This window comes from Equus asinus, chromosome 7 (assembly GCF_041296235.1).
Source record: "Equus asinus isolate D_3611 breed Donkey chromosome 7, EquAss-T2T_v2, whole genome shotgun sequence".
NCBI classification, from domain to species: Eukaryota; Metazoa; Chordata; class Mammalia; order Perissodactyla; family Equidae; genus Equus; species Equus asinus.
This window is the reverse complement of record NC_091796.1, coordinates 62,358,380-62,502,558: the sequence shown is the minus strand read 5'-3', so window position 1 is coordinate 62,502,558 and position 144,179 is coordinate 62,358,380.

Genomic DNA, 144,179 nt, shown 5'->3' with positions numbered 1-144,179 from the left:
GGCAAAATGTGCCTGGATTTTTAAGATAAAACAAGAGACTTTAAAAATAATTTTGCTCTTCTGGAAAAAATATTCATACCTTCTCTATCCCAGAGAGCTAATTTTATTTTTCTAATATTACCTTTTTGTTAGAATTTTACCTTCTGCATAATTTCCTTCATGCATTCATTCATAACAAAAGATTTTCAGCAGGGGAGGTAAGCTAGATATTTTATGCATTATTTGTTCCTTTGATTTGTATGCATTCGGATCCGGGTGGAAGATTATCCTCTGCTATGGCACACAATGACCTATGGAATTGTAATGAGACACAGGTTTGGAGCTCATGGTGCCATGAGTGGTATAAACTATTCTAGTTGGTGTTCTAGGAATGGATTTAACATTTGATTGTGCAGCAACTATATTCTTTACAAAACAAAAAACTAATCCACAACTGTTCCCATTGTAAAATTTTAACATGGTTCAGACTGGGCATATCTCTTAGGGAAAAGTGTTGTTCCCCAGTACAGCATGGCGTCACCTGCCTAGAGGACGAACGGTGTCAGAAGACAAAAGGCAGTTGCTTCTGATTACACCACGTGAGCAGAGACGTGTTGGTTCATTGAGTAAAACATTACCCTACTGATAACATCCCTGTAGTTGTTTTATTAAGAAATAAAGGTCAACTTAGGCAACTTTAAAGGAAAGAATAAGAAGCCAATAAACCCAACTCTATTTATTTATTTTCCTCCAAATTCTCTTCTTATCTTTACCAAATATTGTTGTTTTTTCTTAGTGGAAATCATGAAATCAGGAAATGGCGTGTTCCGCTCTTTCAAATTAATTTAACTTTCTATTTCCATATGGCTTTCATAGTTGGCATTTTTATAACTCTGCTTTATAGAATTAAATGTTATTCCTATTTCCACGCAGCAGCACGAGCACACAGCTGACGCTTTCACAGCTCTGCAGTGATCGTCTGTTGTAACACGACTTTTTTTGCTTAGCCATCTCCTATTCTTAGACAATTGGGTTTTCCTTGTTGCGTTTTTGTGTTTGCAATCATAAATAGCATGACTATAAATATTTCTAAGGAAGTAACTTTTTAATCTGTTTATTTCCTTGAGAATGTTCCATAGACTAGGATTACTGTGAAAATCACATCCAATAGTTTCGTAGCTCATCATGTTTTTTATTCAGAAAAACCAAAACAATTGACAGTGTAACCAAAACTTTTAAAATGTATGTCGTTCTGAGATCCAACACCAGTGGCATTTTCTAATTTCTATTTATTTAGCAAATAGGTATCTAATGGCATCTTAATGTTGCTAAAATTTATATTTATTAAATAATCATAAAGATATGGATTAATCAGTGTGATGACTTCTTGTTTGAGTTCCCTATTATTGAATACTCGGTTCATTTCCTTTAACCACTGATCAAACGGAATTGGAGTGTTAGCAGTTATAAATTTGTCTGTTATTTGCATATTTTAGAAAGCAAGCTTTTAAAAAGGAGTATCAAATATAACAAGCACACAGAAATGTATAGAAAAAAATATAAAACATACCCTGAAAACACCACACAGGTCTATATAAACTTAGCATTTTGCCATATTTGCTAGCTTTCTGTTTGTTTTGATTTTTACGAAGGGATGCAGTTGAAGCCCCTTGGTGACCCTTCTCAGTTCAGGCGCTCCCTCCGCCTCTAGAGCTAAAGCACCGCTGCAGACGTGGTGTTCGCTACAACCGTGGTGTTCGCTACAACCGTGCACAGCTGTACCCTATTCCTATAGGTGTGTGAGCATGAAACGTATATGATACGGTCTACACGTTCTAAAACTTCAGTTAAATGGAAGTTTCTGTACATATCATGCTTTAATTTCGCTTTTTTATGCTAATATATGCTATTTACATTTCACTCACTTTGAAATGTAGATCTAGTGTTATTTACTTTAGTGTTTGTATATTACTCCTAGTTATCTTTTCCTGATGTAAAACCAGGTCAGTTTCTAATATTTTTGAGATTACAAACCATAATGCAATGAACATTCTCCTGCATTTCTTTTTCTACTCATTTCTCTTGCATCTTTTTTCTGCTCATATATGCACACATGTAAATATGCATATATGCATGTGTGTGCATGAATGCATGTACACACATGTATACATTCATACCATGTATAGACCTAGAAGTGACATGGTTGAGTTCTATTACTCAGTTGCTCTGCAAAATCGTTACATTTTTTCTCTAATCTGTGAATTTCCCTCATTACAAGTAAGGTTGAAGATCTTTCTTGTTTCTTCCTCTGTCATTTGTGCACTTAGTTTGATCATTCTTCTGTTGAAAGGTTTTGCCTTTTTTCGTAATGTCTGTGGATCGTTACATTTTGGAGGCAAATCCTTCGCAGCTTGTGAGCATCACAAGTATTTTATTCTAATCTATAGCTTTCATTTTCAGTGTATAGAGTTTTTTGATGCAAGGAAGTTTTTCATCTTAAAGTAGTTACATTTGTCCATCTTTTTTTAAGTATATTTTGTGTTTTTGATATCTTCTCTAGGAATCTCGAAGTCACATAGATATTTTCCTACGTTTTAATTTTCACACTTAGGTGTTGAATTCACCTGAGGATTGATTTGTGTTCTTGCTGTATGTGGTAGAAAGCTACTTTTTTTCTGTAATGGATGATCAGTTGTCCTCAAAACCGTTTACTGAGCCCTTCATTTCCCACTAGTTTGTTGTTTCTGTCATCTGCCTGACTGCAACATATATGATTGTGCTTCAGGGCTCTTTCTTCTGGTTCGTTGGTGTATTAGTCTTATACCAAATTTTACCTTTATTGTATTTGATAGGAACATCCCCCCACTTTGTTCTTCTTCAAAAATATTTTTTTTTTTAGTGAGGAAGATTCACTCTGAGCTAACATGTGTTGCCAGTCTTCCTCTTTTTGTGCTTGAGGAAGATTAGCCCTGAGCTAACATCTGTGGCAATCTTTCTCAGTTTTGTATGTGGGTCACCGCTACAGCATGGCCACTGATGAGTGGTGTAGGTCCATGCCCAGGATCCAAACCCATGAACCTGAGCCACTGAAGCAGAGTGTGCCAAACTTAACCACTATACCACAGGGCCGGCCCCAGTTCTTCAAAATTTTAATGCCAATTCTTAGCTCTTTGCTCCTCCATGTATATCTCTTATATTAAGTTCCAGGGGGAAAAAATGAATTTATTTTATGCATCAATTTTAGGAGCATGGCCAGCCGTAGAATTCTGAGTTCTTACAATGTCTCAGGAATATCGAGAATAGCATCCATCCACTCCTGAAGCTGGCGGTTGGCATGCTTCAGTTCCTGGATGCCTCCTGTTTCTCCAGTTTCTGTCCTCCCGCCTGTCGAGGCCCACAGTTTGCTAAAGTTCACAGATGAAGGCGGTGGGCAGCCACCCACTTCTTCAGCCTCCTGTCAGAGTGAGGGAGCCCTCCCCAGCCTGCTCTGCTCCCTGCCTGTGAAAGTTCTTCCGCCACTCTGCACCTCTCAGAAACTGGGCTCCTTGGCCACCACCTCCTTCTTCCAAAACCGGAATAAATTTAGTGATTGTCTTCATCACTATTCACTGCTCTGACTTGCTCTTACAGTTTTCCACTGAAATGTTTCACTTATTTATGAACATGGATTTTCTTTTGGTTTTATATTTTTATTCTTTATCCATTTCTTGCTAAGTGTTTGAAGCTAAGGGAATATTTCAAAGCATGAACTCAGTGTGCCATGGTGGTGAAGGATAAAATTTTTGTTGTAATTGTGATATAAACATATCAATTTCCTTCTTATTTTGTTACATTTTACTTTATAATTGAATTTATCCAACAGGATTATTCATCTTTAATGTTAAACTCCATTTTTCAATAGTCACATATTTATATCCATCTCAGAACCAGAATAAACAAATAAGAATAAACAAATATCTGGTTTATTGGAGATTTAGTTGTATTTTTTAGTGTGTGTGTGTGCATTTTAGTAGAGAAAGTTCTAGTGTCTATGTGACCTTGGGGAAGTTACTTTATTTCTCTATACTTCAGTTTCCTTTTCCATAAAAGACACATTAACGCCTACTTCCTAGGATTATTGAGCTCATGTATATAAACAAGTTAATGTGTAACAAGCGCTGAGACCAGTGCTAGACCCCTTGTAAGCTCTCTACATGTTTATTGTTGTCGTTATAACTCACTGCTAGTTCTCTTAATTTAGTCTTTTTAGTCAGGAGTATAGTATTTGTCTTTTTTTGTTGTTCTTTTGCTCTTTTCTTTCCCCAAGGGGATTTTAATTTTTTTTTAATAAAATCTTATGTTTAAGTTGAAATAATTTCCAAGAGGCAAATGTTTTGCTGTTGCTGTGAGTGGAATCTCTCTTGTTTTCTAGCTTTGTGTTGCTTGTATAGACGTGTGCACTAAATTTGTTTGTATTTGTATCTCTGCAACTTTGCTAAATATGTTTATTCTAAAGATTTTTTTACTAAATGTTTTAGAGCTTATAAGTCTATATTCATATCATAATAATGATAGCTACAATTTATTGAACTCTATGTACAGATACTGTACCAGGATTATATAGCAAACACTTTATTATTCAGAATATAAAACTTCTTTGTCAGTCGGGATTAGATTCAACTGTGAATGCCCAAAATCCAAGAGAATAGTGCCCTCAACAAGACAGAAATAGATTTTTTCACATGTAACTGAAGGCCAGCATTGGGCTGTAAAAGGCTATGCGACAGCTCCAGAGTTATCCGGGACCAGGCTTCCTCTGTCACGTTACTCTGCCATCCTCAATACACCGTTTTCACCTCAAGGTTCAGGAGGGTTGCTTGGGTGCCAGTCATCACTTCCAAGCCAAATATATCCCTGTTGGGAAGTTGTCTTATAACTGATGTCTTTGCGACCGATGGCCTAAACAATTAATAGTATCCCCTGCCTGAGCACCAAGTTCATGATTAAACACCAACAGACTGCGTCCAAATTTGGCTGTGTGTGCTCACACAAAGAAAACATGCCTTGAGTTCCTGCTAGCCTGCCTCATGTACTACGCCTCGTCTCATCTCCACAGCGGCCCTTCGAGGCAGAAACGATTATCCCCGTTTCACAGACAAAGAAGCAGAATCTAAGAACCGCAGAGATGACAGGCCGTCAGGGGTCGACCAGGACTCAAGCAGGCCTTCTGAGTCAGGCAGAGAGCGCTCAGCTTTTAAGGTTTGTTATACACAGGAGTCGCCTCACAACAACAGAGCAGCGGTCTTTAATAAGGACTTGGAAACAACGGAACTCATTTAAAATAATTTTTTAAAAACACCACAGGAGATTATTTATATACACTTACTAAACCGTTGACATGGGCGAGTGTGTTTACTCATCACAGGCTGAACTGTGTCCCACAGTGCTCATGTGCTGAAGCCCTGACCCCAGCGCCTCAGGACGCGACTGGACTTGAAGACAGAACCTTTAAAGAGCTGACTGCGGTAAAAGGGTGTCGATGAAAATAATCCATAACCAATCTATAAATGAAAATTTGGGAGAGTTTATTCTGAGCTAAAATCAGAGGACCATGGCCCGGAGCCTTTCTTCCCGAAGGAAGAAAGGGCACCAAAGAAGTGGGATGCACAGAGTGGCTATATACCCGCAAACAGGATGTTTCACATAGGATTAAAATGTCCCTTTTGTTGGCACAGTGATTGATGGAAACAGCAGGTAGTTCTGCTGTCTCGGTGGACACAGCAGGGTGGCAGTCTGCTGTCTCGAGCTGGGTGGTCACAGATGAGCTGGGTGGTCAAAGGTGAGCGCAGCAATCAGTTCCTAGCCTAAGGAAAGATGCTTATCCCTAAGGAAATGCCCATGTGGGGGGAAGTTGCACCTTTATCTTAAGGCCATTTGTTCTTGCCATAGGAAATGTTTAAAGCAGATATACAATGCGTGCTCAATGGCCATGGTCAGGCCCTTTTTGGAAAAAACAAAGTCAGGCCGAATTAGGTTTACACCAAATGTCTTCCTCATATACTCCAATATATCCTATTGCTTGCCATTTTTATTTGTCAAGGGGTTAATCCAGGTGGGCCTTAATCCAATACCACTGGTGCCCTTAAAGGAAGAGGAGATGAGGACACGGCGACACGCACACCGAGGGCCAACCCCGTGCGGCACAGCGAGCCGGTGGTCTGGGAGGAGACACCCGCGGACGCCTGGCTGGCGAGCACCAGCCTCCATGCTGGGAGGACGCCACTCCTGCTGTTGGAATGCGCACTCAGCGCCGTTTCGTCGCAGCAGCCCCGGCAAACTGCTCGTCACTCTCCGTTAGCCTCGGTCCCTCCGCCCGAGATGCCTGGGTTCGCTTCTCCTGGACCCCAGCTCCCGCCTTCTTGGGCCTCCAGGCCTTCTCCTGGGTGGCATCCAGAAAAGTCCCCTGGAGAAGGTTGAGAGTGAGTAAACATTCATAAAATGTTCCGTGCTACCTACTAGTGAGTGAACATTTATTGAGGGCTTACTGCATTCCATACACCCAGCTGAGCGCTCTACATAGATTATTTCATTAACTCTTCCTCATAAACCAGCAAGTAAAGCAATTTGCCAAAATCCCTGCAGCTAGAAAGTGACGGAGCCAGACCCTGGAGCCAGCCAGTCTGACTGCACAGCCCCTGTGCTGTGCGGCCCTCTCTACCTCCACGCTTTCTCGGAGGGCCGGTGAGCCTGACGGTGAGCGCAGGGCTTTGCCACCTTTGCCCCCTCCCCTGCGCAGAGTCGCCCTGCCTGCACCCTGCGTCCTTTCACTGCAGCTGCCCGCCAGGCTCCGCCCCTCTTCCTTCCTTCGCGAAAGTTCTCCTTCTCCTGCTGGGCAAGGGGAGAGGACTTTGCTGTTTAGAAAAGATGCATTTGCCGTTCAAACTATTGTTTCCTTGGTAGGACACATCCTTTATAGCATTCGAAATCCTCGAACCCTTTCTTTTCCGGGTATATATGGGTTACTGTTACTCAAAATTAACAATCTTTTGTAACTACCAGTTCAGAAAACTTACTATCCAACACCATCCTTGGCTCCTTATAACAGCTCCTCTTTCCACACGTTTAAATGTAACACCCCTCCCCCACTTTTATTTTGCAAGGCGATTCATGCTCCCTGGGTTATGTTATCTGATATGCTAACAATTCTTCTGGAAATAATGATACCATAATACATGGTCCACTCCTCAGTCTTCAGAGCTGCATCACTATTTTTGAAAGTGGATGAAAACACCAAATAGCTCAATCTAGTTTACTTTATGTGTGGGGAAAATGACTCAATTTCATTTTACTATCAGCTGTGTTTTAAAAAATATCATTGAATGCTGATCATATATTTTATAAATTACATGGACCTGCAATACGTCTCAGAATGGCTGTGAACTACATTTCTGGGGTTTTAGGTCCGTGGAACAATATGTGGCTGGCAAAGCCTGCTGACAAATTGGATTCTGGCCCTGTCTTCAGTTTTCTCCCCTCACAACTATTTTGGCAGATATATTCAGGCATACCTTAAACAAAATTTCCTCATAAACAGCGTTCTAAATCTGGTATAAGAGGCAGCACAGTATAGTCAAAAGAAGTTTAACCCAGGGAAACAGAAGATCTTGAATTCTGAATGACCTTGGGCAAGTCATTTAAATTCTCTGAAACTGAATTTATCCTATATAATTAGAAAATTAGAATTAAAAAATTTAAAGGCCCTTCTAACTCTAAAGTTGATTCAGTGTGAACAAAACCAAATTTCTAAAAGAAACACTAATAAATTACATGAATTTTTGAAGAACAAAATAAACCTTAGTACAGGAAGAACTTGAAGATTACTTGGTAATCATTTTTACTGGTTGCTCCAGTACATTCTGACTCATACACTATAAGAGAGTTGAAATGGTACCTTTTCTGTTGTGAGAATGTTCAACTTAATATGCACATTTAATAACTAATCATTAATTGTATGCCTTCTTTCCTAAATGTATCCTTCAAAAATATGAAAGCAGGAATATTCTAACGACTGATTTTTCTAAAGATGCAAATGAACATGCTTTCTCCAGCACCCAGCTAACTAAGAGGGTATGATGTGGACACAGGGACAACAAAGCCTCTTATCAACAATAGAAATATTATGAAAGAAGTAAATGCCTTAGAAAAGAGCACCGGGAATAGACCATATCCAAAGGAAAACATATGTGCAGGATAATATTTGACATATTACCTCCCGTTGGAGCGTCACTGTATTTCTGTTCTTGCATTCCTAGGACCTCCCCTTTTTGACTGCTGGATGTAGGTCTTTTGTGCTCCAGAGAATAGAGACTTCAAAGTTCTTAGTGTTTGTTTTAGGAGGTAGAAGACAAACAAAATCCTTGGTCCAGGCATAAGCTGACAGCTCACTTGTCTGCGCATGGCAGAGAGAAGCATGCCCTGGGAGGGCCCCCATGGTGACTCTGAGAAGGAGCCCTGTGCTTCGCTGGCCCCAGCCAAGGCCAGGTTAGCTGCAGAAGGTGTGTGCACTGTGTGGGTTCAGTGAGAAAGCCCCCAGAACATTTGGCGAGCCCAAGATAGAGGTGGCCTGGGAGGCTCAGGAGACTAGCTAGAGCAAGCCCGATGTGAGGTTCTCCCTCCATTACGTGGCACATGTAGAGAAGTGGTGGCAGCTCCAGGCTCAGACAGGCCTAGGACAGTCCCTCTGAAGGGTGTGAGAGAGATCCTAAGGCTTCCCACTACCCCCAAAAAGGGGCATGAATGACGTGAGCAAAGGCTGATGCACCCAAGGAATATTGGGGTCAGGTGGGAGGAGACTGCATCCATGGAACACTGGCTCCCACAGTGGGGCTGCCGGTCACTAAGCAGCTCTCAACACTGGTAGGTGCCAATGGGAGGAGTGGCCCCAGCCAGGCCCAGGTGGAATGGGTGGCTCAGTAGATGCCAGCAGATGAAAGGCTAGGCTGAGCACAGCAGAGGCCTTGTGACACTCCCTCCCTGTCATCCTTCTGCCGTCGTCCCCCGACCCCAGCCAGGCAATTACTCCATAGCTGACCTCAGAATGGAATGCCCCTCCGGAAGAAGGCAAATCGTGAGCTAACTGAAGTTTAAACCTGCAATATCAGGAAATACCAGAGAAATGACCACAGTTTCTGGCACTAGGCAGAATAATACCTGCAAATGTAGGTTAAGCCTTGTTACTAGAAAAATAATGAAACTTATACGTGTGTACATACCTGCAAACGTGGAAGGCAAACATTGTTCACAACACACAGGGACACTGTGTGTTGTCTACTCAGCTCTGGAGCCAAAATTCTAGAACTTGCGTGACTATCTTAGGAACAAATTTTGTCCAATGCTGACAACATCCATGACATAAGGGCCATCCTTTTTTGAAATTTTTGGAGCTTTTAAACGCTAAATGTTAATTTCTCTTTAATTATAAATCAGTAGGTTATAGTTTTCAGAATATGATTGTATTCGTTTCTAGTGCTGCTATAACTGAGCACCACAAACTAGGTAGTTTAAATAACAGAAATGTATTGTCTCACAGTTCTGGAAGCTAGAAGTCCAAGATCAAGGTGTTGGCAGGGATGGTTCCTTCCGAGGGCCGTGAGGGAGAAATCTCTTCCAGAATTCTCTCCTTGCCTTGTGGATGGCCATCTTCTCCCCATGTCTCTTCACATTGTCTTTCCTCTGTGCATATCTGTCTCTTTGTCCAAATTTCTGCTTTTTCTAAAGACACCGGTCAGATTGAATTATGGCCCACCTAATGACCTCATCCTAACTTAAGTACGTCTGCAATGACCCGATTTCCAAATAAGGTCACATTCTGAGATACTAGAGTTCAGGACTTCAACATAAGAATTTTGAGAGAACACAATTCAATTCATAACAAGGATGATCTAGTTGGTGATAATTAGGTGATCAGACAAAAGGCTTAAGGGGTTTCCATGATTTCTGTTACTGTATATTTTCCACAAGGATGCACCAAAATCAGAGAAGAAAATAGAAGTGGTATTGATTTCTGGCTTAATTCAATTTAAGTGAGAAGCATATTATTTTTAATTTAATTTGCCTTGAAAATAAAAATAGTCATCGGTATAAAAGTATCTGTGTGTATTTTGGTGACTCTAAGACACTATCATTTTTGGTGACACCATTATATTGTGTACTGGCAAGAAAGAAAGAGCTGTGACTTGCTGGGCAGTCTCACTTCCTGGGAGAGTCTTCCCTGGCACCTGCTGGACATAATCCACTCCAGTCGCCTCCTGTGGAAGGCAGCACCTTTCCCCCTATTCCCACGGGACGTGCTGAGCGTCAGTTTGCTCATTGGTTCATTCGCCGTCTTTCTCTCCTCACTAGAATGTAGGATCCGCAAGAGCAAGGAGCTGGCCTATTTTGTTCACTGCTCACTCACCAGCCCTAGAAAAAGGCCTGACACATAACGGGCTGTTAATGATTATTTTCTGAATTTTTGAATAAATTTTATATCTCAAAGAGAAGTGTATATATGTGCATGTGTGTACATATGTTTATGTATATGTAAGTTTTTATTACATACAATATTATATACATAAATAAGTAGTTTTTTGTATGGTTTTCCACTTAGATATAATTAATACTTCTCTTTGGGAAATTCAAATTGAGTAAAATCATCAAAATGATCCTACTTCCATGCTCACTTGCTCTCAGTGCTGTCCATAGAGGAGAGTGAGTTTCGGTGACTAAACCTGGTCAGAGGGCTCCTTCTCCCCACTCCTTTGCCCTTGAGATGCGCCACCGTCCCAGGGGAGAGTTGGAGACCAGATATCGAGTGCACATCAAGCCACAGGCCTGCCCCCAATCACCAGCGACCAGCCTTTGGTTGATCCTCAGAACATGTTTTTGAGAGCTGGTTTCTCCCTCAAGGTCTGAACCAGTCTTAACCAGACTCCATCTCTGCAGAAATGGATGGGAGGAGGGCACAAGTCATGCGATTTGCCCCATCTTCCTCTCTCTTGGGGATGTTACAGTTGGCATCACTGCTAGAGAAACCGGTAAATAGTCATTGATGATTAAGTAGCTAGGAACTAAAGTGTTTTCCTTTTTGCAATTACTGATTACAGCTTTCAGCTGTTTAACCCACCCATCGTTAACTGTGCTGCTTAGGCAATATGCTATCTGACTCCCACTTGGTTCCTATAGATAACTTCTCCCTGGAGCCTGGGTCACCACGGTAATGGGTGTGTGAGCTGTCTTTCAGGAATTAGAACTCCTTGTCCACTTCAGGCTGTTTGAGACCAACTCACCAACTGGGCCCACACAGATGTCAGATAGGCGACCTTTTGACATCAAGAGGGTAACGACTCCACCCTCAGATCATGCTAATGTGCCATTTTGTGAACATGGGTCCTGTGAAGAGGCATGGAGTCTGACCACGCTTGCGCAGATCATCACTTACCTCACCTCTCCTCACCTCCAATCACCTCTCTCCACATTTCAGACCACCTTTCCCCCACCCCATAAATACCCCTGAGTCCCTATTTTCAGGGAAGCGAATTTGAGGCTCATGCTCTCGCTTCCTCACGTGGCTGCCTTGTGATTAAATCCTCTCTCTGCTGCAATCTCATCATCTCGCTGCTTGGCTTTCTGGGTGGCGGGAAAAAATGAACCTGGTTCGGTGACACTAGTTTTGAGAAAAATTTGAAAGAAATGTAAAGAGCGCCATTAGTGATTTCAAGGGGAGTTTGACGTGACAGTTACTAAATACACAATAATAATAACACGCACACTCATGATGTGTTTACCACGGCACGGGCACTGTGCTAGGTGTTGACTTAGACCCGTCTCATGACTCCTCAGAACGGTCCTCCGCTAGCAGCCTGGATAACCGTCACCTAAAGATAGCAGGTCTTAATGCCTGGAACCTGTAAATGTTACCTTATTTGGAAAAGTTACCTCTGCAGGTGTGATTACGTTAAAGAACTTGAGACAGGGAGATTATCCTGGATTATCACGGTGGGCCCTAAACGCCTCACTTGTGTCCCAAGGAGAAGGCAGCAGAGGGAGATTTGACGCAGCAGAAAAGGGGAGGCAATCTGACCAAGGGAGCAGAGATTGGAATGCCAGCAGCCACCACAGCTGGATGAAGCAAGGAGTGGGTTCTTCCCTACAACCTCTGGAGGGAGCGTGGTCCACCAATACCTTGATTTCAAACTAGTGATGCCAATTTTGAATTTCTGGCATCCAGAACTGTGAGAAAATTAATTTCTGTTATTTAAGCCATCAAGGTTGTGGTAATTTGTCACAACAGCCATGGAAACTAACGTACCCATAAAGTGAGGACAAACAGAATCTTCATTTAAAAAAGGATACGTGGCCCATGGTATAGGAGAAAATGTTTGCAAATCATGTATCTAATAAATGATTAATATCCAGAATATATAAGCAACTCCTACAACTCAACAACCACAAAACAAACAACCCAATTAAAAAATGGACAAAGGACTTGGGTAAACATTTCTCCAAAGAAAACATACAAATGGTCAAAAAGCACAAGAAAAGACGTCCAATATCACTAACCATATGGGGAAATGCAAATCAAAACCACAATGAAAGATCACTTCATACCTATCAGGAGGCTATCCTCACAAAAACCCAGAAAATACCAAATGTTGGTGAGGATGCGGAGAAATTGGAACACTTGTGTGTTGCTGTGGGAGTGTAAAATGGTACAGCCACTCTGGAAAACAGTATGACAGTTCCTCAAAAAACTAAAAATAGAATTACTATATGATCCAGCAATTTCACTCCTGGGTCTATACACACAAGAATTCAAAGCAGAGTCTTGAACAGACATTTGCACACCCGTGTTCATACAAGCATTATTCACAAAGGCTAAAAATTGGAAGCAGCCCATTTGTCCATTGATGGATGAATGGATAAACAAAATGTGGTATATCCACAATGAAAAATGAAATATTATTCAGCCTTGAAAAGGAAGGAAATTCTGACACATGCTACAACATGGATGAACCTTGAAGACATCATGCTAAGTGAAATAAGCCAGTCATGAAAGGACAAATACTATATGATTTACTATATGAAGTACATAGTATACAAATACTATATGAAGGGACCCAGAGTAGTCAAATGTGTAACAGACAGAAAGTAGAATGGAGGTTGCCAGGGGCTAGGGGCGAGTGGGGAATGGGGAGCTCTTATTTAATGGGTGCAGAGTTTCAGTTTGGGAAGATGAAAAAAGTTCTGGAGATGGATGGAGGTGATGGTTACACAACAGTGTGAATGCACTTCATGTCACTGAGCTGTACACTTAAGGATGGTGCACTTTATGTTAGGGATATTTACCACAGGAGGAAAAGGGATACCTGGGCATACAGAGATTTAGTAAATCTTTACACAGTTAATAAATTCTAGTGCCAAATTAGAATCCAAGTTTTCTGGCTTTAGAATCTGTGCTCTTAATTTTAGGTTGTGGTTTTGAGTGAGATTGCTAGGAAAATTTTTATTCTTTAAATCTCACTTTTGAGCAAAACTGAGTAGGAGAATTTCAGAATTGAGGGCGAGATTCTCCTCCTTTAAAAATTGGTGAGAATCAAAACGCGATTCCCCAGCCAACTAACGAGGCAGGAAACAGAGCGATGAGGCTGAGGCCACGTGGTTTTATACGTTTATTAAGAGGTTATTATATTCAAGACATAACCACATCATACTTACCCCTTAATTACGAAGCACATCACTAAATTAGAAAAGCAATGACTGAATTGGGAATACCTAACTCCACGGTCTTATCCTTTGGGGGCAGAGGTCCACAGATTTAAGAACGTTTTGAAAACCACTAGCTATTTCCTCAAATAAATGCTTGCCTGCACACGCACAGTACAATTTGCATCTGATGTTAAGAGGGCTGCAGAGCCCTAAGGCTGTCCCTGCGTGGATCCCTGCAGTTCCATGACCCCGCAGTAGGAGACTTTGTTCTTACAATGCAGCAGATGAAGGGGCATTTTTAATAAAAAGTGAATCTACAAAACAAAATCTTTTTTTGAAAGCTGTGGCTCAACACTGAGTGGCTACACTATATTGGAAAGAACACTGGATTTAGAGGACCGAAACGAGTTTAAAATGAGGCTCAGCTCTACGGCTCTTGTGCTAACTAACGACTAAGCCTGGCTGTATGCATTAGCGAAATTGCGCATGTCAAAGGTTGTGTGATTTGTAAGGTACAATACAATCTTGGCACCATATTTAACTGTGTTCTACCTTCATTACTAAGAAGAGACATAAGTTGTACTTCTAAAAGCAATGGAAGGTGACGTGAAAATGCACGTATCATATGCATGTATCATATATTTCCAGAAAAATTTTATTTTTTCTGAATTAGGCACATATTTGGTATGAAATGGATTTGAATTAAATAGGCAATTGAATAAGTTTTCCACTTTATTTTGTATCTGTTGCTTCAGTGGTAGTCTCACACGTTAGAAATGTATTAAAAACTATGGGTGACTCTGATGGACCCTGATTCTTCTTTTGATATACATAGAGTTTTGTTTTCCTGTATACACACTTTCATACATATATATCAACCCACAAACATTTACCAGCTTATAAAATATTACTAACGCTAAGATACACCGAATGTCAAAAGTAGGCCCCAGTTTCAATGATTCTCAAAGGGAAGTGAAAGGAAGAAAAGAATGGAAACAAGCCAATAACACCAAAAATATAATCATATTTACATATTCTGTTTATTAATGGTTGTAAATTATTACACTAAATAATTAGCCTATAGAACCTGGGGCTAAAAAAGTATAAAGTATATATTTTGTATATTTTTAGCCTATTGTATATAGATTATCGTATTATATATAATATAAACTTACATATCTGGACAATTTAAATTCTCCAAGGTCACTTTTCATTCTTAGGAAAGAAGTGTAATGGGCATCTATTACCTTATTTGTATTTTTTAGAAATTGCAAGGATTTACTAGCAAATCCAATTTATAGAAAGATAACAATGGGTGTCGGCCCAAGGCCCAGTGGTTAAGTTCTTGAGCTCTGCTTTGGCTGCCCGGGATTTGCTGGTTTGGCTCCTGGGCGCGGACATGGCGCCACTCATCAAGCAATGCTGTAGCCGCATCCCACACAGAAGAACGAGAGTGACTTGCAACTGGGACACACAACTATGGACTGGGGCTTTGGGAAGCGAAAACAAAAGAGGAAGACTGATAACAGATGTCAACACAGGACCAATCTTCCTCACCACGTCCCCCTCCCCCCAAAAAGATAACAATGATTATGACGAGGATCAAGGCTGCCCCAGGTAGAAAAACCCAAGGCGTCCTGCCCTACATACCAATCTATATCATCCTCTGGACGCATAGCATGTCCTGATCTGATCGGATCTGATTCGTATCCAAAGTTCTAGGACCAGCCTATAACCAGACCCTCCCCCCACTGACACCATTTTCACAACTTTTTTTACATGATCTTTCCTTTGACCTGTAAAGAGAGAACTCACATACCTGTGCCTTATAAATTTAGCCGTACCCTCAACCCGTGTTTGCAGCTCTTCACTGCCCACGGGTCCTGTCCCCATGCTATTCTCTGAATAAAGGAGCACTACTACCAGACCTTGAAAGTCCAAGAAATCTTTCTCTCAACTCCGCGGCTCGCCGAGCCCGCATCCATTATACCATGTTGGTATGACCATGTGCACAACAGTGCTGTACGGCAGTAAAGAAGTCAATAAGTACAGTTAAATAAGTGAATGAGCTCTATTTGCTTGGAGGCAGGATAACAAATGGTTGAGAATTTGGATTGTGGAGTCAAAATGCTGGGGTTAAAATTCCCCCTCTGCCAATGTTATTAGCTGTGAGATCTGGAGCCAATGCTCTAACATCTCTGCACCTTAATTTTCCTCTCTGTGGAGGGTCTAATAACAGTGCCTGCCCCTGTGGAAAGCGGAGCTGTTCTGCCTGAAGCTGTTTGCCCACACTGGTCTTACCCCCCGCAGCAGGCCGCCAAGTGGGGTGGTGATCATAGACCCTGTCTGCTCTTGGCCGCACACACTTCGGCGACCTCGCCGCCTCTAGCAGGGTTCTCTCCAGGAACCACAGATCTCACTCTCTCTCTTTCCTCCCCTCAAGCCTAGGGAAATCACTTTGTAGTTTCAGGACTGTCTGCTCCAACTATGTCCTCTCCCCTAGGGAATCTTCATCCCTTGAGACTTTGCGTTTTGTTTTACAAAAGCAGCCAGCCTTGGAGCCATCTAGATTTTTCTGCCCCGCCCTGCCTCCCCTGAGGCCACGAGCCAGGCTGGTGGAGCTAGAATGGGAGGGGGACCTGGGGACGGGGAAGGAGGACATCTAGTCGAGCAGTTTTCTATTTATTAGGAGGCGATTTGACTCTTTCATCCGTGTGCCCCATGGGACTGTAAATTCCATGAAGGCTGAGCCGGCATCATCCCCCTTGCCATTGTAACCAAGCAGCTCGCACAGTAACTGGCAAATGGTAGATAATAAAGACTGAGGGAATAAATTAACTGCTAGAGCTCCACAGAGAACACTGCACACCACTCATTTGTCCAAATCTTTGACAGAATGACACTTTAACCATCTGGACTTCGTGCCCTCTTCTCTAAATCTCACAAACTCCCGTGTCCCTTTGCAGATTTTCCAGAGGTTCTCTCTCAACCAGCAGGGAGTGTTACCTTACATCTTAAGAAGTCTCTTTCTTTTAAACGCCTTCTGTAGAAACAGCTGATCTCTAGTCAAAAGCCTTTCCTATAGCTCTTTCTATTCTTGAAAACACACAGACTTCATCTCTCTGACAGCTTTTCCATGGATCAAGTAATTCAAACTCCTAAAAATATTTTTTGTCACAAATCTAATTTTTCATTACATTATAATTTTGGCTGTTATCTCTTTTTTCTGATTTCAGCCAAATTTGTTAATGTTACTTCCTAAATATAGAGGCCAGAAGTGAAAACAGCTCCTTTGTTGTCCGGCTGCATTAGCCTTTGCTCAGCTTTCCTTCCCTAAAGCGTCCTGGCAGGTGCTCACAGCACACAGATCGCGGGTGCCTGGCTCGGGGACCATTTGCCAGAAAAACTGAGGTCAGTTTCGAAGCCTGGCTCCCATCCTGCCATCCGAGTGAACGTGAGCAACTAACAATGTTGTGAAGTAATCACAGCACTGGCCTCACTGGGTTGTTGAGGTAAACGAGTTAACGCATTTAGAACAGTGGCTGGCACAAAACACGGGTTCAGTAAACATTAGGGATTATTTCTGTTGTTGTTGTCATTATTACCACTATTACCTTTCAATCACAGTGTACTCAAAAGAACTTTAAAACATAGAGTCAGAAGGAGGCTGCAGTGGGGGAGAGAGGAAAGCGATTGGTAGGAAAAGGACACAAAGGCAGGGGAGACCTTAAGGATTCCTGCCCACTTCATCAACTGAGTTTAGACTTTCATCACCGAAATGTTGACGAAAATAATCCATAACTAATCTATAAATGAAAATTTGGGTGAGTTTATTCTGAGCTAAAATGTGAGGACCATGGCCCGGGGCCATTCTTCCCGAAGGAAGAAAGGGCACTGAAGAAGTGGGGTGCACAGAGTGGTTATGTACCCCCAGAGAGGATGTTGCACATAGGATTGAAATGTCCCTTTTACAATAGTCGCGAGACTGCTCTGTCGGCACAGCGATTGATGGAAACAGCAGGTAGGTCTGCTGTCTCGGTGAACACAGCAGGGTGGCAGTTCTGTTGTCTGGAGCTGGGTGGTCACAGGTGGGCATGGCAATCAGTTCCTAGCCTAAGGAAAGATGGTTATCCTCAAGGAAATGCCAATGTAGGGGGGGAAGTTGCACCTTTATCTTAAGGCCATTAGTTCTTGCCATAGCAGATATTTAAAGCAGATGTGCAATGCATGCTTGATGGCCATGTCAGGCCTTTTTGGAAAAACAAAGTCAGGCCAAACTAGTTTTACACCAAATGGCTTCCTCATATACGCCAATATCTCCTATTGTTTGCCATTTCTATTTGTCAAAGTCTAGTTTGTTAGATGTTCAATGTACATTCGTTGGACTGGATTAATCCAATTTACCCTCTTCCCATCTATATAGCCTCTCTCTCAGCAGGCAAGTTTTTTATGCAAGTGTTCCCACCGCCTGACCACCCCCCACCCCCGCCTAAGGGAAATGCAGCTGGCAGCTGAGTTTCTGAGTGGTCCTTTGTCAGTTGGTCTTGATGATAGGAGTCACAGGTTGAAATGAAAATTAAACAAGATAATGTTCTTAGAACTTCGTATGTGTTCAGTAACATTCTGTGACATTATCATTGTTACACAAAGCGTGACATGCTGGTGTCCCCAGGAAGTGGGTGACTGGCCTGGGAAGGTAGGAAGAGTTATGAGGCCCCTAGGTGCTTCAGTGTTTGAGGACGACTGCAGGAGGCGCTGTGGAAGCCCGATTGGGGGAAATTGTTTTTTTTTAAGTGAGCAACTTCTTTTAACCTACTGTATTAAATGACCACAGGACAAACTGTCCCCCTGGAGGGACTTCTTTGGAAAAAGCTTTCCGTCCCCTCTCCCCAGGGCAGCATTTTACAAGCAATTTGGAGGAATTCTAGAACAGTGCTGGAAGGGTCGTAACTCGCAGCCCAGCGTCCATCTGCGGGGCTCAGGGGACAGGTCCTGCCGAGACAACAGATGTCCGCGCCCGCCGGCCGGCGGGTTCCTCGCCCAGCACCCAGGGCCGGCGCACGGACTCGGGCCGACCCACAGCCGCTCCTGGCGCTGCGCCCCCGTGCTCCGGGCTGCGTGGCGGGCAGGGCACCCGCCTGAGACCCGCCGGCCCCAAACCCAGCTCCGGAGAGCGCCACCCGGCCCCGGGGCCGCTCTGAATCGGAGGGCTCCTGCTGCGGCACAATGATGTGTCCTTCACTTGTGCTGTTTCTGTCTGACGTTGACTAGTTTGGGGTTCTATAAATAGCCTTCTTGCTTAATACGCTGCTCAGTTTCCTGCTTCCCAAAGGAAACTAGGGCATCGAGACAAACGTGAACGGCTTACGTGTGGTAATACCAGTGACCGTAATCCAACACATCAAACCATAAGCCCCCTCATGACCACAGTCATCCCAAGAATGTAAAGGTAGTTCAGTTTTAGACGATGCTTAAATGTTGGTATATCACATCAATGGATTGAACTTTTAAAAATAATGATCTAAATGATACTAAAAAAGGAATTCGATCAACATCAGCACCTAGTCTTAATAAAATCACCAATGGGAATGGGACTGTAGGGACGCTTTCTCGCAGTGATGGGGAATACGTAGTTTAAATCCGAGGTGAGCATCGTGCTTACAGGGTAACTACTGGAAACATCTCAGGAAAATGCAGAATAAAATAAGAGAGCCCAATATTCTGATGATTATTGAATATTTTTGACAATTACAAGAGGGCATGAAACAAAAATTAGATGCGTAAGTATAGAAAAGGAAAAGATAAAATTATTACACCTTGTAGGTAGCATAATTTTCAGCCTAGAAGTGGAGAAAGAATCAACTGAAAAATTGTAAGCATTTAAAAATTCAATGAAGTGAGCATACAGTAGATATACTAAAAGTAATAGTGTTCATATATATCAGCAATGACCATTTTTTAAAAAACGGTAATTAACAGGCCAGTCGGTGGCTTAGCGGTGAAGTTTGTGCACTCAATTCCGGGGCCCAGGGCTTGCAGGCCTGGAAGAGGACGAGGTGGGGGGGGCATGAACCTATACACCGCTCAAGCCGTGATGTGGTGAGGACTGTCACACAAAATACAGGAAGATTGGCACAGATGTCAGCCTAGCAACAATCTCCTTCACCAAAATTAAAAAGTATGCTTTAGGAAAAAAATTGTGATTATGAACAAGTTTCCATTCATTATAGTAACTAGCTAGACAGTATGCCTGGATTCACGGTCTTAACAAAATTTTGGGAGCCTAGATGAAAAAAAGTCAAAACATGGGGTCTTGGAGAGATGAAAATAAATGAAGCAATCTCAGTGAAGATGGGCCTTGGAGTCTCTGTGGCCGCCTGTCCCACTGACGCCCACCCGGAGGACCCCAGAAGACCTAAGCCAGCCCAGGTGGTGCTTTGGCTCCTCTGACTTTCCTGGCCAGCTTCCCTGCAGGAATTTGGCAGTCTCTGCTTCCTCTGCCGTCTCTGTTTCCCCTGCCTGGTCCCTGATCCCCAGATATCCTCCTGGCTCACTCCCCACTTGCTTCCTGCTTTGGCTCAAAAGTCACCTTCTTGCTAAGCCTCACTCCGAGCATTGCATTTCTCGGTGGCCCAGGGTTTGCCGGTTCGGATGCCGGGTACAGACATGGCACCGCTTGACAAAAGCCATGCTGTGGTAGGCGTCCCACATATAAATTAGAGGAAGATGGACATGGATGTTAGCTCAGGGCTGGTATTCCTCAGCAAAAAGAGGAGGATTGGCAGTAGTTAGCTCAGGGCTAATCTTGCTCAAAATAAATAAATAAATAAATAAAAATAAAAAAAATTCTGCAGTGCCTGCTGGCCTCATCCCGTTTACTGCGTGGCACTTTCCCCACTGCGCTCATCACTTTCAGACATACGGTATAATGTACTCTCGAGCTTGTGGTCTCTCCCAACGAAGGTGCGCTCCCTGAGGGAGGGGATTTTTCCAGTCCATATTGTTCACTGCTGTGTGAATTAATGATTGAATGAAACGAAATATGCAAAAATCTTAAAGACGGAAAGAAAACACCAGCAATAAAACAGTAAATATGCTATGGTAGTGATATTATAAGTGATTATTTTTCTTTTCCAAACTTTTCGTAGCTTGGGTTATTACCTTTATTTATTAAAATAGTTTCTATTTTAAAAGGATTATTTTCTGCTAGCTAGCTTATTTCCCAAGTTGTTTGCTAGGAAAAAGGACTATGCAGGGAACAGACAGACTCATTATACAGGTTAACAACAAAAGCAAGCACACAATCTATTTTCATCAGGCCTCCTTTTGATTTCCTTGTTTTAAACCTTTAGCTGTTCTTAACTATGGTGTTACCTGTGTCTTGAGACCACTTTTTTATGTTCACCCTTTAATTATCATCTTTCTTCTTTAAAATGGATCAATCTTTTCCTATCCCAAATTGAATACCTCCAGCTAATCCCAAACTCAAATTAGTTAGCAAGAGTAATTGCATTTCATCAAAATGTTTTTAAATGGATACGCCTTTCTTTCACGTTGATTCCTTCTTGCGTTATTAATGCTCAGCAAATTTTCTGTTTTAGTGTCATCCCAGCTGGTGGATCTATTGTTTTTAGAAAGCAGACTCACTCTTACCACTTACGCACATTTTTTGACTAGTATATTTTAAATTGAATTACTAAAAATTAAAGTTATTTATTAGGTGGTTGCCTTAAGAAGACCAGGTGGAGAGTCCATGATGGTTACCGGCAACTCCTGAAGAGAAAGACTCTCAGTCTTTGTGCGCGAGGGTTGGTTTGCAATCCAGCCAGCTAGTTGCCTGGAGGAATTCTTAGCATGCATGGCATATTCTGGAGCCCCTTTTTTATGTAAGAACCCTTAGGCTTATGGATAGTGCTATGAAAAAGGCTTTCAGGCCTATTTCCAAACATCCTCCTTCCTCAAAATTCATCTAGGCATCCCTAAGAAGGAAAATATTGGCCACACTGAGGTTCCCAAGAAAGACCCTAGAGAGTCTAAGTTTTTATTTTAACCTGACAATTATGGCCTGGGAATAAAAGTTTATACGATAGTGATGTTTAATTTTATTAAAAGGTCCATGGCTTATCATTCCTACATTTTCTGGAGCTGTTCAGGATTTAACCCTAGGCAAAGCCCACGCACTTTTGGAATTCAGTGATCTCATAGCCTTCGTGAAAGGACTTCCTAACCTTTCAGAAACACCAATGTTCCTACTCAACCAAAAATTAACCTCGCAGCTGTTCTCCTGCTCCAAGCACAGTCCAGATGGCACAAAGACCCTGAAGCAGTCAACTCCTGGACAACGGTTTATACATTTTCTTTTAGTGACCCAGACAAGCCCCATCTAGACCACTTTGTGTGGTCCTTTCTCTTTTTTCTGTTCTCTTGGCCCCAAAGAGCTCATGATATAATTCTCTGGCAAAGCAAGCTTGCCAAAAGATATTTGCTTGGCTGCATTCCCGTTGGCAAAGCTATCACACATTTATCCTAAAGCAACGTCTAAATGTCCAAGATGGAAATGTCAGAGCATGTGTTAAAATTTGCTGCCTGATAGACCATGCCCTCCCATCAGTGATCCCCCACTGAATTCTGTGTCCAGACTGTACCTGTTGGCCCTGGTCACACCTGTTACAGGCTATAGGTGGGGGCGGCACACGGGCAGAGGAAACCCCCACAGCTGGGCCCCACAGTGAGCTTAAGCTGAACTATCCATCCATAGAGAAACCACTCCTAAGGGGTAGTTATTAGTGAAACCAGGAAATGGAACCTGTAACTGAGACTGCTGGCATCTCCTGTTGTCCATTCTCTGCTTCCTTTAGCTCCAATTTAAGCTGCTGGACCTGTGGCTACCCACGCAAAGACTACATTTCCTAGCTCCCTTGCGGCCGTATGTGGCCATGCAACTAAATTCTAGCCAATGAAACGTGAGTTGAGGGGATGCATGCGACCCATGCGTTGTGCACCTGGGGGAAAGGAAGATGTTTTCCACTTTCTGTTGCCCTCCCCCCTGGCTGGACAGCAAACAGAAGTAGAAGCAAGGAGCACTGTCATAGACCACAAGCTGCCAGCCGTGTGTTGAGGAGAGCAGAACAGAAAGAAGGAATCCAGCTCTCAAACACCATGGGCGCCATATCAGCCCTGAGCTGTTTGCACTCACACCGTTAAGATGGGGTAGACACACAATCCTACCTTGTTGAAGCCACTGCTGTTTTGGCTTTTGTTCCGACGTGAGACTTGTATTCCAACTGAAACAAAGAAAAGGTCGAGGCCTGGAAAAGTAGACAATTAGTTTATCAAGCTGTTTTAGTTATATGGACATGAGAATAGAAGATAAACTAAGGTCAAAAACGAGAATTAAAAAAAAGTGAGGGAAGATCTGTTCATTCAGGCTGCTATAGTAAAATACAACAGACTAGGTGGCTTATTTATTTCTCACAGTTCTGGAGGCTGGAAGTCTGAGAGCAAGGGGCCAGTTGGTTTGGTGTCTGGTGAGAGCCCGCTTCCTGCCTTTTTGCTGTGTCTTCATGTGATGGTGAAAGAGAGTTAGCTCTCTGGCCCCTTCTTATAAGGGCACTAATCCAATTCATGGGGGCTCCGCCCTCATCACCTAATTACCTCTCAAAGGCCCCATCCTACTACCTCCACACTGGGGGTTAGAGGTCAACATATGAATTTAGGGGAGCGGGCCATTCAGTTCATAGCAGATAATCAATTTAAAAGGAAATGTTTCAGAGCCAATTTTGTGAACACTGAAGATTCATCAGGATGATCCTTTTATGCCCATCGAGGGACGTCCACTTAATTGGATTGAAATCAGCTCAGTGACACCTGGTGTACCTTAGCGCTTGCCTCATGAAGTAGGCCTTTGGCTTTCTTCGTTTGGAATAAATTTAGATTCTTTTGTGTGTCATATGAGAACACAGGAGAACAAAGCGGGGCTATTCAGTCTATGGCTAAACAGAACATACAACCCTTTAATCTTAATATTTAATATTAAATGTGGATGATCCCAGATCACTAAGCTGTTGACTCACAGTTGTACATGTCCTAGAAACAATATCCTCTTAGAATATTGTGCTAGCACTCAATTTCTGCATTTATTTTTGGTTTACCAATCAAATCAGAAAAACTGAACAGAATCAGAATCAGAAAACAAATCAGTGGATAGGGTACCCTAGGCTTTAGTCACAGTAGAAAGTGAGAGTTATTTTCAGGTGTCTTTTATGTGGGTCTGATAACTGTTAATTAGTTTTCTGGTTAGTTTTATGATTAAATCTTATATGGGATCTCCAGTGTGAAATAAGAACTGATCTCTGTACTCATGGAGTTTTCTTGTGAGCCACGTAAAGACTAGGAAAAATTTTTTTGTATCCCAAGTAAAATGTTAATGATAAAATTAAGTAGAATAAAATGATTACCAGATTCTTATTAGAATCAAGTCACTAAACTTAACTTTGTTAAAATTAGGAACATAAGGTATTTTTCTTGAAATGGATTTCATACAATAAAAAAGATTGAATTCTGAGCTAACACTGTATTATTAAAGTAGATACTCTGGTTTTAGCTCTTTCTCTATATAAAGATTTTCTTCTCCCACCATTAAAATATATTTGGTGTGTTAGTCCTATTGCTGTGTAGTCAACCTATATGATGGAGACGAAAACGGATAGTACTTTTGGTTTCAAATGGGTATCATGACAATAAGTAGTTTAAAATCATTAGACTCTGTTCGAATTCCAAAGCCTCTAACATATAAGGGTAGTAGCTAAGCACGCTTTGGGATGCTCAGGAGACAGTGTGCCCAGAACTGTCCCTAGGAAATGACCAAGTGTAGTATCTGCTCAGGACAAGCTCTTCAGGAATCCATGGGTAAAACCTACCGTGCAAAGGCTTAAACCCAGCAAATCCTCATGAAACTGTAAACAGAGAATTCTAAAAATGAATTTCTAACAAGAGGTCTGTGTTAGACAGATACAAGAAACAGACATAGGGAAAGAACATCTGAGAAATTGAAGGCAGGGGGAATCTTTAAGATGGCACAGAAACTAGAGGGTGTCACCCTCTTTACTCGAGAGAGAGCTGACCCCCGACTCCCCGATCTGGCTGAAAAAGGCATTTTTGTAGAAATAATTCAGTGACAGCAGGCGTTTCACAGAAGGCATCTGCAGAGGGCGTTCATATTTAGATAAAGTCATATCTCTTGAGCTGTATGTATTGCATGACGTGTAAAATGCCACGCGAACTGAAAAACTATAGTAATAGAAATTCTGTGATAAAATCTGTATGGCTGGGAACAAAAGTCTCTGAACCTTGTGGGCTTAAATTGAAATAATTCAAGTCAGAGAGCGAACACAGTTCATACTAAGAGGTGGGAGCTATTCAGCGTGGACTAGGTTGAGATGGATGTCAACCAGGACGAGACACGGAAGGAGGCCAGTAAACTCTGCAGACCCAGGAAAGGGGAAAAGAGATCCCACACGTGTTCGCCAGCCCGTGGTGTCAGGATGAGGGTTTGGCAGTGCTCTAGTTAGGAGGAACGACACTGCCACGATCACACATTTTATATACTTCATGGTATTTTTCTTTCTTTCTTTTGTTTTTTTGAGGAGGATTAGCCCTGAGCTAACTGCTGCCAATCTTCCTCTTTTTGCTGAGGAAGAGTGGCCCTGAGCTAACATCCATGCCCATCTTCCTCTACTTTATATGTGGGATGCCTACTACAGCATGGCTTGCCAAGCGGTGCCATGTCCGCACCTGGGATCCAAACCGGTGAACCTCGCACCGCCAAAGCGGAACGTGAGCACTTAACCGCTGCGCCACCGGGCTGGCCCCTATGGTATTTTTCTCTTCGTGTTTACTGTACCGTGCAGGTTAAGTTCAGTTAATCCTTTTGTTTGTCCAAGGCTGCCTCACTTTAGGGGATGTCCTTGCAGATATCCCTAAGGGTAAGTCTCTGTAGGAGGTAAAACCATCGCTTTCATTTACTCAAGGATAGCTTTCCAGCAATTCTTATCTCTGTTCTGTGTCATCAGCTCTCTGATCGATAGTTCTCATCAGCAAAGAAACACACTTTTAAAAACTTTTTCTCCCATCTTAAAACAAAAGAAAACAAAGCCTAGTGACTCCCCTTCTCCCACCAGCCAGAGTTCCACTTCTCCACTCCCATCTACAGCAAAACTCACTGAAAGTTGTCTAAATTCACTGCCTCCAATTTCTTTCCATCCTTCTCTCTCTCTGTTTTTATGGAAGTGAAATTCACATAACATAAAATTAACCATTTTAAAGTGAACAATTCAGCAGCATTTAACACATTCGCCACACTGTGCAAACACCACCAAAACAGTTTCATCACCGAAAAAGAAAACCCTATTCCGTTTAAGGATTTCCTCCCCATTCTCTCCACCCCTAGCCCCTGGCAATCACTAATTGGCTTTCTGTCTCAATGGATTTACCTATTCCGGATATTAATATAAATGAATCATACAATATATGGCCTGTTGTGTCTGGCTTCTTTCATTTAGCATAGTGTTTTGAAGATTTACCCACATTGTAGCATGTATTAATATTTTATTCTTTTTTATGGTCGAATTATATTCCATTATATGGATATACTGTGTGTAATTTGTACATTCATCCACTCATGGACACTTGTGTCATTTCTCTCTTTTGGCTATTGTGAATAGTGCTGCTGTGAGCATTCATGTACAAGTTTTTGTTTAAACACTCGATTTCTATTCGGCTATATATCTCGGAGTAGAATTGCTGAATCATATGGTGATTCTATGTGCAACTTTTTAAGGATCTGGCAAACTGTTTTCCACAGCTGCTGAACCATTTTACCCTCCCACCAGCAATGTTTGAGGGTTGCAATTTCTCCACATCCTGGTCAATACCTGCTATTTTCTACTTTTCGTTGTTGTTGTAACCATCCTGGTGGGTGTGCAGTGGTATCTCGGTGTGGTTTGGATTTGCATTTCCCTGGTGACTGATGATGCTGAGAATCTCTTTGTGTGATGGTTGACCATTTATCATTTATAGATCTTCTTTGGAGAAATGTCTATTAAGTCCTTTGCCCATTTTTTAATTGGGTTTTTTGGGTCTTTGTTGTTAATGGGTTGTAAGGGTTCTTTATATGTTCTAGATGATAATAATCTGGTAATCCTTTTCAGATCTATGAGTTGCAGATATTTTCTCCCATTCTGTAGATTGTCTTTTCACTTTCTTGGTAACATCCTTTGATGTGCAAAGGTTTTTTAAATTTTGATGGTTAATTCAACATTATCTACTTTTTTTTGGTTACCCACGCTTTTGTTTTTCATACTCAGAAATTGTTCCCATATCCAATGTAATAAATATTTTCCCCTATGTTTTCTTCTATGAGTTTTATGACTTTAGCTCTTACATTTAGGTCAGTAACTCATTTCGAGTTAGTGTTTGCATATTGTGTGAGATAGGGGTCCAGCTTCATTCTCCTGCATGCGGATATCCAGTCCTCCCGGCACCATCTGTCAAGGAATCCATTCTGTCCCCATGGAATGGTCTCGTCACTCTTGTTGAAAATCAGTTGACCATATATGTGAAGGTTTATTTCTGGACTCTCAGTTCTATTCCATTGTTCTATATGTCTGTAATTACGCCCGTACCACACTGTTTTAATTACTGTGGATTTGTAGTAAGTTTTGAAATGAGGAAGTGTGAGTCCTCCAAATTTGTTTTTCTTTTTCAAGATTGCTTTGGCCATTCAGGACTCCTTTTAACTTGATATGAATTTGAAAATTGGATTTGTCTTTCTGTAAAAAACAATGTCATTAGAGTTTTTATAGAGATTGCATTGAATTTTTAGGTTGCTGTGGGTACTATTATCTTGTTTATAATATTAAGTCATTATCCATGAACAGACATATTTTTCCATTTAAATATTTAGGTGTTTAATTTCTTTCAGCAATTTTTTTCAGTTTTTAGCATACAGATTTTTCACCTCCTAGGTTAAATTTATTCCTAAGCATTTTATTCTTTTAGATGCTATTGCAAATAGAAATGTTTTCTTAATTTGCTTTTTTAGATTGTTCATTGCTGCTGAATAGAAGCAATTGATTTTTGTGTGTTGATTTCATTCCCTCCAACTTTGCTGAATACATTTAATAGCTCCAGTAGCGTTTCTGTGTGTCTGTGTGTATTCTTTCAAATTTTCTATATATAGGATCATGTCATCTGCAAATAGGGAGAGTTTTACTTTTTCCTTTCTAATTTAGACGAATTTTATTTTTTTTATATTGCCTAGTTGCCTGGCCAGAACATCCAGCACAATGTTGAATACAGTGGTGAACGTCGACATCTTTTTCTTGTTCCTGATCTTAGGGGAAAGGTTTTCAACCTTTCACCTTTGAGTATTATGTTAGCTGTGGGTTTTCCATAAATACCCTTTATCATTTTGAGGAAGCTCATTTCTATTCCTAGTCTTCTGAGTGTTTCTATCATGAAAGGATGATGGGTTTTTTCAAAGGCCTTTTCTGCATCCATTGAGATGATCATGTGTTTCTTTTTTTCCTTCTTTCCATTAATGTGGTATGTTACACTGATTGATTTTCTTATGTTGAATCACACTTGAATTCTGGGTATAAATCCCACTTGATAACAGGATTTTAATATACTATTAAATTCAGTTCCCTAGTATTTTGTTGATGGTTTTTTGCATCTATATTGATAATGAGTATTTGTCTGTAGTTTTCTTTTCTTATAATGCCTTTGGTATCAAGGTAACATTGGCTTCCTAGAATGAGTTAGGAAGTATTCCCTTCTATTCCATATTCTGGAAGAGTTTGAAAAGGGTTGGCGCTAATTCTTTTTTAAATATTTGGTAAAATTCACTAGTGAAGCCATCTGGTCCTGAGCTCTTTTTTTGGGAGGGTTTTGATTACTGATTCAATCTCCTTACCAGGTATGGACCTTTTCAGATTTTCTACTTCTTCCTGACTTAGTTTTAGTAGTTTTTGTGTTTCCAGGAATTTATTTATATTATGTAGGTTATCAGATTTGTTGAGGTACAGTTGTTCACAGTAATCTTTTATGATCATTTGTGTTTCTGTAAGAGTGGTATAAGGTTTCCACCTTCAATTCTAATTTTAGTTTAGATCTTTTTTCCCCTTAGTCTAGCTAAAGGTTTGTCAATTTTGTTGATATACTTTTGTTTTTCTTGATTTTCTCCATCTACTTTCTATTCTCTATTTCTTTTAGCCAATCTAATCCTTATTATTCTTTCTTCTACTAGCTTTGGGTTTAATTTGTTTTTTTTTTCCTTAGCTCCTCATGGTATAAGCTAAGTTACTGATTTGAATTGAGATCATTCTTCTTTTTTAATATATGCATTTACACCTACAAACTTCCCTCTTAGCACTGCTCTCACTTTATCCCATAAGTGTTGGTATGTTGTGTTTCATTTTCATTTGTCTCAGGACATTTTGTAATTTCTCTTGTGACTTCTCTGACCCGTTGGTTAAGAGTGTGCTATGTAATTGTATTTAGTTATGCATTTTCCAGTTTGCTTTATGTTATTTATTTCTGGCTCATTCCATTGTATTCCTAGAAGATATTTGTATGATTTCAATCTTTTGAAATTTATTGAGACTCATTTTGTGACCTCACATATTGTCTGTCCGGAGGAATGTTCCATGACACTTGAGAAGAATGTGGATTGCGCTGTTTTTGGTAGACTGTTCAGTACATGTTTCTTTAGGTCTAACTGGTTTAGAGTGTTGTTCAAATCCTCTGCTTCCTCATTAAACTTCTGTCTAGTTGTCCCATCCATTATTAAAAGTCGGGTATGGGGCCAGCCGGGTGGTGCAGCGGTTAAGTTTCACTTCAGTGGCCCGGGGTTCACAGGTTTGGATCCCGGGTGCAGACATGGCACTGCTTTGCGAGCCATGCTGTGGCAGGGGTCCCACATATAAAGTAGAGGAAGATGGGCACAGATGTTAGCGCAGGGTCAGTCTTCCTCAGCAAAAAGAGGAGGATTGGCAGCAGTTAGCTCAGGGCTAATCTTCCTCAAAAAAAAAAAAAAAAGTGGGGTAAGAAGTCTCCAAATATTATTTTAGAACTATCTATTTCTTTCTTTAATCCTTCGATTTTGGCCTCATATATTTGGGGGCTCTATGGTTAAATGTGTATATGTATATAATTTTTATATCTACTCACTGGATTGAAATTTTTATCAAAATGTAATGTCCTTATTTGTCTTCTGTAAGCTTTTTTGACTTTGAGTCTACTTTGTATGATATTGATCTATTCCTTCAGCTTTCTTTTGTTTTCCATTTGCAGGGAATACCTTTCCCCATTCTGCTTTCAACCTTTTGTGTTTTTGTATCTGAAGTGAGTCTCTTGTAAACATCGTATAAATGGGTCGTGTTTTCTTCATCCAATCTGCCCATCTCTGACCTTTGACTGGAGAGTTTAATCTATTTACATGTAAGTTGTTACTGATAAAGAATAATTTATTTCTCCCATTTAGCTCTTTCTTTTCTGTATGTCTATATTTTCTTTGTTCCCCAGTTCCCACACTACTGACTTTTTAAAATTTAGTTTAATTTTGCTAGCATATCCTTTTGACTCCCTTCTTCTTTCCCTTTCTGTATACTTTTTATTTATTTATTTTTTAATGCTGACTGTAGGACTAAAATTAACGTCTTACACTTATGACAACCGAGTTGGAATAACACCGACTTAGTTTCAATAGTCTACAAAGCACCCCCACTCTACATCTCCCCCTCCCCCTTACATGCTTATTGCCAGAGAGTGCATCTTTATATCTTTATATTTTATATTTTATTTATATTTATATAAATAAATTATATTTATATTGTTGTGTGCCCATTAACATAAATTTATGTTTTGTTTTTTGCCTTTTAAATCATATAATTAAAAGAAAGATGAGTTACAAACCAAAAGTACGTTAATACTGGCTTTTCTGTTTACATATGCGATTATCTTTGCCAGCGAGCTAGAGGAAACAAAGGCAAGGGCCGTGCATCAGTCCTTCGGGTAGCCCGCAGACAAGTTAGGACAGGCAAGCACAGTTCTTTGAGGATAAGTTCTGGTCTGTTCCCTCCAGAACCAGAGACGAGGGTCCCACACTTGGAATGTGGGCCGTGGTCTTCAAGAGAGCTGCCATGTTGGGGAAGGAGGGTAGGCAAAGGCAATCAGAAACACACAAAATTTTCCTACCATTTTTAAATTGCCTTTTTCTTGATTCAGCATTCTCTTGGTTGCTGTAAACCTTTGTCTATTTCCCAAAGTTCCGGCAAAGTTGATTCTGACAGTTTTTGCTTGATTTTTTGATGTTTCTGTGGCAAGACGGGGTTTGGAGCTACCTACTCTGCCATTTTTGCTCTCTCCTCTTCTCTTTCAAAGTATGTACAAAGCCCATTCCAATCGGGTTTCACCTACACCACTCCACCACGACTGCTCCTTTCTAGGTCACCTGTGACCTCCTATAAGGTTTCTGATCACCGTTTCCAAAGTGTCTGGGTGTTTTTCCCCACACATCCAACAGTTCTCCAACACCAGCTGGGTGTCCTACAATTCACTCAATTCTGACACTATCTATCAGAGATCACATCAGATTCCACAGCTTAAGGGCTCAGTCCCACAAGACTTGACAGATGCCAACTGTAAACCCAGGTTGTCACCCGTGGTTCTGACCCACTGGCTACAGATTGGAGGTTCCCACAATCCCCTTCCTAGGTCCGATAAATTTGCTAGGGTGGACTTCAGATACCAGTTGCAAGTCCAGGTCATGACCTGTACTTCTGACTGACTAGGTATAAATCAGTCGTTCCCACAACCCCCTCCTTACATTTATCAATTTGCTAGAGCGGCTCACAGAACTCAGGAAACGGGCTTACTCACTAGATTACTGGTTTATTACAAAGGATATTAAAGGAGGCAAATCAACAACCAGATGAAGAGATACATGGGGCAAGGTCATGAACAAAGGAGCTTCCGTCCTCGTTGAATTTCGGCCCTGGCACAGTGGCACAGGGAAGCATTCTGGTTTCTCAAACTGGAAACTTTCTTAACCCCCTCCTTGTAGGTTTTATGGAGGCTTCATTACATAGGCATGATTGATCCCATCATTGGCCACTGGTGATTGATTCATCTCCAGCCCCAGTAGACATTCATGGTTGGATTCCCTGGCGACCAGCCCCATCCTTACTGTATGGCTCTGAAGCATTTTCAGGAACTGAAGACAAAAGGCCAAATATTATAACAAAAGATGTTCCCATTGCCCTTATGGTTCAGGAAATTCCAAGAGTTTTGGGAGCTGTGTGCCAGGATCCATGGAGAAGATGGCCAAATACATATTTCTTATAAATCACAATATTGCACCTCCTTACTTGTAAATCCAATGTTAAATTCTCACCCTGTTTGACCTATCAGCATGATTTGATATTTTTCTTATTTTAGATTCCAGAACCCACACTGTCTTGTTTCTCCTATCTTTCTTGTTGTTCGTTTTTAGTCTCTTTGCTCACTTCTCTCCCCTTTAATCAGTTGGTGTGCTCTAGAACTAGGAGAATGACTTGTCCTTATTTGCCCAGGACTTTCCAGTTTTAAAACTAAAAGTCTCATTTTCTGGAAATCTTTCCATCTCACGCAAAGTGGAATGGTTGGCCACCCTATCCAGAGCTCATTACTTGAGCCCTTCTCTTCTCTATCTGCATTCATCCTTTGGGAATCTCGTTTATTCATATGGCTTTAAGTACCATCCGTATGCTATTAACTCCCAAATATATATCTCCAGCTTAGAACTCTCTCTTGACTTCTTCTGACATTTGAAAGGTCTTCTTGACTTCTCACACTTAACTGTCCTACACTGAACTCCTGATCTCCCTCCAAACCTGCTGATCTAGCAGGCTTCCCCATCTCTGTTGACGGCTGCCCACCCTTCCAGTTGCTCAGGTGAAATATCCCAAAGTCACAATCTGTTGTGAAATCCAGTTATCTGTATCTACAAAATATCTCCAAATCCTAACACTTATTACCGCTTTCACTGCTACTAGCCTGGTCAAAGCCAATCGTCTTTTTAAAAATCTTGTAATGGACTCCTAAATGGTCTCTCTGCTCCTCCATCTCCTTTGTTCTCAATACAGCACTAGAAGGATCCTCTTCAAAAATTTTAAAAATTTCATTGTGGTAAGAACATGTAACATAGGATCTACTCTCAATAAGGTTTTAAGTGTACATTACAGTATTGTTAATTATAAGGAAAAGATCTCTTTATGGGAATGCGGAGGCATTGGAACTCTTGTACACTGTTGGTGGGAATGAAAATGGTGCAGCTGCTGTGCAAAATGGTATGGAGACTCCTCAAAATATTACAAATAGAACTACCATATGATCCAGCAATCTCACTTCTGGGTACTTACTGAAAAGAATGGAAATCAGAATCTCAAAGAGGTCTTCCCACTCCCCTGTTCATTGCAGCACTGTTCACAACAGCTAAGAGGTAGAAATGACCTAAATTTTCATCAACAGATGAACAGATAAAGACAATTTGGTATATACACACAATGGAATATTATTCAGCCTTAAAAAGAAGGAAGTCCTACAAAATGCGACAACATGGATGAACTGTAAAGAGGTTATGCTAAGTGAAATAAGCCAGTCACAGAAGGACAAATACGATATGATTCCACTTATATGAGGTACCTAAAGTAGTCAAACTCAAAAATTCAGAGAGTGGCGTGGTGGTTGCCAGGGGCTGAGGGGAGGGGAAAACAGGGATTTGCCAATCAATGGGCGTAGAATGATCCTTTTAAAATAGATCCTTTCACATCACTCACTGAGTAAGAACCAAAGAACTTGTAGTGGCCTAAAATGGCCTGTGTCATCTGGACCTCCCAGTACCTCTTGATCTTTTGTGGTCATCTGTATATCACCAGGTTCTGCCTGGCTTCCAGGTCCTTATCCACCATTCTATGCCTGCTGGAGCATGCTGACTACATGCCACCCGACTCCTACCCCCATCCATAGAGCAAAGCAACATGAGGTCACGGAGAAGGCTACTCCAAATACAAGGTGGAGTGTTGACCCAGCAGAGACCGAATGGACTTGCATGGGTCACACCCCTCCATACACCTCCATGAGAAGCAGCAGCTTCACGCTTGTTTGCTCATTGCTATCCAGAGCAGCCACAGGCTTACTCTAGGTGACAGCATTGTACACAGGATCCTCTCTCCTAATCTTGGGCCTCATTTCTGGGCTCTCCTCCAAGTACCTGCCAAAATCAAATACCCCCCTCAAAAAAAATACCCTCCCAGTCAGATTATTTTAGTTACTTCCCAAAGCACAAGCCTTGTAGGTTATCTACTCTCCCCAACATTCTCATTCGTATACTACTCTGCATATCCTTTCTGCTGAGCCAATGCTTCACTGCAGCCCATCTCCTCCAAGCATGTTCCTTGCGCTTTCTGGAACTCCCACCCAAGGATCAGCAAATTCCTCCAGCTCTTCTCTAAATGTCCCCTCTACCACTTTGCCTTAATTGAAACGTGTCTGTCCTCCAGAGGCAGTTATCCCCTTCAGCCCCTAAAGCAGAGGCTGCTTATACTCTCAAACTGTTTAAAGTTTGTCAGTCAGAATAAATGCCCCTCCACATTCCCCCACTGCCACTCTCTGATCACAGTTGTCCATCCTTCTTTTTCTTCAGGTTTATAAAATTTAACTTTTTTTTTGAAAGATTTTATTTTTTTTCTTTTTCTCCGCAAAGCCCCTCAGTACATTGTTGTATATTCTTCGTTGTGGGTCCTTCTAGTTGTGGCATGTGGGACGCTGCCTCAGTGTGGTTTGATGAGCAGTGCCATGTCCACACCCGGGATTCGAACCAACGAAACTCTGGGCCGCCTGCAGCGGAGCGCGCGAACTTAACCACTCGGCCACGGGGCCAGCCCCATATGAAATTTAGCATTTAAATGGAAAAGGAGTAGTAGTGCTTGGCCAAAAATTCAAATCAGATATACATTTGAAAGTAAATATTTTTTCACCCCAGAACCCAGCCCCCAGCCATCCACCTGCATATGTGTATGTGTACCCGGCACAAGCACATGCACACCTGGGCACATGTGTGCACACACACGGTGGACTCAAGCCTGCATCTTTACACAAGCACGTACACATGTAGGCCACGCAAGAACGCACATCACGTGAGCATGTAATTATAATCACATGTGTATGCGCGCCCACATACATGTCTGTTTTTATAGAATGAGATAATGCTAGTCATACTTTCAGTTTATCAATATACTTTTTCAGAAGTAAAATATAGTACAGAAAAAGCGTACCAGTCAGCTTGACGAATTATCTCAAAGTGAATTAGCACATTAACACTCTTCCACTACTTACTGTTTTCACTTGACACTGCATTGTGGAGACCTTCCCAGTCAACACATAAATTTCAGATTCACTCTATTTAATGGGTCCATTCTAGGGCGAATGTATAATCATTAACTAGTCCTGGATGTTTAGGCCTTCTGCATTATTATAGCGTCAGAAAAATGCTGCAGTGACTGTCCTTGTGATGTCACTTTGACCTTATCTATGAGCCAATCTGAAAGCGCAAATTTGGTGTTCTCTCCATCGTATGTCGACATCTCCACAAGTCCCCTCGGCAGTCTCTCCTTGGTTGACAGGGGGCCCGTGCAGCCTGCAGAGGAGCTGCCACAGAACTTCCTGGTGCTGCTGCCCTCTCATCAGGTGCTCCAGCTGGCCTGAATGGCTGGGGTGTCCTCAGGGTCCTCCTGTGGAACATAACCCTCTGCGGGGCCTTCTGGCCTCATCATGCATGCCCACTTCCCGCAGCCTCTTTATTTCCTCTGCCTCTGCCAGACTCCTCAGGCATTTCCACTTCACTTGGTGCTGGCCATCACTTTCTCCAGGTTTCCAAGAACACCCCCAGCAGCAAGCTTGCCCATCTCTTGGGGTTAGGGTTGTCAGATTTAGTGAATAAAAATACAGGGTGTCCAGTTAAATTTGGCTTTCAGATAAAGAACAAATACTTTTTGGCATAAGTATGTCCCAAATATTGTATGAGACATGCTTTTATTTTATCTGGCAACCCTCCTTGCGGTCCTTGCCAGGGGTTGAATCCTGTGCCCCAAAAAGTGTCCCCAAATCAATACATTCTTGCTTATCCAGCCTTGTATTCTGTTCCCCTAGATCAAGCATCCTCAAAATCCAACACCAGGGGTGCTCCCTGGCTCCGGTAGGGCATTCTCGGTAATTCCTGCAGCTCCTTCCATGTATATTCTCTTTCTTCCTTTATCAGGTCCAGTACATTTACGGCCAGATTATTCTGGGATTTAGCCCTAATTATTGGCCTGGAGGCTGGGAGAGGAGGCGGAAGCAACGCCTCTTGCTTTGCAGAGGAGAGGCCCCGGCAGCATCTTGGAGCGTGGGGGAGCACCGGCTCTTCCCAGGGAGAGTGGGCCCGCTGCAGGGTCTGAGGGACAGGCCATTCGCAGAGCCAGCAGCTTCTGGAATTTATGTCTGGATCTCTTCATCCCAAATTTCAGAATCCCAGGCTTTGCCAGCCAAGGGCCTGACTAGAGTTGTGCTGGTAAGTGTTAACAACCAGCTCTCCAAAAAGGAGGAAAAGAATTCCTCTGAATCTTAATATTGGCTGATTTCCATGGTGTAAACATTCTACCATAGCTGATTGCAAGCTATGAACATGACGTCATTGAATGTGGAGCTCTGAGCTCCAGCATACCACTGGCCCTGCCCTTAGCAGATCAGACTCCGGCTGAGCGTTTAAACATCCCTGGAGCTCCCTGACTCTATCAGAGCCCTCGTCTGTTGCACAGCTGTGTCCACTATTCTGCTGCAGGAGATCAGGGCCTCTTTGTAAGATATGAGAGAGGCCCTCTGCCTTTCACACTTGGCTTGCTCGTGGCCCTCAGTCTTCCCTTATCCCTTTGCAGGGCAGCAGTACAACTGAGCGGTAATCAGCCAACTCTGCCATTCCAGTAGGCATTGCTCTCCCCATACTTTTCAAATACCTGAATAATTTCACCTACACGGGTGCTTTCCTTCCCTGGCACTTTCCCCAGGTCACCACCAGTAAAACCTTTAGCAATCGCGCCCCTCTTTGGGCCAGGGACTAACTTCATCTCCCATAACACTCAGAATGCCATTCTCTTTGCCTACTGGGAGATAAATGAGCCAGTCTCCAAGTCCGATCTTACTGTCTATTTTCTTGGACTACTCAGGGCACCATTAGTGTTAGTTCTGGGCCCCCGAGAAGCAGATACCAAAGTGGGATTAGATGTGCAAAATATTTATTGAGGGGTACACCTTTGAGTTATAAATGGGAGGGAACAGGGGAAGGTGGTGAGCTGTCAGACTGTGATGCAGGTCTGAGCCTTGTGAAGCAGAAGGGGAAGGAAGCAATCGGGAAGTACAATCACATCATCACAGACTCCAGTGCATTTCTAAGGAAGTTCCAGCCAGGCTGGTGGAGAGCCCTCAGCCAAAAGTGGCACACCAGGGAAGACCTGCGGCTCACAGGAATGGCCTGCATTAGGACCCTGGGCATGCTTAGTTGTTGCCCACCCCGTGGGAATGGTGATAGGGAAGGTAGCCACACAGGTGTGGATCCAGAGGTCCTCAGCCAACCACACCCCCACAGTGGGAGGTCTGTGCACACTCCGCATGGTTGCCCCACCTGAGTTTCGTGGAAATTGTTTCTAAATTATATCTAAATGGAAATTATATCTTAAGACTTAGTGGATCAAATTTAAGAATTTCTAGCTGGAATGGATCATTGGCAGATTGCAGACCTCATGTTGTATCAATTTAGAAGACTCATGACATCCGGTATACCGGCAGCTAGTGACGCTCATACTGACCCTTGCATTCAAGCAGCAACAGTGTCATCAACGAAGTGCTGTCATTCTGGATCACAGTCTTCCTCACCAGTGACCTTCCCACCCCTCGCCATCTCAGCCACTCATCTCCACCATCTTAATGTGGAATTCGTCATCTTTGAAACTGTACTCTCTCCAAAACTCTCACTCAGAGGAGTCCTCCCAGCCTCATGTATCCATCCATTCATCAAGCACATTGCACAAGTGTTCTGCCTGGTTTGCTCCAGTGTCAATAATGTAACTGTTTTCAATCTCCTCAAGCAATCAGTTGGGTGGGTAATGGTGCATGTTTCTCTACTTAGCATCTTTCAGGTTCTTTTCTTGACATGGCTGATCTTATTTAGTTTTCGCAAAATCCTCTGTGGTGGGTGTGATTATCCCTGTTTCTCAGAGAGTAAGTGCCAGAGCTGGGTATGAAACTGTGCCTGCTGAGTCTGAGCCCAGACCCGGCCACAGGGACAGCCTGGCGAGGTGGGCAGAGGGGTCGCTACTGAAGGCTGCCAGGACACGTGGAACCAGTGGGGATTTTTAAGGAGCGAAGTAATACAATTAATGTAGTATATTTTTAAAATGAGTCTCATGGGTAGTATGCAGCTGGGATTAAAGGAGGGGAAAATTGAAGTCAGAGAGATCACTTAGAAGGCAAGCACAATGATCGAGAGGCTTCTATGGGAGTGGGAGAGGGGCCTAGATGTAGCAAAGGATAAAGAGAAAGGTGCAGGGATTGAAAACGTTTTGAAGGGGAAATTCATGTGAAATTTTTTGCCTCACATCCCAAGCCTATTGAAAGACTTCACAGAGTCAAAAATTATTCCAGATTTTGAGGCTAAGTGACTGGGAGAATTTGGTCGACCTTGAAAGGATGGTGAGGGGGGTGGCTGGCATGGGACGTCCATTTGGGAGTTTTGTGCATGGGTTGTCAGGGGAGCCGTGAACGTGGAGGAGTGCTTCTGAAGAGGCAGTGGTGGAGGGGCCAGGGGGCCAGAGGCCACGCTCTGGGGGGCGTTCTCATTCAGAGGGCAGAGGGAGGAAAAGCCAGATGCCAAAGCAAAACAAAGGGCCAAAGGAGAGGTTGGACGCGAGCCAGTCAGGGAAGGACCAGAGAAGCTAAGTGTATGGTGTTGAAATCATGTTATTTCAATGATTTTTATATTCCCTGGAGTATTCAAAACTAAGGGCAGTATGCACTATAGACAATATTCAATTTAGCATGTTTGGCTGAATAGCATCATTAATAACAGGGCTTTTTTAAAATGGAAATTTTTGCAATTAAGCCAGGGATGTGACACGTCCCACAATAAGAAAGACTAGACATGGTTCCACAATTAAGATAAAAAGGCCGGTAATTATAGAGCAGCCAAATAGGTCTTCAGACACAAAGAAGTCCTACTCAGAAAAAAGGTGTTTGGAGCGGGGCCATCCGCGTCCTCGTCAGTCCTGAAGTGTGGCTGCGTTTGGAACACGCTGTCCTCAGCCAGCCTCCTGACTCCCAGCCCCTCCTCTGCAACCGCCACTCTGGAGACAGCTGCCCCTGGAACCCTGGCTTTTCTCCATGACTGTGGCAAGTAAATATCACTTGGATTCTTTTCTTTGAAAATTATGAGGTTTTGTTCCTTTCAAGGTCTTACAAGTCACACTCACAGCCCTTGCTGGTGGTGAAGTGTCCCCACCTGCAGTGTGCTGCGCTCACCGACATTCAGGCAGGAACTCTCCTAAGTTAAAGACCAGCTGAACCGACACGCCAGGCACATTAAACATCACACATAAGAAAAATGAAAACCTCCCAGAACCGGAAGCTGTGCATGAGCGAGCTCACTGTGCGCCGCCTACTCAGCCCAAGAGCCTCTGTGTGGCAGACGCAGGCGCTCCGTGATGCTGTGACACCCGAGAGAGATAATGTTGGGTCTTCACTCCCATTTCTGGCAGAGTTCCTAAACCATTGGTATTTCGTAAGCAATGAGAGCAATAAAGATATCTTTTTTTTTTTCCGTTTTCTCCCCAAAGCCCCCCGGCACACAGTTGTATATTCTTAGTTGTGGGTCCTTCTAGTTGTGGCATGTGGGATGCTGCCTGAGCGTGGCTTGATGAGCAGCGCCTTGTCCATGCCCAGGATTCGAACTGACGAAAAACACTGGGCCACCTGCAGCAGAGCGCGTGAACTTAACCACTCGGCCATGGGGCCAGCCCCCAATAAAGATATCTTAATGTGCGTAAGAAGCTCCTTTCAACCACCTGAATTTGTGCTAATGCAGTGACTTTTGGAAAGCCCCTAACGATAGAGGCTGTTTGCCAGGAGAACCAGCCATGCGACTTGAGGGTTGGAGCTTTCAGTCCTAGCCTCTAGCCTCAGGGGAGGCGAGGAGGACTGGAGCTTGAGTCAATCACCAATGATTTCATCGATCATGCCTATGTAATGAAGCCTCCATGAAAACCCTAAAGGATAGATTCTGAAGGTCTTGCGGGTTGGTGAACACATGGAGATGCGCAGAGAGCGCTGGGCCTGGAAAGGCACCCTTCCTCCAGGCCTGGCCCTGTGCATCCCTTCCACCCGGGTGTTCCTGAGTTGTATCCTTTTATACCGAACCAGTAACGTGGTAACTAAACTGTTTCTCTGGGTTCTGTGAGCTGCTCTAGCAAATTAATGGAACTCCAGAGGGGGGATGTTGGACCCTCCAATCTCTAGCCAATTGGTCAGAAGCACAGGTGATAACCCGGACTTGCTACTGGCGTCTGAAGGAGGGAGGAGGAGGCAGTCTGGGAAGACGGAGCCCGTACCCTGTGGGGTCTGACACTATCTCCAGGTAGATGATGTCGGCATTGAATTGAATTGTAGGACACTGAGCTGGTGTCGAGCATTGCTTGGTGGTATGGGAAAACCCCTCCCCGCCCCCACATTGGAACTGGGTGCAGAACTCATACCCAAACTCCAAGGCTCGAAGGCCATGCATGTCAGCAGCCCATCAGTATTTCCTGCACTGTGTTCTCATGCAAGGCACACGTTTTGGGGTTTTACTTTTATTCTAGTTTTATGGACAATTATTTCCCAGCCCACAATAGACTGGAAGTAGTTTGTGTGTAGAAGGCCTTTAGTGACAGGCAGGAGCAGGCAGAACCAGGGCACAGCGTGATGGGGCAGAGAAGACGGGAACCCAAACAAGCAGAAACAAGAGCCCAACTGAGAAATGCAGCCCAGTGTCCCTCACTGCCACAGCAGACAGGGCTGGCTGTCACACACACACACACACACACACACACACACGAGCCCTGTGGCCCTGAGGCCGTCGCTGCAAAGGGAAAGCTGAAGCTCGGTGGTAAAGAGCCACTCAGGTTATGTGTCATGTTTTTCCTGAGAGGAAATATATGCTATGTTTAAGAAGGTTAGCCATACAAAATGGTTAGCATTTTCCAAAAGCATTTGGAGGCCCATAAAAGTAGAATTTGGTGACCACATTTTGAATTTGCTTATTGTACCCCCACTAATGTTGGATAGATGGACCTTTACTACTGTACAATTCCCCTGCTGTGTATAACGATGCCACAGTGAATAATTTGAAATAGATGGAAATTGAAGTTTTTGAACCTTGACATGAAGATTTCTTTTTAAATTAAATATGGCATATATGTATTAATAAACAGATATGCCTGGAAGGTGAATTTCTCTGTACATGGACTAAAAATTTCTCAATGATTTATATATAAATTCATTTGCTAAAAAACTAAAAAATATTTTATAAACCATAATAAAGAGAGTAACCCAGCTTTTCTCAGAATTGGCAGCCAGGTGGTGCAGAAGAACAGAAAGGACTTGGGGGCCCTGGGTCAAGTCTGGGGCTGGTCAAAGGCTGTTGGTATGCCTTGAACAAGCCGCTTTGCCCCTCAGAATCTTGGTTTACTCATCCATGAATGATGCGTCTATGTGGACGGTTTGTCTATTTCAGGAGCATCTCTAGAGCTCCCACTAAGTTGGTAGGTCTTGACTACACAGCAGTAAGACAAGGCCTCTGGCTTAATAAGTTGTTAAGAAACTATTTTGAACTTTTGGGATAAATAAAGCCAGACATGAGCATAAGACAAATGACCTAGAGATTTTAGTTGCCAAACGCTAAGGATGACAAAATCTACTCCTTGCTTAACAACTAAGGAAGAAGCTCGAATTTAGCCCGGGGTCCTGTGCTGCCTTAGCACGACCTACTGGCTCCCGGGGAAACGGTCTGCCCAGCCCGCCGGCTGCCTCATCACCAGCAGCCCAGCTGGCGGGAGCCGGGCCTGCATGTGGGGAAAGCTGGGAGGGACACGAGGCCTGAAGCGTTGGCATAGCTTCCTGGCCTGGCAGGACCTCACACAGGCAAAGCGATAGGATTGCTTTAACTATTATAAGATAAGAATCATTATTTTGTTTGAGTATAGCATCTAATTTAGGTAACAATAATAAGATCACATAACCTGGAGGTGAAACTCCAGCCCAGGCCTCTGACTCCCCGCCCTGTGCAGGTTTCCTCTCCAGAGACACTTGGTGGAGGTGGCTGAGGCAGGCACCACCACACCCTCAGCGTCTGGCCATGGCAGAGAGCTGATGTTGGCAGACGCCCAGTGCATGTTTACCAGACAAGTGAGGACTCAGGGCTGCCCCTGAGCCCCTCTTTTCTGATTCTTAAGGCCATTCTTAGCACTTTACCAGGCTATATATTGGCTTAGTGATCTTATATCAAGATTGTCTGTTTTGGCTTTGAAGAAAAATGAAATATTTGTTTTTGTAGAAGACATAGACTAAATAGCGTTGTGCTGTGTAGGTCCCTCCACAAAGCAGAGCCTGAGACAAAGGCTCGTGTGGGAGAGGTTTATTTCTCGGGAGCCGACTGTGGGACAAGGGGCGTTAAGCAGAGACGGAGGAGAAGCTAATACAAGAACGTGTTCTCCAAAGGCTTCCATTTTGGCTCCTGATGCTCTGCTCAACCCAGCTCTTCTGAAGAGCCTGTGCAACGCGTCAGAGCTGTCTTCTGCAGGGAACAGAGGCTGGAAGCCGCCCCAGGTCTCCCGCTCTTTGGATTGCCCAGGTGCAGGTACAGGGCGGGCGGTGCTGGCGTCCTCCACTGTAGGTTCCGGCAGCCCCAGGGGAGGGAGCATGAGGTGTGCAACGGGGGCACAGGGGTGAGACCGCACCTGCCAGAAGCAGCCAGAGCCCTCCGAGGCAGCCTCGGAGGATCATGAAACGTGTGCAAGAGATGCCAGACTTAAGCATGATCCTCTCTTGGCTCAGCAATAAAATATTTTGGACATGTCAAAGGTGGTTTATAACCACCTCCTAAGTTATTAAAACATTGTTCATTGATTAGGAAGGTGGAAAAATGTGGAAGTTTTGCTGCGTCTGAGAAGAAAGGTGGGCCACCTTCCAGCCTGTATAGTCTACAAGAGAGCATTTCCGGTCACTTTTGATAATCAGTGCAGTACCACCAGCCTCTGACTTCAGCAGTCTTGCTCTGAATAATAATATTATATTTAGAAATCTGTTCTCGAAACCAACACTATGCATGAATGATCCCTAAAAACAGAGAGTTATCATTTATTTGGCTAATTACGTCTAACTAGGTAGCTGAAATACATAATAAGGATCCAAAGAGCATTTTAGCACAGAGAGAGAGATTAATCGAGTAATTAATAGCCTTCTCCTTTTAGCATGAATAATTAAGAAGTCCACAAGAAGTACAGGCTGAATTTCACTGCAGTGAAAGACTTCTAGGCTGATACCAGTGGCACGTTAAAAGCAATATTCAATACAACCAAAGGGGGGACATGCAAACTATGTGAACATTCTCCTAGAGTTTGTTATGACAATTTTTGACCCTGAGCGATGTCAGCAGAGTTTTCAACATTGCCATGTAAGCATATATTTTGTAGTTTGTTAGTTTCTCGTCCAGGCAGACCAGGAGCAAAGCAATTATTTCCTTGATAGCCTTTGACAGGGAGGAGAGTTAAACTTATCGGCTTTTTTATCACACACACACTTCTCCAGATTATCACACTGGTTTTAAATGCAAATAGGACATTTTAAATGCAAAATACACTGGGATTTTTCTGTAATGAGTAGCACTCCCTGTACAGATTCCTCTTTGTAATTTAGTATCTAAAGCCCGCTTCTACGAGGACACTTCACTCCATAGTGTAATCGTGGGGTTCTTGCACAGTGCTGTTAGGCTGGTTGACAGCACCTTGGGACTTCAGCGTTTGCAATTAGCCCCGCTGAGCTTTCATATAAAGCACCAAGGCTGCCTCTCCCTTCTTAAGCGTTTTCTCCTGTAACGAGTGTTTACTGCTGCAAGCAACAAGAGTTTCTGGTGCATTGAATTAGAAGGCAAGAGCATTGGCTATAATCCATATTAAAATCATAGTTTCTCTGTTGATCACCTGTAAAGATACAATGAAAATAATTCCTTGATTAAAAGACCAGCATTTTCCAGCATTTTAACATGTCTTAAATCAAGATGCATCTTAGATCTGATGTGAATATTTAATATCATATTGTCTGGCAAGCTTTGCCATCAATTCTGTCATACAATCAAGAAAATACTGCACTAAAGCAGAGAAATAGCACACAGATCATTGTATTTCGGGAGGGTGCATAGGAGGAGTTTAAAAACAATACAGTTTAAGGCAGTGCTTCTCAAATTCTTTCCCTTCCAGCACACCTGTAGGAGGTGACCTTGATTATAGATGTGGTGGAAATTTACAAAGACTCCTTGGTTGGGTCTTTGTCCTCTCTCCCTCCCTCTGTCACACATTAGTTGAGAGGCCACACTGTGCCCGCATGGGTAAACAGGACAAAGTTTGCTGAGATTGCAGTCCCCCCACCCCCACAGCTCCTGCCCCTGCCACATCCCTCTGTACTCACCTCCTGCTTTCCCTTTCCATAGCAAATATTGATGCCCAGTACCTGAGGGTTACTGTAAATATTCAGTAAGACTTCCTTTCAACCTTGTTCCCACCACAGACATAGATGAAAAGAAGTTAATCTTGTCAATTTGTTGTTTTCTTATTCAACCTGAGGGGCAACTCAAGGGTCAGAAGGGTTTCTGAGCTTGTTTTACAGAAGAAAGAGAACGCTTCAAGGAACTTAGATCACCAGATAACCAGCGTCCAGCTGCCACTGATGCCCGAAGTCAGATTGCCCAGGGGCTTATCAGGAGTGAAAGAAACATGGGTTACCCCTTTGTTTCTCCAAAACTCTTCCTGCCCAGCCCCTTAGCTGTACAAAATCCTCTGCTTTCTACTCTTGTTAAGGTTGGTTTGAGAGACCCTGTCCTCCTGCCTTCTCCTTTTGGCCAATTTGAATAAACCTTTCTCCATCTCTGAGCACCATGTCTCAGTGATTGGCTTACTGTGCATTGGGCACGTGAACTTGAGATTAAGAGGTTTGGTATCAATGTGACCATCTGACATGCTACGTGCTTCATCTACTTATTGTGGTCACCCTCCCGAGGGTGGGCGTTGTTGTCCATTTTGTCCATTGATAAACCCTGAAAGCAAGTGCTGTTCTAGGCACCTGGTAGGCTCAATAAGGATTACTTGAATGCTTAACTATTGAATGGATAACTACTCTAATGGGGAAAGATAAACAAACGAATGAATAAACCAAATAATTACAGGTTGGAACAAACACCGAGAGATGAGAAAGTAATTAAGGAGGCCCCTGGAGGGTAGAGGAATCTCCTGGGAGAGCTGACGAGTGCAGAGACCTAAGAATGAGGGTGCGTGAATTCCAGGCAGAGGCAGCAGCAGCGAGAGTGAGTCTTGGAGGAGGAATGGCTGGGGTGTTGTCGAGGAGGAAGGGAAACACTGAGGTTTATTCCAGCCTGCCAGCGAGGGAGAGGGCTAAGAGATGAGGCTGGGAGGGAGGTCAGATCCAGCTCCCACTCAGCCCTGGAGGCCGCGGGAGAGTCTGGATTTTATTTCTAAAGCAGGAGAAAATCACGGAAGGACTTTTAAGTCACTCCATGAGCCACATGATCTGAAACTGTTTGATTCCCCCTCCAGGGGAAGTGTGCACATCGTCGCTTGTGAATCTCTGGTCTAAGCCGGAACTTGGTACCCATCTCACTGATCCTTAAATGTTCTGATTTCTCTTTTTCTGTCTTTATTTATGGCTTCAGAAAGAGAAAGCCTTAGCAACATCTCCCAGGGCTTAGCAACAACCCCTATCCTTCTGTGTGGCTCTAGGCTCTGTGATCCCACATTGTATCAATGTGGAATTGATTGTATGCCAGGTGACAAATGGAAACGGCAAGCAATAGGATATATTGGAGTATATGCAGAAGACATTTGGCGTAAACCTAATGCAGCCTGACTTTGTTTTTTTCCAAAAAGGGCCTGACTGTGGCCGTTGAGCACGCATTGCATGTCTGCTTTAAACATTTACTATGGCAAGAACAATTGCCCTTAAGATAAAAGTGCAACTTCCCCTGACATTGGCATTTCCTTAAGGATAAGCATCTTTCCTTAGGCTAGGAACTGATTGCTGTGCTCCTCTTTGACCACCCAGCTCACCTGTGACCACCCAGCTCCAGACAACAGAAATGCCACCCTGCTGTGTCCACCGAGACAGCAGACCTATCTGCTGTGTCCATCAATCGCTGTGCCGACAGAGCAGTCTCGTGACTATTGTAAAGGGGACATTTCAATCATATGTGAAACATCCTGTTTGGGGGTATATAACCACTCTGTGCACCCCACTTCTTCAGTGCCCTTTCTTCCTTCGGGAAGAAAGGCCCTGGGCCACGGTCCTCAGATTTTAGCTCAGAATAAACTCTCCCAAATTTTCATTTATAGATTGTTTATGGATTATTTCTGTCGACACTGGCTTGGGGAGGGGTCACCTTCTTCACTAAAAGATCGGAGCTCCCCTCTTTGTCTCCCCCTCCCGCACTACCCCCTCTCTGTTTTGCTGTTACATAATTATGGAGCTATCTAAAAACTCATCTTTAATTTGCATCACTAACTGCTTGGCTCTCTGCTCTTTCTAGACTCTAATTCTCCCCTGTGAAGCAGGGTACAACCCTCAAGCAGTCTCTCTGCTAAGGGCAATTCCACTCTTCTCTTTCTCTGCAGAGAGTTTGCCTTCCTGCCTTGCATTAGCCCTTGCCTCTGGGAAGAACTCCCTCGCAGCCATCTATTGAAGACTGGACTGCCAAGACTTCCCTTAGCATCTCTGCAGCAACCGCTGTGAAGCACCCACAACTTTTCAGCTTGCTCTGGCATAGAACTTTCCCAAAGAGATTTCTGAGAAGGCCTGGATCTCATCCCATAAAACAAGCAAACAATCTTTTAAGCAAGACTTTCTGAATGTAGATTTGGTTTCACATCATTTTCATAACAGAATTAGGGATTGGTTCTGTAGTGATCAATTTTAGCCTATTGTAGTAACTAAACTTGAAGTCAATGGTCAGTAAACAAAGTTGTCATTCTGTCTGAAAGCATAGGCTCTTTTCCTGGGAAGTATCTTGGAGATGATATGAAAAAGTGTTTTTCTCCTCCTCTAATGAGGAAAGACCTTCTCCAACGTAAATAAGGGAGAAATGAGTTAATCATACATGTGAACTTTACAGCCTTTCATGTTATAGCAAGTCTTAAAAGACTGGGACACCAGTGCCATGCCAGAAGTCAAATTTCTGATGGCAGCAATGTTTCTTCATGATGCTCAGTTACACTGAAATGTCCCCACTTTGCTTTTCAAATGAAATGAATTCCATCCTACGAATTCCTGGTTGCTTCTGTTGCTGTGTATATTTACATAGGCCTGAATGCCAGTGGTCTAACTGCTAACTGTTGCTTCATGAGAATCACAGAGAGTGGTGGAAGGATGGGCAGCTGATATTATAAATTAACCCCGGATCATGTGCTCATCTCTGGAAAAGGAGTCTGTTTAGTTCTAGAAGAATCACATGGACTGAGAGTGAGAGTGGCTTTTAAAGGAAAATTGAAGCGCTGTTACCAGAAGAAGGAAGAATGAAGGCTAAGCAGACACAGAATTAATCAAACAAACAACATATATAAACTATACAGTACAACATCCAAAGACAGATTTAGATAATTGCTGCCATTTTTATCAAGTGCCTGCCACATGCCAGGCAGTATAGGTATAATAAATACATATGTAAATTTAATTTAATTTTATACTTTTTCTATTTGATCTTCTCTGGATAGATAATTCAGTAACACAAATTCTTCCCCTACTCCAAATATTCTAAATTGCTACCTATTTGACCTAAAAACTTCATTAGCTCGAAAAAGATCAAAACTCCATATGATTAGGGGGAGCAAAAAGAGACAGTTTAACTTAGAGTCCTGCTTATCTCAAGGAACTGGATGATTAACCCACTATTACAAAACTCTTGAAAGATTTATACTCTTTTTTGGCCTTGACTGTAAGGAAGTGCTTCCAAACAAATGCTCTCGATGTGAGAATTATAATACTGTACGTGTGCTATGGTCTGAGTGTTTTTGGCCCCCCTAGAAATATGAATGTTGAAAACCTAGGGTCCAAGGTGATAGTATGAGGAGGTGGGGCCTTCGGAGGTGGTCAGGCGAGGAGGGTGGAGCCCTTAGGAATGGGATTAGCGCCCTCATAAAAGAGGCCCCAGAAAGCACCCTACTGCAGCAAAAACCAAATGTCCAGGTCCTGGGCCCTCACCAAAGACGGAGTCTGCGGACGCCATGGCCTTGGACTTCCCCGACTCCAGAACTGTGAGAAATAAACGTTTGTGTTTCTAGGCCGCCCGGTCTGTGGGACTTTGTATAGTAGCGGGAATGGACTAGGACCACGTGTTTCCTCCTCCTGCAGGAGAAGCTCCCCGGTTCACCAACTGTGATGCATTCTCCTTCATCTGCTGAGAGGCCCCTTGTGAAGCTCTCGTATTCTGAGGCCAAACTGCCTCGACCATGTCACAGCCTTGCCATTAATCAGCACGTCACCTTAAGATATTTTACCTCTTAGTTTCAGCCCCCATCTATAAAAGGAGAGTAATTAACAGTGACTACTCCACAGAACAGCGAAGCTTAATTGAATTAGCAAAGCTAAGTAACTCATAATAATGCCTAGCGCATAGTAAGTGGTCAATATTTACACAATGACGATGCTGGATGGCGAATTTCGGCAGGCCAGGGAGAATTCATGATATAGTGGAAAGTAAGATTACAGCCAGAATCATGAAATCTAAACTTGCTTCTGTCCTAGACAGCCTTTGGACCTTGGACAGGATATCCGTCTTTTCTGAGCCTCTATTTCCTCATCTGTGACATTACATTTCTCACATTAAAGTGGAAATAATATCTCCTCTACTTAATCATAAGAGTACTTTTAATCTATAAGAAATAATAAGTGTGGAAGCATTTTACAACATTTGTAATGCCAAGTAGCTGTATCTGATAGGATTTGGTTTTGCTGCAAATAAGAGAACCCTCCACAGCAGCAACTTAAGTAAGAGAAAAGTTTCTTTCTTTCTCATGTAAAAGAAGTCTGCAAATAAACAGTTCCAGGGCTGGTATGGAAGCTCCCTGGCACCAGGAACCTGGAGTCGGCAGCATCAGAAATCCTGGTGCACTGTGTGTAGAGAGCGGCCCTTATCGTTGTGGGCCAAAATGTGCAGAAACCCCACACGGCACATCTACTTACATTTTATGTTGCAAAGGAGGATTGGGCAAATAGTCTTGCAGTTAAATGGCAATATGCCCAGCTAAATATTGGGACCCATTAATAAAAATGAGGAAGAGACAGTGGATGTCCTGTAGGCAAGTGGCAGTCTGCCACCGCAGCCCTATGGCATCAACATCTTTTACATTTGCGTCATGACCTCCCACAGGAGTGAGTCCGCACTCAGTCTCTTTCTTCTTTCTCTCCCTCCTCCTCCCTCTTTTGCCCTTTCTTCTTCCCCTTCCTCCTCTTGCTCCTCCTCCTTTTTTTTAATATCATACAGCTATAAATTAGTCAGTCAGTGTTAGAATTATAATTGAGGATGTAATCTATATTTTTAAAATCTTTTTCTTGTTGGAAGCAAATGAGCTCCTTCAGAATCAAAATCACTATTATAATTTTGTTAAATCATCTCTTTAAAAAAGAGTCAAACCAATCTTTTTGGTTTTTTTTCTGCTTTTTCTCCCCAAATCCCCCTAGTTCACAGATGTATATTTCAGTTGTGAGTCCTTGTAGTTGTAGCACGTGGGACGCCACCTCAGCATGGCCTGATGAGCAGTGCCATGTCCACGCCCAGGATCCAAACCAGTGAAACCCTGGGCCGACTGAAGCAGAGTGCACGAACTTAACCACTCTGCCACAGGGCCAGCCCCATGAAGATATTATTATTTTGTATACTTCCCAGAAAAAAGGCTAAAGTTGGGAAAGGCTTTAAAAAAATTACATCATGGGGGCCAGCCCCGTGGCCGAGTGGTTAAGTTCGCACACTCTGCTGCAGGTGGCCCAGTGTTTCATCAGCTCAAATCCTGGGCACGGACGTGGCATTGCTCATCAAACCACGCTGAGGCAGCATCCCACATGCCACAACTAGAGGGACCCACAACGAAGAATATACAACTATGTACCGGGGGGCTTTGGGGAGAAAAAGGAAAAAAAAAAAATGACATCATGTACCAATAACCAAAAACAAAACAAAAAATTTCTTATCAAATAGTGATGCCAGCAGAACAATGTGAATGTAGTTACTGCCACTGAACTGCACATTTAGAAAAGGTTAAGATAGTAAATTTTATGTTAAGTGTTACTTTACCACAATTAAATTTTGAAAATATTTCTCATCAAATTATAAGAATTCTAACTGAACACATTGCTCCAGTTGCGCCTCATCAAGCCTTCTGCCTCTCTGGATTCAGACGCAACCGTGTCGTGGAACTATTTTGTGTGTGCATGTTTACACCCTGACTTAGTCCTGAAAGGATTCTGGTGGCTCCATCATATCATGTAATAAATAGCCAAACACGTGTCCCATGCAGTTGATGAACATGGGAATTCGAATAATTCAAAGGGATCCAAATGACATCACACTACCCTTCATTTGACTTGTTAATGGGCTAAGCATTTAAGCCAAACTCTTAAAGGCTTACTCTCTTCAAAGTGCCTGGGTTCTACATCCTTATAAAGGGAACCAGCTCTTTAGTGACAGTCATAAGTTCTTCTAGATGGCCAATTTTCATTCAAAGGAAGTAATGTGGGAAAGCACGTCATTGGAGACGTATGCCCTTAGTGTTATTGGTCGCCTTCTGACTTCATACATGAGTGGGTACCGTCGTGAATGTGTTTCTGGTTTCCCCTGACAAATTCCATGGATGAACTATTTTTTCTCATAAGGAAATTCGTCCCTGTTATGTTGACTTTAACAGTACCGTGAAATAAAATAGAGGAGAGATGGAAGCAAGAACGTTGTTTCATCCTTGAACTACAACATATGCACCCCAGTATGGGAGGATGTGTGTCATACAGGTGATGCACGTGGAGATGTGAACTGCACTGCCGAAATGCTTGTACTGAATGCAGCTTCCACTAAATATAAAAAAATTACTGCCAGAAAATCAAGACAGGTCTCCCCCCGTGACACGCTGCTGATAAGATAAGAACAGCGTTATCCCAATGACTGTTTTGACAGTGTTTAAATCCTCAGAGTATTACCAAACAATCTATTTGTGAAGTCTCAAAATTTGTCAATCATAACTGGACTCAAAATGCCTTAAGAAATAGTAAACAGAGCCAATGTGTCATATTTTAGTTGAAATTTTTGTTTTCAGAATAAGGTTCTACACAAAGCACGGGTAACTAGGTAACTACAGGTAAGTAGGAGTGCCTGGACATCGTTCCATCTAGTGTGTCTGCTGAAAGGATCATTTGTTCCTGATGTTGGTAGAATTCTCAGAGATGTGTTTGTTTGTTTGCTTTGTTTTTCAGGGATATTTTTAAAGTGACCAATTAATTTTTGGTGTAGAGTAATCAAATGCTCTGAATATGATGAAACAAAAGTATATATGGTGAGCTTTCTATCAGACCTTAACTGAAAAACTTAAAAGAGACAATTTGGGGGCTAAATCTTCCCTTTGCCAGGTACACAGACGAGACTTTCCCCCATTTACTACAGTAATGCTCTAATGGTCTTCCCCGATGACGGCTGTGAAAGGGCCTTGGACGCCTCCTTCTGAGATGAGATGTCTGTATCTTGTTACCTACTCAAGGAGTTTCTTTTTCTTCCATCTGGTCAAATGGTTCTCACAAGCTAACACATAATATGAAGTCACTCAATGAGGACTTTAGTTCATCTCTCAGCTGCTGTCTCTGTGCTGATGTGGGCTCTGTTGGGAAGACAGAAAGTGCTTGGCCGCGCTATGCCAAGAATCACATCATCTCAGCTTCTCACACAGTTGAACAAGACTGTGATGGGACCCTTCTTAAGACTGCTCATAACTGGTTGTGCAATAGCACAGACAGTCGTCCCTGTCTCCCGGGTTGACGTGAGGATCACTTGAGGTAATCAACAGAGTCCAGGCCTGGAGGAGCGCTGGCTCTTGTTAGCATTGCTGGAGGCAGCACAGCACAGTCCTTCTGCAGAGAGGAATGCTGTAAATTGCACTGAGAAGCCAGTGAGTGAAGGACTCCTGAGCTGGAGAGTGAGTGACAATGGGTACAGATGTCAAAGCCCAGGACCCACGATGGGAGATAGAGGGAGGAGTACAAGAGCAGACTTGTGCCCAAATCTGACACCCTAAAGCGTGTTGTGGGGGACTGGAATTGGCCACCCCAAGATATGTCTCTTTGGCATGAGGATTACTTGGGACTGGTTACTTTTAAAAACAGCAGACAGGAAAGAAACTGAAAAGTAGAATTTACTTACCCTTTGTTAAGAGACATTTACATTGTAAAGGAAATCTCCATCTGTAAAGGTGTCTCTCTCTCTGTACAGGAAGAAGGGGGGATGACCTTACCTCTAGAAACTCTCATCAATGTGGAAGGCAAGAACTTAAACCTGCATAATAACCTGACTCTTGTTTACTGTACTTGTCTGGTAACCTCCCATAACTGACTCCCCCCACCCCCAACATCCTCTTTTGTCTTTAGCTGAAGATGATATTTAAGGTGGTGGCTTCAGCCGTTTTGGTGAGGTGCTCAGCTTGCCTGAGCCTCTCCCATGTACACATGTTATAAAGCTGTGTTTAATTTTCTCCTGTTACTCGGTCTTGTGTCAATTTGATTTGTTCTCTGGCCAGAAGGACCCAGAGCGGGTAGAGGAAATGTCTGCCTCCCCTACAGTGCCTTCAATAGAATAGTGGAGCACAGATGCGTCTTCCCCTTCCCCAGCACCCAGGAAGGAATTTCCTATCTCAGATCCTGGTACTTAGTCAGAAGAAAAGACTCTCCCTACCCCACCCCCATGTTTTATAACCACAAACTGGACCCCACACATTTTCAGTCTGAATTCATACTATTGAGTTGCATCAACAAACCTCAGACCAGGAACTTAAATTCAAGTGACCCAAATTCCAGGAACCTAGAAGTGGGAAGCAACCCGGACAACAGGCAGATACAAACATAAACCTCCAGAGGAGCCCCTTCAACTCAGTCTGCAAAGAACTTCCAGAGACAGAAGTCTGAAATACGTGAGCTCTTAGTTTAAAATAATATCTATCATCTGTCTATCTATCACCTATCATTTATCTATCTATCATCTATCATCTCTCTCTATCATCTATCATCTGTCTATCATCTATCATCTTTCTATCAATCTATTGTCTACCATCTATGTATCTATCTATCTATCTATCTATCTATCTATCTAAAAACAGAGACATTGAGGAAGTTATCAAAATCAGTACAATCAAATCTGCAAGGATTTTAGATATTATAATTAATATAGAGTATTAAATGTGTTTAAAATGATAAAATATAAAAGAAGGGTTTAAAATGTGTAAGGAGTACATCAATCTTTCTACATCAGTCTATCTGTATAGAATTAAAAAACACATGAGTCTATGCTGCTATTTTGGATTCCAGTCCAACACCCCAGGCTCATTCTGTTTTCTCCCCCTTCCTCATCTGTAACTCCTTTCTCTGACAGTGAGAAACCTGCCCCTCATAATCCACATTATATTTACTCATTTTCTCAATCCTAGTGTACTCCTAAAATAGCTTCAGAATCTCTAACCCATACTCCTGTGAAAAATGAATTTACTATCCTGAGTACAAGATCTAGGTACAATTCTTTTGTAAAGCCAAACTCATAGTGTACAGCCAAGATACTGTGTTCAAAGGGGTGAAAACCTCCACCCTTTTCAGTGTGGGTGTGTCATTCATTTGTATTACTGTTAGCCTCAATGGCCTGTTTATATACCATTTGAGTTCCCCCACAGCCTGCTAGATTTTAATTCTTCTTTTTGAGGGTATGTGAAAAATTACCATAAACACATTTCGTTTAAAACCACAAACAAGACAAGATTGTCTGTTATCACCATTTTATTCAATGTCATACTAGAAGCCTCAGCTGATATAATAAGGTCAGAAAAAGAAATAAAGTTTACAAGGATTGTAAAAGAAGAAAAAATATCCATTATTTTCAAATGATATTATTGTCTACATAGAGAACTCAAAAGAATCTATAGATGCATTTTTACAATTAATGAGTTTGACAGGATTATTGGCAAAAAATCAATATAAAAACCAACTGCACATCTGTACTTTCATGACAAATTTAAAATATAATAAAATACCATTTAAAAACTATTAAAATATAAACTATATAGAAATAAATCTAACAAAAGATGTGAAAGAACTTTATGAAAGCAGTATAAGACATTCTGAGAGATGCTAAATCAGACCAAAATAAATGGAGCTATATTCCATGTCCATACACTGGTATACTGAATGACAGAGGCGTATGGTTCTCCCCAATATAATCTACAGATTCAATGCGCTCCAATCAAAATGCCAACAGTCTTTCTAGGGGGTGGATAGGTAGGCCCTTTGATGGAACTTGATGAGATGATTCTAAAATAGAGAGTAAATAAAACTACAAAACACTTCAAGAGAGAATGAGTGTAGGATTTGGCCTGTTAGCTATCAGCACTTAATATAAATCTGTAACAATTAAGACTGAGTGGTATTTGCACAGGAAGGATCATCAAATGGAACAAAATATCAAGCTGAGGAACATACCCACATGTATATGAAAACTTGAGTCATGGCAGAGCTGACTTTGCAAATCGATAGGAAAAGAATGGATTTTTTAATAAAGGGAGCAATGACAAGTGATTATCCATATGGAAACAGTGAAAATTGAATCTTATTTTTCATCAGACAAAAACAACTCTAGGTAGTAAAAACTTAAATGTGGGGGCCAACCTGGAGGCACAGCAGTTAGGTTCGCATGCTCTGCTTCAGTGGCCTGGGGTTCGCCAGTTCAGATCCTGGCGTGGACCTATGCATTGCTTGTCAAGCTATGCTGTGGCAGGCATCCCACATATAAAGTAGAGGAAGATGGGCAAAAAAGAGGAGGATTGGCGGCAGATGTTAGCTCAGAGCTAATCTTCCTCAAAACAAAATAAAACTTAAATTTGAAAGGTAAACCCATGAAGTCATAGATGGCGGAAAGGAGATCCCTTTTATCATCTCAGGGGAAGGAACGAGTTCTTAAAAATAGATGAAATATCATAAATTTAAAAGGGAAATAGATACTTTTATCTACATTAAAATTAAGAACTTCTGTTATCAACAGACACCAAAAGAAAGTAAAAAGATAAGCCAAAACAGGGAGATAGAAGTTGAAGCACATGTGACCAACAAAGGATTAGCGTGATGGTTATATAAGGAACTCCTCTGTAGAGGAGGAAGACATTTCCTCTGCCTGCTCTGTATCCTTCTGGCTGGATATGGAATTAAATTCCCATGAGGCAGAATAACAGGAGAAAATTAAACAAAGCTTTATAACATGTATACATGGGAGAGACTCAGGAAAACTGAGCAACGCGCCAAATGGCAGAAGCTCTCACCTTAAATACCATCCTCAGCGAAAGACAAAGGAGGATGTTGGGGGTGGAAGGAGTCAGTTATGGGAGGTTACCAGACAAGTGCAGTAAGCAAAAGTCAGGTTATTATGCAGATTTAAATCCTTGCCTTCCACATTGATGAGAGTTTCTAGAGGTAAGGTCATCCCCTCTTCTTCCTGTACAGAGAGGGAGACACCTTTACAGATGGAGATTTCCTTTACAATGTAAATGTCTCTTACAAAGGGTAAGTAAATTCTACTTTTCAGTTTCTTTCCTGTCTGCAGTTTTTAAAAGTACCCAGCCCCAAATAATCCTCATGCCAAAGAGACATATCTTGGGGTGGCCAATTCCAGCCCCCCACATCTACAACCCTCCCTGCCTCAAAAGACAAGTAACCATCTAGAGAAATGGACCCCAAACATGAACAGGCCATTCACAGCAGAGGAGCCCATCCACTGCGTCAGCCATCAGGGAAACAAGGACGAAAGCAACGAGGTTCCAGTTCACAGTCACCTAACTGCCAACATTTAAAAATTCAATAATGTCCCAGTGTTAGGCAGGATGTAGAGCCACCAGAACCCCACACACTGCTTTAGGAGTGTGCCATGGCACTACCAATGCGGAAAACATTGGCGTTATCTGTTAAGTTGAAAATGTGCACAGTCATTGGCCAGGCCAGTCCAAGGTACATACTCTAGACACACTTCTGTGAGTGTACTTCAAGGGAGGCGTACAAGGAAACATACAGCCCCAAATCAGCAGCAATCTAACTTACAGATGATAATCGAATGTAAACATCAGTGGTGGTCTAAGCATACAATGGGCTATCACGGAACAGGGAAAATGAATGAGCTACAGGCACATGCACACACACACAGATTTGGGCTTATTTACATAAAGTGCAAAAGCATTAAAAACTATATCACAGATTTTTAAAGAATGATAGGCATATGAAAAACTCTAAAGAAAGGTAAAAGAATGATCGACACAAAATTCATGCAAGTCGTTACCTCTGAAAGAGGAGGATAGGGGAAGGGATTAAGGGCATTTCCAAATCAAAGATAAGATTCTATTTCTTCAACTGGGTATTAGATGCACAGATGTTTGTTGTATTATTCTGTGTACCTTACACTCATTGCAGATTATATCTATTTGAGATTTAATAATACATTAAAATATTTTTAAAAATGAAATCGGAGAATATTACACACAGTATAACCCCCTTTAAGTCAACACATGCACACAGGCAAAGCTAGGTATGCCTGTGAGTATGTGGCTGCATAGCAGAAGGTCTGGAAGGCTGTCCACACGCTGAAAACAGCGTCTCCTGCGGAGAGCGACTGCCGTCGTGGACAGGGGTCAAGGCAAACGTGTATCTAGTTTTGTTTTTGAATTTTCTCCCATGAGGATATATTTTTGTATTACTAGTACAATTAAAGTAGATTTTACACATTTAAAGAGAAGAAACTTGAAGAGAATTTGAAAGCAAGCAAGAAGGGAAAGAGGGAGGGAGGGAGGAAAACAAACAGCAAAAGATAAAACACACAGGTCTCTGAGCCCTCGGAAGACAGGGCTGGCGGAGAGAGGGAGAAGAGCAGGTGAAGCCCCCCGGGCCCCTCGAGGCCCGGACACCTGCAGAGCTGCCTTCCACTCAGAGCTCTGCTGCGGGGCCTCCGCAAGGGAGGGAGCTCCAGTCGCCCTTTCGAGCTGCCCTTCTCTGCTTCTGGCGGGTGTGCGGGGTTGCAGTGACTCAGCTGGACCCAGGACAGGAAAACCCTGCGCCCTGTTTCTCGGTGGAGCCAGCATTTTTGCTTTCAAAGGGTTTCCTGGAAAAGTATGCTTATAAACGGCTATGACTAGGAAAAGAAGTGGAAACTTCAACTTCTATTATTAATTATTCATAATGTAATTTTTTTCCAGAGCAGTGTGCCCTTAAAAACATGAATACTCTTTTTCTAAGAAGTAAGCTTAAAATTTTATCTGACATTTTCCTATAACAAAACTTCACTTCTTGCTGAACGTGGTTCTGTCTCTTCTTGATTCCTCCGTTTGACTGGTGAATGTTTTCCCCCAAGACATTAACCAAATTCACAAATGAAACGATTTTTAAAGCTACTTATAAATGCAGTGAAGTCGGCCAGTCATTCATTGTTCTCTCCAAGTACAGTTTTGGTTTCCAGGCAGGAGAAACATTAATAAAGGCAGAAAGCTAATCTGTAACCCAAACACTTTAATAAATAAAGAGAACAGCTTTAAAAGAGCAGAGGAAACACAGTGACCTTTTTCAAGTGCCTTTGTAAGTACGGTGTTATTTATGGCACGCAGACTTGTAACCAGGATAGTGGGTCTCTACCCTTGAGATCAGCTCTCCCGGGAGCCCGGTTCCGTTTGGCCGACTCTAAGACAGTGCCTGGAAGGCCGGTTAAGAGCCATCTTTGTCTCAGTTTGGAATGGTCAGTCACATCTGTTAGGAGATTACGACAGCTAATACATTACTGCCTAGGTTCTGGTTTTAACTTTTCATGAGTCATGAATTATATGTGCTTTATAAGTGAAGTATATATAGTAGGCATTTTAAGAATGAAAGGGAGAGAGAGAAGAGTTTAGCATACAAAAAGGTAAGGGAAAAGAAGGATGGAAATTGAGAAGGAAAGAAGGGATTCTGATTAAATTTAAAACTGAAGCCTAGACTTTAAAATAGTAAATGATTTTTGCTCATGGATGTGTCACTATTAGACACACACAGAAACTTTTTGTTTCCCATTGCTCTCCAACTTGGGTTTCATCTTAAAGTCAAAACAGAATAATTAAAGTGTTGTGAAAATCTGCCTCATCACTATTCACCATTGCACCTTTTGTGTGCTCTCTCCTTGACTCATTCACTCATTCACTAAATATTTAGTGATCACCTGACATGTGCCAGGCACTGTTCAAGGCACCAGGTACGTAGTGGAGAAGGGCCTGCTCTCACCGAGCAGCCCGGTATCCACAACGTCTCTCTCCTCATTTCGCCTCTTTTCGATCCTCATGTCCATTCTTCCAAGACCTTGTCAAATGCCATTGCTCACCTTCCCTGACCTATGTTCTGACCTCCACCCCCTCTACCAGCCCGCCCACCTGTGGTCTCGCTCACTTCTGAAACCCTATAGCTTAGCTCTGGTCCCACGTCACAACCCACATGATGCCAAGCCCAGATGATTCACAGCAGGGTCCCAAGCTGCTGTTGCCTGGGAAATATTTTAGGGGCATTAACACAGGAAGTTTCGTGGCATGGCACAGATGAGGCACATGTGGTCAGTTCTAACCCCAAGTTAGAAGCAGTCTTCCTCTAGGGACTTACAGATGTCCCCATGGCCACAGCAGTCAGAGAACACAGCAGTTAGGATGGCCCAGTGCTCATCCCGCAGATGGAACAGACGAGTGGTGGACCACACGTGCCCGGGGTGGAAAGACAGCTGAAGCATTCATTATGCTGCCATTTCTGGGTTAAAAAGCAAAAGTTGAAACCACCCGTGGTCACCCCTGAGTGCCCTGAAGAAGAGGCAGATATTCTGGCGTCTGGACATCACAGAAGAGGATGCAAGCAGACCGTTAGCACCCTGGAGAAGGCCTTCCACTGTTTCAGTGACAGTGGCCTGGAGGTGGACACCGGCATATCCTTCTGACTCACTGTATAGAAGGGTGTGTGGTTCTTATTGCAGAATATAGGTTTATCCATTCTAAACAACTCCTTTTCCCAGTCACACGAAGTCCCAAGTTTAAGGAACATTTCTGGGTGTTAGACGCCTGATCTGGGTGGACCATTTGTGCAAGTCGAAGTTCCGACACGCGGGGTGAGTGATGTCAGGTGAGCAGTCTCCCTCTCATAATTTCGTCTCCATGAACCAGGCTTCCACCTCTGAGAGTGCACGGTCGCCTTCAAGGGAACCTTCCACATGTGGCTTTGTATTACAGTCACTTGTGTATTTAGCTTATTTCCCTGCAAACACACCACACCCCATGTGGGCAGGACCATCCCAACTTGGTCTCTCGTGTAGTGCTCAGTACACTAATAACGGCAGAGATGATAACAATGGTGTTGACCACGGTTAACACATGGAGTGCTCACTACTTGTCAGGTGTTGTGCTAAGTGTCTGACATTTATTAACTCTTTTAATCATCATGACAAGCTGTTGAGGTGGGTACTGTGATTATCAGATAAGGAAACTGAGGCAGGGAGAGGTTAAATATAGTGTCAGGCTCCTGGTAAGTTTTTGCTAAATATTTGGTAGATGGAATTAAATTTTACCTTTTTGAAATAGGCACAGTTATATGAGTCTTAATCTGATTTTGCTATACATAATGAATATATTTTGATTTTTTACTTCTCTCAGAAATTGAGATGTTCTCCACAATGTTTGTCTGAAGGCTGGCACATGCTGTTTCAAAACAACATGAAATACAACTCTCGTGCTGCATACTTTACTATTTCTAACGTTTTACTATTTAATGGTTTTGGTTTATCATAATTAACAACAGAATTTCCCGTTTGCCTTTCCTTATTCTAAGCACGTTCCATCTTGTGTTAGATGGTAATTGTACTTCAACAAAAACCATTAATCTTTTCTCTACTCTTTCTTTTCTTTTTCCTAGGGGCTGAGATTGCTAAGTCACTGCTGTTAAAATTGTCTGTTTCTGTCGCTCTCCGGTGTAACCCCTGAGACACAGCCACATGGCCCCTGGGAAGCCAAGGGCTGGTTTAATTGCTCCAATAATGAATTTGTCCTTTGTGAGACAAACACGCAATGTGCTACTAGTTGATACATGCTGCTAAGACGACGTGAAGCCAGGTGGGGTGTTTGGTGTGTACGTGTGTGTGTGTGTGTCTGCCATTGTGTTTTCTTTGATGTATAAAATTCTTACAGGACGAAGCAAATTGCCAAATATCTTCAGCAGATTTTTTTCATAAAGTTTTGTGATTTCTTTGAGCTACAGTTACATAGACCTGAAAAAAAAAGTTTTTCCCCCACTGTCCCTCGCATAAAATATAGAAATAGCATATCAGCAGCCTTTTTATGCAACTTGGTTATGATTCAACAGATCAAAATGTCCTTATTTCAAACTGGCCTGAGGGAAGTCTGGCTAAAATCAAGAGTTTGGGGAGACAAGTGGCATGACACTAAACAAATTCTGAAGCTCACTGTTTATCTTTTTTCCATTTTGGATCCCATATGTGTACTTTTTTCTGGACTGTCTAGAATCAAGTTGATGATTTTCTTGCCTTCGACACTATTCTGTAAGCACAGTGCTTGCTGGCAACGCCACCCGGAGAGCAAGGGGCGCGCGGAGCCAGCCCACTGGTGCTTATCAGCCCAGTGTTCCTCAATGTGGCCGGAGGTGACACTTGAACTTTATACCAGAAAACTTCCCACAATCCCAGGTGTCGAGAAAAATAAAGCAGCCTCCATTTTTAGAAATTAAAATATAAAGAAAATTTCTTAATAAAAAGAAATTTTAAAGCAATCTTCTCTATCCTACTTTTGTTTCCAGCATCCATAGAGGGAGAAGGAATGGTGGGGATGGGGGATGTTTTATCGGTTCCTAACCAACAAAGATCACCCTTCAGTAGACATCTTACGTGGCCCACATATATGGCAAACAGATTTTCTAAACCAGAAGATGCGACGTATAGGGGTGGGATGGAACTTTTAAAATGGAAATGATCTGGAAAAATCTAAGTAATATGGTCCTTTTGTTTGGGTTCCCTTGGAGGTAGACCCTGAGTCAAGCATTTGGGTACCAACGGTTTATCTTGGAGGTGGATCCAGGCAAACACTGCTGGAGGATTGGGGAAGTGAGGTCAGGCCAGGAAGGGCCACAGAGCCCTCTGCCCCTGGGAGGCAGCAGACAACACGCTTCACAGTCACCTCAGCCGAGGCGAGACGGTGGGGGTACCCACCCACCAGCTGCCCAGCGTCATGGGTCGAGGGCTGCTGCCAGGATTTTATTTTTCTGGAACTTCTGGATTGTCCTAGAGAGAGCTAAGAGCCAAGTGTGTCCCTGCAGTCAGAAAAAGTCCCTATGGCGTCGTGGCAGATGTTTGCAGTGAGCAGCTTTGTCGAGTTGAGTGAGGGGCAAGGCACCCCCATGTGCAGCTTGTCGCTGGGCAGGAATGCGGCCATGGACCAGGTGACAAGACCGTGCCTCGTGAGGCCTTGCCTTCCCCTTGCTGGCCTCTGAGTGTTTTGGTTTTACTACATAGCCAGCTCTCACACCTGGCACTGAGAAGTTCAACCCCAGTTGTTGATCAGATGAATGAGCGAAGAATTGACTTGTATATAAACTGAGTTACTTGACTTCGTCTCCGAGGTCCTTGCCTTTTTTCCCACGTGCTCAGGGAGAATACTGTGACTCATGGCAGACCTGCCCACCCCCTGCCATGACCAGCCTGTCAGAGCTCTCCCGGCCCCGCACCTGCAGTGCCTTCTGGTCCTGGAACAGTGTGGACGCACAGGCGGGCGGCAGAGCCCTCCATCCTTGGGATCCCAGGAAACCTGGCCCAACCATGGGATCCACTTATCCTTGGGCCAAGACAGGTTTGCATTTCTCACACCAGAGTTCAGGGCTTGTGCTCCGACGTTCACCAGGACAGACCTGCTTTTTGATGATGACATTCAGGTCCCAAAGGAACGTTTCCTGGGGGCCTGCTGTGTGCTGAGCAGTGTTCCAGGAGCTCGCACTGTGGTTACAGCACACTGGTGGTGAGGGCACCATGGGGGCGCCGTGAGGGTGCTGTGGGGGTGCCATGGGGGTGCCATGAGGGTGCTGTGGGGGTGCTGTGAGGATGTGGTGAGGGCGCCGTGGGATTCCTGACACGTGGGGTGCAGCGGTCTCAGGGCCCTGTTGCTGGCTGGCTGGCTGGCTGGAGGGGTTATGAAGGTACAGGACTCCACAGGGTCTCAAGATGGGCAGTCCTGAGACATACTTTGTTTAGCACAGACTTCTTTTTTAAGTTGAATGACATCAGGCACGACATGGAGCTCCCGTTTGCTCCAGTTCTCCATTTCCACAGTGGGTGGGAGCCCAGCATTGCATTATGGAGGCTTCGGCCGGTCTTGAGACAACTTGGGTTTGCACGCTCTGAACTCCTGATGGTGTGTGTCCATGGCAGTCCAAGGGGGGAGGGTGTTGTTTGGACCAGCTCGCTCTCTCACCACCAACACCCTCTGTCTCTGCTGAGAGCAAAGATGGGGAAACCCGGAGGTTGGGGCCTGAAGGTCAAGGTGGGGCAGGAAACTCTCTGTCTTATCATGGGAGCTCGAGGACCACCGGTGCACGTTGCGGCCTGGTGTCCTATTTCTCCAAGATCTCATAACTTCCGGCTTTCCTCCTCCCGTCTCCCCACACTTACCTTACCCCTAGATGTGCCTCTCAACCTACCACTCCTGAAACTCTCTCTTTTTCTCTGTCCTAAGTTTTAAAACCCAAATGTCCTTTATTCTACTCCAGATTAGCACCTGGACCCGGCTCCCACCCTGACCTCCATCTCCGGAGCCGCAGGGTCCCTGTCACAAGCAGGAGCCCCTGCGGGCTTCCTTTCTTTAACATGGCCAGTGGAGGAGGGGGCAGTCAGTTCTGGCCCTGCCTGGTTAGGGACGGGAATGCAGGGGTCAGCAAGGGGACACCTGAGGGACTGCCCGCCCTAGGGAGCAGGATGGGTGCACAGGTGCCCTTCCTATCTGGAGAATGAAACACACAGCTTGTGCCTTCACACGAGACTCATCACGTCTCCCAACTGGCGTGTAACTGGTTGAAGCTGAGAAGTTGGAAGCAGCTGGTGGTGGCGGCATAACCAGAAGAGCAATTGTGTATTTTGTTTTTTATCTGTTTTTAGTGGCATCGGATGTGAAGAAAGGTAAATGATTAATAGAGGGGTGAAGAGCTATTAGATAAAAACATTTTGTAGACGTCGTCTGGAAGTAGCGGCAGGTGCTCAGCCTGTGGCGCGGAGCCCCCCGCGGGGGTGTGGGCGCGCCCCGCGGCGAGCAGCGGGCTGTGCAGCCAGCGCGAGCTCATCCGCAAACCTGCCAACGCGGCCTTTCCTTTGCAGGGGCACACAAACCCCAGGATGGCGTCAGTAGAGGAGGGAGGAGATTGAAACCCAGTCCCCCGGCCCTGTAGGACCACCCTGCATAATTGGGGAACGTGATCCAAGTGGCACACTGGTGCTGAGCAAATTACCCAGAAATTGACTGCCTTTAGTGCAAACTAATTTAATCGCCTCAGAATTTAGCCTTCTTGGCAAAGCTGCCCTTCCCCAGAGGAGAAAAAGTGAATTAAACAGCAGTTTCCGCCAGGGTCCCCAGCCTGTCCACTCCAGCAGCAGCCCGCAGGCTGGTCCTCAAAAATGAGAGGATTCATTTACATATTTGGCAAAGACAGCGGCGTTTGCGTTGACTCCCTCAGGCAGCCTCGCCGCAGTCCCAACATGGAGAGGGTGACTGCGGAGAAAAATGACAGCCGCCCCCTCGGCCGAGCTGGAGGCCGGCAGGACCCCCACGCCCGGTGCGCGGTCCCCGAGGCGAGGTGGGCCCGGCTGCTTGCAGCGCTCCAGGCCGCATCCGCTTTTGTTTCCTTTACACACATGAGACGTCCAGAATTAACATTGCGCTTTTTCATATTTTCCCAGAAATTGACACAAAACCAGGAAGGGGCTGAAGGCTGAGAACAAATTGTGGCAATTGACCACAGAAACCTCAGTGATCCCAAAAGGTGTAGAAACTGAGTTAAGGCCGCCGAAAAGCAATCAAGCGCCAATAAACTAGAGTTAAACACGTGCTGTTTCAGAGGACGTCTGCCTGTCTTCCTCATTTGCTTTCAAAGGAAAAAGTATGAACCAATATTAGTTCCTTGAAGCTATATAGCTGCTTTTAGATTTTTTTTGATTGTGGTAATAAAAACATAAAATTTACCGTCTTAACTGTATAGTTCAATACTGTCAGGTATATTCACATTGTCGTGAAACAGATTCCCAGAACATTTTTGCCTTAAAAAACTGAAACTCGGTGCTCAGAAAACAAGAACTCGTGCTTTTGCTCATTTGCCCTGCTGCTGGCACCCCCTATTCTGCTTTCTATCCCTATGAATTTGACCACTCTGGGGACCTCATGTAGGTGGAACCATGCAGTGTTTGTCTTTTTGTGACTGACTTATTTCACTCAGCATAGTGTTTTCGATGTTCATTCACGTTGTATCATGTGACAGAGTCGCCTTCCTTTTCAAGGGTAAATAATATTCCATTGTAATTATAGACCACATTTGTTCAGCCATTCATCTGTCGATGGACATTTGGGCTGCTTCACCTCCCAACTGTTGTGAACAGTGCTGCTGTGAACATGGGTGTGCAGACATCTCTTCAACACCCTGCTTTCAAGTCTTTGGATATCTACCCAGCTGTGGCATTGCTGGATCATATAGGATTTCTACTTTTAATTTTTTTTTTTTTTTTTGAGCAAGATTAGCCCTGAGCTAACTGCTGCCAATCCTCCTCTTTCGCTTGAGGAAGACTGGCCCTGAGCTAACATCTGTGCCCATCTCCCTCTACTTTGTACATGAGACACCTACCACAGCATGGCAGGCCAAGCGGTGCCATGTCCGCACCCAGGATCCGAACCAGTGAACCCCTGGGCCGCCCAAGCGGAGTGTGTGAACTTACCACTTGGCCACGGGGCCAGCCCCATAATCATATTTTCAAAATGCCTGCACAGCAGCAGCTAGATTAGTGCTTGATTGAATAATTAGGACTGTAGTTCAGCCTAACCAAGCGGATGAATCCATGAGGCATCACCCATCTCTAGATAGGTCAATCACTTTGGTTTTTGAAGGTGAACATTACATTTGGAATGAAAATTTTTTTCTTTCATTTGCTACAAGCAGTCTGTAGCCAACAGATCCACACATTTCATAAAGGTCAGCGATGAGCCCCAAATTATAATTTTACATCTTCTCCTCAGCAGCAGCAATAGTAGGAGACATAGAAAGAAAGAGAGTGGAGACACCATCGGCTTTGGAGGAAGGCAGAGCTTTATTCAGACCCACCTCTGTTGCTTTTAGGAGTTTGTCGTTGAACAAGTTACTTAAAATTCCTGACCCTCACTTTCCTCAGCTGTAGAATGAGGGCAGTCTCTACCTTGTGTGATGGCGTGAGGAGCGAATGAGCTGTGGGAACCCTGGAACATCATGTGGCTGTGGTGGGCACTTGATAACGGCGAGCTCTTCTTGTTACCTCTGTGTTTTGTGAGCATACCCTCTTCAGAGGGAGACTTTGGGACTTCTGAATCCCCAGTCCGGATCAGCAGTTCTCAGCCCTGGCTGAACGTGAGAATTGCCGCAGAGCTTTAAAAAATGCCTTTGCCAGGCACCCATCCCAGACTAACAGAATCAGAATCTTTCCTGGTAGGGACCCAAACACTTTGTGAAAGCTTCCCAGGTGATTGTCATCCATGGTCAAGATTAAGACCCACTGCTCTGGGTTCTTACAACCTGTCCTCTCCCACCCTTCTCATGTCCACGGCCTGGACCTCCAGCCTGGCTGGCCCTGGCTCCAAAGGTACTCTATTCACTGTTGTGATGATCTTTCCTCTCTGGATATTGATTTCTAGAATTCCCCGAAACAAGGGAAACCAAATCCAACTTCAAAACCTGTATAGGGGCGACCTTTTGCAATTAAAACTCATTTTAGAAGTACCTATACTGCTGAAAATCTGATGCAGCTAAAATTTATTTTTCCAGTGATAATTTTTACATTTTAAAGTCAGGACTTCTTTTAATGTGATTTTAAAACAGAATGTTTCATTTTTAGTGAGTTTTTATTTTTGTATATGCCCATGAAAGATGAGATAATTTTAAGAATTTATATATGTTTTTAATGGTGGTCTAGCAATTTACATACACGTGCACCCATGGAGAGCAGCAGGAGCAGAGAAGCAGGAGATTTGTTGGAAGACGTTTAGTTAGAAATAGCTAGCGATCTATATATTTTTACCAAATCGTAAATGGTGCGCCACCGTATTGCATCTTCTTCTTATTTGACTCATCCAAGTCTATTTATGAGCACATGATATATTTTTCTCATTTGGTTTTAGAAAGAGAAGAAAGAAAAGTGACAAGGACAATCATATCAGAATTGTGGTTGGAAGCTGTATAGTGGAAGATATGACAAGAAGTGGCATAAGCAGGTATATTCGTTTCCCAGGACGGCCATAACAAATTACCATAAACTTGGTGGCTTACAACAATAGAGATTTGTTCTCTCCCAGTTCTGGAAATCGGAAGTCTGAAGTCAGGGTGTGGGCAGGGCCGCGCTCCCGCTGAAGGCTCTTGGGGAGAATGGCTCCTGGCCTCTGCCAGCTTCTGGCGGCTCCAGGGTTCCTCGGCTGGGGGCTGCATCACTCCCGTCTCTGTCTTTATTCTCACACGGCCTTCTCGTCTTCTCCTCTTCTGTCTCTTATAAGGACACTTGTCATTGGATTTAGGGTCCACCTGGATAAGGCAGGAGGACCTCATCTTGAGATTTTCAACTTTATTACATCTGCAAATACCCTTTTTCCAAATAAGGTCGCATTCACAGGTTCCAGGGGTCAAGAAGTTGACCTGTCTTTTTGGGAGCCACATTTAACCCCACAAGTAAAAGGCTTATATGTCTCGGGTAACAAGAAATCCTGGGTAGGCCGCCTGTTTCGTTCTGTCCTCCCTGCCAGAGTGCCAAGTCCTTCGCCTCTGGGCTTTGTAACGTCGCTGCGGCATGAGGTTCGCTGCACCTCTAGGCAACGCATCCGTGCTCCAGGCGGGAAGAAGGGGCAGGAGCCAAAGCTCAAAGGAAGCAAGCAAACAGGCCTATCCCTTTCATAAAACCCGGGAGTCTCGCCCAGTGACTCCAACTTGCATCTCGTTCACCAGGACTGGATCATATGTCCCCCCTTGCTAAAAGCAGTCTGCGAAAGTGAGAATTTTATCTTCCCAACTCCTGTAATAGAGGAAGGCACAACCAGTTGGGTTTGACTCTCCTCTATTAATGTTGGATGGCTGCATAATATTTTCTGAATGTTGATGAGACATCTTTTGTGTCTCTAGATTAAGGGGTACGAATAGGTTTGACAGATTTGCAAAGGAAATATAAGACATTCAATTAAATTTGAATTTCAAATAAATATTGAATAAATTTTTAGTATGCGTATGTCCCAAATAGTGCATAGGACATATTTGTGTTAAACAGTTATTCATTGTTAATCTGAAATTCAAATTTAACTGAACAGCTTGTATTTTATCTGTCAGCCCTAGGTAGGAGCCTCTGCTGTGGGCCAGAGCACTCACCCACGGGTGAGCTCTTCAAAGGTGAGATTATTGATTATTCCTATCATTGTAAAAGATAAATTTTAAAGTTAAGATTGATCACGCCATGTGTGAGAGCCTTGTTTCAATAGGAAGAGAGAAGAACTGATCACTTTAACACAGAAGTATTTAGAATCCACAGTTCTTTCTTTCAAACATTAGTCTTTCCCTTTAAGGCACACCATGTTGCCTATCTGAGAAGTTTATTCTATGAGGAAGATCATCTGTTCACCCGTGACTGCTCAAATATTCTCAGGCTTGGTAGAAGGCACAGGGTTATGGGTTTCTAGGCTGTGAACCTAGTGTGTGAGTGCTAACAGCTCTAAGAATAGACCATCATAATTAATCTGTTCTAATGTTGCAACATCTTTAAAATCTACTTGGAATTAAGGTCCAAACTTCAGGATAAATAAATGTACAGGATCACAGGCATTGTGATTGTTGTCATTCTTGGTCTTGGGACTCATTTTATCTAAAATACGTTATTGGCATTTTTGGTGCTATACTACTAATGACTTTAACTCTGGCAGAGAAAACCTCTGGAAACAAGTGTGAACTAATTTCATCTGCCATGGGGCTCATTTAACAAATGAGCTGCCCCTCACCTCCTACCCCCATGGGCTGTCACAGAGAGAAGTGAGAAGAACGAAGAACGAGGTGACAAGAGTATTGTCACTCTAATTTGTGTGCTGTATCAGGAGAAGGAAGCAATAACTCCTTCTCATTGATTTTAGAAAGTCTGTAATTGAGCCAAAGATGATCCTGAAATTGGCTAGAAACCAAAAAAATGTACCTGGAAAAAAGCATTGCCCTGAGAGTAAACGTGGGAAACTGTCAATGTCAAGTCACTGCACCATTACAGGCCAGCAAGTTGGTACAAAATTGGATCAGGACATTAGAGACTTAATGTGTAGATGTCGAATGTTCTAAAGGAGAGGATCATTTTCATTAAAAATTCGTAGTCCACAAAATTGACACTGATTGGGATAGGTTTCTATATCTGCTTCAAAATCCATATAAATTCCAGAGACAATTTTGAGAGTACACATTTCTACTTTCCAAATAATTTCTGTATTCTTATTAAATTTTATATCATTTTTGCCCATATCATGTACCTATTTAATGGCATTTACTTTTATCCTTGAGATAGGACCCCCAAATCTTTCTCTCGATGAGTTTGTGTATATTTACACCCGGTGACAATAAGAACTCTATATGTGCCTGGAAAAACTTCCACTTAATAATGGCAGAGTGGAGTGATCCATCTGTCATTGATGCTGGCACGGCACCTACATTTGCCCACTGAAGGGTCATTTGCCTTCTTTCCCATTGCAGTGACTACCAAAAAACACCCCAGCTACATAAATTTGTATACTCAAAACAGTGTATTTGCATGTGAAGTTACAAGTTTTATTCCCATGAAGTACTGACATTTACAAAGATAACACGAAATTCCTATTAGGTCATTTCAATGAGGACATCAATGACAAACTGTTGCGTGTCGTCAGTTCAAAGAGTGTTTAACATTGTTCACTGCCCAAGAACTTGAAATCCTACAACTCTACATGAAAGAAGCCCAATAGACTTTTTTCCAAATTAGACAACAATCCTAATAATTTACGTGACATTACCAATAACAAGTTGCAAAGCTGGACCATCCATACAAACCAAACAATTAATCAAGCAATCAACAAAAAAAAGCAAAACAAAACAAAACAAAATTTTAATCAACTATACCAGAGGGAATGCCTGAATTATCTTTCAATTTTCTCTATAGAAAATATTATAAAGTTATTGTCATAAAAAGAGGTATTAAAGAGGATATAGCCAAAAATGTAGAGAAAAAGTATTGTAGACATGAGTAGGCAGTTAATAAATATATTATGTCATTTTTCTGAATTTGGTGATTTTATGCTAGTTTTTGACTATTTAAAAAATAATTTATTGTGATTTCTGATTCTAAGTAAATATTCACTTTTATACCTAATTTTGTATTCTTTTTTTTTTTTTTTTTATAAAGAAGGTCCTTCAGATTCTATATATAAGCTTCAGGCCCCATAAACGTAGATCTAGCCCTGTTGATCCTCACTAGGTACCAGTAACAGACACTAGGAATACAAAAATTCCCTCCTCTTCTGGAACTACATTCTAACAGCATCAGATGTTAGATAACTAAGTAAAATAAAACACACAGTTAAGTCAGATGATGATAAATATCCAGGAGAAAAGTAAAGTAGGGAATGGGAATGAAAGGGTGCCAAGGGTGGGCTTCACACTTGTAGATACCACGAAGGAAGACTTCACTGAGAAGGCACCTACCACAAACAGAGGAGGGGTGAGGTAAGGGGCTATTGGGCAAAGTGGGTGTCAGGCAGTGGGAGGGGCTAGGACAGACTCTGAGGAGGGAGGCAAGCCTGCTTTGTCCCAATTTAGAGTATCTGGAGTGGAAAGAGGGGGAGAGAGAGAGGAGAAATGTTAGAGAACCCAAGGAGCAGGGACTCATAGCTAGTGTAGGACCTTTGGCCATTATGGGGATGTTAGCTATTAGAGAGTGGGAAGGGAAATCATTGGAAGGCTTCAGGCAATAGATTGACATGATCGGTCTTAACATTGTAACAGAACCACTCTAATTGCTGTTTTGAAAATAGACCAAAGGCGACAAGTGCAGTAGCTGGAGGACCAGTTGGAAGCCATTGCAATGAGCTGGGGAGAGGTGATGGTGATGGGAACCAGGTGGCTGTGAAGCTGGTAAGAAATGGCCGGATGCTGGAGAGATTTTGAAGGCAGAGCTGACGGGGTTTACTGACATAGTAGAGATGGGTTTGAGAGAAAGAAAGGAACCAAGGATAATTCCAAAGGTGTTTGTAAGCATGAGTTGGAATAGGAAGCTGAAGTTGCCATTTATTACAATGGGTAAAACTGTGATAAAAGTAGGTAGCTCAGTTCTTATTATGTTAAATACAACATGCCAAAATTTATGGGATATGGCAAAAGCAGTTCTAAGAGGGAAATTTATAGCAATTCAGGCCTACCTCAACAAAGAAGAGAAATCCCAAATAGACAATCTAAAAGCACATCTAAAGGTACTGGAAAAAGAACAACAAACTAAGCCAAAAATCAGCAGAAGGAAGGAAATTATAAGAATCAGAGCAGAAATAAATGAAATAGATTTTTGTATGTTGATTTTATATCCTGCAACTTGACTGTATTCATTTATTATTTCTAAATGTTTTTTAGTGGATTCTTTAGGGTTTTCTCTATATAAAATCATGTTATCTGCAAATAGCGACAGTTTCACTTCTTCCTTTCCAATTTGGATCCCTTTTATTTCTTTTTCTTGCCTGATTGCTCTGGCTAAGACTTCCAATACTATGTTAAATAAGAGTGGTGACGGTGGGCATCCTTGTCTGGTTCCTGTTCTTAGAGGGACGGCTTTCAGTTTTTCTCCATTCAGAATGATATTAGGGGGCTGGCCCGGTGGTACAGCAAAGTTTGCACACTCTGCAGAATCTCTCACACATTGCTGATTTCATCATTTAAAAAGATTTCCAAATACCTATAGTGTATGGAATTCCATGGAAGCAAAAACTTGAAATTGGCTTTTTTAATCGAATTTTTGTCTATTTCCTGTACATACTGGGGGTTGGAGTTTTACTTTCATGACTTTCTTCTTTGCACAACTCGTGAGTGCTGACATTTAAAAAATATTTTTTGATTAAAAAAATTGAAAAAGTTACATTGAATCCTGAACAGGGTTATGCCCTGGTTTTGTAGCACTTTGGCCATTTTCTGAGTGCTCAACTGATCACTGACCACCTTCTGAAGAAACCCCAGGTGAGAAACTGATAGACGAGGAGAGATTTTCTAAAGGATTTGCTTAACATTTGTTCTTTTAGGTTTCTCAGACTGTCTTCTTGAAACAAGCCAGATCACGTGAAAACTGTGCATACTTCTCTATGTCATTAGACTGCACTGCCTCCAGAAATACCTTCAGTAAGGTTGATTCCAGCAAGGGGCATTTTCAAAAAAATCAATTTCTCAAAGAATCTTTTTTGTCTGTTTTTTCAAAATACTGAATTTGAGAATATCATCCATTAAAATTTTCAATATATTCTTATGAATTCCTTTTAGGTTTTGATCCTCGAGCTGTTATTGTTTTTCTGGTAGAGCAGTCCGACTCCTTCAAAGGGAGGAAGCCATCAGCCCTATTTCTATCTTTTTCTTGGATTCCAAGAAGCTAAGAGGAAAATTAGTGCTCAGTTGTATTTTAACAATTGAACTTGACTCTTGGATGCAGTAGAAAGAACCCATGCTCTGGCATCAGAAGCACCTGGTTTTGAATTCCAATTTACTGCTTATTGTATGACATGTTATTCAACTTTTCTAAGCCTCTGTTTTCTTGCCTGTGAAATAGGCATAAAGTTTCTTCCCCAGGGAATATTAATTAGTTAAAATACATAAAGCATTTCCAGCATTAGGTGCTGGACTAATTGTTAACTTCTATTTCCATATAGATAATATCTATCTTTTCTTTTTACGTGAACGTTCATTTTACTATTTGTTTCATGAACTTGATAAATACTTTCTTTAAAGGTATGCTTTTTTTTTCTGGTGAGGAAGATTGGCCCTGACCTAACCTCTGTTGCCAATCTTCCTCTATTTGTTTTCCTCCCCAAAGCCCCAGTACATAAGTTCTATGTCCTAGTTGCAGGTCATTCTAGTTCACCTGTGTGGATGCGGCTACAGCATGGCTTGATGAGCGATGTGTAGGTCCACACCAGCATCGGAACAGGCCAGCGCTGGGTGCCGATGAGCATGAACGGAACCACTATGCCACCTGTCCCGCCCCTTGATAAATATTTTTGTATTGAATTATTTAAAGCTAACTCAAAACTTAATTGTAACTAAATAATGATAACAGCTAATGTTTGCTGAGGGATTGCTCTCTTCCAGACGTCATGCTAAGTGCCTTATAGGTGTTCACTGGTTCACTTTTGGGAACAACCCTACAGGTCAGTCCTGTTACTCTCTCACTTTACAGACGACGGCCCCTAGACGCAGAGGGTTAAGGAGCCGGCCCAGGGCCGTGGGAGGTGGCAGGCCTTGAGCCTCAGCAGTCTGGATTTAGAGGTGGGGCCCCTCACACACGGTTGTTACTGCCTTCCAGTAGACCACGGGCTGTGAATCCACACATTGCAGAGTTTAAACCACATCGAAAGCCTTGCTTTTTTAAAGGCTCTGTTGGAGTTTATACATATACCCTAGTTCCTAAACGCTGGAAACCATGTTGGTAATTTCATGACTTTAATTTTCCAAACGGAAAAGGGTTCATCGCACGCTGGCCTTCCCTGCACGAGAAGCTCCTGTTGCTGTAACGAGAATTTGGATCGGTCTCAGGAATAAATGGGGGACATAGGAAGTCTTCCGTAAGAGCGGGGCCATTGTGTCCACGCGGGTCCCTTGTCCCTCTCTGCTCTCCGCCTCACATGCTGCCTCCGGGCTGTGGTTCAGAAACCCGTCTCCAGTGTGACCCGCACCTGCCGCCCTTCCTGTTGCCAGCCTTCGGCTCTTCTGCTCTGTGTCAAGTCTTGCCCTTTCCTGCCGTTGCTCTGATGGAGCCACCACACACCCAGAGGCAAAAGTAGGGAAAGGACATTACTATGGCATTTTTATTTGGTTGGAATGAAATCTGTGAACAGGACCCCAGGAATAAATGTTTATACCAAAGCAAGACCCTGTCACAATTCAGAATTAAGAGACCAAGGAGTGTGAGAGAAACATGCCAAAGGGAAAAGCAGAGACAAATGGCACCGGGCTACCCCTAAGCTAGAATACGCTTTGTCAGGGCCCCGGGGTGGTCGCCTCTCCTTGTATCCTTACACTTACAGCAAGTAGGAGACTTTTCTTTTCTTTCAAGCCACATAACATTAAAATAAAGTGAATTCTTGGAATCCCCTTCATTTTATCCTCCTCTCTCCTCAGAACATTCACCATTCAACCCACGTGTAATGGAAGACCCACTTCATTCTGACATTCACATGGCTTTCCTTCTGACACGATTAGGCTGGAAGAACAATAGAAGGATGTTCACTGGTCACCAAAGGTATAAATTTTTAACCCAAAGCAACTTTAACTCTCTTGTTGGTCCATTAATTAGGTAGTTAAGGTTGGTCTCAATTTATCTGGAAACCCTCTGGTGTTATGAAGTTTCCAGGCCCTGGCCTCTGAAACTAGCCAGCTAGTGAATTCTGTATTTTAATCCTGTACTATGCCAATTTCCAAATATATTGGACAAATTCTCTAGCGTCGCCTCTTATATTTCTCCTTGACTATGTACTTGTTGATCTCTCTTCTCTAGATTCTAAGCAAATTGAGGCCAAGAAACTGCTGAGTCCATATTTGAATCTATTACAGGACTTTCCAGAAGCTCAACAAATATTAAACTGGAATATGCTAAATAAGTATTTTCAATGCCTAAAACATTTCTTGTGATTGCAATGTTATGATTTCCTTTGACCACTTTCAAGTTTATAAATCATATCATTGTCACCAAAGCTTAGTGAGGTTTTCTCTGTTTTGGAGAGGAATATATGTAAATGAGGATATGAATGACCATTTTCAGTTTCATGAAGAGAAGGCACGTTGCAACCATCAATTTGCACTGAAAATATTATAATTAGAACAGAGATAATCCCTGGAAATCTTTGAAGAAAGGCTGATGAAACGGTTTTAGAGAAAGCTTCCATTTTCTAACCAGCCTACGAAAAGATTTAATCTGCTTTTTTAGGCAGTTCTTACAGATGAGATTTCATAAAGCCTTAGCAAAACCCACCCATCTTGCTAGTCCTTTACCTGAAGAATGTGAAAGTGAAAATTTATTTCATTTTATAAACGTTTACTCAGGTTAGTTTCCTTTTGACTACAAATCTTGTGGTTATTTTTTTCAACAGCATCCAAGGGCCAAACCCCCCCTCCCCCTCCGTTAGAAATGGTACTACATTATCCTACTATTTTATGTAAAACTGATCTTAAAAATAACCGCTAGATGGCAATAAGGCATAAAATGTAGGTCTGGCAAGAGGACGCCCATTAATAGTTCAAAGGAGCAAGAAGAGAAGCTGGCTCCTCACAGATGCTCAACGCCTCCCTTTCCCTTGGCATCCCCGAAGGATCCTAGAAGCTGCGGCTTGCCATGGCGGTGGTGGCTTCACGGGGCTGGGGAATAGGGACATAAGGACAAAGGAGCAGCAGAGAAGCCTCAGAGAGTGAAATGAACGTGAGCTTTGGAATTTGACAGCCCTGAGTTTGTCTTTGCTCTATCACTCATTGGATATGGGATCTTGGATGAACTGCTTGACTTTGGGGGGCCTCGGTTTCTCCACCCTTGAAACAGTAATATTAATACCTCATTCATAGGGCGTGATGAGGATCAAATGAGATGATGTATGAACAGCACCTTGTATGTGAAAGGTGCTTAAGAAATGGCTGCTATTACAGGGCCAAGATTTGTTATCTGAAACCCTTGGGGCCAGATTTGTTTCAGAATTCAGAATTTTCAACTGATAAAATAAAGCATAAATTATATATTTGTGCTCAGTTGGGAATGGGCAACATTCTAGGATCAAACACGTTTATGTTTCTGTAGGAAAATATGTTCACAGTACACGGAATAAATAACATATCCTATTATCAGAGCAGACCACATTTTGTCACCAATGAGTTAGAAAAATGCTTGATTTTTGGAGATTTGGGGGTTTTGGAATTGCAGATAAGGGATTGTCTGAACTCTCCATTTATACACCATTTCGGCATGATCCTATACTAACTCAGAGCCTAGCAGCACACAGGCCCTGAGTGAAGGCTGGCGAGAATGTTCAGCCGGTCCCTTTTCTTGCCATGGCATCCCCATCAGCCTGGGTAAACCATTATGCTAACTACTCTCTTTACAAGATTTTATTTTCAGAACTTGCACCTGACAAGATCACTGCATAAAAAGCAGGGACAAAATACATAATTTTCTATACCCAAGCATAAGAATTCTTGATGAAGAGAAAAGCTTATACCAGAGCAGGCATTAAGAGCTCAAAATTAGAATAATAGCATTTATCAACTGAAGTTATCTTTTAAATTTTTCTTTCTGGCAAGCTTTATTTCAAAAGCATTGATAGAGGCACAAAGACGTGTTCTAGGAAAGATATCACCAAAAAGATATTGAAATTTTGCTTTTGAGAGATTATTCTAAGTATGTCACATTCAAATTTTTCTTAATGTGTTTTTAGCAAAGTGTTTTCAATCATTTCATTTGTGCTTACGAAACCTCTCCTCTTACACTGTTGGTCTCCAAGGGCAGAAACCAGCCTTTCTCTTGTTTTTCTCTCTTTGTAATCTCTAGCAGGCTTATAACTTGTAGGGTGCTGTATTTGAAGGAGATGTTAGATGAATGCTGGCTTTCTCAGCTTTAAATAGCAAAGGTTCTTCCACTGCAGCTCAGATGTTCTCAGGGAATAAGTTAGACACAAGTGAGAGTTATGTTAACTCTTTCAGAAAATAAATACATCACAGATAGCCGAGGAAAAGACATTTATCTTAATGGTTTGAAGGAGCTGGAGGCAGGGTTCACACAGTGGACAAATCTGCCTAAACGTAATCTGGAGGAGGATTTCTTCTATATTTTGTGTACCTAAGATCTAAAATGGAAACTGATCGAAATAGCGGTAGCATGCCTTAGAAACAGTTTCAGTTACATTTTATCAAAATTAGTAGCCCGAGGGGAACCATGCCCACAGTGCCATGTATAAAGCTGCCTCTGGTGTTTCTGAACAAGAAAAATCTGGTCACCAGAGTCACTGAGGAGAGTAGAACTCCATCGACGGATGTTGACCACGGGAGAGGGAACAAGAAACAGACCGTGGGCTTCCTGGGTGAAGAACCTCTGATGCTCCCCAGGAGCCCACAGGATAAAGCCAGCTCTCGACCAGGGCGGGCGCGGCCCCCGCCATCCGCTCTCAGCCCCTGCTTTCTCAGTCTCATCTCCCTATTTGGGGGCCACATTGGGGTATTTGCTCAGTGTCCTTGGATTTTCTTAAATTGTGTCTCTGAGACTTTCCTTTGCCCTGAATGTCCTTTCGCCCACCTCATGCCTCTCTTCACTTCTCTGCTAGAATGGTCTACTCATTCTTCAGGACCTGGTTCAGATAAACACTACCCTGAGGAGACTTTCTGGGCTGCCATAGCACATCCTATTTAAAAGCATTTGAATTATTCTGTATTTTTTCTCTGCTCATTTGTGAACCCTGATGGGTTTGCAAGAAGGAGTACTTTGTACTTGTCTTTTCCTTCAAGTACTGAATACAGTACTTGGAAATTCATGGACATTTAATCCATGCTTACTATTTATTTTACTTATTTATTATTATTTTGGTGAGGAAGATTGTCACCGGGCTAACATCTTTGCCAATCTTCCTCTATTATATGTGGGATGCTGCCACAGCGTGGTTTGACGAGCAATGCTAGGTCTGTGTCTGGGATCGGAGCCTGTGAACCCTGGGCCACAGAAGTAGAGCACGTGAACTTAACCACTATACCACCAGGCAGGTCCCAGTGCTTGCTATTTTTGATAAAAAGTTGAGTTGAGTATGGGCCAACTCACTGGCATAAAGTCTGTGGTGAATGTTTAAAGAGAAGGACGAGACTCTCCCTTTGTTGCCCTGTTTTTCTCCTCTTGAACGTAATTTACAAATGAGGAAAGGTGACCGGCTCAAGGTTATGCAGCTAATAAGTAGTAGAGGCTTGGCCCTATGTCAAGTGCCCAACTGCCAGTCCAGCGTGTTTCCACAGCTCTGCAGCCTACAAATGAAAAGGCACAAAGACCGCTTCGCTCTAGCACGTCAGCATCCCCACGTGGTACTGCTTAATGGTTTTCCAAGTGACTCTGTGGATAAACGTAAAATATGGTATGCTCTTCTTTCTTCTTTCTCTTAACTGGGTAAGTTACTACCCCAGAAGGAACTTATTTAGGCATAGGGAAGAATTATTAAAGGAAGTTTAGTTTGCTAAATCTCAGTGGGGATGGGCTGTTTCAGAGGTTTTGCTTTGTAAGCTTCATGCAATCCTAATGGCCACTTTTCAAGAAATTGGCTGACAGAGGATGGATGAATCAATGACTCCCTTGTATCTGCAGAAATGCAAGAGCTTCCCTTGACTTTGAGAACACGTTTATGTCAGGGGTTCACATGTAAATTCTTCTGTGTTTTTCCCATTAATTTCAGAGGAAACTGTACAGATAAATATATTTGTGTAAAAAATTTTGATTGTGCAAATATAATACAAAAATGTCACATTTCTCATCCATTTGAGTGACTTGATTAATTTTCCAGCATGAGTTTGGCTACAGTGAAGATTATATATCATACGTCTAACTTGGTAGAAGTCCAACTTTGTGGTTTGTCACTATTTTGCTATATTCAATTCTCTAGGTATTTTGTGAGGATTTTTTCTATATGACTTTTTCAAAAAGTCAGCCAATAAGCACACAGTTAACATAAACAAAGGTTTCATTGTCTTTCTGTGATGGAAAAATTTTGTTCACCATATGGTTTGTCATTCTCAAAACTATTATCCTGAAAATCCATGATATTTTCCTATGGCTATGCTACAGTCTTTTATCTTTTAGTTAACTACTATTAGCAGTTTCTTTTTCGAATGCTTTATTCACAATATTTTTGTTTTCATAAACTTAATATTTTTTTATTATGGAAAATTCTAAATATGTCCAAAAATAGAGGCAATAAGCCATCATATACTCATCATCTAGCTTCGATAATTATCAACCCATGTCCAATATTTTTTCCGGTGTACTCCCACCCAATGCCTGTCCCCTCTGAATTATTTTGAAGCAAATTCCAGATATCATATCGTATTATCTGTGAATATTTTCCTTTGTATCTTTTAAAAAAACAAGGACTTCCTTTTTATAAACATAACCATAATATCAATAACCACCACCTCCTCCCCCCCCCCCGCCAAAGAGTAGTTCCACAATATTATTAAAGATCCAGTCAGTATTCACATTTTCCTAATTGTACTACGTATGGATTTATAGTTTGTTTCTTTGAATCAGGATCCAGATAAGGCTCATATGCGAAGTTGATCAGTCAGTCACTGAAGTCTCTTTTTATTTACAGGCTTCCCACCCTTCCCGCTCACCCCTTCTCTCCTAAACAGGGTTGTTTGTCCTGCGCAGTTTCCCACAGCCTGTTTCTGCCGATTACATCCCTGTGGTGTCATTACGTGTTTGTTCCTCCATCACCTGTACTTCGTGTAAAATGGTAGTTAAATCTAGATGCTTGATTAGATTCTAGTTCTTTTCTTTCCTTTCTTTCTTTTCCACCAAAGAGTTCTTCATAGATAGTACTGTTTACTTTCATCAGGAGGTAGATATGGTCTGGCTGACTCTACACATTGATGCTCATTGCCTGGATCCTTGGAAAGGCAGGATAAATGCTTGATTCCTTTCTTTTGATTACTAGTATGATGAGTTGGTTCAGTAATGTCCTCAAATGTAACCAAACACTAAACATAGTTGCTATGTTTCAATCCTCTGCTTTCCTATTCTTATTGATGCTTAATTGTCTTATACTTAGCCAATGGGTGCTTATTTAATTAGATCCTGAGTCTTTTTGATATGATCCTAGTTATAGTTGATAGGTTCCTTGATATCTGGTTTGCAAAGATGTCCCAAGCCCTGATTCCTTTTGGTAATACGTGGTATTTAGAGACCCAAGTTTGGGTTCTGTGAGTCCTTATTGCTACTGGATTGGTCCTTGTTTCTAGGCCTTTCAGTAAACAGAACTAGGAAATATGCATTGTTTTTTAAAGATAAAATACACCATGGGTTCATATTGATATATCCACTTTAAATTCAGTAATTTAATCAATCCCATATCTTTATCTACTTTCTCCCACACCAACAATCTCAGTATTCAAAGATAGAAAAATAATCACTCATTTACCTTGTCTCAGTTTACACACACAGTCAGCTCAGAATAACAATATTAACACTCCCAACAACATTCTGATTACTAGAAAAAGTCTGAAAATTACGCTATGATTGTTAGCTCTTCTTTTCCTTGAGGTATAGCCACTAGAGTTTGCTCAAAGCAGTCGCTAGGGCTAGCTGTCTGTGTGCCTGTGCCACCAACTAGAAACTTAAGTTTATTGTTTACTGCTATATATGGTTTTAGGCTTTACAGTTTTTGCTTTGATTGAGCTAAATTTTGTTTAATTGAAAATAAAATATCTACATGATTCCAAGGTGTATTTAAAGAAATCTAGCATCAATTTCTGTCCGCTGCACACTATTTCCTCCTTCCTCCTGTAAGTAAACCATTCCAACTGGTTTTGCTTTATTTGTATTCTTTCATTGATTTTTAAATGTAAGCAAACACTATTTATATATTTATATTTTTATGTCCAATGTAAATATGTGTCCTTCATGTTTTATTTTCTCTCTCTTTGGTGTATCTTTTGTTGTTTAGAAAGGTGTTCACTTTTAAAATGATTGTCTCTTAACTTTAGTCTTTATTTTTACTGTGGGTAAATTCTGGACAAAACCACTTTCCCTTGATCCTCCTGGCAGATGTATTGGTAGTTACTAGTTACCACTTATTGTAGGACGAGCGTACACTTTTCTGAAATAACATAGCCACCCTGCTAAGCCTGTCCACTTAGCCACCTGCGAGCAGCACGTCTTGTCCTTCTGACGGGACAAGGGTTTGTTCACAGCAAAAATGAAACCAATGGAAACATCGGGCACTGGTATCTCCATTATTGAGGATTAAGCAAGAGTTACCAGACTTGAAGGAAACTGGATTTAAAAAGAAGCTCCTAATTGTCTTCTCTCTAGTCATTGACATATTTTTCTCCTATTGCCTGAAAAATGTGCCATTTCCAGGACCCTGAGGGGCGCTATTTTCTTAGCCGGAGTTAATTTGCTAACTGGTAATGTTGGTTGCACGTAGGCCACTTTGTGAGGTTTTCAGCAGACCAGAGTTATGTCTTAGGACCACAACAGCTATCCGAGAGTGAGATTGACAGGAGTTCCCCGGGCGCGGCATCCGTTTGGTGCATGATATACAACCATTTTGTTCTATTTGAAGTCTCTTCCTCTCTCATATTTTCGACTCGTGATCAAACGCTGTCCGACATTGCAGAGGAGGGGCAGGTCATCCTGACGCTTCCGACAGCAACTGTCATATTCTACCGTTGCCACGCCTGAGCCTCGTGAGGTAACTGGGGTAAATAAAGGAGGCTTTGTCACCCCATGTGTCAGGTATGGAAATTGAGTCCCAAAGGAAGTCAGCAGCATTAGGAGCTCTCCGATCCCCTGCTCGCTGCTTTGTCTTCCCAGAGCCCAGGCGTGTCCAGGACGGTGCAGCAGCGTGGGGCTTAAGTGTGCGGGTTGGAGAGGTCTTGTAATTTCATACACAGTAAATTTAATCTGCTTTCTATTCAGGTGTCAGCACAGAAGACGCTCCTTCATATTGAAAAGACTGCAGAGCCCCATCTAGGCAAAGTACCGGTCTGAGCACAGTAGCTCTCGGCAGAGCCTATACGGCCCCTAGGAGCTGTTTTAGAAATCTGAGGGAGGTCATTTTCAGTCATCACAGTTGGGCTCAACTGGCATTTGTGGGATGGCCTGGGTGGCATCTGGCCACACGTGAGAAAGTCGCAGAGGCTGTGAATTTTTCCATGTACCTTTGACTTTTGAATACAGCCCTGGACATTCAGGTGTAGGTGAAAAACCTGTATTTAATTATCTGAACTTAGAACTAAATGTCATGTTACACGTAATCCAAAGTATTTTTGTACCATTTTAATACACACTAAAAATGTCAGGAATGCAACTACCATGAGAATCAAGGGAAAATTGTTTTCTTCAGAATTTACCAAGAGTTATTTACTATTTCAGAAAATGACATCAACCAACATCACTCACGTGTTCGGTCTGTGGGTCATCAATACGACGCTCAGAGTCAGAAACTGATTTTTGTAGCTGTTGTCTTTGGAGTGATCTTACATAGAGGTAAAATATTTATCCCTTACCTGTATCTTCCAGTGTAATTATTCCTGTGCTTTTACTTATTAACATATGTAATTATTTAGGATAAATTACTTTTTAATTTCTTGTTTATGTGACTGTCAGAGTAGTATATTGATTGTTCTAAACTTATGTGTATATATTGGTTATGTTAACTGTAAATTTTACTTCGTGTTAAAAGGAGAATTACAAAATATTTGTTTTTAAAAAGGGACATTGGGTCTTATAGGGTTGAGGCCCACTGTCCTAGAGCATTTGTATGTAAATATTGCATTTCATCAAATCCAAGATGCTATCAACTGTAAGATAAATAAGTAAAATATAAAAGGAGGTCATTGAAGCTATGAATTGTTTTCAATTGCAAGATACATCCTGATTCTAGAGATATTAAAACATGAAAAGATGTGGGGCTTAAAATTGAAGAAGTATTGGAATAATATAAATTATAATGATAGCAACTACTATTTGTTAAGCATCTATTAGTTTCTATGATCTTTACAGGTATTATCTCATTCAACTCTCGCGACAAAAATGCAAAGTGAGCACATGAAGAAACAGAGAGATACAATATTTTCCCAAGGTCATGGATTGAATAAGTAGTAGAATTAGGATTTGAATCTAGACCTAACTTTAAACCCTGTACTCGTCTCTCTAGGTCAAGCTGCTGCCTCTCCTTTCCTTCCACGTTGCTCTCAAGAGTAAAGGAGTCCATGATTCCTCTCAGCCCCAGAGAAAACCAAGACAGGGAGCAGCCTCTTTCTCAAAATCCAGGTCCCCTTCCTGGAGCAGAGAGAAGCAGGATAGGCGTGGAAGGTCTTCACTTCTCCCATGTGGGGTCAACGCAGAGGGAGAGGTCACAGCACTGTGCCAGGAGGACAGGCACACCTGACCAAACTCGACTTCCATTTCTGGGGCTTTCAAATTCTTTTGATTGTGCTCCAAAAACGGAAAAAATTTCTTTTTAATTTTAAAAACTTGAGGTGAAATTCACATTACACAAATTTAACCATTTTAAAGTGTATAATTCAATGGTATTTAGTATATTCACAATGCTGTGCAACCACCACCTCTCTCTAGTTCTAAAATACTTTCATCACCAAGGATATGCTATCTGTACTAATTAAGTCATAACCTCCCATTCCCCATGACCTCCAGCCCCCAACAATCATTCATCTGCTTCTCATCTCTAGGGATTTACCTATTTGGATGTTCCATATAAATGGAATCAGACAACATGTGATGTTTTACCTCTGGCTTCTCTCACTTAGCATAATGTTTTGAGGTTCATCCATGTTGTAGTAGTTTCAATACTTCATTCCTTTTTGTGGCTTAATAATATTCCATTGAATGGATATACCGCATTTTGGTCTATACCAAACATTGATGACTTTCAGTTTGTTTCCACCTTTTGGCCATTGTGAATAGTAGTGCTGAGAACATTTGTGTACAAGTATTTGTTTGAATACCTATTTTCAATTATTCTGAGTATATATCTGAGAGTGAAATTGTTGGGTCATATGATAATTCTGTGTTTAACTTTTTGAGGGACTGTCAAATTGTTTTTCATAGCAATTGCACCATTTTACATTCCCACCAACTATGCATGAGGGTTCCAATTCCTTCACATCCTTACCAACACTTGTAGTTTTCTATTGTTTTTGTAAAAAAATAGCCATCCTAGTGGGTGTGAAAAAATACATTTAAAAGATTGTTTGCATTTTACATTACAACTTACTACACACACACACGCAAACAGAAAATAACTGAAACATTGTTTCACAAAATAAAATTGTACTCTGATATTTTCTATTCTATCCTAGTATAATCTATCCTATCTCATTTTTCTTAAAAAATGCTGATTGCACCTCACTAAATTGATTTCATTCTCCACTAACGGGTTGTGTTACACTCTTTGAAAATCTTTGCTCTGACTGGATGCATAGATTTTTCTAGGATCTTTTTTATGTTTACATGAAAAATAGGAATGATTTCCTTTCGTGCATACTGGAAGAGATCTTACTATACAGCAAATAAAATTCATAATCATAATTTACATTATTAGCAAAGTATGTCAGATAATTCAGTGTTATGGAGGACTGCTGGTCCAAAAGTTGGAAAGCTGAGGTTAATTCAGGTTCTGAAACTTTCTTTGTGACCTTGAACAAATAAATTCTCCCAGATTTATTTTTTGCTACCAGTAAACGAAGGTAGCAATGGACAGTGCACCCGGCTGGAGGCCTGGGATGACTGGATGATCGCGTAATGGATGTGGTTATAGTTTGAAAACAGCGAAATGCTTTCAACAGTGAATCGTTACTTAAGTGTTTCCACAGGAGCCTGCTTGTAGAGCACTCGTCAACAACAGTCAATAAACAGGAACAGCAGGACCGCCACACTCACGGCCACTTGCTGTGTGCCAGACAGGGTTGGAAGCCCTCCGCCTGCACCCCCTCCCTTAGTCCTCGTCATAGCCCTGTGAGGTGGTACTGTAAATACCAGCCCTTTGTACAAATGAGAAAGTCGAGGCACAAGGTAACTTGGTAACAAGTAAGTTGACCAAAATTCTCTCTCCAGAAAGTGGCAGAATTAGGTTTGAACCAGAAAGTCTGGTTCTTATGCTTGAATGCTTAACCATTAACGCTATACTCCCTATTTAATTAAGACAGAAATCAGAATTTTATATGTGTGTCTGAGCATTTGTAAAGTTTTCTGTAGCATTGAGTATCTTTGCAATTTAAATGCTTATTTCAGAATAATCAGTGAAGAAAAAAATGTACAAATTTTTTGCATATTTTTGTAGAAATAAGAATGTTAATCAGCAAGTCGCCGCGTAAAAGGATCAGATATTAGCTTTGACGCCTATGGACTAACAGAAGCTTTTCTGAATGTGTGTGCACGTGTGTGTGCGCGCATTCGCTCACGCAAGCTTCAAGGAGAGGTGACCGGCTCCCCAGCTGCTTGCTCAGGAGCAGAAAGGAAGCTCAGGGAGAGATGAGACCAGTGGCTTAGCTGTCAGAGTGCCACGGCCTCCGAGTCCTCCCCACTGTACCCGTTAGACATCCCCCGTCCCTGGGAAGGCCACTCCCGGCCTGGCATCAGGAGAGCCCGTCCAGCCTGCGCGGCGAAGATGAGACTAAACCGCGCCTTTGGCTCCAGACACCAGCTGCCGCTTCCATCAGCTGGGCACACTGGCAATTGTCAGCTGGAGTGACTGAGGAAATGGGAGACTCTTCCTTTGATTTATCGGTCACATCAGTTTGCTTCAAGAGTCCGGCTGAGTGAATGTGAGTGACTAAGGGCTCCGTCCACCTGAGAGGTGAGCCGCTGGTCCCCGTCTGTCGGGCCAGAGGCGAGTGGGCACAGCGAGGTGCCGTGTGTGCGGAAAGGTGCTTTCTCTCCCCTGTCCTCCCCGGAGGCAGCCTTCACTGCTGGAGGCCTTTCTTCCTAGCGCCGCTCTGCGATGCTGTCCACGATCTGCGTCTCTAATGAATTATGCTGTCAGACTGAGCAGGAGCCAGGTCCCTCTGAGGCCATGGGTGGCCTGGGCGAATCCGAAATGGGCCGTCTCCTGGCAGCCCGCTCCCCCCACGGCCAGAGGAAGCCCTGAGCCCGGGCTCCACGCCGCCCGGCCGCCGTCAGATTACACTGGATTTGCCATCCCAGGGAGTATCTTCCGTGTCTGCAGAACTGAAATAAGATTTTGTTGGCTTACAAATTGCTATCTCGGTAATGTGTTTCTGAAATAAGGGGAAAGGATGGTTTTTAAAGGCTGATCTCTTTCATTATTAACGCAGAATGACTTCCTGCTGAGAAATTCAGATTTTATGAGATTTCTCTGCTAACGCAGTCCCTCTCTGCCAACAGTGCTCACCTACAGCATCCACTTCAGGGCTTGGCCCTTCGTGACCGGCTGCTAGTGGGTGCTCTTCTCTGAGCGGAAGAGGAATCCGCTGCAGTCATTGCCTCCATGCTGTGACACTCTCTGCAGGTTTCAGAATACCTGGGTCTGAATAGAATGCCTTCTCAGGCTAGAAAACTCGATCATGGCGGGGGCAGACGAGCTCCCAGTCCCACGTCACCAATACCCGGGATTCCTAAAGTCAGAGGACCTCTCTCACTCTGCTTTCAACTAAAAGCTCACGCATGAAACAGCAAAGGCTCACAGAGAGGAAGATCGGGACCGGTGCCACGAGGCGGCGTGTACTGTGAATCCCTTGTGAAAGTCCATCATTTCGCAGGTCTTTTAGACACCACTGGTCTGGGCTTTGTGGCTAATACTCATAGACTGTGCTGTGTAAATTCTCAGATTGTTCAAAGATGAATGAAAAGTTCAAATGGGCTTGCTTACGTGAATAGTTCATTCTAAATCATCTCTTTCCTTCAGTATGTCTTCCTATTTTTTTCTCTCAAGCATATCTACTTCAGGAAAGATGGAGAGAAAAAAGCCTGGTGGGAAAAGTGTATCAAGTGATAATGACATGTCCTGATGGAAAAAATTCTGGGGCAGGCAGATTTGGGGTTTTACTGTCAAGCTAACATTAGATTACCTATCCTAACAAGATTTAAGCATCTTGTTTTTCTAAATGCTCTTTCATTTGTGTTAAAACAGGGGGAAAATATGACATCTAACCCTTTTTTCCTGAGAAAACAATCACCCTCCTCCATCCTTTGCCAACAACAATCACTTTCCCGTTTATTGTAGGAGCGGCAGCGTCCGCAGTTCGAGAGAAGGGCTGCCCTGGCCGGGTGTGTGCTTCATTCTGCCTTTGGCCCTGCTGGGGTTGGGGGGCGGGGTGGGGGGGGGTAGTATTTACGTGTGTGCTGCGTGTATGTGTGTGTTAGTTTAAGGCCAGGACATTATGAGAGATGTAAGAAATCATCACAACTGTTTATAGGGAATGAGTTCTTCATTTTTCTTACCCAGAACTTTCATACTTTCGTGTTTTCCATTTTGCATTAAAGTATCAAGACCTAACTATTTTAAACATCTGTTCAGATTTGTTCATTAGAAAGATTAGATCTCTTTAGTACTTGTCACTGAAGTCTTCTCAAGTTCGTTGTTTACCTATAACCCTCTGAAGAGTAGATTTACTTACTTAAGTTGTGATTTTCCAAAGGCTGTTTCAGTTTATCTGTTAGAAACGAATAGAAATAAGATAGGGAGAGGATTGCAGGACTAGGGGGAGAAGAGAGAGAAGCCTGCCCTTTCAACATACAGAATTCTGAAGGAAAAGGCTGAGACAGAAAAACCACCAAAACGGCCTTCTGCGGGGCCGCGCGGGCCCTCACACCATCGTGGGGCCGCAGCACACTCCAGGGCGGGTGCTCATTTCTGTGGCTAAAATCTCCGCCTCCTATTCCAGAAGGAGAAACACAAATGAGGTCCAATGCCCTTCTGGTTGAAAACCTAATGGAAGAAAAAAATATTCACTTTTGTGCATAGAAATAAATACACACAAACAAATGAATATGAGTAAAACGGGAAATCGGACTAAGGTCAGTGGGTTGTGTGGGTGTCGATTTCCTGGTTGTGAGATTGTGCCTAGTGTTATAAGATGTGACCACTGGGGAAGCTGCTAAACAAACACATGGGACCTCACAGTATTAAGCACATAATTGCATGTGAATCTATAATTACCTCAAAGTTAAAATTTTAATTATTTGTTTAAAATTTAGAAAAGTAAGAGAAAAAACTATATATTAATTTAAAAATAAAAAGATATTTAACATTTGCCTTTTGAAAATAATTTAATTAAAAGAATTTAAAAGAAAGTGGCTTTTTTTCTAATTCTTTTATAAATCAATGACATTATCATAGCACCTAAAAAATGAGAGAAAACAGGCACAGTATACTTCAATTTGTACGTTCAGAGGCTATTTTAGGTGGATTAAACCATCAACCTAAATTATAATGAGAAATATGAAGATAAGTTTTTACCTATGTTTTTCTTTTTTTTTGCAGGGAAAGATTCACCCTGAGCCAACATCTGTTGCCAACTTCCTCTCTCTTTTTTTCCCTTCCCAAAGCCCCAGTACATGATTGTTTATCCTAGCTGTAAGTCGTTCTGGTTCTTCTATGTGAGCCACCACCACAGCATGGCAACTGGCAGACCATGGTGTGGTTCTGTGACTGAGAAGCACATCTGGGCCACTGAAGTGGTGAGTGCCAAACTTTAACCACGAGACCATAAGGGCTGGCTCAAATTTTTACCTATTTTTGTGTGATTTATGTCGAAGATGCATCTTACCCTGGCTGGCAACACCTAGGTAGAACTGAAACTTTTGTAACTTTGCTTGGAAAAAAATGGTAGAATTAGATAAATCCATTAGCCTTAATAGCTATAAAAAAGACTTTGCCAGTCCAAAGAACAGAGATTTTCAGTAAAAACAGATATTTTACTACCTAACAGCTTGTCAAAGTCTTCGAGATTTATTCAATCCTTACTACAACACAACGAAACTCTACAGACAACCTGAAGTTGAGGTTAGGTTTGGATGTGTTGTTTTGTAAGGTTTGGAAACCTTTGAAAGAAAGGTTTCTTCCTTACTAAAATGGCTTGGAGCAGGAGATTGGGTCTCATTTCCATCCAATTCAGACTGGACTCTAAGAAGCAGTTCCAGGCCACGGCAGCTGCCTTCAGTAAGAAAGAACATGGTACTTGACAGTGTTGAGTGGAAAAAACACAAGAGGGAAAGTGACGGGGTTGGAGAGGTAAGAAAGAGCCCGTTTTCTTTGAGTACAATGATAAGCCTTGAAGGGCTTTAAGCAGCGGGTGATGAAGTGATCTGGATAATGGTTACGATGGACTGAAGGGGGCGGGGGACTAAGCGGGGAGGTCAGTGTGAAAGCGATTGCAGAGATACCATTAGAGAGGGTGGCGGGGTTGAACTGATACCAGTGGAGATGGGAGAAAGAGGTGGACAAATTTGGGACAACTTTTGGTGGTCAAATCTATTAGATTTGGCGATAGATTGATAGATGGAGATGTTGAAAAGTGTCCCTGGATTTCTGATGTGAATAACCAGTTAGAAGACAAGAGGTGAGCCAAATTCTGGTGGGAAAAACATGCTGAGTTTGACATGCCCATATGACATCCTAGTGGAGATGTCAGGTACGTGGTTGGAAGACAAGTGAGAAGAGAAGCCTGGTTCAAAGAGGAAGCTAGAGAGAGAAGGAGTCACTGTGTAGGTGGCAGAATAAGAAAACTAGGAAGGAATTGAACTCAGGGTGCCCTTTTAGCCAAATGGAGTTCGGTGGTGGTTTAGCACAGGCGATTTTGGTGGTCTGGTGGAAGGGAAGTCAGACTGGAGTGGGTTTGTAGAGTAAATTTGAGATAAGTTAGTGAGGAAAGTGTCTATTGCCTATGACGCAAAGCAACAGACAAACAGCAAAAAGAAAAATAAATAGCTGGAGGAAGATGTATGTAGTTTCAGGTAGAGCCTTTTCTTTTTTAAAGATAAGAGATACTAGAGCAGTAGTTCTTAACCTTCTCTGTAAATTAGAACCACATGGGGAGAATATGAAAATTCTGATGCCCAGGCCTACCTCAATTACAATTAAATCAGAGCCTGTGCAGATGGGGCCCAGGTATCTGTATTTTTTAAAACTACGCAGGCAAATCCAGTGTGCAGGCAAGTTGGAGAACCAGTGTATTGAATGTGCTTTTAAATCACTCAAGGATCCTGTTAAAAGGCAGATTCTGATTCAGAGATCTGGAGTGGGGCCCAAGGTTCTGCCTCTCTAGTAAGCTCCTTGATGCTGCTGCTGCTGCTGACGTGTGGACCTGCATACGTTTGAATGGAATGGTCCAGAAGAGAAAGAGGCTAAAGGTGAAGGAGAGGGCCTCACTCGAGAGACTGAGAGGGATGGAATGCCAGACACTTCTGGGGGGCTTGGCCGTGGGTAGGAGGAGGGACGTAGTAACTGGACAGGAGCAGGACGTGGTTGGGTTTCTATGTTTGGTGGTGGGGAAGATAAAGGAGTTATAGCCCAGTGGGTTTGACTGTCCTGGTTTCCCTTCACACATTTCTTCTTTTTGTGCACTCTGCCACCTCAGACCAATCTCCTTCCCAGGGACATCTCCCCTTTTGGTGAAGGTTGAGGTTGTGGTACCTGAGGGCTGGCAGGAACCCTGGTACATACCCCAGGGCATTTAGCCCTTGTATGCCCCATGTTACAGATGAGGCCCAGAGGATCATTTCTTCATGGGAACACAGAGTGAGACTGCTTATAAAGTTGGTGATTCTGAGTCTCTGGACAACTTTCATGGAGATTTCTCTCTCCCTCCTTTGCAAGGGTAGGACTAGCTCAAGTTGCTGCGGTGGGGCTGAGCCCATAGATGGGAATTATGTCAGCTTCGCCACTGCAGCTGGGGAATTAAAAGAAGATTAGGCAAGAGAGTTAGACAGGCCCAAGTGGCTGGTTGTCAGGAGGAGCACTCCCGGTCATCAAGACTTGTGGAGGTGCTCAAGTCACAGTATGTCGAGGGTGAATGGCTGTCTACTTTCCTCAGGCCAAACCTGAGTGAGAGTACACGGCTGGGTAGTGCAGGAAAAGTAACTGAGACGTGCAAGATGAAGGAGAGCCTGCAGAGAATATTAGGAATGATCAATCACTTCTCTTGGCTAAAAACTTGAGGACAATTTTTTTTCCTATTTCTGGTACTGCTTGAGAAAAATAACTAGGCAGTTGGTCAGTGTCTGGGCTACTATAATAACAATATTATTGATCATCTCTTTATCACGTGTCAGCCATTTTATGTGACTTATCTCAATTTATCCCTACAACAACCCTAAGACATAGGAACCATTATTATTTCCATTTTACAGATGAGTAAACTGAGGCTTACAGAGGTTAAGGAGCCTGACTCAAGTCATATTCTTTTAAGTGTTAGCACCAGTATTTAAACTCAAGCAATCTAACTTAGACCTCATGCCCTTACCTACTGTGGCGTATTGCTCTCTCTCTCTGTCAGCTAATGAGTTGGCTACTGCTAGGTGACAATTCTTCATGGGTGTCTGAAATTTCTGCATGTCTTTCTAGCAAAAGTACTTTGTTCCAGACTATGTTTTCAAGGATGTTTATATAGACAACAGTCTTGTAAGACAGAGATAATGTCTCTATTCAGAGCACAGGGCAGGCTTGCCTAGTGCCTAACATAAGAGTTCCTTATGCCCAAGGTTCCACTGCTGTATCACAACCTGCTGCATCTACGGGTATCGTCTAGATCTCCTGCACTTTGTGGGAACCAAGGCTCGGAGAACCAAAAGCAAAGGCTGATGCTCCAGCTAATGTATTGCTGTGAAAAATAACCTGTCTTTTGTCTCTGTCCCAGGAATCTCATGTCTTCTACCAGCACCCATGAATGGTGGCAGGCTAACTTAGCTCAAAAGTAGAGTAAAATATAGGCCTCTTCACAGTTCTTGGCAGGTACGACTACCTCCATTATATGGACAGGTAAACGTAGGTTCAGAGAAGCCAGAAAAAGCCTGTAAAGGGCAGAGGTGGGATTTAAACTCACGTCTGCCTCAACCCAAAGCGTGCGCTCATACCTACTGTTTCATGATAGTAGAAAGAAGCCAGGTTAGAAAGGGGAAGGGAAACAGCTGATGGACTCCATGGAGATGATCTCATGGCTTCCAGAAGGAAGCAGAGAAAGATTTAATGCAGATCAGTGAACCCCCTGGGCTTACTGCCCAAAGCATTTGTCTAACTAGCTGTTTTCTCCTGGATTTTGTAATGGATACTGGGCTGCTCCACCCAGATCTCACCTTCAGAACTGAGATACTCATTTCCTCCTGCTGGAAGTATTAGCAGCTACAGACCCTCTTCTGAGTCTCTCCATGAATTGTCAGGATGAAGATTGCTGCTTTACCTAAAGCTTCTGTGGATCTATGGAACAGGCTGGTGGAGGTGGGGGCAGGGGAGGAAGCATAGAATGTTCTGGTGCTTCTGCTTCAAGGTAGAACAACTCTGATCTTAGCTCTGGAGGACTAAAATTTTCTGCCTTAATTTTACACTAACTTTATATTCAACTCCTTCCTCTGCCCAAACCTTTGAGGTTCTTATTCTTAATAAATGTTCAGTACACAATCTCAGCATGCAATTGTAGAAAATCTTTCCTGAGGAACAGACCTAAAGTAGATCTTTTGTAAATCATGATATGAAACAAAAGGTAAGAAAATGTGCTTCCAAACATATTGTGTGCTTTAAGTTACAATTTTTGGTATCTATAGGTTTAGGTAAGTCATTTAAAATATCACGTATAAGCTCATCAAAATAATATAGTTAATCCAAATTTTGATAATTACATTAAAGGATAAGAAATTGTATTTATTAAGCATTACAGTTGTGACAATTTTGTTGTATGTTCACTGAATTGCTTTTTCCGACACATTGTTCTATTAATAAGTAAAAAGCAGTAGGAAAATCCTTAACTTATCATAGAATGCCCTGATGGAAATTTTATTATAATTGAATTTTTGTTTTCCCTTGAGATAGAAATGCTGTGAATGTTCCATAGATTATGTAAATGGAACAGTGGGAACCATTTGCAAGTCACAGCATTTAATGAGCCCAGAAAAAATATATTGACCTCTTTTCCTATAGAGAGAGGCAAAAAGATGATAAGCCTTGCTGGAATGGAAAAGTTGGGGTTTTGAGCAACCTCTCAAGAACGGATTTGGAGGAGAAAGCGATAATGAATGCGCTGAAACAACCTCCTCACTTCTGAGTTGAGAACAATGACCTGGTGAGAGCAAGAACAGAACGAAGGCCCACATTATGTCATTAATCTTACAGAATCCAACCTTTTGTCAAATGATGTCATCAGCTTTATTCCTGTCTGCTCAAGGTTGTACAAACCACATCTGGATCATGACTTTCCTGAGTTTTGAGGCACTCGCATGGTTGTTGATAGTTTCTGATTCCAAAACTAAGTGATGGAATCAGGTCCCTCACCAAATAAGTTTTGTCTCATTTGATAAGCAAATCAGGTTTTTATCCTGGGGGATGAGGGGGAGATTTAATTTTCAAACTGTGCTGAAGGCAAGACTATTTATTTTCTTTCTTTCTTTTTTTTTTCTGATGAGGAAATTTGGCCCTGAGCTAACACCTGTTGCCAATCTTCATGTTTTTGCTTGAGGAAGATTGTTGCTGAGCTCACATCTGTGCCCATCTTCCTCTATTTTATGTGGGACGCCGCCTCAGTCTGCCTTGAGAAGCAGTGCTAGGTCCACGCCTGGGATCCAAACCTTCGAACCCCAGGCCACCAAAGCGGAGTGCACAAACTTAACCACTACGCCACCTGGCTGGCCCCTGGGGAGACTATTTCTTAACCGAATAAAAGTAGAATCTGCACCAAATTAAAACATTTTAAAGCTTTACTTTTTTAAAGTTTTACATGAAAAATGCACATTTCTCATGAATAAATGCATTGTGTTTACAAGTTTCATCCTTGTGATACAACCAGTTGAACCAGTTATTTTTAATCAAGAGAATGTTATGCAAAGTCCGATACTCAACTCAGTTGTGTAAACACACAAGGCAAGCAAAACGCTCCAGAGTGGGCTGAAAATTTAACTTGGTTACAGCAAATCTCCCACACAAGGCAACAACCTTTAAATTGAGAAAGAAGTCCCAGAGATAATAAATATTGTTATTACAAACATAAAGGAGTGCTTGGTTTAAATGCTTGTACAGCTTATTAAAAGCTGTGTACAATCAACAGAGTTGTATTGCACGCTAACCAACTAATAGATTGCTTCATGTCTCTGGCATCTTACCCTCCAAAAATCAGGCCAAAAGTGAGATCACAAATTGAGCAAGGTTCTACAGAGGAGCAGCAGAAGTTCCATCCACAGAAATACTTAAAGTGACACCAAAAAGAAATTTTGTAAATACATTGTTAGGAAATCATCTTCTCTAACGGAGTAAAAAGCTTCAATATTTTTGAAATTAGAGGTATACAGGGCTTTTTATTATTCTCTAAAATCATCATCATTCCTCAATAATTTCCTAGCAGAGGGAACAGAGGCAAAAATTTAACCAACTGAAAATTAGGTGGTAAAAATGTGAGACGGGGTTATCTTGAGGTCAGCCTGCTAACTCAGATGTAAAGTCTAGTGTATGTTTCTGTGTGTGTGTTTGTGTGTGTTAATGATCAAGGGCTCTTAATGAGACCTAAGATTCCAAAGATCTCCTAAGCAAGGAAATGTACATGAAATGCCTAATACAATGGCTAGAAGATGAAGAGGTGTCAGTCTATGACTATGCAAAGATGGAGGTATTGCCTGCCTGTCTCGGTGCCTAGGATGATTTATTATAATCAGGCTTGGATTGCAGCTGTAGCACATTCCATGCAGAGTTTTTTCATACCCGATTGCTCTTGGAGTCAATATCTCTGACAGACAGATACTTCAGAAGTTTGTTGGAGAAGGACTTTTTTTGACTGCTCTGGGCTGTGCTCAGGAATCACTTGGGAGTCTTAAAAGCTGGGCAGAATCTCCCTAAATCAAAAAGATTAAAAACAATATAGGGCAATAAGGAGGAGAAAGATGTGTGGGCTTCCTTCGCGTGGGTGAACTAAGTCAGTTATGACTCATGCTGGATTTGCTCGTCCTTGACTGAGGGCACAGTGTTTCTTCAAAGTTGAATTTACAGTGAAAGATGGTATAAATGTACGCAAAATGTTATAAGGGAGAGTGTTCTTGAAAGAGATTGATTTTTCATCTCAAACTCATTACCAGATGTATGCCTACACAAAAATACGCAGAACTTTCTGCCCCAATCAGTTGCAAATATTAAAAAGGAAATGAAAACAGATCACTTCTGTCTTAGCAAGCTCCTTTTCCTTATTATTTTTATTGCTTGGATTATGGATTTCAATAAGCACAAAAAGCATTCCCAAATCTAGATGTCAATCAGAAAAGATGTTTATCTAGAGTCCACAAAAATCATGTAATTCTAGAACTCAGTTTATTCTACTCTTAATTTTACAAATGAATAAACTATGAACCAGAGAGATGGATTTGATATGAGTAGGAAAGGGGTCTAAAACTGTTAAGTGGCACAGATGAAATTAAATCCTGGCTCGCCCGGCCCTCAGGTCAAAGCGTTTCCTTTATCACCATGCTGTTACTGAAATCTCAGTCTCTGGTCCCGATGCCAATCCAAATAACGAGAACAGAGTCTTGGGGGAAAAGGGAAGGTTTACTTTGCCAGGCAGAGGGAGCAAAGCAAAGGACTAGTGCCCCATAACTTGCTCGCTCCCCGTTAAGAAACAGGTGGGGGTTTTTATTTGGGGTTTTAGGTAGGGGAGGGGGCCGTGGCCTTCTTGGTCCGCATTTTCCCATCGGCCTGTGTCTGGGGTTGCTTCCAACAGAGGAGACTAAAGGATTTCTCAGATGAGCACCCTTGGCTGTTTATCTCCGTGGTGGAAGATAGACTCTGACGTCAGGAAGCCGAGGAGTTGGGCCTGGGAAGCTTCGGTTTCTTGATATTCTCTGGACATTAGTTTCTCTGTGAAAGAACTTCAAGGTCCTGGGATCAGCCATAACTTTAGCGGGAGCCCAGCTTGAGGTCATCTGGACTTTAACAATTTGTAACTTCTATTTGATTATAAAGCTCAGGGAGTCAGAGGTTAAAGAAACAAACATTTACATGAGTGTAACTAAAGACCCAGGGAACTGGGAATGTGTGCCTTTAGTTTTAACCCATATATGCTGGGTTCACTGTAGGGGAACCGATATCAGGGCTGATATTAACTAAGAGCCAGTGACAATGCTACCATTCAGAACACCTATAGCTCACTAAACTTCTTCATTTCGTGAAGACAATTTTGTCATGTGACATGGCTGCTATATGGATTGGATAGTTCATCGAATTGGAGTGTCAAAATTTGATCTTCTTTAGACGCAGAAAAGCCATCCAAAGGTGAGTGACCTAACAGTACTTTTCCTTGATCGCTCAAGTCTAAATGCTCCCCTAACACCATCTACCAGGTCCCCACGGTGACGCTGAGGGCAATGCCAGCCTTTACAGACTGATTTACCCACATTTGGTATCTCTGGTAGAAGTAAAGAAAACTGAGGTTTCACAATACATTGAGAAAGGACATGAAAGTAGCTTTTCCATTAAACCACAGGAAGAGTGAAGTGTTGATATTACAGGGCATCACTGTGGCCCTGTGTGGCCAGAGTGGAAAACAACCACTGGACTTCAGTGGCTTCTTCTGCCCACACAGCTGCAACAGTGGAACTTGTGCTAACCTGCTTCATAGAGAGGCATCTGTCCAGATCTTCTTATGTGATTCAGTCTTAGCTTATTTGGGATCTCTATTGTTTCTGAACGGCAGCATTGAAGGAAAGGCCCATTGGAAGTGGAAGAACCAGGTTCCTTCCCGTAACTGAGGATATTCTTCTCCAAAGTTCACTATTATTGTGTGTTGTAAAGACATCAAAATCTGGTGGACTCCAACACTTGTTAAAATCTGATTCATGACTGCCAAACTGACTTGTTTCAGCCACAGGGAAGAAGCCCACAGCCTTTCTCCTCCATGTCACCCTATATTATTGTTCTTCATCTTCTTGCTTTAGGGTGATTCTGTCCAGTTTCTGAGACTCCCAAATGATCCCTGAGCACAGCCCAGAACAGCCAGAAGGAATATTTCTCTAACAAGCTTCTGAAATATCTGTCTGTCTTGAGTATTGACTCCAAGAGCAATCAGGTATCAAAGAACTCTGCTTGGAATTTCCTATAGCTGCAATCCCAGCCTGAATGTAGCAAATCCACCCAAGGCCCCCAGACAGACAGGCGGTACCTCCATCTGTGTATAGTCTGTACACGCCACCGACTGACACGTATTGAGGACTTTCCATATTCTAGCCATTGTAATTAGGCATTTCAGGTACATTTCCTTGCTTGGTTCCTGTAACAATATGGTGAATTAGGCGATATTATTATCTCCGTTTCCTAGAGTGTTTGGGTAACTCACCCAAGACCACTAGAGCCTTTGCACCCGACGGCAGGGGCTGCGGTCTTAACTACTCGGCACATTGTCATTTGTACTGAGGGTCACAATCTCCTGAAAGGTCACTGATTATGACTATTTTAACTCTTTTACCTTAGAAGAAGGCTTTGAATCCTCTGCTGACATGCTTGTTTCATGCAGTTCCCAGAAAATGTCACGAAAACACCCAAGGTGAAAGTCAAGCTGAGCAAAACCAAGAGCCTGAGCTGTGTCTGAAAAGAGGAAAGGAAGTAGAAGAGAGGATGCCAGTAAGATACCAGATCATTGTTCCAAGGCATGTCTGGCCTTTTGCATTAGAAATAATTTTTTTCAAATTTTGCTATATAGTTGGTTTGTGACTTTTTGTTTTGTAACGGCAAAGTTTAAAAGAAATGTATTCAAGACTAAGAAAGGGAAACCTTCCATGTCCTGTTTAGTCTCTAGCATGCTTGTTTGCAAAACCCATAATACCTAATTTATGCAGCCACCTGAGTGTCTTAGAAAACATCTCAAAATCGAGCTGTCCCAGCTGCTTCTTTATAGTTCCGCAGCAATCCTCTGTGGATCACCACTTGCCTGGTACCGTGATGTAAGGCCCGGTATGAAGAGCCAGAAACCTTAAAAATCATGAAACCTTGATTCTCTTTCCCTTGAAGGGTTTCTAAGAGATGAAAAGTGGGAAAGGAAATTAATATTTACTATTATCTCATTTCAGTCCTTCAACAATCTTAAGGGTATTATTATCTCTAGTCCCAAAGGAAAGAAAGGCTCAGAGAAACTGACTCACTTGCCCTAGTCACCCACGATTTGGGGTGCAGGCTGGGCTCAGTGCTGACTCGCATCCAGCACGGGCTCTCCTACACCCACAAGATGCAGGAGAAAAATATGTTCTTCAAAGTGTTTGTTGGACACCTTAAAATATCTTATGAATTATTACTTAAGCTGTTTTGGCATAATAATTCCACTGATTCCATTGAAAACGAAAACTTTAAAATCCTTACTGTATGATCGAATCATTGGTAATCTATCCTTTTTCCTTAGTCCCTGAAAAAAGTAAAATGACTATGTGGGAGAGTGTTAGTGCCTTATACACTTGCTGGAAACTTAGCATCTTTTTTTTTTTTTTGCTTTTAAACAGACTTTATTTTTTAGAGCAGTTTTAGGTTCACAGAAAGTTGAGCAGAAGGTACAGAGATTTCTCATCTACCCCCTCCCTCCACACGTGCACAGCCTCCCCCATTAGCAATATTCTGCACCAGAGTGGTGCATTTGTTACAATCGATGAAGCTGCACTGACACATCATTATCAACTGAAGTGCAGAATTTACATTAGTGTTCACTCTTAGGGTTGTACCTTCTATGGGTTTTGACAAATGTATAATGACTTGTATCCATCATTATAGTGTCGTACAGAACAGTTTCACTGTCCTAAAAACCCACTATGCTCCACCTGTTCCTCCCTCCCCACCCCCCTCACCTCTGGCAACCACCGATCTTTCTACTGTCTCCGTGGCTTTGCCTTTGCTGCACCATTTTGCGTTCCCACAGCAGTGAACGAGAGCTCCTGTTGGTCTGCATGCTCATCAGCATTTGGTGGCGTCAGTGCTCCGGATTGCAGCCGTTGTAATAGGCACGTAGTGGTGTCTTATCTTTGTCTTAATCTGCATTTCCCTGTTGACAAGGGATGTGGAGCAGCCCTCTCTACCCTTATTGCCATCTACGTATTTTCTTTGGGGAGGTTTCTGTTCAGATCTTGCCCATTTTCCACTTGAGTTGTTCATTTTCTTATTGTTGAGTTTTATGAGTACTTTGGATAATTCTTTATCAGACATGTCTTCTGCAAATATTTTCTCTCAGTCTGTGGCTTGTCTTCTCATGCTCTTGACAGTGTCTTTCACAGAGCAGACGTTTTAAATGTTAGTGAAGTTCGACATCATTTCTTTCATGGATTATGCCTTTGGTGTCACATCTAAAAAGTTTAGGATCTTTTTAAATAACAAACTATGTATTTGTGATGGCCAAAATATATTCATGCAACAGTCCATAAGAGAATTAGATTCAGCAACTATAATTTGAAAGAGATTTTAAGCCCTCAAAATAAATTGGGTTTAATTTGGATAAGATTTATTAAATATGAATTGATTCTAAGTCAATATTTATAAGCCCTCTTTTGTGAATTTCAGAAAACTGGCAGCAATGCCTCCTGATTCATCAGCTTTTCTGAGTCAGAAGACAAAAGTGCCTTGAATTACCCAGCAAATCATTGTACAGAGATGCAAAGTCAAATGTCATATTTCACTAAGCCCAGCCGGCAGCAGCAGGAATGCCAGACAACAACCTTGCCTGAATGTTGGGCAGGTTGGAACTTTTCTTGACGTGGACATTTAAACGTGCAATAGGTTTGTAGTCCTCGCGTCTGTCACCTGGACAGGTCCTGGCTCCCTCCTTAATGGGTCTGCTGCAAAGGCTACAGAGAACGAATCATGCTCAGGGACACGGAAGGGTTTCAACCACACGATCCTCTGAAGCAGAGAAGCCGTGCCTGTCCCCAGCTCCCCAGGGATCTAGCTAGGAAGTTTTACTTCATTTTCTCTCCACCACCCACTGAGACTATTCTAGAGAATACCTCACAAGTTAAGGACAGAGTCTCTAAGAAACTATACAAAATAGGGTCAAGAAACTGAACCCTTAGGGGTATGAGATATTAACGTGATGAGAATTTCTGCAATGAGTCGATTTGACATTCCTTGTATGACATGAGCTGGACTTTTTAAAAAAAATTCTGGATTCCAGGCCCTCCCCCGCTTTCCTCGCCTCGGCCTTGGAAAATGCCCTGAATTCTTTCCTATCAACTCAGTCTAACTGTACAGGTCATGGGTGAATTATATTTTTAAGGCAAATTTCAGCTTACTTGGTCAAACTGCTTCAGAAGAAAAAATGATGATTTGAAAGAGTTCTGGATGGGCCCCACTGAGGAAACCAGCGCAGCTGCGAGCAGATCACTACTTGTCCTGAAGGAGGAGTCTGCCCTCGCCTGAGAGAGGGGCAGTGTTCCTCCTCTGGAATGACAAGTTTCCCGTGGGGTTAAATTATTGATTAAAAGTTGGGAAGGCTCAGACCATCTGAGTGTCTCTTAAGATTCTTTTGACGGCAAATCTGACTTAAAATGGCTCAAATGACAAGGAAAAATATTCACTCCATTGGAAGTCCAAGACGGGAACCTTCAAGGTCGGCGTCCTCCAGGGCTGTGTGTCCAGCGGCCCCTCCTCCAGCCTGGCCCTAGGCCAGCTTCACTCGGGGCAGGATGGTACAGCAGTCGAGGGCTCGTATCCGTGCACGTCTCAACATCCTGGGGCGGGGTTTTCTGGAACCACTAGTGCAAACTAGGTCAAACACAGTGGGGTGCCATGTGCTGACTGGCTTCAGCCTGAATTCCTCGAACCAATCTTTGTGAAAAGGAGCCTGGAATGATTTTGATCGAGTTAACATAATCAAGGTCCCCACCTCTGAGGAGGGGGCTGGGGTCAGTCTCCCCTCAGGCCACATCCCACACCGTGCGTGAGGGTGGCCGGAATGTTGGAGAGGCCGTCTCAATGCCACGTATACCTCTGAAATCTTAGTCAAAATTTCACACATCCCAGAAAATACCTACGAACATTGTGTATATTTTTTTGAACGTGAAAGGCGTTTCAGAGAACCCAGCTCCAGGAACAGTAGGGCCATCACTCTCAGCAATTTTAGGTCTGAGCCTAATTAGGAACACGCATGCTCTGCCTCTCTCGCGCCACCTGTGACTCCTGCACTGTGACAGCCGTCTCTCCCGCCCCGTGGGTCACTCCTTGTGTGCCTGCAGGTCCTCTGGGCCCCACACTCCCTCTCGCTGCACCACAGCCGGGGTGACCTGCTCCGCAAGGCCCTGGCCAGCTTGGAGGGTGGAACCTGCCAGCTCCTTGCCTCGGGCCTGCTGTCTACGCCTCCTGCTTCCTGCCTTGGCGTTTCTCTGTGGATGCCTATGGGACCTGCTGGGCAGTGTAGGGGAGTTAACGTCCATAGGGCCAACTTTGAGCAGTGGGGGACAGGAACCGAGGGTCATTACTTCCTCGTTTGTCCTCTGGGCAGATATCTCATGTGGCTCCTCAAAAATTCTGATTAGGGGCTGGCCTGGCAGTATAGTGTTTAAGTTTGCACACTCTGCTTTGGTGGCCCAGGGTTCGCTGGTTGGAATCCCGGGCATGGACCTACATACCACTCATTACACCATGCTGTGGCAGTGTCCCACAAAAAAATACAGGAAGATTGGCACAGATGTTAGCTCAGGGCCAATCTTCCTCAAGAAAAAAAAAAAGGAGGAAAGGAAAAAAGAAAAAATTCTGCTGGGTGAGGCCCTATAGGCATCTTGTATGGGCTTTCCTCCTTCCCATTTTCAACTCCTGTGCCTCACTTCTACTCCCTGGGATCACTTCCCAAATCAATGCCTGCCTCACAGCTTGGAGTCAGGCTGTGCTTTTGGTGATGCCCCAGCAAAATGGCACTACTTCCTAAGTGGCATTTATGCAGATTATGTACATGGTAAACATAATGGTCACCTTGTAAATACACACAGGAGCCTTAAGCTCCTGCAGACTATAGCAAATTCAAGTCTTGGCTTCTATGCAAAAATCAGATTTTGCATTCTTTGCAGTGTCCTATGTGACACCCCTCTCTCTCCACATCCCACCATCTTGCTCCCCAGACAGCAGCTGTCTCGTCACTGTCATCGTTCTTGCCCCTGTGTTACCCGTTTCTGTGCATTCCTGGAGAATTGCAGTAGCTCAAGAGAAGGTTGAAGTGGGGGCAGAGATGAAGCTACATGAAGGGACAGCCAAAGAGGAGGAGCTGGGGAGAGAAGCGCCTGCCAGGAACGAGCATGTGGGAAGAGATGCCGGCCGGAAAGTTTGCAGTAATGACCTGTTCCAGACTCAGCCCTGGTGAAGACCCGCCTTTGTCCCTGCCCTGCTCCCCCAAGACGGGTGGCGACAGCAGGTGAGGCGAGGCCATGAGGACTTGATCAAATCACGTGTCTAAAGTGCTTATTGACAGGCACTCTGTAAACACTTCTTAGGGTCACTTGGCTATTTTCTTCCTTAAGTCCTTCTTGTCCCCCAAAGAATTTAAAGTACCTTTTCCTTTCTAACCTCCCGGCAGCATTACAGAACAGGCCGATGTTACTGCATATGAAGCTGAGCAAACACCTACGATGGTGAGAACGTCACTTGGCGCTTTAGGGGCAGCAAACTAATTTCTCTCCCTTTCTTCCTCCAAGAAAAGTTGAGAGAGAGAGAGAACAAGGAGCAGAAACAGCATGACCTGCACCTGAGAGTTGTCAGGCGAAGTGCTGTGGAGGCGGCGTTCAATGTCATTCTCTCCATGATATTCTTGTGATTTTCCCAGAGCTTCAGTTCCTGCCTTCAGGGGGGTAGTAACCACAATGGGCATAAGAACACTATACGCTACCCAGCGTTTTCTCCCCGAGCAGCCAGCGTGCAGCACAGACCGCAGTGAGCACACTTTGAGCGAACATCCTCATCTCTGCTCAGGGTTCTTTGAGCTGGAGGCAGGCCAAAAGGACTTCAGATGATCTTACCTTTATGTATTTTTTTCAGATGTGAAGACTATATAAATACATTCCCTGCCCTCCCCCAGCTTTACCGAATTATAGTTGACAAATAAAATTATATATATTTAAGGTGTACCACGTGATGATTTGATACATGTATACTCTGTGAAATGATCACCACAATCAAGCTAATTAACACACCCATCACCTCACATAGTTACCACTTTCTGTGTGTGCGGTGAGAACACAACATGTACTCTCAGCAACTTTCAAGTACCCAGTACAGTACCATTAACTACAGTCACCATGCTGTGCATTAGATCCTGGAACCGACTCATCTCAGCACGAAAGGTTGTTCCTTTTGACCAGCATCCTCCCGTAGCCCCCACTCCCCAGCCCAGGGCAACCACCATTCTATTCTGTTTCTATGAGTTACACTTTTTTTTTTTAGATTCCATGTATAAATGACACCTTACAGTATTTGTCTTTCTCTGTCTGGCTTATTTCTCTTAGCATAGTGCCCACCACATTCATCCATGTTGTCACAAATGGCAGGTTTTTCTTTCTTTCTTTTTTTTTTTTTGCTGAGGAAGATTCGCCCTGAGCTAACATTGTTGCCAATCTTCCTCTTTTTGCATGTGAGCTGCCATTACAGCGTGGCCACTGACAGAGGAGTGGTGTAGGTCTGCCCCTGGGAACTGAACCTGGGCCGCTGAAGTGGAGAGTGCCAAACTTAACCATTAGGCCACCAGAGCTGGCTCTTTCCTTCTTTTTTATGGCTGAATGCTGTTCTATTATATATATACATATCTACCACATTTCCTTTATCCATTCATCTATTGACAGGCACTTAGGTTGTTTCCATGTCTTGGCTATTGTGAACAACACTGTGATGAAGACGGGAGTTCGGCTCTCTCTTCAAGTTACTGATTTCATTTCCTTCAGTTACGTACCCAGAAGTGGGATCTCTGGTTCATAGGGTAGTTCTATACCGTTTTCCATGACGGCTGTACCAGTTTACAGTTCCACCGACAGTGTACAAGGGTTCCCTTTTCTCCACATCCTCATCAACATTATTATCTCTTGTTTTTTTGATGACAGCCACTCTAAAGAGGATGAGGTGATATCTCATTGTGGTTTTTACTTGCACTGCCTTGATGATTAGTGATGTTGAGCACCTTTTCATGTCCCTCTTGGCCGTTTATATATTTTCTTTGGAAAACTTTTTTTAAGGTCCTTTGCTCATTTTTAAATTGAATTATTTGTTTTCAATAATGGTGTAGGGAAAAATGAATACCCACATGCAAAAGAATGAAACTGGACTCCTATCTTTGACCATTTACAAAAATTAACTTTTTTTTAAAAAAAATTAACTTGAAATAGATTAAAGTCTTAAATATAAGACCTGAAACCATAAAACTCCTAGAAGAAAACATAGGGGAAAATCTCCTTACATTGATCTCGGCAATGATTTTTTTGGATATGACATCAGAAGCACAGGCAATAAAAACAAAAATAAACAAATGGGACAACATCAGATTAAAAGCTTCTGTATAGCAAAGGAAAGCATCAACAAAATGAAAAGGCAACCTATGGAATGGAAGAAAATATTTGCAAACCATATATCTGATAAGAGGTTAATATCCAAAATATGTAATGAACTCATACTACTCAACATCAAAAACAAATAATTTATATAAACATATTCTTAATACAAATAGAAAAGATATTCACTAGCTTATCTTCCAATTAGCCTGCATGCTCTTTTGGTTCAACTAATTGTTATGTTTAGTGATATTATTTACAATATTCATCAGAATAAATGATACATATATTTCTTACAATGTAAGTAAGTAAAATTTTTCCTGATCGCCTTTGAAATCTGGCAAACACTATTAGCAAAGTTTGAGCTGTTGCAATTACAGGTCCAAGAAAGATGGATTCTATTTCACCTGTATGGCAAAAATCTGGGTAGGATTTAGCTTTTTTATCACTCATTCGTGGTTATGCCGTGGGGGCCTTGGAAGCTACTCACTTGTTTTCAAAACCTCTCTCAGGTTTAAAATTCTTCTGAGTGAGAAAAGCAAGCATTCTAGGCATATGGGAAAGCTCCTTATCTTGAGTGGTCATGAATGGAATTAAAACAGTGCCTAAAATCTGCTTTGTTAGAGAAACAGTCATGAGCCACACAGTATCAAACTTCAGCGTTGTTCGTCAGACCTTCGTGTTTCTCACGCTTGAGGCTTAGTAGGAAATGTGAGTTAGTAAATACATGAAGAGAAGAAATGATTCAGTGTTGCTATTTCTGTCATTCAAAACAGAAAACTACTAACATTTGGTATTTCATTAGATACTTTTCTTCTTTTTCCTGTTTGATAAATTAACTAGTAGGAATGAAACAGTAAGCAGGAGCTTAGCACAGCACACCAGCTAGCCGTGATGGGGAGGAGACTGGAGCAGAGAAGGTGGTACCCATTTCAGGAGTAACTCTAATAGACACGGGTGGATAGTCTTGTCCTGTTAGTGGCAGCTTGTAAAAGGGGTTACTAGTTGCTTGGTCCTCTTGGATTATGTTCTTTTCCTGGTCACCATCACCAGTACTGAGTTGGAATTGTAACTTAGGGAATAGCATATGAGTATAGACAAGTGAGCTATAAGACTGCATGGGAATCAATTCTAGGGACCAATGTTTTATAAACAAAAAAGAAAAATGTTTGTTTTGATATGACAAAGCAAAGTAGTATGTAATAGACTCTTTACAATTAAATGTCAAATAGCAACAAAACATGGAACGAGTGGGAAAAACAAAATGAAACATCATTATATACTGTGTATATAACTTTTTAATCCTAACATCTTGCAACTTTCCTTCGGCCTCTCCCAGCTGCACCGCTGACATATGTATACGTACAGCTCTTAAGTCTCTTCTCATCTCCTCTCTCCAGTAGTTGATTTGTGAAGAAAAGCTAAATCCACTTATAATTCTGAAATTCCAGGATAATGCCTCTTGTCTACTCATGTAAATCATGTAATTACATAATCTATTAACATCTCCATAATGAAAAATATCTCCAATCTACCTCTTTTTGACACTCTATAATGTTGGCCTTCTCTTTCTGAAATAGGCGTGGTCGTCATTCTCTGCAGGCATCCTCGCCTCCCTTCTCCCTGGATCACCAGGTTTTCCACATTTATGCTCTCTTCCCTGGGCCAGTGTCTGCTCGCCAGTCTCCCGGCAGCCTGGTTTCCACATCGTGGTAGTAACATCGCAAGTTACTAAACCTCTCTGGGCCTTACTTCCCTCAGCTGCAAAATGGAGGTGACAATAACAGCGAGTTCATGAGTCATCAGGATTAACAGATCTATAATAGTTAACGCTTCCTGAACATCTGCTGTGTCAGGCACAGCCCTAAATGCCTCACCCAGGTCATGTAGTTCCCTCCTCGTAACTGTGGCATTTACCTCTGAGACAAAGGCCATTACTCTCCTCCTGAACACGTGGGAAACCGCTGTTTAGAGAGGCGAGCTAACCTCTCCTGCTGCGGGCAGCCAGCACACCCTGCAGCTAGGATAGGACTCCAGACGCCGGCGCTCAGGCCTCCCTCGTACACTCCCTCGCTATGTTCGTGACATGAAACTGGATTCATTAGATTTGTAGCAGAGTATGTGGCACACAGCACTCGCTCGTTAAGTGTTTATTATTTATTATTGTCTTCTTTCTCACCTTTATTATATTTTTTAGAATTCAATTCTGGGCAGCAAGAGTGAGGGCCACCCAGGGGCACGGGCGGTTCCAGGCCGCACTCCGGACATCGTGGCGCCCTGCGTATTTGCCTAAGGGGGGCTTCTCCCAGGGCCCCAGCTGCGGGGTTATCCGCCTCTCCCACTGGCCTGTCAGTTGGTTGAGAACAGAAGGGCATCTCTCTGCTTTGCACCCTGACTGCCTAACACAGTGTAGGAGTGCAGGAGGAGCCTGAGGAGTGAGGGCCGCCTGAGTGTCTGGGAAAACGAAAAAGCTCTCTCCCTTTGATCCTTCTCTGCCACAAGCAGCGTCACCGCGGCTCTCTGAAGTGAGCCTGCCTGAGCGTTTCCTGCCGCCGTCTCCCGCAGGCCAGTAGTGATATTGCAGGCAATAAAGACAACAGAGATCTGTGATAATTTTTTTTCTAACCAAGTACAAACTCCTCAACATTTAGCTAATAAAGCTCTGTAAGGTTTTTTTTTTCTTTTTTAAAGATTGGCACCTGAGCTAACATCTGTTGCCAGTCTTTTTTTTTTCTCTCTCTCTTCTTCCCAAGCCCCCGGGTACACAGTTGTATATTCTAGTTGCAGGTCCTTCTGGTTGTGCCATGTGGGATGCCGCCTCAGCATGGCCTGATGAGCGGTGCCATATCCGCGCCCAGGATGCAAACCAGTGAAACCCTGAGCCACCAAAGTGGAACGCGGGAACTTAACCACTTGGCCTCAGGCCCAGCCCGCTCTGTAAGGATTTTTTGGTTAAAAAGATCAGACTGATATTTTAATGAATTTTTTCATAATGTTGATGAAAACAACATAGATCTCTTCAAACGCTTTAACTCCAGGCGGACGGGTGCATCCCTGGCAGGCGCCACCCTCCTCTCTGCAGGGTCGGGAGGCCTCTTCGGGGAGGGCAGTCACTCGCTGACGGGATCCGCAGTTTCCGGTGACGACCCTCCCATGATCCGATAGCCTCAGTCTACACTGTGTCAGAAAGCGCTGGGGGAACTGTGTGCTTCTTGCAGACAGAGGTGAGTACTGTCGCAGTTTCCCAGCTTCCTTCAGTTTTGCGGGAGCAGTTCTGAGTGGGCATAAGTTCATAGGTTTATTGTTAGCTCAGCTGTTCGTCATTCTGATGCGAGACACCACAGAGCTAGTGGGAGTTGGGATCATCAAGAATGACTCAGAATGAATCTGGAAACTGTCAAGTAACACAACCTGGTTTCAATTAGAGTACTTTTGCCTCCTTTCAATCTGCAGGCACGAATCATGTCCCCTCTACCCTCTGCATCACCTCCATGAGCCCCAGACTTGAATCGCCATCCGCCACCCACCATCCAGGGGGATGACTGCAAAGTCAGCTGCCGAGATCCCAGTGGAAGTGCAGGAAAGAAAACCTTAGCACTTCTATTTATGGTTACTTTAATACTTTTTAAGTTCAATCTTTGTCTATACTTAAAAATATATGTAATATATTCAGAGAGTAATATATATATTTATAGCTTATAAATAAATATACATGTATTGGAGATGGTCCAAACATTTTTACCAGAGGGGTGCATACCCCACACCCCCGGCAAAAAGAATAAGTTTAAGCCATAAATATGTATGAGTAGTTAGTGGTTAGCCAGAGAAAGCCAGATGTTTTTGATTGGCTAGATGTGATGTGATGGTTTTTCCCCACAGACTGGGCAGAGTGCGGACTCTTGCAAGCGGAAGCCCTGTGAGATAAGGTGAGGGGATCACGTGACAGAAGGGAGATGGGGGTCCAAGCGGTGGGGGGATCTTGGGCACTTTGAGAAGCCAGGAGACTTTATCAAGGCAAGACAAATGACAACCCACTCAATTTTTGTCCTTCTGAAAGGTAATTCTGCTGCAATTTAATTTCTTTGAAAAGAAGAAGAAAGGTGTCCTTGAAAATTTTACAGATTGTCTATGGAAAGAATAAATCTATTTTCAGTACTATTCTTTTACAAAAATTCTGAAATGGTACAAATTCTCAAACTTAATCTTTCTGGAAAATCTCCCTTATTGTCCTTACACAGCAGAACATGCCTGCCAGCGGAACAAATGAACTTGAAAAACCAAATCCTTTTGTAATAATAATTTTGAAGCTCTGTATCTCTATTTGATATGAGGAGAGGGGTGTTGACCCCTTCTGAGCAAGCCTAGGGAGATGAAAACTCAGGCTGTTTTCAAGTTCACTTCTGCAGAACCTACATGAAGACTCATTTCTCTAATCATACCTTGTCTGTGGGGAAGGAGGCTGGGGTGACCTCATGTGGCAATATGGAATAGGATGGAGCAGACTAGAATAGGACGTCATTGGGTGGATTGGTTTTCCAACGTCCTTAGAAATAGCCAGTTGGAAAACTAGTTAATTGGCATGTCAGTTATTTTCCCCAGAGACACCGACTCTTAGCCACTTGTGCATTCCCTTTCTTTACACAGTCACTTAATTTGCCTGAAATCTTATTACCAAAGGCAAAATTATTGAATAAAAATCCTTCCTTGATCTTTATTTTTCAATTTAAATAAGAAAGCCTGAAGAAAATCTTTTTAGTAAAAGATTTCTGTCCAAAGTGGAAGTATCCTAGGTACATGAAACTGGCTTTTTATTTTGAAACATTTTTTACAAGGGCCTGTGTGTCCCAAGCCAGATGTGTTGGACCTTGTTTCCAGCGTCAAGCAGGAAGGAAATGTGCCGTTTAACCCGAGTGAGGGTGAGGTCGTGCAGCCTCATAGGCTTTGAATTGGGATCAGGGCAAAATAATTCGAATTATAAACCATGGAAACACGTAGCTCAACCTCAGGGAGAAGAAGCCCCAAGGAAAGAAGAGGGAGACAGGCATAGGATAGACTGATGGAGCGTTTCCCTCCACGGTGTTGGACGATCACAGCCGATCAGCAGGAGGCGGCAGGCGCCCGATCAGAATCAGAGCTGTTCACTCTGGGAAGCCGGTGTTACAGTTCAGGACGAGAAGAAATGAGCCTTGGTAATACCGTGCAAAGAAAACTTTAGAAAGACTGCCAGCGTGTCCAGACCATTAAATTTACATTTCATGAATGGACGAAGAGGAAGCTTATTATAGAGAAGGCCAGGGCCACGAATTTACCGCATGGGCTCGCTCAGCTTCTGCTCCTCAGCACACTTTGGTTTGGAAGGATGATGGCCAGTTGATGTCACTTCGAGGAATACGAAATTTACTGCTGAGGTTCTGATAAATGCCTTTGAACCCACTGGGAAAACCACTCTTTTATTTGTTTATTTTCTTATACTTAGGAAACAATATAATTCAAAAACCAAAGCCCAGTGCACGTGGCTTGGTGTGAGGTGATCAGGAGGAGACAGAGCTGTTTAAACTTTCAGGCTGGTCTGCCTTCAAGGGTGTCGGGAGTGTTTCGCGGTATTTGCGCCATCCGTGGAGGACTGGCGGGGAATCGTTCAGTCGGGAGACAGTCCACACAGCCGCTGCCTGTATCGTAGGTTGTACTTTACGTTCCTCCCTTTCCTGAGGCTTCAGTCTTTCCTCTACACTTCCTGAACATCATCCAGCGTGTTCTGGGGAACCCGCCGCTTCCTTTGGGCGTGCAGTTACAATCACGGACTGGCCGCCGGCGGGGGGCCGGGCAGCTCCCAGCAGAAGCGGCTCTGTGCTTTCTGAGCTCCACATGCGATGCCTCAGTAAGGGCGTCCTGTCCATGGAGGACGGCTCCAGAGGCAGTAGGCACTCTTACTCTCCCTGTCCCACAATGAATGGCAATTTTATAGCCACAAACTATGTTTAAAACTTCTAAGCTTCTTTCCACGTCAATGGTTAGAAGACCCATTATTTGGCCACTTCTAGAAATAGATGTTTCGTTGTCCCTCACAACTACCAATAGGCCAGCCTTCACTGGGGCAGCACTACGATGGGAGGGCCCTCTGTGATTTATTGTGGTGTAGACTATAGCAGCTGAAACAGAAGAAAGCACAAGTTGGAACCACATCCCAGGAACCATGTCAATATTTCTTCCACGTTCAACAATAAGAGAAAGACAGTTTGCCTGCTGACAAGCTAACAAGCTGACAAGCTGTGTGTCTTTACTTAACCTCTCTGTTCAAACCTCTGTGCCATCCTTGATTCTTCTTTCTTCCCCATTGAACAAGGACTTACTGAGAGTCTATCATGTAGCTAGAATGTGCCAGCCGCAGGAAAGCTCACACACCCTAATGCCAACAGAATGGGAGCATGTACAGCTCATCCATTGCTCTCTGATGCTCCAGATCCGCAGGTGAGGTGAGCGTGTCCATGTGCCACAGGACGCAGTCGCAGCTGTCTGACTGTGGTGTGCAAAACCCAAGAGCCGGGGCTCCTACCCACGCTTCCTGCTTCATCCCCACCTCCCCTCAAGTCCACGTTCAGCGCTCGTCTGTTCACACCGCCAGGTCTCCGTCAGCCCCGTTCTCTCTCGGGCCGGTCTTCAGTCTTGTCTCTTATCGTTGCTTTTGGGAACATTTCACTATGTGCCGTCTAGTCTCCTCCCTCCCTTTCCTTCCATCTGCCCTGCACACTGCCACTCAGGCCACCTCCCGTCAGTTCCCTCGTTTCTCCCTCCTGTGGTCCAGTTGATGATTCCAGGAGTAGCTAGGACCACTTTTGTTTCATCACTCTGCCTAGTCAATCTTTAATCACATTCCATTTTTTGACTTTCCCATGCCTTTCTCATTCTGTTCCTTATTCTGGAAATTCCAGCCTCGGCCCGTGTGAAAAGCCTTCCAATGACTGGCCCACCCTGAGCTACTGTGTGGCCTCTGGTCTCCCAGCGTCCTTGGACAGCCTCTATTGCAGCACTCAATGAGGACGCCCTTACTGAGGCGTCACATGTCAAGCTGAGAAAGCACAGAGCCGCTTCTGCTGGGAGCTGCTGGGCCCCCCGCCGGCGGCCAGGCCGTGTTTGTAGCCACACGCCCAAAGGAGGAGGTGGGTTCCCCAGAACATTAAATTGTAAGTGTTGCTCACGTTTCTCTCTCGACCACTACACTGTGAGGTCCTCAAAAGGATGAACCGTTACTCCCAGCCCCTGGCAGAGACCCCAGTGTGGAGCAGAAGTCAGTGCACGTGGGCTGGCTGAGTGAGGAAGTCACCCCGTGTGCTGACTGAGGAGTCAAAGCGGAGAGTTTGCTGTTTCGGTATCAATGCGTGCTTTAAAAGAGACCATTTCTTTCAGTAGCTAGTCCTGTCATAGTAACTGAGTCAAAGTGTGGTATATAGTATGGAAAACCAATGGCGTATTTCCTGCAAAGGTAGCATTATCCATCCTAGCACCTAGACTGTAAATAGCACTTGGCTTATGTTCAAATATAGGTTTATCTTTAATTAATAAAAGTCTGTTAGAAACAAAGAAGATGGAGAACAGTATGGGGACTTATGCTTGAGATCTTCACCTTTCCCAGAATAGAAGGGGAGCAATGAACAGAACAGGGGTGACTTGTTGGCCAGATAGTCAAGCTGTTTGTGGATATCACCACCAAGGGCTCCAGGCAGTGGGAATAACCAGGTCTCGGGGGGAAAACAAAGAAGCAGCCCCGATTTGCAGTATGTGCCAATTTCCACAGTGTCAACACTCCTGCCATGGTCAGTTTCAAACTGCCAATGTGAAGTGCTGACTACAGAACTGGGAACCAACGCGAGACAACCGCAGCGCCAGGCCAGTGTTGTCTGGGTCGGGAGGAGCTCCAAGGAGGAGTAGAAATGCCCCAGCAGTCTTGTTTCTCTGTGTTGTTGTCCTCGTAGTTTGTTTGCTCTGCTTAAGAGGATGGAGTTCAGTACTGGCTCTGCCACAGAGGTTCAGTGATGGGCAAGCTGCTTAAACCCTCTAAACCTCAGTGTCCTCATCTGCACATGGGCCTGGTGATGCCAGTACAACCTTACAGCGTTGCTGGAGAAATCCTGTGATGGGCACAGGGCTTTCTGTAGCCCTGGCACTTAGTGGGCACTCAGCAAGCATTACGAGTTGATGCTGATGATGCTGCTAATAATACTATTCCTTTGTCCTGAGCTGTGGGTGAGGAGGGGCGTTTCCTGGGGATTCAGTTGTTGGTGTCATTTACCAACTTCCTGGTTTGTCCCTTCTGGCTTCTGCAGACCCCAGTTCCTGTTTATCAGACTGAGGCTTTGATCTCTGCCTCACTCTTCATCTTCAGCTTCTGTGGGTCTCTGGGTGCTGGTGTTTCCTTAGTTCTCATTTTCGCTTGGTCTGCCCCGTCACTGCCCAACTCCCTTCATCTGGAGGAGTACTCTAAGCACTGGGTCAAAAATACACAGATGATCTTTTTTTTTTAAAAAAACTAATTCTTCGTGATTATTATCATTTCCCATTTTTAACATCTAATCTGTGATGCAATAAAGAGATTAAGTAAAAAATTGTCCCCAAACCTGTATTTGAGACCAACTGTCACGTAATAAAGTACAGATCCTCATTATGAATTTCTTTTGAACTTATAATAATAAAGTTAAGAATAAACCACTATTCTTTTAGTGCCCAGCAGTTTGTATATGTTATCTCATTTAATCTTTAAAATAACTCTGTGAGAGGAAGAGGCAGAGCAAAATGGCAGGGTGAGCTGACCTGGGATTCTCTCCCCTCCGAAATACAACAAAAGATTGGAAGAACTGAATTTCAGAGAATAAACATAATGCCAGCTCGTTAGAGACCTACTATACCAAGAAGGAGGAGATCATAAACCTAGCTTTACACCTTCGGAGGCGCTGGAACGGTAGGAGAGAACATCGCTCCCTCCCCTAGAGTCTGCGATGGCTGCCACACGGGTCTGGAAGGAGCAGGGGAGGGGGCTGCGCGACTGGGGATCATCCAGGACTCCTGCCGCTGATTCAGTGGAGACCCGCTGACGGGGGAAAGCTTCCGTCCACAGGGACCCCACAAACCCAGGGCCTCGGGAGACCAGAGAATAGAACTGATTTGAATCCAGATTGGCGCGTGTAACAGCCCCTCCCCCCCAACAAAGCCAGTGGGCGTAGCCATCTTGCCCCAAGGCGGAGAGCTAACACGCCGCTCTCGACCCCCATCTAGTGGCGACAGGCTGTAACTGCAACTGAATTCTACCACCATGAGAAAAAACCGCTCCTCTACCATCCAGCAATTTATAAAAGCCCCAGACCAGAAGGAAAACCATAAAAACATAGAATTAAGTCCCGAGGACTTGGAATTAGTTAAACTAAGTGATAATGAGTTCAGAGCAGCTATAATAAAAAAACTCAATGAGGTAGAGAGAAAGATAGAGAAACAAGCCTAGTTCTGGAGTTACTTCACAAAAGAGATTGAAATCATAAAGAAGAATCAAACAGAATTACTTGAGATGAAAAACACAATGGACCAGATAAAACAGAATACGGATTCCCTGAATGCCCGTGTAGACAACATAGAAGAGAAAATTAACATAATTGAAGATAGACAGGCTGAATGGCGCCAGACAGAGGAAGAAAGAGAACTAAGAATTTAAAAAAAATGAGGAAAATCTCCAAGAGATAGTGGATTCAATGAGGAGTAAGAACATAAGGATCATAGGAATTCCCGAGAACGTGGAAAAGGAAAATGGAGCAGAAAGTGTGCTCAACGAAATTATTGAAGAGAACTTCCCAAATCTAGGGATTGATGGAGAAATGTGTGTAGAGGAAGCTTTCAGATCTCCTAGATTTGTCAATGTAAAAAGACCTACTGCAAGGCACATAGTAGTAAAATTGGCAAGAAGGAAAAATAAGGAAAGAATACTCAGGGAAGTAAGAAAAAAGAAGAGAATAACCTATAAAGGAGACCCTGTCAGACTGTCAGCGGATTTCTCTACAGAAACCTTACAAGCTAGGAGAGAATGGAGTGACATATTCAAAGCTTTAAAAGATAAAAACCTTCAGCCAAGAATACTCTATCCAGCAAGAATTTCCTTCAGATGTGAGGGAGAAATTAAATCTTTTCCAGACAAACAAAAGCTAAGGGAATTTGTAACTAAAAGCCCTCCACTACAAGAAATCCTCAAGAAGGCTCTCATACCTGAAAAAAGAAAAAAGGGAGAAAGGGGACACAATCCACAGACTAGGGAGACTGATGGATAGAACCAGAACAGGATAGCAAATATTCAACTATAGCATTAGGGTAAAGGCAAGGAAACTACCAAAGCAAGGACGATCTTATCACTCTAACTACAAATTCATAACACAAGTTGGAATAAGAAATGAAAATAATTATTTAGGAGGGGAAGAGCGAAGGGTCTAAATCAGTATTGCTCAAGTAAGTAAGAGACCACAAGAGAATAGACTATATTATACACGAGATTCTAAATACAAACTTCAAGGTAGACACTAAAATAAAATACAGAAGAGAATCACAAATCATAAATAAGGAAAAATCTAAGAAACGCAGCATAAGAAATTGCAGTATTAAATGGGTAGTCTATAGCACACAGGAAAAGAAATGCAGGAAAACAAGATAATGAGCGACAGATTGACAGCATTAAGTCCACACGCATCAATAATCACTCTCAATGTAAACGGATTGAACTCTCCAATAAAAAGACACAGAGTGGCAAAATGGATTAAAGAACAAGATCCAACAATTTGTTTCCTCCAAGAAACACACCTCAGCCCCAAGGACAAACAGACTCAGGGTGAAAGGCTGGAGGACAATACTTCAAGCTAATAGCAAGGAAAAAAAGGCAGGTGTTGCAATTCTTATATCAGACCAAGTGGATTTCAAAATAAGACAGGTAAAGAGAGACACAGAGGGACCATATATAATGATCAAAGGGACACTTCATCAAGAAGAAATAACGCTTATAAATATCTATGCACCCAACACAGGAGCACCAAGATTCATAAAGCAACTATTAACAGACCTAAAGGAAGATGTTAAAAACAACACAATAATAGTAGGGGACCTCAACACCCCACTCACATCAACGGACAGATCATCCAGACAGAAAATCAACAAGGAAATAGTGGAGCTGAATGAAAAACTAAAACAATTGAACTTAATAGACATATATAGATCACTTCACCCTGAAAGAGCTGAATACACATTCTTCTCAAGTGCACATGGAACATTCTCAAGGATAGACCATATGTTGGGAAACAAGACAAACCTCTACAAATTTAAAAAAATTGAAATAATAACAAGCATCTTCTCCGATCATAGTGCTATAAGGCTAGAAATTAATTACAAGAAAAAAGCTGAGAAAGACACAAAGATGTGGAGACTAAACAACACACTACTGAACAATCAATGGATCATTGAAGAAATTAAAGAAGAAATAAAAAAATACCTGGAGACAAATGAAAATGATAACATACCATACGAACTCATATGGGATACGGCAAAAGCTGTATTAAGAGGAAAATTCATCGCAATACAGGCACATCTCAACAAACAAGAAAAATCCCAAATAAGCAATCTTAAAGTACACCTAACTGAACTAGAGAAAAAAGAACAAATGAAGCCCAAAGTCAGCAGAAGGAGAGAAATAATAAAAATCAGAGCAGAAATAAATGTTATTGAAACAAAAAAGGCAGTAGAAAGGATCAATGAAACAAAGAGCTGGTTTTTTGAGAAGATAAATAAAGTTGACAAACCACTAGCCAGACTTACAAAGAAAAAAGGGAGAAAGCTCAAATAAACAAAATCAGAAATGAAACAGGAGAAATAACAACAGTCTGCAGAAATACAACGGATTATAAGAGAATACTATGAAAAACTATATGCCAACAGAATGGATAACCTAGAGGAAATGGATAAATTCGTGGACTCCTACAATCTCCCAAAGCTCAGTCAAGAAGAGGCAGACAATTTGAACAGACCAATCACAAGGAAAGAGGTTGAAACAGCAATAAAAAACATCCCAAAGAATAAAACCCCAGGACCAGATGGCTTTCCTGGGGTATTCTACCAAACATTCAGAGAGGATTTAATACCTATCCTTTTCAAGCTATTCCAAAAAATTAGGGAAGATGGAACACTTCCTAACACATTCTATGAGGCCAACATCATGCTGATACCAAAACCTGACAAGGACACCATGAAAAAAGAGATCTACAGGCCAATATCACTGATGAACATAGATGCAAAATTTTTGCAACCTGAATTCAGCAATTCATCAAAAGGATCATACATCATGATCAGGTGGGATTCATACCAGGGACACAGGGATTGTTCAACATCCACAAATCAATCAACGTGATACACCACATCAACAAACTGAGGAATAAATACCACATGATCATCTCAATAGATGCAGAGAAGGCATTTGACAAGATCCAACAGCCATTTATGATAAAAACTCTGAACAAAATGGGCATAGAAGGAAAGTACCTCAACATAATAAAGGCCGTATATGACAAACCCATAGCCAACATCATACTCAATGGGCAAAAACTGAACCCCATCCCCCTGAAAACAGGAACGAGACAAGGATGCCCTCCATCACCACTCTTATTTAACATAGTACTGGAGGTCCTGGCCAGAGGATTCAGGCAAGAAAAAGGAATAAAAGGAATCCAAATAGGGAGGGAAAAAGTGAAACTCTCGCTGTTTGCAGATGACATGATCTTATTTATAGAAAACCCCAAAGAATCCATTGGAAAACTGTTAGAAGTAATCAACAACTACAGCAAAGTTGCAGGGTACAAAATCAATTTGCATAAATCAGTAGCATTTCTATACTCCAATAATGAACTAACAGCAAAAGAACTCAAGAACACAATACCATTCACAATCGCAACAAAAAGAATAAAATACCTTGGGGTAAATTTAACTAAGGAAGTGAAGGACCTATATAAGGAAAATTACAAGGCTTTTCTGAGAGAATTGGATGATGACATTAGGAGATGGAAAGACATTCCATGTACATGGATTGGAAGAATAAACATAGTTAAAATGTCCGTTCTACCTAAAGCAATCTACAGATTCAACGCCATCCCAATCAGAATCCCAATGACATTCTTTACAGAATTAGAACAAAGATCCTAAAATTCATATGGAGCAACAAAAGACCCCGAATTTCTAAAGCAATCCTGAGAAAAAAGAACAAAACGGGAGGCATCACAATCCCTGACTTCAAAACATACTACAAAGCTACAGTAATCAAAACAGCATGGTACTGGTACAAAAACAGGTGCACAGATCAATGGAACAGAATTGAAAGCCCAGAAATAAAACCACACATCTATGGACAGCTTATCTTTGACAAAGGAGCTGAGGGCATACAATGGAGAAAAGAAAGTCTTTTCAACTAATGGTGCTGGGAAAACTGGACAGCCACATGTAAAAGAATGAAAATTGACCATTCTTTTTCACCATTCACCAAAATAAACTCAAAATGGATCAAAGACCTAAAGGTGAGACCTGAAACCATAAGGCTTCTGGAAGAAAACATAGGCAGTACACTCTTTGACATCGGTATTAAAAGGATCTTTTCAGACACCATGCCTTCTCAGAGAAGGGAAACAACAGAAAGAATAAACAAATGGGACTTCATCAGACTAAAGAGCTTCTTCAAGGCAAATGAAAACAGGACTGAAACAAAAAAAACAACCCACTAACTGGGAAAAAATATTTGCAAGTCATATATCTGACAAAGGCTTAATATCCATAATATGTAAAAAACCCTCACAACTCAACAACAAAATAATCAAACAACCGAATCAAAAAATGGGCTGGAGACATGAACAGACATTTCTCCAAAGAAGATATACGGATGGCCAATAGGCACATGAAAAGATGCTCATCATTGCTGATCATCAGGGAAATGCAAATCAAAACTACACTAAGATATCACCTTACTCCCGTTAGAATGACAAAAATCACTAAAACTAATAGTAACAAATGTTGGAGAGGTAGTGGAGAAAAAGGAACCCTCATCCACTGCTGGTGGGAATGCAAACTGGTGCAGCCACTATGGAAAACAGTATGGAGATTCCTCAAAAAATTAAAAATAGAACTACCATATGATCCAGCCATCCCACTACTGGGTATTTATCCAAAGAGCTTGAAGTCAGCAATCCCAAAAGTCCTATGCACCCCAATGTTCATTGCAGCATTATTTACAATAGCCAAGACGTGGAAGCAACCTAAGTGCCCATCAACAGACGAATGGATAAAGAAGATGTGGTACATATATACAATGGAATACTACTCAGCTGCAAAACAGAACAAAATCATTCCATTTGCAATAACATGGATGGACCTTGAGGGAATTATGTTAAGTGAAATAAGCCAGCGAGAGAAGGATAATCTGTGTATGACTCCACTCATATGAGGAATTTAAAAATGTGGACTAAGAACAGTTTAGTGGATACCAGGGGAAAGGTGGGGTGGGGGGTGGGCACAAAAGGTGCAGTGGTGCACCTACAACACGACTGACAAACATTAATGTACAACTGAAATTTCACAAGATTGTAACCTATCAACTCAATAAAAAAACAAAACAAAACAAAACAAAACCAAAAACAAAAAACAAATAAAATAACTCTGCGAGGTGGGCATAATTGCTCCTAATTTACAGAATGAGGACACTGAGGCACAGAGAGCTTAAGTAATTTGCACTAGGTCACACAGCTTGTGGGAAGTTTAAAATTTTAAAATGAGATCAGAACCAAGATGAATTTGCCTCCACAGCCCAAGCTCACATTTTTGCTTTACTCAACTTCTATTTATAACTGTGTTTAGGTTTTTTTTTGAAATATGTTTAGCATTACATTGATTCAGTTAACTATAATTTTTTTTTTTGGCACCTGAGCTAACAACAGTTGCCAGTGTTCTTTTTTTTTTTTCTGCTGCTTTTTCTCCCCAAATCCCCCCAGTACACAGTTGTATATTTTAGTTGTGGGTCCTTCTAGTTGTGGCATGTGGGATGCCACCTCAACGTGGCCTGATGAGCGGTGCCATGTCCATGCCCAGGATCCAAACCAGAGAAATCCTGGGCCGCGGAAGTGGAGCGTACGAACTTAACCACTCGGCCACAGGGCCAGCCCCCAATTAACTATAGTTTGATGTAACACTAAAATCTTCTATTGTTATTATTTCCGCTTAGTTTCAGTTTGTTCCCTAGTGTTTTATTAGGCAGAATCATTGAGTAGTTTACTAATAGTACAATGAGAGGCTTAAGTGGTGAGCGAACGGTGAGTGGACATATAAAGCGATTTCAAGCATGCTCTCATCAGCAGACACCGAAGGTCCACATCTCATCCACGTCTTGGGTTGAAGGTACGATGAGCGTGTTAGTCACAATGGAGGTGCAGGTGGACTGACCCTGACGTGTTCCTGTGTCGTGTAAAATATGCTTCATTAATTTGGGTCTGAAAGAGACCATCACAACTGAGAAATTTCCTAATGAAAAACACAGCAAATAAGGTGTGGGAAAACTGTTTCTGTTCTTAGAGAGGAACAGATCGCAGCCGTTAGCAGAGTTCTTGTGCCTTTGTGGCAGACACGGGGAAAGGGTGAGGCAGTGGGCAACTGGAGGTCCACGTGGATTCTCCAGAAGGACAGGAGCTCTGTCTTCTCACAGAAACGGAACTTGGCTGAACTTTGGTCGAGAGCAGAGGAATTTTCTGAATAACTGGGTTTTTTCTTGTATGTAAATTAAGCCGTAGAGTCAGCCGGAGGTATTGACGACAGTTTCATCCATCTTTGGTGATGGGGGATCTGTGTCTGTCCCAGGCCTCTGCACTTACGCCGCCCCTACTGCCTTCCCCTTGACTCTGCAGTCAAGTGCCTACTGTGCTAATTCCTTTCTCCCCCCCTGCCATGTTCCAGAAGACTCCGAGCCTTCTGTGTGCCAGGCGCTGCGTTAAGTGTCCGGCTGCGTCTTCTCACCTAATCCTCCCGGTACCCTATGAGGCAGGCATCCTACTCTCCTTTCACAGTGGAGACCTGACATGCCAAGAGATTAAGGAGCTTGCTTAGGCCAAAGAGCTGGCACCTGGCAGACCGAGGCTCTGACCTCGGGGATGCGCACCAGGCACTTCCTGTGCAGAAGCACTCACTGGCTGCCACCAATTTCCCAGCCTGACGACAAGCCAAGGGAGGCACTTCCCTTTTTTATACCCTGCATAGAGTCCACATTCAATTTCCTAATTTAAAAAACCCAACTATTTAGGGCGACATCACAAATTTTATCTCCTTTTATTACGCTTTTCTAGTATTGAATGTTTTTCTTTTCTCTTCTTTCTTTCCTTCTTTTTTTTTTTTAAATTAAAAAGCCACTTTATTTCCTAGGTTTGCCGTTTTACTCAGTCTTTGGTGACGGGAGAGCTGTGTCTGTCCTAGGACTCTGCACTCACTCAGCCCCAACTGCTTACTCCCTATAAGAATTTGATAAGAAATCAGAGGGAATAAACGTGAAACTGAGAAAATATCAATCGTCCATTAGTCACTTTCTGAGTAAATGATTACTCCTGACAATGAGGCCATTTGGAACTGACCTCTCGGTGGATGTGAAGTGTGTAAGTCCGTCCATAAAAGCAGTTTTGGCCCTGAACACGCAGAGGAGAGGGGATGGTGCAGGAGCACAGCAATGTTCCTGGAACGATCAGAGTTCCTTACTGTGGAGTCAGTGTTGTTTCGTACAAAGGGAATAGTCATGAGCGAGAAAAACGGTGACTGTTGTGCAACACGTGAAAGGCATTCAGAATAGAAGGGGGTCTGCTGCATTTTCCACACGTTATCTTGGCTGTTTATGCAACTTCATGGCTGCGCTGTGAGAAGCTATACTTGATGTTGTTCTTTAATATTTAATAGAACTCTGATTTTTAAAGCTGAAGGGTTCAAATGGATCCGATTGAAATAGAATACTATAGACTAATGCCTTTATTGCAAAGGTGTTTTTGTGCTGTAGGTATATATATAGATAGCTTTATAAATGGACAATGTTATGAAAGCATAACTGGATGCTTACTGTGACCCTTTTTGTTTAATCCCATACTGTTAAATTCTCAGGGCTCTCTTCTTCTGCCCCAGTTTAAAGGAGATACAGTGAGGGGGTCGAGGCTCCCAGATGAGCTGCTGGGACGTTCTCTAGTTCTCTTTGTTTACATTTTCTAAATGCCAGCAATGTACCCAGTTCCGGGTTCTAAATACTGCTCACAACTGGATGCACATGGTGTGTGCGAGTAACAAGACAGCCCCCAGAGACCTCTGCAAGTCCGGTTCCTCATGGCCAGTGAAGTGGAGGCCGTGGGAGCCAAGGGCAGAGGGAAGGGATGGAGAAGGACAATGCACTGCACGCGGGAAATGTTCTTGGGTGATTTACTCCCCGGGGAACTCTGTCCGGTAGGCATCCTACAAACGGAAATCCAGTCCCTGCCGCCTACGAGGTAATCCCGGTGGCTCACGCTTGTGTTTTGCTCGCTTCCTTTCTAGTGTTCCTGTGCCAAATGGTTTACATAATTGGACCGTGTGTTCCTTCTTTCATTTAACAAACAGGTGCCAGGAACCTGGTGTTGTGTCCCTTTTACAATCTCCCTGTGTAAGGCTCACGTAGTCCATGTTTTCCCACGTGTCTGTGTGTACACGCGTGTGTGTGCATCGTGTGCATGCAAATATAGGGGTGTGCTGATATAGCTTTGGAGCAACTAAAGAGAGTTCTCCCAGCCATTTGAACCCCTATCTCCAGGAAAGTGAATTTCCTCTGCGAGTACGGAACCAAAACAAACCTGAACTTCCAGAGCTGCAGATGCCTGGAGTGGGAAGCAGCAGTTTCGTTAAAATCCAACCAATTACGCGGTGCTTCTGTTTCCTAAGGGATGTGTGTTCTGGAAGAGAAAGCATCAGCATCCTACCCATCAAAGTGGAGAACACACTGTTTTATCTCTTTCCCTAGAAGTTCCAGGAATTTCCATTATATCCTGTGGGAGTTGAAACATCCTTCAAAGATAACGCACTGCTCTATCTTATCTACCACACATTCTTTATGCATACGCTTATCAAGGGAGATCTGTATTTAAGGTGATACTGCTTGGGAATCAACAGTTTGGCATCAGTTGACATACTCTCTCACTTTAAATATTTACAGCCAGAAAACCTACAATGTTTCATAATATCTGCTTGGACTTCTGATGTGTAAAGTTTCAAGTGTGTGATATCTACACGGCTAGCTGCAGAAGCTAATGGCCCATGCCCCTGATTTGATATATTTCAAGGTGAGGAATGGAACTCCTCTGATCACGTGTGCATCTGAGTTATGTTCTTCTGCACTGACAAGACAGATCTTAGGTTTTTGCTAAAAGTGTGGGTTTGGGGAATGCTGCTGTGGAGATTGCAAATGTTAGTGAACCAAGTTGACAAACAATAGACAGAAAAAGGGTGAATCCCACATACCATGGCCTTATATGGCTGGGAAGTCAGAAGAAGAAACTAGGGTTGGTATAAATAAAAAGCAGAGAGAATCTGAAGTTAATCAGAGCAGACACTGTCTGTGCAGTTTGTGGATGTGCATCTGGCTGGGGGTGGGTTAGGGTGCAGTACCCAGGGAGACAGGCAGATGGTCGAAAGAGTCTGCGTATGGATGTTCTCTTCTGTCCTGTGTCTGCTGGTGTTACCTTTAGCTAAACAATATCTCACTAGGAGACCACTAGTTTCAAAACAAGCAATTCCTTAAAAGGAAAAAAAGGTATCCATGCTCAAAGTTCAAAAATCTATATTATGAATTATTGAAAAATTTAAATATCATACATTCATTTTCCTCTCAAACTCCGGAAAAGTTTCTCACCATGCCTTTTCTATTGTTCAGAATGATAAATCCAGGGGTTTTACCTTAGTACATTATCATTTTGATATATAACAGGCTAAGAAACACTAACTTAGAAAACCTATCTTTCCAAAAAATAATCATGTTCATCCATATGGCAGCTTATGGGCAACATGTGGCCCACAACATTCTGTGACGTTTGTTTTTGGACCCTCAGTGTTCTCTTTTTAAATATTAAATACAAACGCTGTTAGGCTGGTCATTTTCTCCATTCCTGCAAGGGTTCCCCCACTCTAAGCAGATTCACACATATATCTAACTCTCTGGCCCCAACACGTGTAAATGCTCGATAAATGCATAAAACTAGCTAACATTTATTGCTATGTTGCAGGCACAGCCCTATGGGGTAAGTAGTATTTTACCTCCCATCCTAATGAACGAAGAGACTAAGGAAATTGCCCCTGATCGCCCATGTGGTAAATGGCAGAGTCTGGTTACAAACTCAGGGGGCTGGCTCCTCCTTCACAATGTAGTAACCAGCCAGTGGCAACCATCTTTTCACTTTATGGAGTGTTCATATTCAAACTGGGGTCCCGGTACAGCCCAAGCTTTACCTACTTCGGAGTTCAGATACAGAAACCCTCACATCTGCTTGTAGGGGCACCAGAGTCTGAGATCTGAGGGACCGACAGAAAAGATCCTCCTCTGGTAGTAAGCCGAATTCTGTAGCCGTGCCTGCTACAGGATTTTCCAGGCTCAGTACAAAATGAAACTGTGGGCCCTTGTTCAAAAAGCAGAGGCAAAGTGCTGTTAAGTGTAGGATATAAATGCTTTTCTCCTTCCTCAACCTTCTTGACCTATGATGGCAGATTGTGTTTGCTCTTTAATGGGCTCCCTCATGGCGCAGAGACATTCCCAGGGCCAGCACAGATTACTAGGTGCCTGATGGCCGTGCAAGGCTCCACAGCAACTGTCTGCTGGGTTCCCCTCCCGCCAGCCACTGGGCCCATGCATTGTGGCCTTCCAGGCTGGGGAAGTCCATCTGCCCTTCCCACAGGCCCATCACAAAACCTGAAGCGAATGGACGATTTAATGAGTGCATGCATGGATGAACTATTTCACAAATCACTTTCTCAGTATGAGGAGCACTGAGAGCACTGGGAAGCCCCTGGGGCACACTGTGACCCACAGAAGGGAGAGGTGCTCGTTCAGCCTGGGCTTCCCCAGCCTGTGAGTTCTCTAAAGACCACAGGATGCTGGGACATCTTGATGGTTTCTGCAACAGATGGGAAGGTGCCCAGGATCAGATGGTATGAGCACCCGCAGCAGTCACAGGTGTGGAGGCACAGTGGCCGGATGGAGTCAGAAGGCGGGCAGGGGAGGCGTGTTTACCTGAGCTGCAGGTCTGAGTGAAGACGGGAGGAGGCAAGAGTCCAGAGAGCTCTTCTTTATATTTATACATAGAAGTGATACTTCAATTCTCTGTGCCTCTGTTCCTCATTTACAACATGCAAATTGGAGTAAACAATCTCATATGGTTACTGTGAGATTTAAATAAGTAAACATATATAAGAATGCTTACAACAGTTCCTGCAACACAGAAAATGATATGCAAGGGCTAGGCATTATTTTTTCTCGTTTATTATTTGCTATTTTCAACCAAGACTAACACTTGGATACTTAATCAATATTTAATAATCAGGAGCTAATTGAAGGAGTTAAGATGCCTGAGGCTTTGTAAGGCAAAAAATGTTGACAAAATATTTATCCTGTGCAAGGCAGAGTGACAAGTGCTGCGGGATATCCAAAATAACATGATGTGGTCCTTGCTCTCAAGGGACGTGTCTACTTGGAGAGGTGACATGGAAGCAAAGACAACTAGAAGAAGACAGGGTCAAATATGTTGTATGGACAATGAGTGCTACCAGAGCTCAGATGGAAAAACCCAAGGAGGGTCTCATTGGGAAAGTCCATGTCTGCAGGATGGAGGTCTCTAACGTGGGAGGATAATTTTTAAAAAAGGTAAAATCATGACTCTCTTAAAAATTTTTATGAACACATGCCCAATATTTTATTTCACTTACTAATTAATGAGGGAATCATTCAAATGTAAAAAAATGTAGGTTCAAGAGAGGATGAGAGGAAGACATATAGGCAATTAGGAATGCTGAAATAAATCTGCTGATAGAGATGCAACGCTGGCCTCTTCCCCAGGTGAGAAAGCAATTGCATTGCCACCTGAACAAAATTCATTTGCCTCATCTTTCTGGACAAAAATCAGTGGAATTGCTATCGGTTTTCTATAATTTATAGAGTTATAAATTAGCTCAAAGACGAAAGGCACAGACCCTATAGAATCCGATAACTTACTCCAGGGGTGTGCCTAGCATTCCACTGGAAAGTTTCCCAGGTGATCGTTAATTTTTTGCGGCAACTTGAGTGGGCCATCAGGTGCCGAGACATTTGGTCAGACATGATTTTGGATGTGCCTATGAGAGTGTTTCTCAATGAGATTAACATTTGAACTGGGAGACTGAGTAAAGCAGACTGCCTTCCCTGATGTGGGTGGGCCTCATCCAGTCACAGAAGACCTGACAGAACAAAAGGCTAAGAGGAAACTCCTCCCGCCTTACTGCTTGAGGCGGGCGTCAGCGTCTTCCTGCCTTCAGACTCACACTAAACCATCAGCTCTCCTGGGTCCCGGGCCTGCAGACCTGGACCGGGACGGCACCATCAGCTCTCCTGGTCCCGGGCCTGCAGACCTGGACCGGGACAGCACTGTCGGCTCTCCTGGGTCCCGGGCCTGCAGACTTGGACCGGGACGGCACCGTCGGCTCTCCTGGGTCCTCAGCTTGCCTGCAGACTGCAGATCCTAGGACTTCTCAGCATCCATAATTGGGTGATCTCATTCCTTATTATATTTGTATAATTTCTGTTTCTTGAATAATTTGTATAATATATACTATATACAATAATAGAGATTATAGAAATTGTGAAGAGTATATAATTTTTAGATTATATATGTATATATCCTATGAGTTCTGTTCCTCTGGAGAACCCTGACTAATAAGCCAGTCTTCTTTTATGCCCATTAAAGTCTTGGACAATTTTCCCTGACCCCTCTCAGTGTAAATGCACAGGGATACGTGGGGCAGAAGCATCTGCAGGCTACTTTCACTGTGGACACCGAGGGCAGAGGGAGGTTCAGGGTGGAATTGGCCGGCACTGCCTGGACTTCTATTTTTATTTTTTTTAATTAATTTTTTTGAGGAAGATTAGCCCTGAGCTAACTACTGTCAATCCTCCTCTTTTTGCTGAGGAAGACTGGCCCTGAGCTAACATCCATGCCCATCTTCCTCTACTTTATATGTGGGACACCTACCACAGCATGGTGTGCCAAGCGGTGCCACGTCTGCACCTGGGATCCCAACCGGCGAACCCTGGGCAGCCAAAGTGGAATGCACAAACTTAACCATTCAGCCACAGGGCCAGCCCCACGGACTTCTGTTTTAGACAGTGGGCACTTACCCGCAGGCCAAAGGCAGCTCAGGACCTCCCGCCTTAGGGCTTTAGCATAAGAAAGCCAGCGCCTTCTGCTAACGTTTCCAAACAGCCTCTGACTGGACACATTCAGCTTTATCACTTATTCGCACCTTGCTCTCGGTCAAACAAGAGCTGTGAGTTCTTTTATCAGAGTCATTTCCTACTGAATAAAAGCTGAAGGCAAGACAATGAAGAAGTGGGATGTGGTGGGAGGGAAGAGTGGCTCCGTGGTATTTATCTACGAGGTTATAGGATATTCTCTCCCTTCGGTTCTTGTGGACGTCACAACCACCCTACAAGGTTAGGAGTATTAGCCCCCATTTCTCCGAGGAGGAAACTGAGATATGAAGTTATCTTCCCAGGGTGAAGCTTGGAGAGGCAGGGATGGGACTCGAGCCTTTGTATTCAGACAAGGAGCCAGGAAAGGAGGGCTGTGTTGGGCCCAGGCCAAGGCCGGGACCGGATGCTGCGTGGCTCACGTCTAAGTGTGGCTTTGTCTCTGGGGTGGCAGGCGGGCCAGTGAATCAGTCGGAAGGCCCAGGAGCCCTTCCCAACATTGCTGCTTCCAGCTGTGGGCAAGTTGCTACACATGGCTGACCTTCTGCTGCCCTGTGCGTGCAGACAGGCGTGGGCAAGAGGACTTTTCAGGTCTTTTCCAGCAGTAGGGCTGTGTGACGCTAAGAAATTCAGAAGGTAACTGAGAACAGTAATGTGCAAGTGAAACCAGCTTGCTACAAGCGCTAGGGAAAAATTTTTTTTAAATGTGAACAAAAAGCAAGTTCCATCCAAAAAGGAACTCAACTCCTGTGTAGGTGAGTTTGCCAATATCCCCAGCTGGTTTACTGCAGGACCCTGGCATCAGGGCCCCGGCTCTGGCCAACAAGCGTCAAAGATTGTGATGCTTTCAGGTTGTAATTCTTGGTCAAGCTTTTTAAGGGCGTCTTTGACCTTGGTCCTCTGTGTGACTGAGAGGCAAAGAGGTTGTGTCCTGGCTCTCTGGATGCCACACACTGGGGGTTATTTGCCATCTGGCTGTCTCCTCTGGTTACTGCCAGCCTGTGGGCAGCCCGGGGCCATCAGCCTGTCTTCCGCTGTCACTGCAGGTTTGCTCAGACTTTTCACCTTCACTGTTGATTATAAAATCTCAGCTGGAGGCTGATAATTGCAGACCTGCAGCTGAGCATAAAATGAAAGGGAAGTCCACCAGGAGATGAGGTAAGCTCCCTCGAGAAGCCCGGGACTGGACTCGGGCTGGGTTTTTACCGCTTTTCCAGGAGTGAACGCTCCAGCCAGGCGGGGCCAACGTCACTGAGCGTGTATGCTCCAGCCCTCCCCTCCCCAAGCACCACCGGGTTTCCATTTCCTGACTCCAGTGCTCAGACCATCAGGGCAGGACAGGCAGTAAACGTGCCAATTGATCAACCCGAAGCTTCAAAGAAATCCTGAATTTGTAAACCTTTTTGTAAGCCATGACCTACTCAGGGCGCTGTATCTAAGAACCCCAGGCCTTTACCAAAGGTTATCAGTCATGTCAAGTGAGCACAATGTCCCACAGAAAACTGGAGACTCATCTGTCACTCATCTGTCATATGTAAGGAGCACCTACTCTGTGCCATCACTATTCCAACAACAGGGAATGCGATAGCAAAAGTCCCTGGCCTCCTGGAACTTACATTCTACTGGGCAGAGACAGACAATAAGCAAATAAGTATGTGCTGTGAGGAAATATGCAGAAAAATAAGGCAGGGAAAAGGGATAAAGGGCTATGGCGGGATGTTACGTTATTTAGGGTGTCACGGAAAACCTCTCTGATTAGTTGCCATTTAAGCAGAGATCTGAATGAAGTGAATGAGCAAGGTGCCCATGTCTGGGAAGAGGTTCCATCAGCAAGTGCAGAGATCCTGAAGCTCACGTGCCTGCGAGTGGGTGGGAGAACACAGAGGCCACTGTGGAGGAAGCGATCAAGGGGAAAGTAGGAGAAGGTGAAGTGAGAAGAGGGTCGGGGAGGGAAGCACAGATCAAAGTGAAGCTTCTGGGCCATGGTGAGGGCATTAGATTTCACCCCTGAATGACAGGGAAAGCCATTGCATGGTTTGGGGCAAATGAGTGCCATCCTCTGACATATTTTGTGTTTGTGTTGGGGGGGGTCACATTGTTGTTGAGCTAACATCTGTGCCCATCTTCCTCTATTTTGTATGTGGGACCCTGCCACAGCAAGGCTTGATGAGTGGTGTTAGGTCCGCTCCCAGGATGCAAACCCACGTACCCTGGGCTGCCAAAGCGGAGTGCACCAACTTAACTGCTACACCACTCGGCCGGCCCCCTCTGACTTATATTTTCAAAGGATCATTCTGACTGCTGTGTGAAGAATAGAATTAAGAGAGAGAAGAAGGGATAGAAGATAGAGACAATTAGTAGGCTATTGCAATAGTCTAGATCAGAGCATCTGAAATGTTAATGTGCAAAGGGACTACCTAGGGATCAAAGAAAATGCTGTTCTGATTCATTTCATCTGAGGCAAGACTGAGATCTTGCATTTCTAACAGGCACCCGGACGGGCTGGTGCTGTTGGTCCTCCCCCTCTGATAGCCAGGGTCTAAGTGATACGGGATAGTGGCTTGCAAGAGATAGTGGTGAAACTGATGCGCTCTCTCAGATTCTGAATATACTTTGAGGGAGGAGCCAACAGGACTGTTGATGAATTGGAGGTGAGATGTGAGAGGCGTCAGTGATGGTTTTGGGTAAACATTGGAAACACAGTGGTACCAGTTGTGGAAATGAGAGAACTCAAGAAGAACTGGTTTGGAGTAAAAAAAAAAAAAATGAGGAGTTTAATTTTGGGCATCTTAAATTAGAGATGCCTGTTAGAAATCCCAGTGAAGGTAATGAGTAAGCATTTGGGAATATAATTCCAGAATTCAGAGGTGAGGTCTGGGCTTGAGCTAAAAATTTGAGAATCACCAGCTTGTGGTTTATATTTAATCCCTGGGGCTGGACTAAGTCACAGAGGGAGTGTGTGTACATAGAGGAAAACGCTGAGGACGGAGCCCAGGGCTGCTCCAGTGTTTGGAGGTTGGGACGATGGGGGAGCTCCAGCAGGTGTCTGAGAAGCAGTGTCCGGTAAGCGAGGACAGGAGATGAGAGAGCACTCTGGAAGTCACATGAACAAAGCGTTTCAAGAGAGAGGTTCATCAGCTCCAACCAATGCTGCTGGGAGATCGATGAATGAGGACTGAGAATGGACACTGGACTTGACAACGTGGAGGCCGCCAGGGGCCTTGATGGGAGCAGTGTCGGTGGAGAGGTGGGGCGGGGCTGGGGGAAAGCCTGATTAGAGTTGGTTCAGTGCAGAATGGAAAGGGCAGAAGTTTAGGCAGAATATAGACAATTGTTTTGCTGTAAAATGAAACCGAGAATTTGGGCGGTAGCTGGAGAGAGATTTTTTAAATAAGATCAGTAAAGTGTTATAACATAGTATTATTCTAATGGGGAGAATGCAGTATAGAGAGAAAAAGTGGTGATTCATAAGGTGGGGGCCATTTTGGAAATGAATCCATGGAGTGGATGGACTCATCTGGAGTAGAGGAGAGGGCGTGGCCACAGATAAGCACGTGGGCCATTCTGTCACAGGATCAGGAGAGCACAGTCCAGACAAAGCTGAGTGGTGGATTTGGTCACAGAAGCACGTAGGAGTTCTGTTCTAATTCTTTCTGTTTTTTCAAATAAGAAGCAAGATCATCAGCTGAGAGTGAGGCACAGCCATGAAATGGGACCGCAGTTACGTAAAATAAGGTCCCTATCTCCACAGGATCATCGTTAAAAATCTGCAAACATACTGCCTGCTGTAGTAGAATGTGCTGCAGGCTGCAGCAGAGGTAAGCGCAAGATGCCGTGGAGGCTGCTGAAGCGGGATGGGCATGTCGACAAGGCCCCCAGGAACAGGGACATGGGAGCCGAGACTGTGTGAGAGTTGGCCTTGCGGGGGTTGAGTGTGGGCATGACGTTGCTGGAAGAGAGCTGTGCTGAGGCTGAGACAGCTCAGCACTTCTGGAACCTAATCCATCCACTGAAATCACTTTTCCTAGCTAAAGTGAGACTACCAAGATTGTCCCCATGGGGGTGCATTCCTATGCTGCAAAAAGTACCAGCAGAGGGGACAGTGGGGGCTGAAGCCCAGCACGTGGGACACTAGCCTGGCTCTGTGTCCTTGGGGCTCATATGCCCCAAATGAGGCACATGTTTCTATTCGCTCACTCAGAAGGGAGACTCGGCTTATTCTAATGGTTATGAATTTGCATTAGAGGCTGGGCAGACCCAGTTACATGTCATTAGCCTTTCATTATACTTCAGACTGTTTCCTCTAAGAGTTGCAAACAATTTTACTGAGTACTCTATAAAAGAAACAACTCACTAGGTTGGTTAAACTGAGGTAGCAAAGGTCTTAAGGGAGCCTGCCCAATCCTGGGCTGGGGCTCCACCTCCACATGGCACAGAGCTAGAGAGGGGGAGCTAGGCCCTGGGAGCAAGGGGGAGGGCAGCCTGGCTCCCTTGGGACTAGAGGCCGTGCCAGCCTCTCTTGGTTCCTGCCCAGTCCGTAGGCTGGAAAGGTGTGAGCCGGGGAGGGGATACAAGCCTGCAGTACGAGGTATTTCCTACTCAAAGCAGCGATGCAAGATTACTGTTCTCCACCGGACCCCTGAAAACTGTGCAGCGTCCTTCAGATCTGCTAACAGACGCAGGAAAGGGAAGCGGAGCAGCTGCCACGTGGGGTGACTTCAGAGCACCAGCGTGCGCTGGAAACTGCGTGAGATCAGGGGCCAGGGAGGTGGCCCACCGCAGAGGCTCGGTGAAGGTCTGCTGAGTGCGTGAATAGTGGCTGCAGCGGTAACAAACGGTCCCTAAAGAGAAAGCCTGACCCGCATAGGACGCAGCAGAGGGGAGCAGCGTGAGGGAAGAAGCAAGGGGACAGGAACTATTGCTCAGGTGGGAGGTTTAAGGTTCCAGAAATTCTGATGGGCTGTGTTTGTTGTCATTATCATCACCTGCACATTCTCCCTCAGGGTGGTATTGCTTGGAAGGCAATTATTACACTGATAGCCAGCAAATAATTAAGTCGTGTAGAGCTTGGAAAGTCTGTTCTCTGACTAATTGAACTTTATGTATCTAGTGTTCACAGAACGTTATTCTAAGAGTGCACTGTGAACGTTCCCACCTCGTGTGCCGTGGGCACCATTAGATTGGCACTCGTACCCACTAGGCAATGTTTTCTGATGTGTGCTGATGAACGCCCAAGACAGATGAACCTGCGCCATATGTGAGCAGCCGCAGAACAAACCCCATGGGGCTTCCATTCTGAACATCTTGGCATTCACAGTTAAAATGATAACGTAGCACAACACGTAAAACTCGACAGGCACTTTGAGAACTCCATCTTTTTATCAGCATCTGATGTGCTAGAAAAATAGGACTATGATATGTACTGTGCGGCGGTTGAAAGTAACTAGGTTTCACAACTCCAGCTGCGAAATACCCTCCCGCTGAAATCATGGGACAATCCCAAAAACTTCAAATGTCAGTTTGCCAAGGTCACTTAAGAAAGGTTTTCTGAAGATTTACATTTCTTTAGAGAGCTGATAGTGACCAGATAACGTATAAGAGTAATGATAATCCTTTAAAGAAAAGGCAGTTAAGCAAAATGCCCTGTACACTCTCACACGTCACACACGTCCTGTAGGATAGACTCCCACCACACCTGCATGCGCAGGAGCACGTGCACCCTCCAGCATGCGGAGAGCACAAGCTGCTTTCCTGTCTCTGCTGCTAAACCTGCTGACTACGCATGTCAGCTTAGCAGCTTGTTTCTCCATGCAAACACTGCCTCGGAGAAGGCACTGAAAAGGAAGGCTCTGGAAGCCTGTGCAAACACCTTCCCCTATCTGCAGCCCCGGCCAGCGCTCCCTCAAGGCAAACAGTTCATTAGCTCTTTTTCAACACATCAGATTTTCTGTTCTAGGTTATAAAGAAAACTAATTAGATGGTTACTATTATACTGGTTGAGGTTACTAAGGAATTTTGAATAACTGAGTAATAGTGTAATTTATAAAGTATAATGAGGAGCCGCCAGAAGCTGCTTGTAATATTTTCTAGTTAAAGGTTGGAAATTAAAGAACCTTGCTTGGAATGGGCTAAGACCCTTGAGGGCACAGCACAACAGTCACCTGGCAGACACTGCCTGGGACGTCACAGAGAGGGCCAGGCAAAGAGGCTGGTTTCGCAACCCTCGCCCCCACTTCCTCTGTGTTATTTAGTTCTCCGAAATCTCCAAAGTGGCTATAAATTCCCTGAGAGCAAGATTTATTTTTAAAATATCAAAACAGTAGTTAGAAAATACATTTTGGATGTATGCATGGTAATATGATAATTTGAGTTGGCAGAATCTTGTCTTCCCACTAAAAAATCATTTCTGAAATACAAGCTAACATAAAAATGTACAACGCTTTGTAAACATGGTATACGAAGATGTGGGTGACTGGATGTCTTGGCTGCCTGCAAAGCACCAAAACGTCCCTCTGAGCCACCCAGTGCCTCATCAGTCGTGTATGATATGGAACCAGAGTCATCTGGGACATCTTGTTTTATTTATTTACTTATTTATTTTTAAGGATTGGCACCTGAGCCAACAACTGTTGCCAATCTTTTTCTTTTGTTTTCTTCTGCTTTTTCTCCCCATACCCCCCCAGTACATAGTTGTATATTTTAGTTGTGGGTCCTTCTAGTTGTGGCATGCGGGACGCCACCTCAGCATGGCCTGACGAGCGGTGCCATGTCCGCGCCCAGGATCTGAATGGACAAAACCCCAGGCCGCCGTAGTGGAGCGTGCAAACTTAACCACTCAGCCACAGGGCCAGCCCCTGACATCTTGTTTTAAAGCTCTAGCAGGAAGAGTGACAGTCACCCAAACCCAATATCCCAAAAGTGGCCAAGGGAATGGAGGATGGAAAGGAATCACCAGACAGAATAAAAGAAAGAGAACAAACATTTATTGAGCATTTACTGTGTACCAGAGGCTTTATATACCTTGTCGCATTTATCTCTGACAATAACTCTATATGTGAGGTTTCATTATTCTCAATTTAGAGGTTTGGAAACTTCAGCTAGGAAAAGTTGAATGCATTTCCCATAGTTACTCCCATAGCTAGGTAAGCACCTAGGTCTGAGGATTTACCTCTTATTAATTACTCACAAGGGCAGCCCATTCAGCCATCCCACATCAACAGAGAAGAGAAATCTCTGCATATGCGGGTGAGTGAGTGCCTCCTCCATGCCGGGCATTGTGTTGGGCGTCAGATTTGAAATGATGGGTAAGGCTGAGTTCCTGAAGACACCAAGTGGTTGTGACAACCCTTCACCTCAGCTTCGAACCTCTAAATAAGTCTCAGCCTTCTTGCTACAACCAGAACCACATCCAACAGCATCCAAAATCACAGAGAGACAGCTGCCGTGGAGCGAGTCTCAATTTGTGCCAAGCTTCTTCAGATAACCCAAAAGAAACTAGAACTCGAAAGAACAAATATATCCAAAGATTGAACCACAGGACCATTTGGAATTTGCTACAATATGGCAAAAATAGTGTGCTGACTTCCCTCATGCCTGAATATGCAGCATATGACCATTGTCAAATTGGTCTAACCATCAGGACCTAACTTCCTGCCCAGTGTAGAAACTTGGGGAAGCCAGAGCCCAGAAATGACACCATAAGGAGCTTTTTGTCTACATCCTACAGAGAAGAAAAAACAGCTTCTGAACTTACTGTAGATATGGCTCAGTGTCTGTTTTGGACAGCAGATTTGGTTGGTAATGGATATACTCAACACATTTCTCAATGATTTCTGGAGTTTTCTGCTGGCTACCTTTCAAGCTCTGATTTCAAAGGGGAAAATAATTTCACCTTTTCAATTTTGTTTATTCAACCAGGCCAGGCAAAGGGATTAGTAGGCTCCTTGACATTCACGTTTTAACTGCTCATTATGCCAACAATTCCCCCATTGTTTTCCAGAACTACTGCAACTGCTTAGTTTCTAATCAATGTTTTCCCTCCAGGACCGTTTCCTCTTCCTATTTGCTGAGAAATGATCTTAGTTTCTCTCAAGAAGGTTCTGTTACCTCAAAGTCACCAAGGGTAAACCAAGGTTGTTCTTTAAAAATATTTTGATGGTCTTGCAATGGTTTCCTCTGATCGAAAGACTGAGAAGATGTGGTTGGGAAAGTGAAGCAAATGTCAGACTGAAACATTAACCAGACAGCTGTGCCTGTGAGAAGAGGCAGGCCTGCTGGGACGGGCCACCATGTGGAAGCGTGTTCCTTCTGTTAGCTGAGGAATGTCGTCGCCAGAAGTCTCCTTAGCCTGGCTGCTTAACTGAGATGTCATGAATTCCCCCAAAAATGGTCACTAAGAGACCAGCAACAAGCAGTGTCATATTTTTCTGTAGAAAATGAAAAACACCAGCAAGGAAAAGCCCACTTGAATACACAGCATTCCTGTGGGGCTTGCAGCCCCTCCCTCCTGGGCCCCGCCTGGCACAGGCGCCTCCTGGCAGGCCTCCTGTGCAGCAGCTGCTCGGCCACCTGACAGCTGAGGGCTTAACCAGGCACTGCTTGTTTCCGCTACATCCAGAGGTGACAAGGACAGCAATTCCCAAGGGCTCAGAGCCAATGCAGAAACAACAAAGAGAGAACGAGAGATTGAGAGCCAGAATTCCTGAGACCTCCTCCCTGGAAATCCAGAGCTCTGTCGACCCCTCCTGAACCACCTGCACTGTGGCTCACTTGAATTACTTGTTGGGCTCATAGATTCTTGTCCCACTGCCACCCCACCTGTCAGATTTTAAGCAACTTGTAGTTACGGTGCCATTCATTCCACGACTACGTATTAACTTTTTTCCTTATGCCTATGCTAGGCTAATGACAAAGGAATGAGAAATAGTCCTTGTCCTGAAGAATATTCTAGTGGGTGAAGTCAACACTGTAAGCGAGTAAATAATACAATATAATGGCAATTGGGGCAAGTAGGAAGTGCTTAGAATCAGAGGGGACACAGGAATAATTGTGCCTTAACCTTCACAGGAGTTTGGGCAAGGATGGTGCGAGGCTGCGGCCGCTGGGGGTAGAACCACACTGTGCTGTGTGGCAGGTAGGCCAGCCACGCCTTAACGAGAATGCTGGGAGAGCCCAAGTTTTCGTCCTAGCGACTGTGTGACCCTGCATGGCCCTGGACACCTCAGCCTCTGCTCTCTTCTGAAATGGAAGCGCTGGTCACTAGAGACTCTAATCCCTTCCAGCTGAAAATGCTATGTTTTCATGAAACGCTTTTGTCTGTCTGGTATGTGCAAAAATGTTGGCATTTGCCTGGGTGTGGTCTGCAAGGGTCCCCGTGTCACTGAGAGGCCCTGTCCTTTCCTTTTTCCTTAGCTTTTTCTTAAATTACTGAGATTTGCTGTAGGACACGAAGGGCACTAAGTACTTAACTCACATGAAACACGTTTAGCCCTCCAGTGATCCTACGGGAAAGGCACTCTGCCTATAATCCTCGATTTCAAATGAAGACACAGAGGCCTGGAAAGGTCTCTTGCCCGAAGTCACCAGGTGCTGAGTGGCAGAGCTGGGATGGGGATGGAGCCAGTCCGGTCATGGAGCCTCTGTTCTTGACCATCATGTTATATGGCTTTCCCAAGCTCACCATAACCAACCACGGGTGCATTCCAGCTCTCTGCACAATGAGAAGCTTCACTCTGAAACAGCAATAAGGAGAAAGCAGGAACAAGGTTGGTTAACAGGGTACCTAAAAACACTTTATAGGAGCTGGAGTCAGAAATGAAAGAAAAGACAGAATCAAGACAAGAAGCATGCTGAAGTACATGAAGTTTTCCTCCTAAGAGAGAGAACTGGGGGAGCAGCCCTAGAACTGAAATGTGGCTTTAGGTCTCAACTGGAAGCCAACTTGGGAGCCATGGGGCATGAGATTCAGGAACAGTCTGAAAATCTGCACCCAGCTCTCTCTAGTGTGTTCACAGGCCTAACAAAAGCATTCATCATCACTAACGACCATGAACAAGTTTGCTGCTACAAGGAGTGACTGTGCATTGTGAAGGGACATGAACGACCTGGATAAAATATGCCACAATTTGATTTAAATTTAACAAACATCTGTTGAGAATCTAATCTATTTTGGGTGCTGTGACGTGATTCCATACATGCCAGTTTATCCCCGAGTTAAATGTGAAATGAGACATCAGTAGGAGTCGAAGTTAGCCTGACTCATTCTCTATTATATTGTGAATTATAATTGCTCCTGTTTATCCAGCATCTATTTTGCAGGAACTTTAGAAATATTATGTCACCTAATCCCCAAGATAACCCAATGAGGCCTGAATAATCATTCTCATTCTCTAGATGAGGAAACAAATATTAAACAAGCCAACCTCTTTCCCAAACCCTTAAACCCAGTGAAGTGGAAAACAGAAGGACTTTAAAACAAACAAACAAACAAACAAGAACAGAATTAAATATCTGCTGAGATGAGACTGTTTTAAAACACAAAAATTGGTAAAAAGATATGGAATGTTGTCAAATTGTCATTTCCCTACAAGACAGGAAAAGGGGGTTCCACTTGGCCCAGAAATAGATCCACACAAATACAGGCAACTGATCTGTGACAAAGGAGCACAGGCAATTCAATGGAGAAAGGACAGTTTTTTTAACAAATGGTGCTGGAACAACTGGACATCCACCTGCAAAATAATGAATCTAGACACAGATCTTACACCTTTTACAAAAATTAACTCAAAATGGATCATGGACCTAAATGTAAAACACAGAACTGTGAAACTTGTACAGGATAACATGGGAGAAAATTTAGGCGATTTTGAGTTTGGAGATAATTTTTAAGATACAATTCCGAAAGCCCAATTCATGAAAGAAAGAATTGATGAGCTGGACTTCAATGAAATTAAAAATTGCCCTGTGAAAGACACTATTAAGAGAATAAGAAGACAAACTGTATGTACCCAAAGTATACACAACTTCTTAAAACTTAACAAAAAGAAGGCAAACAACTAAATTAAAAAATAGGCAAAGACCTAAACAAACACCTCACCAGAAAAGATATAGAGATGGCAAGTAAGCATATAAAAAGATGTTCAAAATCACGTGTCATTAGGGAATTGCAAATTAAAACAATGAGAAGCCACTACACAACTATTAGAATGGTGACTGTCCAAAACTGACAGTATCAAATGCCGATGAGGATGTGGAGCAACAGGAACTCTCATTCATTGCTGGTGGGAATGAAGAAGGAAAAATGGTACAGCCACTTTGGAAAACAGTTTGGCGGTTTCTTACAAAGCTAGGCATAGTCTTTCCAAGTGATCCAGCCATTGTGCTCATAGGTATTTATGCAACTGAGTTGAAAAATTGTCATACAAAAACCTGCACACAAATGTTTATAGCAGCTTTATTAATAATTATCAAAAATTGAGAGAAACCCAGATGTCCTTCCATAGGTGACAGGATAGACACACTGTGGTATGTTCAGACAATGGAATATTATTCAGTGATATAAAGAAATGAGATCCTGAGCTATGAAAAGACATGGAGAAAGCTTAAACTGATATTGCTAAGTGAAGCTAGTCTGAAAAGGCTGTATGATTTGAACTATATAACATTCTGGAAAAGGCAAAACTATAGAGACAGTAAAAAAGATCAGTGATTGCCAGAGGTTCAAGGCGAGGGAGGAGAAGGTGGGACGTGTGGCATTTTTAGGGCAGTGAAACTACTCTGTAGGACACTGCAATGGTGGGTGCATGCCATGATACATTTGTGAAACCCATAGGATGTACAACACAAGGAACGAGCCCCAATGTCAACTATGGACTTTGGTTAATAACAACGTGTCAACGTCGGTTCATCAATTGAAGCAAGTGTCCCGCACTAGTGGGAGATGTCAGTAATAGAGGAAACTGCGTGTGGGCAGAGAGGGAGTATATGGAATCTCTGTGCTTTCTGTGTAATTTTTTCTGTAAACTTAAATATGCTCTAAAAAATAAAGTCTATTAAATTTTTTTTTAAAAAAATCCAGTGAAACGAGACCTACCCATTCCCCCTCTACGGAAATGTAAGAATTCAACCAGGTTCTGCTAGGCATTCGCAGATAGAGTTAAAAAGACACCTCACAATAAGTGGGATTGTTATCTTATTATTAGATTAGACTGTACTTTCCTCCAAATACTGTGTCTCCTATTTGGGACATAACAGGCTGATTTTAGTGAGTCTTTTGGTCAAAAGGACCAGCACGCCTACAGTTCACACGAGTGGAAAGACAGTGGGACCTGGGTCTTCCCATTTGCCGTAAGACGTGTGCCCAAGGACACACCACTGTCCCAGCTTGAGTGCCAGGGAAGCTTCTTGAGAATAAACAGGGGCGGGGGGAGAAGAGCGGAGGCTGTGAGGATGGGTCGAGGGCAGGGGGCCACCCTGTGAGCAGCTGTGTGTTTTCCTGGGGTAGCGGACACAGTTTTTGGATGGAGAGCTCTGAGAGGCATGTCCCTTTGACCATGACGGCTGGAGTGGTGAGGTCAGGAGCTGGAGACCTCCTCCTCGTGATGGGTCTTTGAGCGCCTTCCTGAGAGACCCAAGTGAAGTACAAATTAACAAGAACTTTGATCTTCCTTTTATCACATTGCAGTTTTCTTCTGAAATGGTCTCAGTACTTCAGTAAAGAACAGCAATGTTACCTGCTCAATCTGATGGGCAGTACTGGGCGGACCAAAGGGACTAGATCTAAGCAGAGGACCTTAACCTCTGCTGCCCGTCAGAACGGCCTGAGAAGCTTTAAAAAATACTGAAGCCTGAGTTTCACCCCCAGAATTTAACTGATCTGGGATTAGGCGTGAGCATCAGGATTTTTAAAAACTCCCCAGATGGTTCAAATGTCCAGCCAAGTTTGAGAACCAGGCGGCAGGAAGCACAAGAGGCTGGTTCTACTCCACCCCTTCTCAGGTCCCGGGGGGAGGGGCGGTCTGTCCACTGGGTGACCCTGACTCAGCTGAGTTCCAGGACACAGCCAGTGACTACAGGAAGATCATCCACCGGGGGCTGTGGCGGGAGAACGGGACCCCTCATGCGAAGATGGGCACTCCAGAAGCGACACACCCAAGGAAACTAGTAAGACCACATTTTCTACGGACTTTTAAAAAGGGCTGACGGAAGCTTTCCCTTTGCCTTTGGTAAATGGCACAACCTCCAGCTCTGTGTGGTTTGAAAGTCCATGCTTCCTTTCAAAGCCCCAAAGGAAGCAGAGCAGGTCAGTTTTAGCCTTCTCTGACCATGGTGATGCAGCCACATGAGAGGACATGACAAGCAACCTGGAAGCTCACAAAAGTTCTTTTCGGATATCTGACAAGCTCTTCTGTTCTGTAGGCTGTATTCAGTGTAGAAGTCGCAGGCATCACCACACAGTGATTTGCTGTGTGTTATCAATAAGACTCGTAATCAGGACTGCTTAGGAGAGAAATACAGTCCTGGGAGCCGACAGTGAGCCCGAAGGAGCCGAAAAACTCCTCCCGCCTTCAGATTTTTCTCAGCGACGGAGAACTCAGGCCGTGATGTTAGCCGCACTCTGTGCGGTAAGGCTCACCAAAAAGAGAACAAGGCTGAGAAGGAGGATCTTTCAGTCAGCGTTTCATTTCATCAGAGCCCAAACACAGCGCTAAGTTCCTCCCGGAGCACGGCGACACTCTGGTGTCCTCTACCTCCTAAGGAGCAGAGAAACACTGAGGCCCCCAGACTTCCCAGTAAAGAAGGCCCGGGCTGTGCGTCCGCCAGCGTTGGAGTGGGGCTCATCAGCACGGCCTCAGGAGGCGAAAGCAGGCGTCCTGTCTGGGGGGACTGAGGCAGAGTGTTCACTTTCAGGCAGCACACCATCAAGAACATCACGATGCCCTTTGGAAATGGTCCCGATCCTTCAGTGAAGAAGAACAGTGTCACTTCACAGTCTGACAGGAGTAGAGGCCCTTAATCTTGGCTGCCCATCATCATGACCCGAGAAGATTTAAAAACTACACACGCCTGGGTTTCACCCCTAGGACCTTCGTTATCCGCCTTGTGTAACTGTCAAGTTCCAGGCTGAAGCCACGCGTGTGACTGAGCAGTTGGAAAGTCACACTGACTGTCAGACTTTTCGGGGCGAAAACTTTGTGGCAATTTGGCAGTCTGAGAGACAGGTGAAAGAACCCGTCTCTGAGCCAAGATCCTTCCGTCAGTGCCCTCTGCTATCACAGCCCTTGCTGACCGTTATTTATGAACATGGTGGACAAGAGCAGCATTTCAAAGAGTGATTTTCTTCTACTGAACAAAAAATAAATGGAAACTACATAAAGGAAGATGGAATGTAGTTAAACCTGGTTTGAAGAAAACATTTGCTGAGCACTTGCTGTGCAATAAAGCCCGGGGAAGAAACACTGCATAAGACGCTGCCTCTGCCTGAAGGGGCACGTCACTTATGAGATCGGCAGACACTGAACACACAACACCCACCTAATGCTTAACGGCATTCTAGGCTGAAATGTGAAGACGTGGGTGCACAGAGCCTAGGCCTGGGTTTGTGGAACCTTCCAGAAGGAGAAGATGCGTGAGCAAGGTCATGGACGAGAAGCCAACCAGCTGGAGAGCAAAGGCAGTCTACTCCGGGCAATGGGACAGTGTGAACAAAGATAGACACGAGGTCGAGGAAGACTTGGTAGATGTTTTCAGAAGTCCCAAGGGATTCTCCAGATCTGCTGTGCACATGTCACCATTGGATCATCACGTGTGTGGAAAATAATGCCCAGAGAACATTAGGACCAAGGTGGGTACCGAAGTGCTCCGTCCCCTTACCTCCCCCCACCGGCTCCCTAGTTCCTCCATAGACAGCAGCCCTGGGGCACGCCCTTCCGCTTTCCCTCCCCTCCTCATTGTCCACCGTATGAGGCAAGCACAACCCATGGTCAGCTCTCGGAATACAAAGCACACCCTCATCAGCACTTCGAGGTTAAGCATGTTGTCACCAAGCCCATCTTGAGTGCGGTTTTTACAGTTTTCTCTCTATCTTTCCTGTGGAGTAGAAGGGGCAGAATTTGGGCCAGATAGTCCTGGATTTGAGTTTCTCCTCCACCGATTGCTGGCTGGGGCGACCTGGAGTGACCTGGAGCACATGTCCTCACCGGGTACCCTGACTACTCCCAGACCAAATGAGGACGCCCTATGGGACGGGCACTCAGTAACTCTGAGCTTGCCTTCCATTCCCTTCTCTTTGCTTCTCTCCAAGCCAGAGCCCGTTCTAAGAAGTCCAGGCATCACACAAATATTTAGTTTCTTTGTATTTCACCTTAAAATTCCCACTGAGGTACATGCCAGGCAGTGCAGCCTTAGTGACTTTCCTCACAAGAGTCCCTCCGAATTGGTACATTCTCTCCACATGGTGTTGCCCCTCACTTTCTTTAAGCCCTTCCGACGGAAATGCGCCCTCCCGTGTATTCTTCTTGTACCGCACGTGCTCTTCAGACTCCAGCCTGCAGCAGCTCACCCATTTCATCCCCTTCTTGCTCTCAGAACCCGCTCCGTTCCCCACGCTTGCCCTTCCCCCGCTCATGTCATTAACTGGCCAGAACACTATTTTCTTATACACCCTCTCCCCCTGTCCTCCCAGAGATGAATGCCACAATTGTCATTCCCTTAGGACCCTGGGGGTCCCCAAGCTCCCACCTCAGACCTGGGAGGGAAGAGGTTCGAGCATAGGCATGCATTGCGGGAAGAAGACAAAAGAATGGCTTCACCAGTGGTGTCCCCATCTTTGGTTTAGGTACAAAATCTGCTCCTCTCCCCAGGAGAAAGACAAGGAAATAGACAAAATCAAAACAGACAAACTAGATTTCACAGCAATTGATTTTTGTTGAACTCAGTTTATCCTTAGTCTTGCTATATCATTTATTCTTAAAAGATTTTGCCATTTTATGTCAAAAGATTTAGTGACTTCTGGATAATGATTTGAGTCTAGGTAATTTCTTTTACAGTAAAGATGACAGCACATTCAATGTAGAGGGTCAAAATCTCTTAACACCCTTTCACTTGGCAGCTACAGGGCCGTCATGGTGATCTGTATGCTTTCCATGTAGGTAAAAAATGACAAGAAAACATTAGGAACACAGCTTGTAGCAATGTCTTTTAAGTGCTTATCCTCAAGAAATTTTTCATAAGGAATATTTTGTTAGATATCCAAAGGAAATGAGGAAACAGAGTTCTTACTATTCAAAACTAAAGGCGTTGTACTATGGTTTACTTCCTAATATTCTTCAGGACACTTTATATCTATCTTTTTATCAGGGAATATGCAAATTCCCCAGGAAGAAAAGTGCATAGCACAAAAAGAGCCCTTACGGTGTCTGTTTTAATCAGATTTCATGATTTCCCAGGAGGCGGTGATCTAGTGTTGGGCTTCCTGGCCTTCCGTGCATTTCTCCTCTGCACAGCTCAAACTGCTTCTCCACGTTCCTGAGCCTCCGGCAGAACCAACTTGTTGAAGTAACCCCTTCTCCTTTCCTGTCCTTTCCTTCAGCCCCATTCTGTTCTCACTTTCTCGTGCTCCCCAACCTCACTGGTGCGTGAGCTTCCATCAGAAGCACTTTTCTCTCAGTAAACAGTTCTGAAGCATGACTCAGACTCCGACCATGACTTCATTCTTCAGACTCTTGATACGGCCATTGTCTTAGTTTTGGTTTCTCCAGACACCAACCCTCAAACCACCATTCAAGTACAGGTGGTTCATTTGGAAGGTGATTCTAGGAAACGCCAGCAGCAGAGTGGAGAAATACGATAGGAAAATAAAATAAATAAATAAACATTTATTATCAAGCAAATTACCATTATAAGTCCACAGTCGTAGATATGACAACTGTTTAATGTGAATACCCAAAAAGGAGAAATTACCTCTGAGGGGTGGGGCAGCTGGGGTATTTATACACCAACTCCCACCAGCCAAGCAGCCATTTATTGTTAATTCTCAGCACTTCTAGCCTTTTGTGTGGAGGTGCCAAAACAGGTTCCTTTAGCTATAGAAGATCCTCAGGCAGAGAAATCCAGGTGCTTGTAGCTGGAAATCCAGCAAGTGTGCACTGAAACTATAAGGACGGGGACCCATGGGCAGGCCACTGCAGGGTCTGCTATAGCCATGGTCGTGCTTACTTGTGTGAGTGGATTCCTCTAAATGCTTTGCTTATGCCCAGCTGGTGATGACAAATATATTTCAAGTGTCAACTCCAGTCCACTACTAATAGCTTTGTTGAGAAATATTCTGAGGTTAAAGACCAGCCACAGGGAGAA